Genomic DNA, 144,179 nt, shown 5'->3' on the forward strand with positions numbered 1-144,179 from the left:
CATTAAAAAAAAAATTGAATTTGTATAGATGGGATTGACATCATTCTCAATATCCATGAACATGTAAATCTTCATTTCACTTTAACATCTTTCAATAGTTTTGCTTCCTCCCAGATTTTTGGAAAATGCTACTTAGTTCTGCATGCATTTCCTTGATACTACTATATTTCTTATATGAAATAAATTTTCGCTCTTTACTGATTATCCATTCTTGACTACAAGCTCTTCTGGTTTGTTACCACTATCACCTATTCCTTAAGTATTACCTGACTGCCTAGGCCACCCAGTACGAGCTTCAACAGAAACCAAGAGCATCCTAAATTAATTTTAAAGGAATAATAACAGACAACAAACTTGATTTGACTGAATTGGCACTCAGTTCCTTACCATATTCCTGTGCTCCAGCTGCACAGCTCTTCAGGAACATGAGGTATTCAAACTTACAGCGGGAAAACCTGACTCAAGGGTAAGCAGCTAGGGTAGAGCTGTCAGAGGAAGTCGCTGCAGCAGAGGACTGCGGCCACCGCCCCCTCTAGGCTGTCTAGTCCTCATACATAGTGAACTCAGCATGAGGTGCTGGGTGACATAAGAAAAATACACAAGAGAAAAACAATGTTCTGTTTGCAACACTGGCAGCAAGGCTCATCACAAAAAGCTTTCTTCCTTGCCATGGTTTTCAAAATCACATTCTTACATCATTGGATTATATAAGCAATGTTGAAATCATTTCCCACAACATATATCCTAATGCATGCAACTGTTAAAAAAAACACTACATTTTACATACCATGAGCAGTGCTCAATTGTCCATACCATCCAAAGAGTTGGTCCCAAATTGAGAAAAGGCATTTCAAGGTGTTAACTGATACTAGCCCAGCTACTTGCCTATTTTTTCCCACTTTATTCACCAGTCCCCTGAACCAAAACTACCACTGCAAAGCAACTCTCAGTTCTGTGAATGCCAAGCCCATTCTGAACAGGCACAGAGCACTGCATGACTTCCAGATATGCCTCTCTAGCCAACTGTATATCCCTAAGGTCTCCAAAACTGGCCAGAACAGTCCAGAATGTCTCTGGATAGCAGTCATCAAATATTCTATAAAGGAAAGTAAGACACTATAAAATATGGAACATGCTTACGTTACAAGGGTGCTGAGGACAAAATGAATGTCACTGACCTCTATATTCTTTAAGCAGCCTTCCCACAAGCATTCCATCATTTGTGGTTACCATCTCTAGTACCCAAGTAAAGGAGCTGAGCTGTGTTTACTGAGTACAGCAATCTCTGCGGCAGACACCTGCTAACTAAGGTGGGTGTCCTTCAATCTGCAGGCTGAAATAACTCACAGTTCTGTTAGTCTCCACTAGAACATGCCCTCTCTTTACCACTGCCTCCCAGTAAAAGGAACTCACTGAATGGAAAATGGCCAGATTATCGTAGCAAATTCTAATTTTCAGTACAGGTATGCTACTCAACAAATGATTACACATTTTAAGAACATTTCCTTGAGTAAATACCACTAAGTATCACCTATCTGCAGAGATTTAAGTTAATAACCAGCTAAGTACTTATAAACTAAAAAAGCAAGGCAGAAATATACAACAAAGACAATTATTTAAGACCTTTATTAACAGGTGCTTGCAGTTTGTTGACTTTTTTTTTTTGAAAAAATCAAGCTGTAAACTTTTATTACAAATTAAAAATGAGGTTCTTAAAAATCTCAACTTGACCAGATATGAAACAATTTAAAAACCTTTAAAGGTGTATTGAGAAAAAACAGGCTTTTTTTTTTTTTTAAAAAACACGTTTGTCATTACCAAAAAGAGACATCTTTAGGTAAAAATAATAAAAACCCCATGCTGCATAGATAATGCAGATAGTTCTAGTTATCTGGTCAACAGGCAAAAAGCAAGCACTTAAGGTCTTCAGCTCCAATCTTTTGTTCATTTCTTATTGCTGGAATTTCATATTCATTTCTTCTTGTTGGATGACTAAACTGTAAGAGAGAAAAAAAAAAGTTTTCTAATTACCTTCTATAGTTCACTGCAATCTTTCAGTATCTCAAATTAGCTAGGCAGGGAACACATCTCATACTGGTTTACCTTTACACAGCAGTTCATAACAGGAGCGGGCATTGCCATATAATAAGAATGGTTACTCATAGGTTCTGAATGACCTTTGACACTCAAAATAGGGGGAGAAAGTCTCACTGGCTGAAAATGGTAATTCTAGAGTCAGAGACAAATACATGTCTCCTAGAATCAAGTAAAAAGGGAATCCTCTTAATTTTAGAATTGATGATGTAATGCCAAAGCCACCACGTTCCTCAAACAGACCATCCTGGTCATCATCACCTACGTTTTTAATGTGAGTAGCCATCCCACTTATTTTTGAAAATGAAGAATCTCACAATGTAATTACTTGTAGTTAGCAAGACTTTCCTCAGCTTACTGGTGTTTGTGTGTGCACTCAGTCATGTCCGACTCTTAACAACCCCCATGGACTACAGCCCACCAAGCTCCTCTGTCCACAGAATTTTTCAGGTAAGAATACTGGAGTGGGTTGCCATTTCCTTCTCTAGCTTACTTTAAAATCATCCAAGAAAGTTGACAAAAAAGCCCTAATACAAAAGATACAATGCAAAGCTAGGCCAAAGTATGGCTCTGATATACAATCCATTAACAAAATGACATTCAAGTCATCTTAAGATTAGTTTGGGTAGAAGACACCGTAAGTTTAAGTGGCTTACCTTACCTGATGAACTGGGTTTTCCTCTCTTTCATTAATGGACATCACTCATGACTGCCCAGAGGGCCATCGAGGCTTACTTACCCGGATGATGGTAGAGATGGTAAGCCGGCATTTACTCAGCCCCGCCCTGCTCAGCCTCGGGAGCGGACGAATTCTCAGCTGGTGGATCGGCTGCTTTTGTCTCTTTGCCATCTTGTGGTTTAGGGTTTTCTGGGCGTCTGCGTCGGTAATTGAAGTTGCGGCGGTACCGACGTTGAGGTGGCTGCTGACCTTGGGTCTCATCTCCTTGGTTTTCCTTATCTTCTTCATTGCCGTCCTCTCTGGGCTGTCTTTGGCGAGGAGGGCCCCTGGAATGAACATTGTGGAAGCTTGCAATGATAAAACCTTTCTTTAATCAAGTCACCAGGTCAACACATCTGCTCTTTCTGTTTATCAAGTGGTATGCAGGTAATTTATCAAAACTGAAAGAGTAAACTTGGTTTTTACTTCACAAATTGAGTATGACGATTTGGTAAAAGGATTTGGAAGTGTAAACTAAGATGACCGTTTACAACTGATTTTAACAGTCTCATATTACCCCATATATCCATATATATACTCAATATATTCATAGATAGTTAAGTGAATGTTGGGGAGCCTGGAGTGCTGCAGTCCATGAGGCCACAAAGACTTGGACACGACTTAATGACTGAACAACACACTCATATTATTCAAAATACCCATAGTATAACCTATTCCAAAGTTAGCCATGAAAGGACTAAAGCTGTACAATACCATCAATACCCTAATGCTATTTAAAAACATGGGTATTAAAGTAACCAGGTTTGGAAACAAGTGCTAAACTTTATAGATGAACATTTGTTTTTTTTAAAAAAAGCAGAAATCAAAACCAGAGAAAAGGTATTATCTTCATATAAATCAAAGTACACAGCAACCATTAGTTTGGGAAAGGCAGATCAAAACCACTTCATACACACCAGGAGAGCTGAAAACAATCACACTGGGGAGGGGGCGGAAAAACCCCTCAATGCATTGCTGGCTGGTCTGGCTATAAAATGGTTCAGCAGCTTTGCAGAACAGCTTGGAGACTAAATGACCTAGCAGTTCTACTTCTAGATCTGTATCCAAAACAATATCCGCCACGCATTATTTTAACATGCACAGCAAGATGTGAAAATAACCCAAATGCCCATCAACCAAGTTAACGAAGAACAAAATGTAATATCCATACAATGGAACCTGATTTAGTCATAAAAAGAAATCAAGTACTAATGATAAAGGCATGAATGACAAATACACGAGGTGAAAGCCAGACACAAACTAGGCAAATACAGAGACAAGGAAAGCAGTAGCCAGGGGCTGGTGTGAATATACGAAAAACCACTGAGTCACACACTTTAAACACCAAGATTATCAGCATGCCTTTACACCTGTGTAGGTCATTCCAGCTCTAACTATTTAAGATTCCATTTTTCACCTCTAACCCCTCCAGTCTTCCACCTACCCCTCCCAACTTCCCCCGCCCCCCACAGCCCCCACCACCTCTTCTCCTGAAACGGTTTTCCCACATGTTTGGGAACTCCTGACCAGTCTTTGGCAAAACTGCCCTGGCCCTCCCCTGTAGCCTTTTGAATTCTAAAATCCCACCTTTCAAATCTTAATGTCATGTTCCATTTTACTGCCCTTTTCCTACTGTAATTATCACGACAGTTCCACATAACATGGGCTTTTAGATTCTTTCAGTTCAGTTCAGTCGTTCAGTCGTGTCCAGCTCTTTGCGATCCCATGAATCGCAGCACGCCAGGCCTCCCTGTCCATCACCATCTCCCGGAGTTCACTCAGACTCACGTCCATCGAGTTGGTGATGCCATCCAGTCATCTCATCCTCCGTTGTCCCCTTCTCCTCCTGCCCCCAGTCCCTCCCAGCATCAGGGTCTTTTCCAACTTGTCAGCTCTTTGCACGAGGCGGCCACTTTGCCTCCCATGCAACTCCTGTTCGCTACTTAGCTTCCCTCAGTTTCAAGCACTCTGCCCTCCAGTCGCCCTTTCCTTCTTTTCCTGGTGTATTCCAGAAGCCTTGTTCTCCCACTCTTATGTCCACTAGGACCTGTAATCCAACAATCCTACGATCATTCTGTCCCTTAACTCTTCCTTAATCCTCTTCTCTCCTTTCTCTCTAAGTGCAAGGTCTACCACTAAAGATTATCAAACCCAAACCCAGTATCTTTGAGTAGACAAATGCTGAACAAATCTAACTCTGCTTAATCTCAGGCTGCTGCTCAAAATGGCTGGAAAAACACAAGCATGTCTGGTGGACCCACTTTAAATTTGTGATCACTGTTACTTGACTTCCCCTATTTCTCTTCTACAGATAATTTCACGTATTTGTCCCAAACCTCTCACCCCTTTCCTTTTGACTTCACCAACACACTGGTGCCCATAAACTCTGGCTTTTTACACATGCAACATCCATGGTTCCCAGCAAAAGACATCCCATTACATGGACCAAACCCAATCCTAACTGAAGATAGCTGCAGCAGATAATTCTGACAAGTATCCTTTTTTTTAAATTGCATTTTTCAGCCTACAAATAAGCTCTTATTTCTCAAACAAAAAAAATCCTTTCTTAATGATTCCTTTCCCTTTACTGCCACCTCATCTATCTTCCTTTCAGCAAAACTCCTGCTATACTGATCTCAGATTTCTCACAATTCGCTCTTGGATCTGCATCAATTATTTCACCCCCTGGATTATAAGTAGCATGTGTCATTTACTATTCAAACAAAAAATTCCTGACTAAATAGTTTGGAAAGCCCTGCATTCATCGATAGATTATAATAAATATATTCAAATGAGACCATTAAATAAAACTGAAGCACTCAACAAAAATTCATGTGCTGTTTTTAAACACGCCAATGAAAATAGGTAGAAAATTGGAAAAGTTCTACAACGTAACAAAAAGTAGACCAAGGATACTGCCCTTGGGATTTAAAGGGACAGAGTATGAAAGCCTATTTTAGACCGTTGATCACTATCACAGATAAACATTTATCACTATTTAAGAGCTGATATTGTGATTGTTTGCAGTATTTCAACAAGGTATCTGTGTCTAGGTTTAGACACAGGTGCTACCTGTTAGTTTTAGGGATCACATCTGGAGACTCAATATTCTAAGACCTTTTACTACGTATATGCATTAAACCTATCTGGCCTGTGAAGCTCTACCCTAATTCCTCTAATAATTAAACACCTTCTGTTAAAAAGGTATGCTTACCTTTACTTTTCTCCCTCCCAATGAATCAGGTCTTAAAGTTATAATACAATGCAGTTTAAACTACCATTCTCTTACCTGGTAAAGGACAGAAATGGGAAATTCCATACCCTCATTAGAGTAAAACAAAAACAAAACCAACTGCAAAAAGTAGACCACATCTATAAAGCTGTTTTTAACCAGTGCCAGCCAAGATGCAAAGAACACATTCTCAAAGATAACTGACTTCAGGTTCACCTCTTAGGCATCTGATGAAAGAAAATGTGAAGTGTTAACAGACAAATGACTGAAAAAGCCTGCAGAAGCAGCATGCTGTTGCCGAGTCGTAGCACGCGCTCGAGTCAACTCTAAACGCAAGCCGCACCTGCGGAATCGTGGTCTGTAGCCCCGATACAGGTTCTGTCTCACTGGTCTGCCTTGTTCTCCGGCACCTTGGTTGTCAGCACCCTGAAAAGGCAATGGAGACCAAGCCAAATTTTACTCCATTTACATCAGCGCAAACCCCAACCAGACAAAGTCTGAATACAGCAGCAGTTAAAAGGAAATAAAATCCATTTACCTCCATCACTTCTCCCTGCACAGGAGGGTTGGAGTACTGTGGTCGACGCCCGTAGGGTCTCCGCATGTAGTAAGGTGGGAACCTCCGCCTGCGGTAGGGCCGGCGCTGTTGGGCCTGGCCTTCGGGAGCGCTCTCCGATCCCTCATTCTTTTCCCCACTCTCACTATTCTGGTAATTCTGCTGGTAATTGCGTGGAGGACCCCTGCGACGTGGATAGCGTCTATAATGGTTACGGTCTGCTGCGTATTTACTGCCTTGCACTGGAACTCCACCAGGGCCTGTAACGTTCGCTGCCTCCGCACCCTACAAAAGCCATCATATAGTCATAGTGACAATGGAATTAAGGACACGCAGCAAAACGCACACAAAAAGTACAAAAGGGTCTCTGTGGCCAGGGGTGCAGAGAAATGATTTAACACTAGCTCCTCACTGTTCTGAAGAGGTAGCCCTCTATCTGCAGCCAGCACATTAGGGTTGGTGCACCTGTGTTCAAGTGGTCACCTGACCCATCCATCCACCTTAGAGCCACCATCCTAATGGATGAGATCTCCAAAATATTTCCATACTGAAGTCAAACCTTTACACAAAAAGCATCCTCACCTTTTCTCCTTCAACAACATCAAACTCCACAGTCTCTCCATCTCCTACACTGCGAAGGTACTTCCTGGGGTTATTCTTCTTTATGGCAGTCTAGTAATATCACATTCCAAAAATAGATTAACAGGGGAGAATAATGTGCTTTTTCATTTAAAATGTACCAGAGTCAATATTATTTTAACTTGGATATACAAGTAAAATTAGCTTTAAATAAGACCAAACCATCAATAAATTTAGGAAAACAAGGACCAGTGCTACCCCCAACCTCAACCAAAATACTCCAATCTTACAAGGCCCCAGCATTTTATCACTATTTTCCAAACTAAAACAAGTCATTTAACACGCAAGACAAACACAACTATAAACATATATTTTAAAATGCTTTTTGCAAAAGCATTAAATGTAGCTTTGAACAAAATGAGGATATCCACCTATCCCCAAAGACTGCACTTAATATAGAAGCGAGCCCCACACAGGGCCAGTTTAGATGACAGGCGAGTTTAGTTTTGCATGCTTCAAAGTTGACCAAACCAACTTTGTCCCTGTGTTACCATATCAAACTCTGTTACAAATGTCAACCAAAATCCCTTCCAACCTGATTGTGGGAATACTTCAATGGAAATGCAATTCCCATGAATTAACTATGACACTTTTTAATATTCTGTGGGTTATTACCTCCCCAGAATACATTAAATCTCTCATTGTTACTCATTCTCTAGACTTGTATAACAAAACTAAAGGGGAAGAATAACATCTCATATTTAATACTTCCATGAAGTACTTTCATGCATTACCCACTCGATCGCATTATGAAGATGTGAGGCATCATTATTCATTCCTCTTTTAGGGTAATAAAACAGGCTTTAAAAGTCAGGGGACTTGCCCAAGGTCACAAAGTAAGTGACAGAGTATGGACTTTTCTAAATCCAGGTCTCGGGACTCCAAATCCCATGTTCATTCTACTATATCACAGCGGTATCCATTACGGGATCACCCATGCATTTCCATTCCAGAGGAGGCAGGACAACCAACAAATCTGAAGCCAATTAAGCTAAAGTTGCCCAGAACTGCAGTCTCCTTGTAACACCACCAAGACCTGAGCAGCCAAAGTCCTAAGAAACAACTAAATGTTGAAACCACCTCCAAAATAAAGAGGAAAGCATGTTGGTGACAACTTGTGGGTTGGTACAAGTGGGTGACATGTGTTCAGCCAAATAATCGATCTCATCTGTCATCTAAACTGTCACAAAGTTTCCATACCTTTCATGTAACTCTCAATTATCTGCAGTCATAGGGGATAGCAGAAATATGGGTTAATTAAAACCCCACACTCTTGTTTTGGTGAGTATCAATTCTCTCCTGCACATTCCCAGACCCTTCACTGTTGCCCAAAGGCAGCAAGACTGGCAAGCCTTGCTGTCTGTCTCTTGTATCCAAGTCTGCAAATTCCTTCGAATATGCAGAAGGAAGTAAGAAACAGATTAACTATTGGTATTCAATTTTATAAAACAAACATTTGTTTTAATACAATATTTTGCCTGAGCAGTCTTTTATTTGTTTAGAATTTAAATGTTTCCATACTTAATGTTTGACCCTGTGATTACTGAACAGGGTTTTGGATGTACCTAGAAATTGATCTGGACTCCCTCTCAATTATCATTGAGTGGTCTACAGGTCAATGCAGAGAGCTACACAACACCAACTTAAGGCAGCCTTTCCAAGGAAGTATGCTGCCAGCCAAGCTCACACCTGCCTGAATAAAGGCACGAGTGTGGAGACTGACTGTCTTTTGATGTCTAAATCACAGTACAGTGGTTAAAAAGTTCTTAAAGAGCGATTTTCAATACAAGTCAGTAATATTTCAATAGTCTCAGTAAAAAAACAAAACAAAACAAAACAAATCCACTCCCCCCTGGCAGAATTCATAGAAGTATGCATTCCTAAACATTTTCCCTACCCATTGCCCATTGCATTCCTATGGAGGAAATTAAGTCCAATGAAACCTATGATATACTTAAGGTTGAAGTATCAGTGTTCACTTGGCAGCGGCTTAAACAATAAACTTCTTAACGTTTACAGTTTTCCCGAACACTTCCCTTAAATAGTGCTTGTGGACGAGAGCTTGGCATGCAGCACCTATCCTGGCAGTTCTTCCCTCTCAAACACTAAGGTGAATCTAAAAACTATTCAATAAGCAATTACCAACCTTGCCATACCACCCTTTCACTTAACCTTCAACTAGCAAGGATTTCTAAATTTGGCAAGCTGGTAAAAATTCTCCAAACATAAAAACATATCTTACCCATTCTAAGTACTTTAGAATAAACAGAAGGATCTATGCTACAATGTCTAGTTTTTCAACATTTGTCTCAAATCAATGTATTTTGCAGCTTTGGCCTATTTCCCCCATCACTACTGTCATCTGTCAGAGGTAATTCTAACAGCATTTGAGTGTGTCATGGTCAGCAACAGTACGGTTCGAATTTAGATTACTGGAGGTTTTCAGTTTGTCTGAAATTAGGTTTGAAAATTTAGTGTAAGGAATCAAGTGAATTCAACATTTAAAAAAGTTACAGCTATTAACAAAACAAAATACCAACACGAAAGGCCTATTTTAATTAAGTGAACTGCCAACACAATGTTTTAATGTACACATTTAAGCTGTAGTACCCCTCTTCCTGTGGGAACTAAACTGTTTGGTAAGTGGACTTAATAAACCTTTTTTACAAGGAACAATAGTTCAGAAGACATACACCCTTTTCTTCTCACAAGTGTTGAGCCAGAAGTGTAAATAGCCACAGGAGCACTCACCTGGTGTACAAATACATCTTCCTTGGTGTCATTCCTACAAGACAGAAGCAAGTAGAACAAGTTAGAAAACTGAACACTACGATGCATGTTGCCAAAGATTAACAATACGCTTTGGCTGCCAACCAGCCACTAGGAAGGAAATTAAGAATCGAAACAGAAACACAACCAGTAAATCACAATGGTTTACTAACAATCGTCTCACCACCTACTTCAGAAGGACTACAAAAGGAAAAAGACAAATAAAAAGTGTGGGCTACAAAGCCATTAAGAGGACAGAAGTGACTAGCAACATATATTGTCGCTTCTCATTCTACTAAACACTAAAAGTATTCCAGCACAAGCCATTGGTACCTCTAAGAACATTGTTACTAACTTAAGTAGAAGAGATCATGAACATACTCTCATCAATTAACTAGCTTCCTTCCTACTTCATCTTTACCATCCCCAATTCTCAACTTTCACTGAGGGTATAAGGACGACCTCAGAATGTACAATACCAGAAGTGAGCCCTAAATGTAAACTATGGACTTTGAGCAATAAACAATGGTGTCAAATGTAGATTTGTCAATTTAAACAAATGTATCACTTGGTACAGTATAGCAGAGGTGGTCATGGATACAATCTGAAGGCCTGGGGTACATGGGAACTATGTATTTTCTGTTCAACTTTGCCATGAACAGAAAGTGCTGGTAAAAATAAAGTACTGATTAAAATAAAGCGACAGATTACAATGAAGTACAAGTATGAATACTACCAATACCGACATCATTCACATGGCAAGCACTGTTTGCGCCAGAAAACCAGGAAGTGAAGATGAATGCAACTTTTCACTAGCACACAACCCTCTTTTACTTTGTTTTAAGGCATCATTTTTACACCAATCTTTGTTGTTTAGTTGTCTCTTTTGTGACCCCCATGGACTGTAGCCCACCAGGCTCCACCATCCATGGGATTTCCCGGGCAAGAATACTGGAGTGGGTTGCCATGTCCTTCTCCAGGGGATCTTCCCAATCCAGGGACTGAACCTAGGTCTCCTGCACTGCAGGCAGAGTCTTTACTACAGAACTACCTGGGAAATCCACACCCATCTTTAGTCTGTTGTTAAATAGGGGAAAAACTGTGAATGAATGGATGTTAGCAGTGAGGGGGCAGTGGTGAATGCTTTGACTTTCTAGAGATTGGGAATTAATGTGATGATACTACTAGTAAAAAGAGCCCCTGGAGAAGCAACATTTCTAGACCTTTCCTGACTCACCCCACCCTGCTGTCAGTAGGTCAGAGTTGAGAAAGGACTAAACATTCTAGTGTTTATGCACCAAAGAATCCATACAGCATAGGATTATCATAATCCCATTCTGACATTCTCGCAAACAGGATTAATTTACACTCTTCAAACACACACACACCCCACCCAAGGCAGGGTGAGTGAAAATTGACCTTATAAACTAGCTGAGTATTGTTGTTTAGTCACTAAGTTGTGTCTGACTCTGCAACCCCATGGACTGTGGCCTGCCAGGCTCCTCTGTCCATGGGATTTCCCAAGCAAGAGAACTGGAGTGGGTTGTCATTTCCTTCTCCAGGTGATCTTCCCAATCCAGGGATCAAACCAGAGTCTCCTGCAATGGCAGGTAGATTCTTTACCACTGAGTCATCAGGGAAGCCCCATTGAGTATTAGGAACACTTAGGAATTAACAGCCGGTTGGAGTATCCATCTGTCAAACAGGTCCACATACATCACACAATTCCACAGCCACCACTAGTTTTCAGATGCAACACGACTGAATTTCAAGCTCTAAGGTTGTTCCAAAGACAGGGGCGTTACTTTCATTACCGCGAGTAAAGGATATAAGACTTGCCAGATGATTAAGGTAAAGGACATTTGGTACTGGACTTCCATTAAGTAAATTTATTACTGGAGTTTTTTTGGGGGAAAAAAAAAAAGGAATTTATGGTTGTAATATGCATCAAAATTTCCTTAAAAAAAAAAAAAAAAGGCAACTTTCAAGAGAGGGATTTTTCATTACTATCAATGCAGCTGTCCATGGACCTGGGTAGCTAATATCATTTTTTCTAACGTAGCTGCAAATAGGTATTTACAGACTGAAAATACACACCACAATAAAAAGAAAAGCAGTTGTCTATGAATCTTACTTTAGGGTTGTAAAGGGAATTTTTAAAAATTCACCAAATACTTCTCTAGTCAGTTGATCTAGCTGCAACTTGTTACACAGGGGAAAAGCAATACGTAACAGCTTATACTGTGAGGATTTAAGTTTCAGATACTTTGCCAAGCATTTTACCATACCAATCCTCACAATGCCAAGGTGGGTGCTTTTACTTATATTACCACCCATTCTACAAATTAGGAAAATGAAGTATGTGGTCATCTGCTTACAGTGGTAGAATCTGACTCTACAGGCCCTGGTCTTTATCAAGTTGAAAACTCAGAAAGGACCGTCTGGAAATCTTTACCTATTTCCAAATTATTTCCAGGTAGACTACAGGATACGGTTTCTCTAATTTTGGGAGAGGACAGTAATAAATAACAAGCCGGGTGGAGTATCTCTGCACATCCTCACCTGCAACACAGTCACATTCTGTGTAACTGGACCAGGGCTCTGCTACATACTGCCCCTCACCACCCTCAACACATGGGAGATGCAAACGCCATTCTTTGCTCACAAGCCACATAAAACCAGTTCTGTTCTGTGTGGGTTTGTTGATTCCCAATAACTGCCACTTTTAGCTTTTTTCCAAAGTCTATTCTTCCATATTATTCCACCTCATTAGTTCTTCCTCTGATCTACCGTAGCCATAGGACTGACAACGAAAGAACAGCAAACCCAAAGGCCTCATTCAATTCTTTAATAACGTTGGGTATTTACTTGTGCTAGCTAACTGGGCATTGTGCTAAGCACCAGAAATAAAAATAAGACATGGTTTACCCTCAAGAATTTCTATCTAGAAGGCCGCCACCATTCAGTCTAATACAGCAGCTGAATTACCAAACACAGTTGCATATTACAGTATGTTAACAGAAGCAGAAGATATTAAGAAGAGGTGGCAAGAATACACAGAAGAACTATACAAAAAAGATCTTCACAACCCAGAGAGTCACGATGAGGTGATCACTCACCTAGAGCCAGACATTCTGGAATGTGAAGTCAAGTGGGCCTTAGAAACTAGCATCACTACGAACAAAGCCTGTGGAGGTGATGGAATTCCAGTGGAGCTATTTCAAATCCTGAAAGATGATGCTGTGAAAGTGCTGCACTCAATATGCCAACAAATTTGGAAAACTCAGCAGTGGCCACAGGACTGGAAAAGGTCAGTTTTCATTCCAATCCGAAAGAAAGGCAATGCCAAAGAATGCTCCAACTACTGCATAATTGCACTCATCTCACACGCTAGTAAAGTAATGCTCAAAATTCTCCAAGCCAGACTTCAGCAATATGTGAACCATGAGCTTCCAGATGTCCAAGCTGGTTTTCGAAAAGGCAGAGGAACCAGAGATCAAATTGCCAACATCCGCTGGATCATGGAAAAAGCAAGAGAGTTCCAGAAAAACATCTATTTCTGCTTTATTGACTATGCCAAAGCCTTTGGCTGTGTGGATCACAATAAACTGTGGAGAATTCTGAAAGAGATGGGAATCCCAGACCACCTGGCCCACCTCTTGAGAAACCTATATGGAGGTCAGGAAGCAACAGTTAGAACTGGACATGGAACAACAGACTGGTTCCAAATAGGAAAAGGAGTACATCAAGGCTGTATATTGTCACCCTGCTTATTTAACTTATATGCAGAGTACCTCATGAGAAAGTCTGGGCTGGAAGAAGCACAAGCTGGAATCAAGATTGCCGGGAGAAATATCAATCACCTCAGATATGCAGATGACACCACCCTTATGGCAGAAAGTGAAGAGGAACTAAAGAGCTTCTTGATGAAAGTGAAAGAGGAGAGTGAAAAAGTTGGCTTAAAGCTGAACATTCAGAAACGAAGATCATGGCATCTGGTCCCATCACTTCATGGGACATAGATGGGGAAACAGTGGAAACAGTGTCAGACTTTGTTTTTTTGGGCTCCAAAATCACTGCAAATGGTGACTGCAGCCATGAAATTAAAAGACACTTACTCCTTGGAAAGAAAGTTATGACTAACCTAGAAAGCATATTAAAAAGCAGAGACATTACTTTGCCAACAAAGGTCCATCTAGTCAAGGCTATGGTTTTTCCTGTGGTCATGTATGGATGTGAGAGTTGAACTGTGAAGAAGGCTGAGTGCCAAAGAATTGATGCTTCTGAACTGTGGTGGTGGAGAAAACTCCTGAGAGTCCCTTGGACTGCAAGGAGATCCAACACGTCCATTCTAAAGGAAATTTGCCTTGGGTGTTCTTTGGAAGGAATGATGCTAAAGCTGCAACTCCAGTACTTTGGCACCTCATGCGAGGAGTTGACTCATTGGAAAAGACTCTGATGCTGGGAGGGATTGGGGGCAGGAGGAGAAGGGGACGACAGAGGATGAGATGGCTGGATGGCATCACCGACTCGATGGACCCGAGTTTGAATGAACTCCGGGAGCTGGTGATGGACAGGGAGGCCTGGTCTGCTGTGATTCATGGGGTTGCAAAGAGTCAAACACGACTGAGTGACTGAACTCAACTGAAGGCCTATCAATCAAAGGAGGAGGAGAGAGTGGCAAGATGAGATATAGAACCCAACAGTTAAGAGCTCCTTACCAAAATCACTGGAGCCAAGGTTGGAATCCTGGCTATTCCCATTATTAACTACATAATCTTGGGCAAGCTGCCTTATTTATGAAGTCAAATATCTAAGTTTGTTTCCTAGTGCCCTTAAAAAACAAAGGCAAAGACAAGTCAAATTAATTTGATCACTTCAACATTATGGTCAACATTATTGAACTATTTTACATTCAGTTTCTCTACTTCTTGGTGTTCACAGAACATTATTCACTACTGAAAAATTTTTTACAATGAAAACACAGCTTTCTCACCTATCTAAAAGAACTGATACAATTTTGCTCTTATTCAGCATATAAGATGTCACAGTAGTGACATCAAGGAAAAAGAAATCACACAGACAGCAAGAGACTGAAGAAAAGGGGACGCCATTTTAAGTTAAAAGAATGCCAAAGAAAAAGGAAATCCTGCAGGGATCTAAGGAAAATGAAAGGCTCTTCAAAGTCCCTAATGTAGCGCAATGAAGGTAAAAAGCACGTAGCCAACTTCAAATTTTAGGAAACGTTCTTTTCACTAGGTGCCAATCCACAGTACTGCCCGAAAGGAGACATACCATATGTCAATAAATGTTCTTACACCATTATCTGAAGGCCACCACACCAAGCCATTAATAATTTAATATGCCCAAGAGCATAAATTAACTTATAATCCTATAGCTATAAAAACAAAAGTTTCAACTCTCAACAACTTAGTGAAATGACTTCTGGCCAACTCACAATCAGTGCCTAACAATCAGCACATGAATCAATCCTAGAGCACTCTGCATACAAGCCACTGCCTTAAGAACTACAGTCTGTTTTTGAAAAGACTGCCAATGACACATCAGATTTGGGGGACCATTCAAATGTCTTTTAATGCCTCCAGCCCCCTTGAAGTGAAAGTGAAGTCGCTCAGTCACGTAGCACACCATCAAATCTTCAAGTTTTCTCTAGTGCCACAGCATTTACTCATTTATGTTACAGACTACCTATGATTTCTTGGCTCTTCCCATGTCATCAAGCTATGATCAGTTTGACTTTAACAGCCTAAGAGGCTTGGCAATCATCTTTCTACAGGTCTACAAACTTTAAAAATTTACAGGCTTTGTGGGACTTCCCTGGTGGTCCAGTGGCCGAGACTCCACATTCCCAACGCAAGGGGGCCTGGGTTCAATTCCTGGTCAAGGAACTAGAATTCCACATGAAAACTAAGACCCAGTGGAGCCAAGTAAATATTTAAAACAGGCTTTGTAGGGTTACAGACTGCTGTATATTTTCCTGTCTTTTAAACAACATTTAAAAGGCAAACCTGGTTCCTGATTCACAGATCATATAAAAACAGAACGAATTTAAAGATAAAGCCTAGTACTCTCTTCTATAATTCCTTAATTGCCTCCCAATATTAGGCAGACAATCTGCACACTAAACTAGTACTATATTATGGCAATCCCTAACTACATGAAACAGGCAGTGAGAAGTAGAAAGCTTGTCAAATCTGAGGAACTAGCAGCAAACAGGGGTCCTAGCGACAGGCTAGATATCATTTAAGAACCTTTCAAATGGCCAAGAATACCACCTCCACCCCCAATCTGTAACCATACGGAAACAAACAAATTGAAGACGAGGCAGACAGCATAACAGCAGTTAGGGCAGACAAACTCCAATGTGAGAAAATAAATTCAAATCCCAGCTCTGCTACTTACTAACCACACTTCTTGGAGCAAGTTTACTCAATCTCTCTGTGCCATGGCATAGTACCTATACCTGAAATGTTGAGGATTAAATCCATTAGTTGACTTTAAGCATTTATTATAGTTCCTGGCATAAATATTTGATAAACATTAGCTACTCTTACCACCACTGTAATGAAGAATCAGTTATATACACATGAAATCCCCAATAGGGAGGCCCCCTAAAGGGAGACCAAACCTGAGAGCCACGATATAGTATTTTTCTAGGGAGGGACAGCTGAGTCTTTTCCTAGACCCTGGGTAATAAGTAATAAACACAAATGCATTAACAGAGGCCAGGCAGGAAAGGAAGTCAACAACAGGAGAAAACTAAGCCTGAAAGATGTGGTAAGAATGCATACCCCAATTACAGGTGGTAACATGTAATTGGTGAGCTGATTTTCATTTACTTGGAACTAAAGGCCCCCAAACTAAAATAGTAGCTCTTTAAAAACTCACAGATTAGGCACATTACCAGTTTGTGATCTCTTCTGTATTCGATTCTCTTTGCTCAAAATTTCTTGGCCACCCCTTACAATTAATTTAGCATTTTAACTACTCTGGATAACAGAAAAATATTTCTTTTCTGGTCACTAAAAGATGCATGTCCAACTGGAAAATAAGTTGTTACTGATCCATGTCAATCTTTCTTAAATTTGGTGAGCATGGATTAATCCTCAACACGTGGAAGCAAAAGAGGAAACAGTTTCTAGATTCAAAATCAGAGTAATCAAACCCTGAAAAGACTGACCCCATGCCACCCTTCTAATGCTATCTCAAATAGTCCTGAGTGAAGTTTTTCATTATAAAATGAAAAATAATTCCGGGGGTTAATAAACCCCTCTAGTCACATAATCCAATTATCTTTCATAGTCACAGAACACAAAGGAATAACAATGAATTCCTAGACTACATAGCCTAAGAAAACAAAGCCAAAAAATTTGCTGTGTTAAAATCAACAGTTATTTATTTGGCACCTTTCATACAATACAATCCTTAAAAAAACAATTCTAACAAGGCTTTAACAATTATCACAAGCAATAACAGACTGAAAAAAGTTTGTAATGAAACTACATTCCTTTAAAGGGGACTTTTACATTAAAAATGTATTTTTAACAAATTTTAAAAACTTAAGAACCTAAAATACATAATTCATAGAATCCCAAGGTTAAAATTAGACCTATACCAATCATCCCATACACTGTATCCTCAAGAACAGCACCCATCACACACACACTCTCTCTCTCAGGAAAGCCAGGTGCCTACAGCCCTGAACCACTTGCTATACATTTTCCCTTAAGCAAGGTAAACCTCTTCTGGACTTAACTTCTGTTAGGTTTTATAGTGTCTTGTTCAAAAGTCTCTGAATCACTGAGACAACCAGTTTAGAAATGTGAAGCACATTTATTTGAACCAGTTAGTTTGACAAAACACTGTGGTTAAGACAATCCAAACAAAGGATCATTAAAAGCCAACTTACATTTAACTTGCCCTATCTGATGATCAAAAGAGTTGATTACAAGTTAGATGGATAAAGGAATGGTATCTCACAGAATAAACTTAGAACCCGAAGAACTGCTTTTATCTTGGATTATCAACTGTTCACCTACAAATATAATCTAGATCCATTTAACAAATGCAGCAGAACCGAAGGCACATATATGCCACAATCTTTAAAACACAAATTACTTTTTAAAAGGCTGCAAATTATAGATCACTCCTAATAGGCACACCTGTGATAGCCTATCACCACACTGGGTCAAAGGTCAAAAGCGGTGTTTCTCAAACTAAGGCTCACAGGCTATTATCACCTGGAATTCTCCTTAAAAAATGTACTCCAGACCCAATGAATCTAAGCTAAGAACGAACTCAGGAATGTGTACTTTTATCCTTTCAAGGTAAGCACACAAATTCGAAAACCACTGGTTTAAGGGTGAGGCCAAAGTAAAATCAGAATAAGACTGAAATACTAACAAATTCAGAGATCACCTAAAAAGTGGTCAAACACTGGCATCAAAGCAGTCCCTGCCTTCCTCACTAGTAACCCATTATCAAAAAACTGATGAGAAAATGTGGCCTTGGCCTGTCCCAAGGCAGTGTAAGAACAGATGGAAAATTCCTAAAGATTCTGGAAGAAACAAAATGTTTCCTCAACTGCAAACGTGGAAAACAGACCGTCAAATGCTTACAATCTCTTTTGCTTTCTGAGCGTTTGAGTAACTAGTGGGTTTTTGCCAGCCAATTGTGTGTCTAGGCTTGATCTTGCCCACTTGGTTTCCCTCAGTAGAGTCCATTTCAGAAACATTCGGTATTACTTCTTACTCTTGAAGTTCTTTCAAACATCCAGTGTAACAGGGGTGTTAAGAAATAAAACGCTGCGATGACCGCATCACACCTGTAAGGCCAACACCGCTGTCAGCAGGCACACTGCTCTACACCCTGTAGCTGCACCACCAGCCCGGGCAGCCATCTTGGAAAAGATGCCCGGCTGACAGGGACCACGAAGAGCACTGTGAGCGAACTGCCGTCACCATCCCACTGCTACAAACAACTCAAAGGGTTAATCCTTAAGATGCAGTTTGCAGCTCTGCCTTCAAATACAAAGACGAATTTAATCGTGGACTAAGGTCCCTGGAAGCTACAACCAAAGCTTTAACAGGTACGATTTGGGGGGACAAGGAAGTAGGAGGAATAAGGCAATAAGACCTTAGTCAAAATGACATACTTGCATTGTCAAATCACGTTACCTCCAAAGGTTAAAAAGTTGTAAATAACCTACATAGTAAACAGCGGCTCACAATTTCAAATACCAATTTCAATAACATAGAAAAGAATGACGGATAAAAATGCGAGGGGTCTAAGCCTAACAAAATCACACCAGATCTTAGCTTTTTCTCAGTTCTCCCTAACTGGTAAGAGATGGCTCACTCACTCCGCCTGCCTTTTAAATCGCTTTGTATCTTTCAAGTTAGCTAGAGATCAACATTTAGCTACAAAACAAAGACAATCTCTACGTCTCCTAATCCTTTCGGTCACCAAGGAAAACAAAACCCCACTAGCCCTACACCAGGGATGGCAACCTACACAAGCGCCAACAGCCCCAAGTTCCTAAAGTCTACAGATGGAGGAGAGCAATGCAAGAGGCAGGACAGGGCTTCAGCGGCGGTCATCTCACCTGTTGATGAAACCATATCCGTTTCTTACATTGAACCATTTTACTGTTCCCAAAACCTTCGTTGCTGAAGGAGAGAGGAAAAAAAAACCCACAATTACTAGACGTCCTTTTTCAAAACCGCCACGCTTCAGCATCCGGTGGCTCACGCATTCCCTGGCAAAGACCCATGGCCACCTGACAGCCTTTTTCCCCAGGGCCTGCCGGCCATCCGCACGGTCCACGTGGGTGAACCCACCGCAGCAGAGGCCCCGGGTCAGGCCCGGGGCGCGGGCCCGAGCTGGGTGTGCGCGGGGACCGCGGGCGGCGGCGAGCACGTGAGAAGGGGGAAGCCGCCCGGCCCACTCCGGCCTGCGTAGGCGGCGCGCCGCGCCCTCAGGGTACACGCGGAAGGGAGCGGGTGGGGGACGGAACAACGGCGTGCGGGCCCGGGCGCACGCGGCCGGCGGGCACGGAGGGGAGGGACCCCGCCGCACACGCGGTCGGCGGCGCGCGGCCGCACAGGGGGAGGGGCGCGCGGCCGCGCGGGGTCCGCAGGGGGCGCGGGAGGCGGCGCGCGCGCGCGCGCGCTTGCCGGGCACGCGGACCGGGCGGGCCAGCGTCCGCGAGGGCGCGAGTGGGGGGGCCTGGGGGAGGGGAGGCCGCGCGCCGCCGAGACGGTCCCCGCCGGCCGCGCGCCCGCCGGCTCGCCCCGCTTCGGGTAACGGTTCCGCCGCCAGACTTCCCTACTTGCCCCACCCCCGTCCACGTCCGGTTCTCACCGATGACCTTCTTGTCCCCGCCGGCAGGCGCCGCCGATGTGAGGCCGCCCGGGCCGCCGCTCCCTGCGCCGCTGCCCGTCGTGCCGGGCTTGGTGTCGGCAGCGCTGAGGGCGGGGGCGGCGGGGGGGGCGGCGGGCGGCTGCTGGGTCTCGGCCTCGCTGCTCATAGTTGCGGTGATGGTGACTGGGGCCGGCTGCGGCAGCTGCGGCTCCTCCCGGGGTGTGATGGTAACTAGGCCGGCGGCGGCGGTGGGGCTGCTCAGGGCTCTCTGGGGTCCGCTCTCCGCTCCCGCTACCGATCGAACTAGCGAGAATGGCGGGACGGGCGGGATAAGCCCTGCGAGCGACCCGCCCTAAGCATCGTTCACTGGTCAATAGTGTTGTCAATCTCACCACCTGACCACAACTCCTAGTTTCTATTGGCTAATAGTCTTTCACTCCTCCACTCTCATTGGCCTTTAGGCGGCTAATTCGGCCGACCTACAACCGTTCCTGCCTCTGCTGCCGCCATAGAGACCGGAACTAGAATTAGAGTAGAGTCACCACGAGAACCATAGAGAACCCGAGAGGACGGGCAAGAGGGGACGTGACTTTCACGAGGCTGCAGCCGGGGTGGGCCGGCTCCAGGTCCAGGGTTGTGTCCTGGCCGAAGGAAAGGTACGGCCAGATGCCTGCGCCGGGATTACCCGGCCTGACCTGGGGGCTTGGAACGGGGCCCGACGACACCATAACTGCATGTGGAGGCCTCCCTCCCGCCCTGCTCCAAATATGGTCCCTGTGACCTCAGACCATTACTGCAGATAGAGCCGTCTTTTCTACAATGGCCGTGTACTCGCGGCACAGCCGGGAGTTTCTGGAACATACTTAAACGTCTCCATTCAAAGAGCGTCGGTTTACGGCGAACCAGTCACTCTGCGGGGGGTATCACGCTAGCTATTAGGAAGCCCCTGTTAAAAATATTGAGGGCGGAGGGCGGGGGTGTACTCCATGGGGACCTGCCTTCCAAGCACAGGAGGATTGTCTTGTTAAGTATTCACATCTTTTTGTATTGGCCACACAAAAAGATTTAATTTCAACTCACGTTTATTGAGCAACCTAGGCATGTTATTCTCACAACAGCCATAATTGAGGCTGCCACGCGATGTAGATGAAGCCCTGCACCTTCGTTCTTTATAAAGCGTCTGCTCTCTCCCAGGGATGGACAAGTTCGCCACTTGCAGCCTTCTTAAACTCAGTCTAGGGATGAAGGCACAAATTCAAAATGCGACGTACCAAACACCCCAGCGCTGCTAACGCACAAAGCGTTTTGGGAGTGGCCGTGGGAAGAAGGTAGAGAAGCGACTTCAAGCACATGGAGGTTTATGCAAAGGCATAGAGGGAAGAGATGGGGGTCTGGGGGAAATGCAGCTAAAGTAGTTATATAGGACCAGAATGAAGACGCTGGGTTATACAGGAAGGCAGGGTTAAATTAGGAACATTTTATCTGAAACTTAAGGGCAATAGTGAGAAGGGTAATTTTAGAGTTGAAATGGGGACTGGAATGATTTTTTTTTAATGCTAGGGAGTAGAGAATGGGTTAGAACCTTGGAAGTAGGGAAGCCGCCTAGGAGGCTAGTGTGGTAGTCCTTACCCTATCGGAATCATTTAGGCTGTCAATTCCACCTCCTAAACGCCTCCCTGAATCAGTCATAGAAAATCTCTAAATGCCAATCCAGTCTTTATTCCTACTGCTGCTACTCTGATGTAGGCCATCATCTAGTGCTCATTGTAGGGGTGGTGGTTTAGTTGCTAAGTCGTGTCCGACTCTCTGTAACCTCTATGGATTGCAGCCCACCATATTGCCCTATCTGTGGAATTTCCCAGGCAACAATACTGGAGTGGGTTGCCATTTCCTTCTCCAGGCGATCTTTCCAACCCAGGGATGGAACTCATGTCTCCTGCATTGGCAGGCAGGTTCTTTACCACCGGGCTACCTGGGAAGCCCCAGAGCCAGGGGTAAGCACACTTTTTCTCTAGGGGTCAGATGATTCTGTCTCAACCACTTAACTTTATAGAGCCTGAAAGTGACCATAGGCAGTCAGTGAACAAGTGCATCTGTGTTCCTCCCAGAAAGTAACTTATGGAAATTTGAATCTCATGCAGTTTTTTGTCACAAAATATTTAGATTTTCCAACTGTTTAAACCCTTTCCCAACTATTTAAACATTTAAAAATCATCCTTAGGTCATGAACCACTGAAAAATAGAAGATACCTGGTCTGCCAAACTCTGGCTTAGAGCACTGCTATCGTTTTTTTCTTACTCTAATAGTTCCCACGCCAACATCCAGTGTTTGAAACCGCCATCTGATCACCACACTGTCTTACTTAAAATCTTTCAGTGACTACACCACCCACAGAATTGTCCAGATTCCTTAATGTGGTTGGCAGGACCTTGCATGACCTCTAAGCTTAGTTTGCACTCTTCCTTCACGTCCCCGGTCCAACCTTCCAGGTGACTTTTTACAACCCCTTCCTTTGAATTACTGCATACCATTCCCTCTGTTCTTCCTTTCTCCTTTGCCTCTTCATCCTCTACACCTTGCCTCAGGTGTTAACTAGGAGACCCCTCCTCTCCTCACACACGGTACTGTGCTCATTACATCTCCCCTATAGGATTACCAGTTCCTGAGGCATCTAGCACAGTCCTTGACACATGGTATCTTAATGTATTAAATATGGTGTGATGTGGAAGATGGATCAGAGAAGAAGGTACTGATAGGAGAGGTTATCTAGGCAGCAGTGCCAGTAATTCAAGAGAAAAGGTTTGCGGCCCCAGAGCTGCAATTCATCTGTTCCAGCTCCAGGTGACTTTTGGCTGTTAAAAAGAAAATGTTTCCTCAAAGGCAATTCTGCCAACACTGGGGACATTTAAAAGTGTGCCCTATAGGCTTGAGAGCTTCTTTGCAAAGTGGAGTTACAAAGACACTTAGAATAATGGTAGCAGCACCTTTGAGAGTAAGTGAGCAACTTTCCCTATGTAACCTCTGTGAAGGGATGGCTTCTCAAGCAGAAAAATAAATTCTGTAACATTTGTCTTTAAAGTGTTACTTGTAAGTATCATTACTTACTCATCCAATTACTAAGCTCTCTCTTCATGCTCAATGCACATGAAGATAGATGAACGATTCAAGAAATAAGAAACTAGTTTTCCTTGTAGCTACATCTCTACCACTGCAGATGGTACTGAAGCACTGAGGAGAAAGTTCATGTCAAAATTTATCTCGTTTCAGGGTGGGAGCTCTCCACACCATAGTCCCCCTGTCACCCTGAGAGCCCAGTGTAGTGACCACAGCTCTGGTGTGTACCTTTAAGTGATGTGAAAAGCCAGCGGGTTCATTCCAAGAATCTCCTCTGCAAAACTTTCACTGGGTCCCCATCTCTCATAGACTCTGGCCCAAGAACATAGTTCCCCTTTCCTAGAAAGCCCTCCCCACCATTATCTCCAGGCTAATTCCAACCAATCTGCCAATACTTACCTCAAATGTTGCCTCTTCCTCTCTCCCCCAATCTCTCCGCTCTGCTTCCATAGCACCTTAAACATACCACTATCATTCATATGACAATTTATTGAGCACTTACTGGCTACTGGTTCTTACCTCTTCTAGTGATGGAGACAGCAGTAAAAAAAGACAAGACCAAGTTTCCTGCCCTCATGAGGGTTCACATTCTAACACCGCACTGAATCCAAACTGCCTAGTCCCTGTCACAAGCACGGGTCACATCTTACTCATTTTCACAGCTCCAGTGCCCAGGACAGACACTGGCATAGAATATAGATGCCAAGTGTAATTTAATTTGATGTCTCATCGGGGCTGTCAACTCAGGATCCCAGCTGCTCATCCTCCCTCCTGTCTCTTTATAATTCTACTCCACTTAGTTACTTGAAGATTTCTCCTCCACAGCCCCTTCTTTCCTGTGTCCCCTGAATCCTGTTTACTTAACCAGAGAGAGTTGCATATATCCACACAACAGAGGCCCTTGATCATCTCACCATCTTCCTTGACCCCCCCAGTACAGTGAAATGGCACTTTTAAGCTGGTTCTGTTGTGTCTGAGAATTTCGCTCTCTGCTACTCTGCTAGCTACAGTAGCCTGGTGCTAGTAGTTATGAGTCATCTCTGCCATGAGCCAAGAGAACGTAGGAATGGGATAACACACACGTTGCCTCATGAAAGGAATACCAGGGAGTTCCCTTCATCTCTTGAACATGATACTCAACGGGATCTTTTTATGTTGGGCTATTTCCTTTCAAAACAAATATTTTCCAACGCGTGCTACTGTTTACAAGTTACTCTTATATTCATTCTCTTGTTTGACCCTTTCAACAATACTACAAAATAGTAATATTATCCCCATTTTACAGATGAGGAAACCAAGGTTCTGAAAGGGGAAGATCTCAAGACCTCAGCTGTTTAAAAAATGACTTCAGAGTCAGACCAAGATTTTTAACTAAATTATTCCCATTTCATCATGATTAAGACATTCTGCCAAACAGTCTTCCATCCCCAAATATCTCAAGCTAGTGACCTTTCACCTATAGGCTCTAGAACTAACCAAATGGAACCTAATGGAAACATCTCTGGAAGTAATAGTGCTAGAAGGCCCTGGAGCTTTGTCTTCTTTGTCCGATTAGCTTTAACCTAAGAGGGGACTGCTGCAACTGCTTATAAATCTGAGGCATCAACTCTGCATAGCAAAAGCCTGCCTCTGGTCCATGCTGGTCTCTGGGGAGAGCCAGTTCTCCTAGCTGGAGCTAAGGCATGAGGAGGCAGGGCTATCATTACAACCATTTAAGAAGAACACAACATACAAAGGAAAAAAAAAAAAAACCAAACAACTTTATTTACAGTTGAAAACTTTAAACACAAAATTTTGGGTTTTGAATCTGTGATGCTTCCAAGGTCTCTGTCTTGATCAAATGGGGTAGCAGCCAGCAGGGAAGCCAACACAGGGGCCAATCCAGGTTATCTTACTCAAGAGTATCACATCGAGCAAGGGAAGGCCTGCAGTGGCAGAGGTGGAGGGTCTGTGAGGGATGGAAGAGAGAAGCAGCTCAGAGGGGACAGGCCACGAGAGGAAACACTCGCGGCTCTCCTCTGCACCCCAAACCCTCCTTTCCCCAAAGAGCAGAACTGCTCTGATTCTTGCCACAGGCCAGACCTTTGGTGCCCTACAGCAGAGTGCAGAGGGATATTACGTTAGAACCAAGGAAGAAGCTATTAATAATATTTACACCCAATATACTATCTCATTTATTATTTACCCTTCACAAGTCTGTGGGAGAAGGCAATGGCACTCGACTCCAGTACTCTTGCCTGGAAAATCCCATGGGTGGAGGAGCCTGGAAGGCTGCAGTCCATGGGGTCGCTGAGGGTCGGACATGACTGAGCGACTTCACTTTCACTTTTCACTTTCATGCGTTGGAGAAGGAAATGGCAACCCACTCCAGTATTCTTGCCTGGAGAATCCCAGGGATGGCGGAGCCTGGTGGGCTGCCGTCTATGGGGTCATACAGAATCAGACACGACTGAAGTGACTTAGCAGCAGTAGCAGCACAATTCTGTGTAGTATATATTATAATTAAGCAAAGGGGAAAACTGGGGTTCCCAGGGGTTTAATGGCCTGACAGTGATGTGGCTTCCTGGTCTACTTGGCTCCAAAGTCTTTGTGCTTTCTGCCAGACCTTGATGGCTCTCTGGAGCGCAAGAACAAAGAGCAATCCCTTTTCCTTGAAGGTTTTGGGCTCAGGGCTATAGAGAAACCAAAGTCCACACCCTCTGTTTATGGCCTTGGAGTTGGCTGTACTAAAAGAATGGGGTGAGTACACTCTGTTACCACTGCCCCCTCCCCCCAAACATGGCTAACACACCTCCTCCTCCAGAGCACAGTGGGTCCTTGCGTCATAGCACAGGCTCAGGCAGAAGTCTAATCCCGGGTCCTCAAGGAGAATGTACAAAAATGTATGAAAGCACTTTACAAGTTGCATGGTGCTCCGGGACCTAAGCTCTAATCCCTGACCAGGCACTGTGTGAGTAGGCATGGTCCCTGCCTCAAGGAATTCTGAGTCTAGAGAAAACCAGACCAACACATCCATGATACACTGTGTTAAATGTGGGAACAGAGATGTGAATCAAGTATTGTAGGGATACCCAGGAGGGTACCAGGGAATGATTCACAAACTGATATCAGCCACACGCTCCTGGGAAGGACTGGAGGAACTAGGAATAGTTAAAACTGCAGATACACAGTATGTATTTCTGTGTATCTGAATTTTATATTATAAAATACATGCCCAATGTAGAAAATTCAAGCATATACATAAACTGAAAAGAAAGTCTTCAGCTATCTCTGCTCTGCAGAGGTAACCATTACTACCAGTCAGCAATCCATCACTACAGTAATTTCTGAAAGAGTAATTCTAAATAGCATCATGTGTGTATAATGTACTATATCTTGACTTTGTCCCTTAATGTATCTTAGAAATCTGCCAACACATTCAGATCTACTTCTTTCAAGGCTATATAGTATTCCATGGACATGATGTATCACTCTGTATACCGGGTTTCAGGGCAGGGAGCTTTGCCTTTGTACTGGAGGGACTGGAATAGAGCCATTCTCTCCTCCCTGCCCTTTATAGCTGGCAGGGTTTCTGACTTTCAGGGCAGGGAACAGTGTTACACACCCAGCAGGTATGCAGATATCTGCTGCCCTGCTCCCTAGACCCGTATTTCCATGGAACCTCTCCTCTGGCCACACTGCTTCAGGGGCATCTCACTGGCCTCCAGCCTGTCCTCCACACTTCTGAATAAAGTCAGTAAGAGTGTTCTTCTGCTCAAAAACCTTGAGTGGCTCCTGCTGGCCTGGTTCTCTTTGGACAGCCAGGCCACCATTTGGAATCTCAGAAGCATGGTGGACTCTCACCCTGGGGTGGGAGGGGGCTGGGGGGAGTTGTACACACTGCCTAAAGCTCACCCCCACCATGGAGTTAGTATGAATACGTCAGCCTGCGCTGGATCTCACGTCTGTCCTGGCCTCCTCTAGCCTCGCCTCTGTTTGCTTTTCACACCTTGCTCTGGCTGTACTGAATTTCTGGCAGTCTCCCTAACACTTCCTGCTGTTTCCTGCGGTTTGTGCCTTTGCTCACCCTATTCCCTGTGCCTGGAATGCTCTCCCATTTTAGCTACCTGACGAGCTCCATTCTTGTACTCAGCTGAAACATCTCTCCTGCAGTCTTCCTAAACACTCCAGGCAGACACAAGCATTCATTTCCCTTCATCTTAAAATCTCCAGTCCGGTGCTTTACTGTACTGTACTTTCCAGTTTCCCTAAGAGACTGAGTTCCCTGAAGGCAAGAACTGGGCTTTCCAAGTTTGTAGCCTCATCTGCAGCATGGAGCCTATCTTAATTAATTAGTTCTTAGTTGTGAAATGAATGAAGGGTTAGCCAAGATGTCTAACCAAGGTGTCTTTCAGCATCTTCCTCTACAGGAATGTATCACATCTACAGGAAATCCCAGGTTGAGATGTGCACTAAAGTTTAAGAAATACTGCCTAGGAGGACTTACACTCAGTCATTACAACAGCAGCTTCACATCACTTATTATAGCCACCATCCACAGGTACAATTAATTTTTAACCTACTGACTGTATGAACTTGAATAACACCTCACTGTAACCTATGATAGCTGTAAAATTATGTGCTATGCTAATTATATTTTCTCCTAAGAGACAAATATTAAAAAACATTCATCCAGCACTACCTTGGGCTTCCCTGTGGCTCAGTTGGTAAAGAATCCGCCTGCAATGTGGGAGACCTGGGTTCGATCCCTGGGTTGGGAAGATCCCTGGAGAAGGAAAAAGTTACCCAATCCTGGCCTGGAGAATTCCATGGACTGTAGAGTCCACGGGGTCACAAAGAGTCGGACACAACTGAGCAACTTTCACTCACTCACTCAAAACTTGAAATTAATGTTAGTCCTGAAGGTTCCACCGCCCCCACACCTCCACCACGTGGCTGTAAGTAGCCAAGAACCCACCGCACTGGACAGCAGGAAAATCCTGTTTTGAAAGCCTGAGAGTCTCTTGGAAAAGAGTGGCTGTGCGCTCTGACAGCCCTGCTAGTCTCTCTGTGATCCCCAGATCTGGTGCTGTCAAGCAGTAGAGATCTTTCTTTAAATTCATTGTTCCCCAAATTCCCCTGAAGATAAGACTCAGCCTTCCCTGATAGCTCAGTTGATAATGAATCCACCTGCAATGCAGGAGACCCCAGTTCTATTCCTGGGTCGGGAAGATCTGCCAGAGAAGGGATAGGCTACCCACTCCAGTATTCTTGGGCTTCTCTTGTGGCTCAGCTGGTAAAGAATCCGCCCACAATGCGGGAGACCTGGGTTTGATCCCTGGGTTGGGAAGATCCCCTAGAGAAGGGAAAGGCTAACCACTCCAGTATTCTGGCCTGGAGAATGCCAAGGACCGTTTAGTCCATGGGGTCGCAAAGAGCCGGACATGAGTAAACAAATTTCACTTTCAAACAAATTCATAATAAAAAGCTTTCAGAGGACTCACTGAGATAAAACCTAGGTTCCTGCATCTAGAGTTGTATATTAATAGAAAACTTTACTTTCACTACAACCAAGGTCAGGATCTAAGATAAAGCACAAAAGAAATTGTGAAAGGAAGGGCTTCATAGGAGGTACAGCTGATTGAGTAACTTCACCTGTCTTGCCTCCTTCCTACATTCCTCTATTTCCAGTGCCTAGGCACAAGGCCTCAAACGCCTGAGAAGTGAATTCTTGATTTGAATGCAGTAGATTCTTACTGGACTGATACCATCAAAAGATTATCTCCTTCTGTGTCTTTTCTGATTGGAACATGGTGACTTCTCAATTAAAAGACAGGCTGTTATTTCCCTGTGGCCTTGCTACTCCAGGTCAGGGTCAGCATCAACTGAGAGCTGGTCAGAAATGCAAAACCTCAGGTCCCATGCAGACTGAGTCAGAACTAGCACCGTAACAAGACCTCCTGGTGACTCATATGTGCACTAAAGTTTGAGAAATACTGCCTAGGAGGACTTAAAAACATCATCTATACTGGCTGTGAAACATTATTCCGCCCAGACACTACCTGAGGGATCTGAAATACTCCTTTAGAAATTAAGAGATCTTTGTAACTTTACAGCTGGAAACATGATGGAAAGATACCATACTCCTGGGGGAATTATTCACCTCTTTTCCTGACTTTCTCCCAAATCCATTACTCAGAAACCCAAATTGAGGACCCCGTCTGTGGAATGCCTTAAGGTCAGACTACCACTCAGACTCCCTACACTTTAAAACCTATGAGTTTTCAACTTGGTAAAGTTGGATGAGATAATTAAAGTAAGGTTCTTAGCTCAGAATTTGAGCACCAGAAATATTCACTAAGTGATAGAATTGCTTTTACTCTATTGTCTCTAAATATAAGCTAAGAAAGATTTAATTTTGAGCAAGTCAAGGTTAGAAGACTAAGTTGAAAGTATCACATATGGCTCTTTAAATTTAAATAAAAATAAAAATTGAGTCCCTCCGTCACAGCAGCCACATTTCCAGTGCTCAACGGTCACATGTAGCTGGAAGCTACCACAATGGATAGCACAGATGCAAAACATTTCCACCGGCACAGAAAGGAATGCCCCCTGGACAGTATGGCTGTAGAGGACCTCTGGAGCATCAAAGGGCACCCCTGGGATTTGTTCTGCTTGGGGTTGTAGGCGGAAAAGAAGGGCTTTCATAGAGGCAAAGGTTTACATGACGTTCGCTCATAGCAGGTGAGAGGAGGGTTGATGATTGCCACCTTCAGGAAGACAAACTCCTAACATGGATTTCCAGTAACTTTCTTAAGGGACTCAGAAAAATGTAGAGAAAAGACTGCAAACATAAAAGGATTTCTAAACTTTACTGTTTTTAATGATCTTCTGTCCTCCAATGGTGATCAGTGGTCAGTCTTTAGAAGGAAAAGGACCAATGAATTCAACTTTAGTTTGGCCCAGAAAAGACGGGGAGGGAGAATGAACCACAGTGAGGGCGTGGGGATAGCAGGTTGAGCCTGGGGCCCCCAGCACCGTCAGAAAAGACAGTTCAGCCTGTCAACTGGGCCTGAGAAGGGAGCATTTGGCTGGACAAGGGTCCACATGAGCTTTCAGCACACACTTGTGCATTCCTACCCTGGCATTTGCTCACACCAGATCCATGCCTAAAATGCCTGACATTCTCCCTCTCTATTAACTCATGTAATAAATTTTAACTGAATGCCTTTAAGTGCCAGATGTTGTGAACACAAAGTAAGTCACAGATGGAGGTATGCACAGTCGTTAAGATGCTCTGGTATTTGACTTGATCTCCATTTGAAAAAAATGGCAGAATCCAGAAAAATAAATTCTAGATACTTTTGTAAGAAAAACTACAGAAATATTAGGCATTAAACTGAGGTAGTAAGGACCTTCTTAAACAAGATTAAAACACAACACAAGGGAAAAGATAAAAATTCTGATCTCATCAAAATTAAGAACTTCTCTTTAACAAAGGATATCATCAAAGTTAAGATAAGCAACCCACTGCTAATTTTTTTAACATATATTCAGGACAAAATGGCCACAACATAAAAAATAAGAACTAAGACGCAGAAATGTACACTTAATTCAAGTAAAATTGTATAATTATAAAATTTGTAATTATTCAGATATATGCTAAAAATATATAGCATATCAGTTTTAAGTACTACATAGTTTTACATGAATGATATAGGAAAAGTCTTCCAGACATATGTCAAATGGAAATAAAATAATGAGCAAATATTGGGTTGACCCAAAGTTCGTATGGTTTTTCTGTAACATCTTATGGATATACCTGAACAAACTTTTTGGCCAAGTCAATAGTATGATGCCATTTAGGAAAAAACAAAACCTCTCCAAATTAGACTGGCAAAGAAAGGCCCCATGGACATACATCAGACTGATATAGCAGTTACCTCTGAGAGCAGTGGCGGGGGGGTGGGGGTAGGGGAGGGAATGCAGAAGGAGAAGGGGGGTGCTTTAGCTGTTCTGTGTGAAAATTTTCAGGTGAATTATGTTGCTTTCCTAACTAAAAATAAATAACCAAACGAAATATGTGAATCCTGATTGGATTTCTCTTAAGAGCTAGAAAAGTTACTTTGTGGATAACTGAGGAAGTTTGAATTTGTATGTCAGACAACATTATTGTGGTTATGCACGATGTTCTTATTTTTAGGAGTCACTTGCTGAAGTATTTAGGGGTAAAGTATCAAGAAGTCCTCCAACTTCCAGATGGGAAAGAAAGGAAGTAAGGGAAAGAAAGGGAAGAAGAGGAGTGGGAGAGGAACAGCGGGAATGGGAAGGGGAGGCGAGCGGAGAAGACAAAGAGACAAAAGCCAAAGCAAAATGCTACAACAAGAATGTTCAATATTGGCAAACTTAGGGGAAAAGTATATAGGTTTCAATGTACTATTCTTCCAATTATCCTGCAGGTTTGAAAATTTAAAGAAAAAAAAGGAAAGAAAGGCAAAGCGCTACCATCCTTTACCTAGCTGGAAGTGCTCAATTTCTTTCTTGAACTCATACTAATACTTAGCAACATCACTCATATTACTAGTGATCACTTCTGAGAATGTGTTTCTATTCCCCATAAGCTCCTAAAAGGTGGAGGCATCGTTCAATTTTTTCTCCGACTCTCCATGTCCAATGTCCAGCACAGAGTGGGCGGTGAGTAGCAAGCCTGAGTAGGAAGTGAGTCTTGGTGGGCTGAGAAATGTGTCATATTCACCTCTGAGTCTGGCAAACACAAAGTCAGGGCCTGGGACTGCAGCATCAGTTCCGATGAGAAGCTTGACAAGAGAGTCTTCTGGCTGCCCAGGCTGCTCCCAATCACCCAGGAGTGCAGCCAGGTCTTTCTAAGTGGGACTACTGAACGAAGCGAGTGTCTAACAGTGCTGTCAGAAAGTGCCCGATGGTTTTCAGGTTGATAGTTTGTAAACTATAAAGTGTTAGAAAAATGAGGTGTCCCACTCAACCTTTCTCTTTTGATCCTTACAGTGACCCTGGGAGACAGGCATTATCACCACTGGAAAGATGAGAAAAACAGGCTCAGGGAAGGGAATCGACTTCTCTCGGGTCACACAGAGAAAATGTGCTCAATCCCGCATCTTCAGGTCTAAAGTTCTTTCCACCAGACCGTGCTGCCCTCTCTGGGATCCTGACTCCTGATCAGCAAAGACACACTTACCTGATTCAGTCTCCCTCTGGACTACATCTCCCCACACTGTGAGATCACCACAGGCAGCTTGGGTTTATTGTTGGGGCCTGTGGGAACATTCTAGGAGAGAAAGCACAGTGGTGATTCCTCCACTCTGACACCCCTCAACACACACTTACCGATGCCTGCCAGCCCCTGTGCTAAGGACTGACAGCTCACAGGCTGACCTGGCAAGAATATAATACAGATCAAAGAGAAAAAGTATAATCTCAAAAAAAAAAAAAACCCCACTCATCAAACTCATGACATATACAAATGTAGTAAGTTTTAAGACAGAGTAGAGGACACAGCATGAGCAGACTCAGGGCAGGAAGGAGCAAGAGGCAGGGATGTGTATGCATATTTAAGGGCGGGCTAGTAGCCTGATGTGACGACAACATGGAAGTGGCAGCGGCAGAAGGGGCAAAAGAGGTGGTGGAGAGGGAGGCAGGGACTCAGTCATGAAGAACCTTGAATACAATGCTGAGGAGGATTGCATCAGGTAGGTGAAACAGTCAGCAGAGGCCAAAGCTCCGTTCGCACAAGAGAGGCTAACTTAGGGCCCAGAAACCTTGGGAGGCACATGGTCTCTCCTCCCTGTGAAGCCTGGCTGAACAAGTTCTCCTGCTCCTCAATACTAGTCAGGCAGTACAAGGCCAGAATGGCTGAGTCAGAGGTCAGCACCACAGGACTCACCTCAATCTTTCTCATCACCAGAAGTCCATCAATGATTTTTCCTGTGGGAAGAGTGTGAGCTGGACTTGACTACTCTCATTTGCAGAATATTTTCCAGACCCGCAAGGCACATTCTCAGCCATTATCTTATTTGAACCTCAGACTAACATTACAAAATTAATATTGAGTGGAAATGAAACGTTTCCCAAAGTCACGGGTAGTAAGGAGCAGAGTTAGGGCTCATACCTAGGTCGGAACAATTGCAAAGCCCCACTGTACCATGCTGCCTGTGTGGTATTTCTTCATGCTGCCACCCCCTGCAGACACATCCACACCTACACAGACACACTGCCCAGGTGGCTACTCACTACATCATACGGCCCTTTCGTCATCCCCTCTAACCACATATCCTTCCCACCCACCACAGCTCCTACCTTCCTGACTACTACCCAGGGCAGTTACGCCGACTGAACACATGAGCTGGGGGCCCAGTTCCTTTAGAAGCTCCATGCTGGGTGAGGGGACCTGGACAAGGACAGGAACAGGACTTACCAAACACCACGTGCTTCCCATCTAGCCAATCACACTTAGAGCAGGTGATGAAAAACTGGCAGCCATTTGTGCTGGGACCGCTGTTTGCCTGATGGAAACCAAACAGATACACCGTGAGTTTTCCTGGCCACGTCAGCTGAAGGGCTGAACTCCCTAAAAGAGACTATAGCCCTGACTCCTCCGTGCTCTTCCAGCAAATCTGACTGAGCATCAGCTGTGAGCCAGGGTCTGACCTAGGCCCCAAGGACACAGAGAGGAACAGAATACACAATTTCTGCCCTCAAAGAGCTAGACCCTTCAATAACTACGCATGTCTCCTACAGTGTGAATTTTTATAATGGCAAAAATTGTTTATGGAATCTGATTTGCTATATTTAGGCCAGCACTGGTGATAACTGGATCACACGTAACGAATTAGCTATCAGCTCACAAAAAGCCTGTCACTTGTGCAGTAAACTTTTGTCTGAATGGCTCTGTACTGTCCCGAAATAATGGTAATAAAAAAATTTAAGGTGCAAGAAGTTGCCATGCTAGTGCTATGCTAGAAAAAAGATTCCGTTTAATTAATGACGTGCTTTTTACAGCTATACTCCAAATCCTTTATTGCTCAATTTTATAGGAAAAATTAGCTTTTAAAATTAAGAATCTGAAATTCTCCAGCCATACCCCTTTCCTTTTCCTCTCTTGAAATTGTCTTTGTATCATTACACTTCACAATGCATTATATAATGACAACACAAAGCAATCAGCAAACCCATGTCATGTTTCAGCAGCACTAGCTTACCAGGTGTCCGTGTAACTGTGAATATTTCACTGCATACTTCCCTTGTTTTGGAAAAAGCTGAGTAGAAAATGGAAACCTGAAAGCACTAGTACTATTAAAAGCACAGCTCTCATAAAAGTAATACTATAGAAACAACACTGGAAATCATCAGATAGGTCACTAGCCTTCACTGGAGGTTTAATGGATTTAAATTAGTTGAGTCTGTGTTTAACATTGAAGGAATGAAAATGTGTATGAAATACATTAAAGACTTTGTCTAGAAGGGATTTCACTTTATATTTTAGAAATTCCCCATGTGAGATGAGACTATTTTGGGGTTTTGTTCATGTATGCAGGAACATCTCACATTAGCAAGGACTGCCTGAGCCAGTGAGAAAAGATATAACTCTGGAATGAGGGCAGACTCCTCAGTGGTCCCAGTTCCTCCTTCTTCTCTTCTCTTCCTCCCTCCCTCCCTTTTTGTTTTTCCTATCTACCTACCTTGCTACTCAATGTATAAACACTTATTAGTAGGCAGGTAGGCAAACGGTCATACAACATGTGTATTTAGCCAGTCTTCCGGCAGAATAGCTTACTGGTTCAGAGAACAAGCTCTGGAGCCAGATGATCTATCTTGAATCCCAGCCCCACCACTGCCTGTGATCTAGTTTAACTGCATAACCTCTCTATGCCTCTGTTTCCTCATTCGCACTATCTCAAAGGGATGCTGAGGATTAAAATGAATTAATGCAAACAAAGTTGTTGCTGAGAATATGCTCAACATTAGCCTTTATTCTGATTATCTTTCAGTCATTCATCAGTATCTGCTTGGCACCTTTCGGTGTCAGGTAGTCAGGCTAGGAGATCAATGTGAGTCAGTCTCTGCTCTTGAGGAACTCATCATGATTTAGTGGAGAACGGAAGCAGTTGTGCTACAATTGCTACAATTAAAACAACTGTGCTACAGGATGGGTGACAACACGACTTAACCAGTGTCAGCCTGAAGGCAGCAGAAAGCAAAGTTTCCTTCCAACTTTTTCTGACCCCTCCCCAGATGCAAACAGAGCGGCATACACCTAGAGGGGTTCCAATCCTCATGATGATGACCCAAGCCCACCTAAGCCCCTTCGGCACGGTACCGTGCTTGCCCAGCCTGACTTTTCTAAAAGGAGGTTTGTACGCTGTCGCTGTCTGTTTCGCCAGGCTCACCTGAGTGTTATGGCAGCCTCCTAACTGGCTTCTCTGCCCCAGCCTCTTCATTCCTATCTGCCACTCAAACACTGCAGCCAGGATCTTCGTTTTAAAACACAAAGCCGACCAGTCCCGCTCAAAAAAGTGTATGGCTTTCCACATTCCATGAAATCAAGTCCACATAACCTCATCCTTATTCTGGCATTTAGAGCCTTTTAGGAGCTAGACCCCGGAGAAGGCAATGGCAACCCATTCCAATACTCTTGCCTGGAGAATCCCACGGACGGAGGAGCCTGGTGGGCTGCGGTCCATGGGGTTGCTAGGAGTCAGACTCGATTGAGCGACTTCACTTTTACTTTTCACTTTCATGCATTGGAGAAGGAAATGGCAACCCACTCCAGTGTTCTTGCCTGGAGAATCCCAGGGATGGGGGAGCCTGGTGGGCTGCCGTCTCTGGGGTCTTACAGAGTCAGACACGACTAAAGCGACTTAGCAGCAGCAGCAGTAGTGGGAGGAGCTAGACCCACCTGCCTCTCCAGTGGTCTCTACTAGATCATTCCCTCCCCCATCCACAACCTATGTTCTCATCACCTTTCTCACTTTCTGGCCCTTGTCCATGCCACCCTGCTATTTCAGGGTCACACATCTTCTGTCTACGCTGTTTTATCTGGTAGAGAACTTCTCTGGATCTTTGCAGCAATTACTCTCATTCCTTGGGGTGCTCACAGTACTCTTACATACACTGAGGTGACCTCCCCTTAGTACCCTGATGGCATGAATTATACACTGGACTCATCACCCAGCATGTGTGCTTCCCCCTTAGAGGGCAGGGATCAGATGTGTATCCTCAGGCCTTACCACGAGGCCTCAACAGTGGATGGCAACAATTGTTACTTGACGGATGCCTGAGTGGATGAGTGGAAGAATGGGCAAGCAGACAGAGAATGTGCTTGTAAACAATGGGTCTGGGGGAATGAGAGTTGGGGAACTGACAGAGGGAAATAGGTGATGACAAGAGGGAGGGAGAGGGTTGGACAGTGAGAAGGAAGCAAGGTGAGAGGGGTAAGGCAAATGAGGAGAGGGGGGTAAGTAAGGAGTAGTGAAGGGGGAACAAGCAGGGATGCGTAGCTGGGGGGCTAAAGCAGGTGGGCAGGGGGACGGAGAGAGCAGCAAGATGTTTGAGTGGGGTTGTAAATGGGCAGACAGGGTCCTGGGAGTGGGCAGGAGTGGTGTGAGCCCTGAACAGGGTGGCCGGCCAGCAGGCAGGGTGAGGGAGAGGCAGGGGCGAGTGGCGTGACGGGTGTGTGAACATTGGGTCTTGCCAGCACAGCTGGCTGCATTCTAAGCAGCAGGGCTGGGTGCCCGGCCACACGTCCTGGCTCACACAAAGTAAGAAAACACACAGCAGAGTTCGAGTTTGGTTCTCTGGTTGGCTAGTGGGTCCAGCCCAAAAAATCAAACCAGACTGAGCAAAGAGGTAGGCAGGGCAGAGCTGAGTCCTGGGACAAGCAAGGGAAGGAAAGCATTTCTTTCTATCCCAAGAGACTGTGCTGGGCCTCAGAGGGGCCCAGAATTGAGCTGGCTGTAAACCTAGCCCCAAACACTGACTGGTCCTCACTTACCATGGAAAGAAGGCCTGGAGCTGAGTGTCGAAGCTTAAAATTTTCATCTGCGAACGGGCCCCGGTAGATACTGGCAACTCCAGTACCATCTCCCTGAGCAGAGAGAAGGGAAGTGTTAGTGACTTGCGAGTGTTGGCTCTCAGAGCTCACAGGAAGCAGCTGCTGCACCCGAAGCCTCGATGCTTTAAAGTCTTCTTACTCCTGCAGGCCACTTTGGGAGCCACACCTCTTTAACCCTCTCCTGTTATCAAAACAAGCCCCATCCAAGGCACGTGCAGCCCACAACTTGGCTAGGGCACCTCACTGAGGGGAAAAAAAAAAAAAAAAACAGGTCACACAGCTGGGCCTCTAGAAAGGTGGGTTAAGACACAAGCAAAATAGAGGATAGGAAACAGTGATTACATATGTAATCAATGCCCTTTCCAAAGACTCTCTTGCCTGCAGTCGTATGAGAATCCATTTAACTGACTACTTTCCCTCTCCTCTCAACTACGCAGGTGGGTGGGCTCTTGGAAGTCTAATCTGTACGAGAAGATACCATCCTTCTGGCTAAAGTCAAGGTGAGGGGAGTTCGAGGGGAGAATGTAGGGCCAATCAGAGTTCCTTCTATGGGAAGCAGGAAATAGAGTATCTGCTCTCTGGAGACTGAGTTTGTACCGTGGAAACCTGGAAGTTGCAGGTGACTATCTTCAGGAAGGTGGGCTGGAGAAGAAAAAGGCACTGCAATACACATGTGTAGAAAGCTCGAGAAACAGAAAGAAAGGACTGCTTGGTTCTGTGACTCTCCAGTTCCTAGACCTATTTCTTCCTTTGGCTTCCATGAAACACCTCGTCATAAATCCCCAATTTCTGTTTAAACTAGCCCTATTTGTGTTATCCCTCTGCTCTTCCAACAACTCCATGGAACATGCATTATCATCCTCCCCATTTTTCAGGTGAGTGAACTTAAGTCAGGATAATAAAGCAACCTGACCAAGGCTTTGCTGTAGTACCTTAAACAGAACCCCAGGGGTTTAAAGTTAATATTGAGAGACTACCAAAGACCAATCTCTCCCAGCCAGTTAGTAAACAAAAAGAATATTGGGTACATGATGGGGTGTGAAAACACTGACTGAGTGCAGAATCAAGGGGCCCTTACTGGAGCAAAGACCACTAAAGGGGATTAATGTAAGCCAGAAGGGAAAAACCTCTCAAACTGTTTGATTAAAAGTTATTGGTACAACCAAGCTCTGTATAGTGGAAAGATGGGCTTTGAGTTCCAGATCTATCATTTATGAGCTGGGGAAGTCACTTCCTATCTCTGAGCCCCAGTTTCCTCAACTATCAAGTGACAATGAAATCACCTACTCCTTACAACAGTGCCCCAAACATGCAATAATAGTGTCTATGAGAAAAACTTTTTGCAATCCACATAGCTCTGTGTAAATGTGAGCTATTGTTTCTTTGTCATTATTGTTGTTTCGTCCCTAAGTCATGTCTGACTCTTGTGACCCTGTGGATGTAGCCTGCCAGGCTCCTCTGTCCACGGGATTTCTTTAACTACACATAAATACACACATACATATAAAAGGAAGAGAAAACATGTTCCTTTCCAATTAAAAAAAAAAAAAAAACCTAGAGAAAAGATCAGTTAATACATCATTTTCTATAATCATACTATCTACTGTGCTCCAGAAGCCAGAGTAGGGAAAATGACCAAATTGATTTGCAGGACAAAAAACAGAAAGCAACTTAAATCTTCCATGATAGTGGACTGATCAAATAAATTCACTGTCTTTTCCTAAGGGAACAGTAAGGAGTTATTAGCAAGAATCTTTTGGAAGAAGATAGTGACAAGGGAAAACACAGTGACTGAGCATAAATTTTTAAAAGTTTAAGTCTGTTAAAAGTTATATTTGACATACAAATGTTCACAACAATAAGATGGGCAATTGTAAAGTAAAATGCCAAGAGTATATTCCTTGAGACGGTTTATTTTCACTGTTGTACTTTTGTTTTGCAACCAGAAAAAACACATTATTTTTTAAATTTTTAAAACACATTATTAAAACAAACAAGCAAATATTCTTAGTCCAGCTTTAGAAGGTCTCAAATTCTGCTTCTACGTCTTGCTCATTCTATTTTTTCTGCCCTAAGGGTGGCTCTGAGTAATTTCTTCTCTCTGACAGCCTTCTGGCTGACTAACTGCTAACTCTAGAGCAATTAGCAAGTGATCACATGTGCCTAGCAATGACCCATAAGAAGTTAGTCCTATCCCTGCTAAGACAATATAGCAGTATAGAAGCCTTTGGAAGAAAAGAAAGAACGCAGAGAATAGCATCTTAGCCCTTCTTACCTGCCAATAAAAAAAGATGTGGTCACCCCAAGCCCTACTCTAATCAGTCGTGGCCAGGGGTTGCAAACTTAAATGCCTATAGGAGTATGTGACGTAAAGAAGGGAAGCCAGTGGTGGGAACTGTGGTGAAATAATAAGGACATACCTGTCTAAAGGGAGCTGTTACTTGACTCAACCAAATGTTGCTGCATGAGAAACACAGGCCAAGTGCACCCCTACTTTTCAGTTGTAACAGAGAAAACAAAACTCCAGAACTTTCTGGAAAATTTCCCAGTTTTACAACATCATACAGATGATACAAAGCATATCTGTTTCTGATTCAGCCCCAAATCTGCCACTTTGTAAACTTATCTGGGTGGGAAAGATAGAAATCTTAAAAAAACTCCTAAGAGTCAAACTAAATATACATGTAAAGGATAAAGAATGTCTCCCAGATCCAAGAAAACAGCAGCATGACTAACCAAATGATATTAATAAGAAAGATCATGCACAGAAATGGGTGTGTATGGACAAACGTAGGTTTAAGAAAGCATAAATGTGGTTTATTCAGAACCCTGCAAGGTTGGGAAGCTTGAAATGGGGATGCATACAGTCTTGTGGCAAGAAAAATCATGCTTAGCAATGAAGGATTAATTCAATGGGTTCTCTTAGTGAATAGGGAAAATATCCTTCCAGAACTCTCTGATTTCTTGCCCACTAATGAACTTGATTAAAAAAATAACAACTCACCTTCCCAGGCACTGGGATACCAGAAGTGAATGGGAAATCAGGGCATAAGCATTTAACTCACTGGAAAGGGACTTGCCCCCATTTAGAAAAAGTAACTAACTGATTTCTAGCTAAATTCCATGTGCCCAGTTAATTTGGGTCTATCATGGATCACCTATAGGTATGCTGGGAAAGTCAGTTCCCAGCCCTAAAAGACTGAGATTTGGAAGTGAGTGACTCAATCAAAGTGCTAATATGTCATCTAGTGATGCAGCGAGTAGCAGCCATCACAGGATATTCCCATTCCCACCTCCTCCCCCAGCAAACTTGGCTACTGTTCTCAGGTCCCCGAGGAGTAGCTTCAATAACAACAACAACAAAAACAAAACTTATAGGCCCTTAATAGGAAAGGAACAGTACTTACATTAACAAAATCTCCACCCTGAATCATGAAATCTTTTATGACCCTGAAACAGAGAACAAAGGATGCTGGGAGAAGATTTTGTGGTTTGGAATAACATTAATTTCAAAATATAATGTTTATCACTTAAGTCTTCAAATCAATGGTTGAGTTCACAAAAACATCCCTTCTCAAGAACTAAGAATTATGCTATGGTTTTGTTTTCCTCTGAAGAGACTAATCCCCCAAGGAAGTAATTCTAAACCATACTAATAGTAATTTTAAAAGTCCCCCAGGATGGCTTGCCAAAGGCCTTACCTGTGGAAGGTGCTCCCCTTGTATCCTATCGGAACCCCATCTTTTCTATAAGCAAAAAGAAAGAGACTTGAAATGGTAAACAGGTAAACATAGGCCTTTCACGTTTACCATACAGTCGAGCCATAGACAGTCTTCTAAAGATGGTCGGGAGAAGAGAGACGAAGAAGTCAAATGAACTGAGGACAGACCCATAGTAATACCTTCTATTACTGTCACCAGCAATCATGCAAGGCCTGCCGGTGATTCCCCAATACCCTCAACTGCAGCCTCAGGACAGCCCTCAGGAGCAAGCAGAGAAGTCAACCACGTCAGAGACTGACCTGAATTCTCCTGTGCAGAACTGCCTGAAAAGGAAAAGAGTGAACGATTCAGTCGCCATGGCATCACAACTCTGAGCGCCCCTAACCTCAGCGGGAAGGGGAGACGTCGGCGCTAGCTAGCCCACCAACTGGCTGGTCAGACGTCCAGGCATACAGATTAACATAAACTGAAAAGGGGACGGTCAAGACTATTCAGAGAGATACCCAGAGAAGTCAGATCTCAAGGACGGTGAATGAACGGATAGAGGTAGGCAGAAGATTCCACAGACAGGCCCAGCTTCTCGTTTGGTTTATCCAGCAAAGAACATCTTCTTACCTAAAATTCTCCGCCGTCTTAGGCACAACGTCTGCAAAGAGCTCAATCTTCATACGACCAACCTCCTGCAACCGGCGAGAGACGTTCAGAAAGCCCAGTCCAACCCCGTGAAGGCCTCACCGAACAGGGAACCCTCGGGCCCCCATGCCGCTTGGTCTCTCCCACCTCCGCCTCCGTAGCCTACTCTTCCGTTTCACCCGGTCCCTCCACCACCCGGTCCCTCCACCAGCGGGGCGCTAGGATGCGCAAGACTCCTCCTCTTCCTACTCCCTCACCCCCGCCCCGCAGGTCGGTAGGTGCTGGTTCAATTTCACTTTTTGGCTTCCCGAGTTTGCTACACCTGAGGAGGTGATTTGCCTGCCACACCGCGTGCACGTTCCCTTTGGCATCGGGCTGGCTGGCTGCCAAGACCTCACCTGGCCGCCAATGCTGACATCAAAGAATACCACGGGATTGACAGGGCTTGAATTTGCCACCGCCATGCCTCTGACCCGGAAGCAGAAGTCGGGAGCGCGGGGTTCCGGCGACCCTATGCTTTTGCTCCGCCGGGAGGTGTTTATTTCCGGCGCAGGCGCAGGAAGAGCCGGGGGGGGGGGGCGGTGGGAGGCGGTCGGCCCCGCCCCCGGAAGCTCTCTGCCTTCGATGCCAAGCTGCGCGCTGCGTGGGTGCCCGGGGCTTCCTTCCGTTTTGACAAGTCGCAAGTTGTTGCCTCACCTGAGTCTCCTTGAGCGCTGAGTCCGGAGGACATCCTCGGCTTTTTTTTTTTCGCTCGAGGCCCACGGGCCTCTCATTCACTTGGATACAGTAAGTGCAGTACAGATGATTCTCGCTCAGGCTACGGGGCTTGGACTAGGCAGTCTTCAGGGTCTGATCAGCCTTTGCAGCCAAGACCGTCTGAACCATCATATGTGCATCTTCTTACCCCTTTTCACTAGTCTGGAGGCCCGGAAGCAAAAACCGTGTTTATCCTCAGCGCTTAGAACAGCCTGGCATATAAGGCTTGTTCAGTATATTCAGCACTTTCTTGAAGTCAGGCACTAGACTTCTAATTCCAGTTCTCCCACAAGGTTCCGCTTTCATCATCTCCAAGTCACTTACTGCAGAGCAGCTAGAGCTTTTAAATGAATCTGCTTATAAATCACTCCCGGATTCCCTTATTTAGAATAAAATCCAGTTGCTTACATAAAAGACCTACATTACATTATCTGGCCACCTACCTGGGACTCTAGCCTGTTCCTCTAGGTCACGGAGACTCGGATTCTATTTAGGGCCTGTTAACTGACTTTATTTATTTATTTTATTTATTTATTTGGCTACATGGGGTCTTAGTTGTAGCATGTGGGATCTGGTTCCCTGACCAGGGATCGAACCCAGGCCCCCTTCATTAGGAGCTCAGAGTCTTAGCCTCTGGACCACCAGGGAAGTCCCTGTTAACTGACTTTAATATTCTAAATCTTCATGAGGGTGGGGAGTGGTCTTGTAGGTCAAGTCTCATCTCAGGTCATTAGTCAGGAACATTGCACCCAATCTAAAGTAGCCTTCTGTCACTCTTTTGGATAGATTACTGATTTTCTTCATGCCATTCACCATCCAAAATTATATGGTTTCCCCACCTCACCAGCTGCTTCACACCTATTTAACTCCATAAAAATGAAGCTGGGTCCTTCGTAAACACCAGGTGCCTTTGCAAAGCTTAGGAATAACCTATCTAAAACGTTCCCTTTCTTGTCCACCTGTTTCCCTCAAGGTTGTTGAGTACCAAAGAAAAAGGCATTGAGACAGCAGGCCCTTGCAGGACACTGCTGTGTATAAAACCCTTTCTTATGTACCTGATTCCTTGTTTGTAGAAAGACTTGACCCTCCTGGATCTTGTTCCAAAGAGCAGATCCAAATAGTTCCTAATGAGGGAATGCAAAAACAAAGGAAAAGCAGTCACAGAATGATAGTTCAGGGACTTCCCTGGTGGGTCAGTGGTTAAGACTATGCTTCCAGCACACATGGGTTTGCTCTCTGGTCAGGGAACTAAGATCCTGTCTGCTGCACAGCAATAAATAAATAAAATTTAGTTCACTTTGTTGTACACCTGAAACTAACAACATTGTTAATCAACTACAATTAAATGTAAAAAAAAATTGTATTTCAATGATAAAACAGAGCCTTAGTCCCTCCTCATGGGATATATGTAATAATCTGATACAGATCTTTGAGTGCTGCAGGAACTAAAGCCCTCACCCAGGTGGAGGATGGTAACTACCTTCTGAGAAGCCAGACTGGTGGGAACTAGAAGGTTGATGATTGAGATTCCTGGAATGTCACCCTGTTACCTCACCACCAACCAATCAAGAAAGTCATACACCCTACAGTCATCACCCCCAAATGATGCCTTTAAAAACTATTCCCTGAAAACTAATGGAAAGTTTGGGTCTTTCCAGCAGGAACCACCTGTTCTCACATGGCTAATGCAATAAAACTTTCTTTCCTCCAAATTCTAATTTTTCTATTTGTCTGTTCTCACTGTTCTGCAGACACAGAGACTTGGGTTTGCCAACAAAAAGTGAGACTGTCCTCATCTGCCTTCACAGGTGTGTGCACTATTGAATAGCACATAGTAGGGATTCAATGAATTGGGTAAAGCTTGGATTTAATATCACAGCTGTTATTTCCTATATCCTATGACCACCCTTTTGGTCTGAGGAAGCAAGGTTTACATATAAAAATTCAGTGTGTCTCAACAGGTCTTTTTAAAATAACTTCTGGTTACTTTCCCTCTCCATTTGGTCTCCCTCTCTACTTCCAATTGAAGGTATAGAAGAAAGAGGAGGAGAAAATGGAGGGAAAAGGGGAGGAGGAGAAGGAGCAGCAGAAATCATCCTTCAGTATAGTTTTATACCAACTATTTAGAATAATTTTTTATATTGATAACATCCTATGTTGATGAGGTTACAGAAAAACTAGTATACCCAAACTGCTATTGAAAATAAATAATGATGTCTAGGTATTTATTAAGCTGTGACTAAGTGCTACATACATGGTTCATTTTATTTGGTCCTCACAATCTCTATAGGATAGGAACCACTATTGCTCCCATTTTATGGATCAAAAAATTGAGGCTTGAAGAGTTAAAACTATAGAAAGAATATGTTGACACAATGTTTTTTAAAACAATTCAACAAGTGACGTATCAAAACTATATATCATTTATATCCTTTAACTCAATCATGCCCATCTTGTAAATGTGTTTTCTGGATAACTCAAGAAAAGAGCTACATTTACAAAGACTCATCACAGCAATAATCTTAAATAGTAAAAAAGTAGAAGCAAATGTCAAACAACAGGAGAGTTTGTAGGACAAAATGATACGATATCATCTGGTTATTAAAAGAATAATTATGAAAACTGCTGAAATATGGGGAAATGTTTTATGATATATTAAATTTAAAATCAGACTATGAAAATGAATATACAGTATAATCATTTAAAGTATATACATTTGAATAAGAACCAGAAAAGGATAAATGAAAGTAGTTGTGTTAAAAATGTGGGCCTTATAGGTTTTTTTCTTTTGCAAATATTTGCTTTAAGGTGATTACATTGTTTTTTTTTTAATTAAAAAATAATACCCATGATAATAAGAATAGGTAGAATACTGAATTAAATTGTTTTTTCTTTTAAATTAAAAAATAATACCCATGATAATAAGAATGGGTAGAATACTGAATTAGCCATATATGTGCTCTGCTGAACAACAGCCTTATTAAACCACTGAATTTATGTCATGACATTGATCAATACAAGGTGTTTGAGGATACCAAAAAAAACCTTGAGAAATCCATTTTAGAACAGGTTTAATGAATTTGTCAACAGTTTTGAAGATTCCTGGTTGACGTCCAGTGAGGATCTGCCCGAACTCTTCTCCACGTCATGTTGCACCTTCATGCCCAGGCTTCAGGTTAGCAGCTTTGATCAGTCTATTTTAGACACCAGTGATTTTCTAGATCTGACTTCCTCTTATTCTTGAATGAGATGTGTTTCTTTCGGGGAAGCCCTGTTTATGTTTCCAGCTTCAGAATTCTGTGAACACGAAAGGGACTCGAGGGACTTGGGGTTTGCCACTGTTTCTTCTAACCTCTGTTCTCCAGTCTCTTGAAGACTTCCAGCTGACTCTACCAAACCTGCTCCTGAAAAACTAAGAAGGGCCTTATGTGAGGACCACATAAAATGGACTCTTTCTACCTTAAGTCTGGATTAAGTCAGGAGTCTGTCAAGTGTGAAGGTGAAGTGGTAGCAAGGGGAGAAGGAGTTACAAGAAGATTTAGATACTAAATATAGAGAAAATTACCTCTAAATACTATGCTTTCTCAGGCCAGCAACTAGAACTAGCTAGGCAGCCGTGATACCCAGGCATGCAAATGATGGTCTTGATTTTACTAACCTGGAGTTTGGTAAATACATGATTTTATTCAATACTTCAGATTCAGGGATGTCACAAACTGTTGTTTCCTTAAAAGAAAGGATGAGTATTAAATTATAATCATAGACCACATTGGTGATATGTATTTTTTATACATATTTTTGGTTAAAAGTGTAATCCCTTCATACCTATGAGACGAGCTATCACCAAAAAGATAAGAGATAACAAATGCTGGAGAAGATACGGAAAAGAGGGAACGCTTCTGCACTGTTGGTGGGAATGTAAATTGGTACAGCCCCTGTGGAAGACAGTATGGAGGCTCCTAAAAAAAGAGAGAACTATCATACAATCCAGCTGTCTCACTTCTGGGTATGTACCTGGCAGAAGTGAAATCACTGTCCCAAAGAGATACCTATATTCTATGTTTAGAGGAGCTTTATTTATAACAGCCAAAATATGGACAACTTAGGTTTCCATGATGGACACATGGATAAAGAATATGTGTACAATATAATACTATTCAGCAAAATGAAAATTTTTTAATGAGGAAATCCTGCTATTTGTGACAACATGAATGGACCTTGAGGTCATCATGCTGAGTAAAATAAGTCAGAAAGACAAATACTGTATGATCTTACATATGCTTGGAGTTTAAAAAAAAAACCCAACCATCTTGAAATAGAGACCAGATTTGTGGTTGTCAGGGATGGGGGAATTAGGTGAATGTGATCAGTGGTATGAACTTCCTCTTGTAAGAGAAATAAGTTCTTGGGATGTAATGTAAGACATGATGACTACAGTACTGCATTGTATATATTGAAAGTTGTTAAGAGAGTAGAACTTAAAAGTTCTCGTCATGAGGAAAAAAAAATTGTACCTATATGAGATGATGGATGTTAACTAATCTTACAGTGGTGATCATTTTGTAATAAATACATATAATAAATCATTATATTGTATACTTTAAACTTAAATGTTATATGTCATTTATATCATCAAAATTGGGGGGATAAAATCCCTAATATCTATGGAATATTTGACAGTTATACATCTCATCCTTTTAACAACAAAAAACCAAACAACTGGATTTAAAAAATGGGCAGAAAAGCTAAATAAACATTTTTCCCCAGGAAGACATACAGATAGCCAACAGGCACATGAAAAGATGTTGAACAACACTTAATTACTAGGGAAATGCAAATCAAAACCACAATGAGATACTACCTCATGCCCATTAAAATGGCTGTTATCAAAAAGGCAAGAAATAACAAGTGCTGGCAAGGATGTGGAGAAAAGCAAACCCTCATAGACTGTTGGTGGGATTGTAAATTGGTGCAGCCACCGTGGAAAAGAGTATGGAGAGTCCTGAAAAAATTAAGAGCTACCACATGTTCCAGTCCCACTTCTGGGTATTTCTCTGAAGAATTTGACAACAGTAATTTGAAAAGTATACGTGGACTTCCCTGGTGGTCCAGTGGTTAAGAATCTGCTGCTAATGCAGAGGACACAGATTCAATCCCTGTTCAGGGAAGATTCTATATGCTGTAGGGCAGCTGAGCCTGTGCACCATGGCTACTGAGCTCATGTGCCACAACTCCTGAAGCCCACACTCTGGAGCCCCTTCTCTTCAGCAAGAGAAGCCACTGCAATAAGAAGTCTGTGCATCATGACTCGAGAGTAGCCCCCACTCACTGCAACTAGAGAAAGCCCTTGCACAGTAATGAAGACCCAGTGTAGCCTATATACATATTAATAAAGTTTTTTTTTTAAGCTATGGCATTATTTACAACAGTCAAGATATGGAAACACCCTAAGTGCCCTTCAATGCATGAATGGTGGATAAAGAAGACTATAAATATAAAGATGAAATCTTGCCATTTGTAACAATGTGGGTGGACAACAAGGTATTATGCTAAGTCAAATAAGAGAGAAAGACAAATACCATATGGTTTAACTCATTTGGTTTCTTCCCTCACAGCTCAGTTGTTAAAGAATCTGCCTGCAATGCAGGAGACCTGGGTTCAACTCCTGGGTCAGGAAAATCCCCTGGAGAAGGAAATGGCCACCCACTTTAGTACTCTTGCCTGGAAAATCCCATGGACAGAGAAGCCTGGCAGGCTACAGTCCATGGGGTCTCGAGAGTAGAACATGACTTGGTGACTAAACCTACCTTAATTCATTTAACTCATATGTGGAATAATAAGCAAACAAAAGTAAACAGATAGATACAGAGAACAGAGTAGCGGTCGCCAGAGGGGAGAGTGGCTGAGGGTGAAACGGGCATACGTGTTCTGCTGATGGTGATGAAGAGAAACTATACATTTTTGGTGGTGAGCATGCTGTCGTGTACACAGCTGTCAAAGTATAATTGTTATATACATGAAACCTATATAATGTTATAAACCAGTGTTAGGGTAGGTAAGTTTAGTTGCTAAGTCATGTCCAACTCTTGCAACCCCATGGGCTGTAGTCTGCCAGGCTCCTCTGTGCATGGAATCTCCAGGCAAGAATACCATAGTGAGTTGCCCTTGCCTTCTCCAGATCTTCCTGACTGAGGAATTGAACCTAGATATCCTGCATTGTAGACAGATTCATCACCAACTGAGATACGAGGGAAGAAACCAATGTTACCTCAATAAATAAAATGATTTTTAAAATAATAAATAAATGCCAGACTTTCTGTATTAGTGCTTTTCACTGCTAGCCTGCTTTTATTTTCTTTTTTAAAATTATGAAAACACATTAATAGGAGACTTGGAAAATATAGAAAAAACTTACATATAACTGCTAGCCTGCTTTTTATATCTACTTTTCTACATGAATAACCTCATATTAGCTGATGTAATCATTCCATTATATTTACCTATGTTAGCTTTTACTTAATACTCTGGTAAACATTTTCTATCCCTTTATAGCATAAAAAAGGTTACCTGTTTTGAGCTCCATGACCTTTTAAATTTTCATTTATTTATTTGTTTACTTTTGGCTGCACTGGGTCTTCACTGGTTTTTGTGCAGGCTTTCTCTAGCTGTGGCAAGCGAGGGCTACTTTTCATTGTAGTGAATGGGCTTCTCACTGCAGTGGCTTCTCTTGTTGTGGAGAACAGGCTCTAGGCTTCAGTAGTTGCAGCTCTTGGCCTCTAGAGCAGAGGCTTAGTTGTGGCGCATGGGCTTAAGTTGCTCCAAGGCATATGGAATCTTCCTGGACCAGGGATTGAACCTGGGTCCCCTGCACTGGCAGGCAGATTTTATCCACTGTGCCACCAGGGAAGTCCGCCATGACTTTAAAAACCGAATATTCTTTCTTAGAAAGATATAGACCAAAACAGACCAGAGACATGGTCACAGAGCATATAAAGACCATGTCAGAAACTGGGAGTTTTACCCTGAAGACTGCAGAAAGTTCTTGCACAGCATTCAGTCATCTGCTCAGACCACATGTATTTTCTAAAGACCTCTTCGGCTATAGACTAAGAACCACAGGACTTATAAGACAAAGGCTGGGAAGATGGGAGAGGGGAGATGAGATATGTCTTTCCACGGGCCCTAATCCAATAAGCAGGATCTACTGTGAAGTATCCTGGGAAGAAAGGCCTAGCAGATGATATCAGCCAGGGAAGAAAGCAAGCAGGCTCCATCCTGGATTCAGAATACAGCTCTGCTTACTGAAGTCCCTCTGGCTGACTTGCTCAGCAGCCAGACCCTGGATCTCATCTGAATGTAGACCATTTGCTCCATCTCTCTGGACTTCGCTACTTGCCTGCTGGGACTTTTGTAACAAAACTGCATTTCTCCTTGCCAGACCAGACTAGGTTCACTTTACCTTTCTGAGCCTCCGATGGGCTCATCTCTCAAAATGGGGATAGAATAATACAAGGCAAACAGGGTAGCTGAGAAGGAGCATCTGTGTGAGGACATTTAACATACTTTCATTCTCAAATATCTACGGAGCACCTGTTCATAGAAACAACGACACATGAGATGTAACCCTTATCCTCCAGGATGTCACTGCTGAGATGAGGACAGAAGTGAAAAGGCGATGACAGTACAGTGTGTTAAGGAAGAAGCTGGGAGGCATACACAAAGTGTTTTGGGATCACATCAGAGGAGCCTGTCAAACAAAAACTGACCCAGTGAAAAGCAAGTTGGCCAAGAGCTGTTTCAGGGTCTCCTCCCTGGGTGTGCAGCCAGTGAGCTTCTGCCATAGTCCACCAAGGCCAATTTCAGGCTACAGCTTCATGCAGAAGGTGAAGAGAAGAGAGAAGACAGCAGCCTTACCTCCCCTCTGTGGATCTGGATGCTCTTTATGATATGCTCTAGGAGACCAGTCTCCTGTGTGAGCCGGAGACAGTTTCTCTGTAGCTGCTTATTTTCTTCATCCAGGAAAAGTACTCTAAGAATGGCATAGATCAGAGGTGTAACTTAACATTTCTGGATCATCCAAAAAATTCTCTTCCACTTCCCACTAGCTCTGGGTCTTAGTCCACTGCCAGACTTTAGAACCAACTTTGCCAGAATAATTCCCACCATATTCCAAAACCAAGTGAAAATGAGTAAGCTTCTGGCTTATACACAGTCATTAAATAGAGAACAGAGAAACACTCTATGCAAGAATACGAAAGGCAGAGTTCCAGCCCTTGAGAAACCTAAGAAATGATGTGATCCCATTTAGGGGTGGGACTCTGCACACCTTCTAACATTGTAGCCACACAGCCTGCATCTGGTTCTGATCTCAGTCACTCTATGTTTTTGTTTCAGTAGAAGAAGCAAAAACAACAGTAGCAGCAGCAGCCATTTTACCAAGTACTTACCGTGTATGTAGGCACTGCGAATTATCTATACAGCACATGCATGCTAAGTCGCTTCAGTCGTGTGCAACTCTTTGCAGTCCTATGGACCATAGCCCTCCAGGCTTCTCTGTCTATGGGATTCTCCAGACAAGAATACTGGAGTGGGTTGTCATGCCCTCCTCCAGGGGATCTTCCCAAGCCAGGGATCGAACCAGCATCTCTTATATCTCCTGCATTGGCAGATGAGTTCTTTACCACTAGTGCCGCCTGGGAAGCCCTTCTATACAGTAAACACTGAAAACTTTTCATGTTTTAGCTTCTTTAATCCTCACAATGAGCCCATGAAATAGATCCTGTTATGAAGTCTATTTTGCAGGTAAGGAAACTGAGGCTCAGAATGGGGAAAGTAACTTATGTAAAAAGATAAAACCAGAAAGTCATAGAGCTGAGATGCCAGCCTTATTCTCTCTCAGTCTACCTTGATTCCATAGATGCCAAAACATAAACATGAGTGTCAGCACACATACAATGGGATGGACCAGGATGAACACAGCTGGGTCCTTGGGAGGCAATCCTGCCATGAAAGAGCCTGTCTGAATGCCCAGCTCACCTTCTCCATGATACTTTTCTCTTTAATTTCACAACTTCTGCCACTTGTATGAACTGCTAAAAACAGCCGAATGGCAGAGAAACAGTTATGGGACAAGTCTGCAAACTCAAAGGACCACCTCTGGAATGACATCTTTGTGGAGGGAGAAATATCCTCTTTGTGGAGCTCACAGGCCACTGGGGCAGGCACCTACCTGTTTTGGACAGAAGACATTCTCCATTTGTTGCTGTCAATCAATAATTCTTGTTCTGTGACCTGCTCCAGAAGTTTCCTTTTTTCCAGGAGCAGGGTGTCATTTTGGGTGGCGATCTGGTGCTGGAATGCCTTCTCCTAGGGATAAAAAGTCCTCATAATTACCCCAGCAGGAGAAAGAATTACCCATATAAGAGCATCAGCCTGTTTTTAAACTCAACAGCAAATTGTCTTGCAAACATCTTTTTCTCCTGTCTTCTTAGTCTGTCTTTACCTGTTTGCTGACATTGCCAGCTAGATCATTCCCCTATTTATCTTGGTTATTTTATGCTATGTGTTTGTTTTGACATTTATTCATTCCTTTGGGTTAATATTTTTTAATGTCTGAACACTCAACTTCCAATAAGGTCCAAATGCTCTCATCTGTATTCTAATTCTATAGGTATCAAGTCACTAACAAATACAACAAAATTCTCTGAAGCTCCATATCGAGAAAGATTTCCATATAACACATTTCCATCTGCTTTGTAGTTACAGTCTTTTTAAGGTGAAGGAAGACGGGAATCTAGCCACCGCACCTGAAAACCAGCGTCAGGGTTTCAGTTGCTTGGCATGTCAGCCGGGTATTGAGAGTACTCTTGCACTGATGATGTGGAAATGATTTCTAGCTTGACATGTTTCATTTTCTACCAGCATCTTCCCTGAAAGCAATAGCCAGTGAAGTTATAGCTAAAACAATACAGGCTTATATTTTGTGAAAAAACACTAACATCCTTACATTGAGTCAGCAGATATTAGTAAATATCACAGTTGGTGAGGCGTTCAGAAGCTCCCAAGTGTAGAACTGCCCTTCTCCCTTCACCAAGGACCTGTTAGTGGTAACAGGTAAGTGCCTTCTCCTGTTTGTGCTTGTTCCCACCTTCCTTCGTGGGATGGGCATGAATGCGAGTGGGAGGAGAGTAAGGACCTCTGGCAGATGGGTGAATCACACTGTTAGGAGGGGCAACTTTCTTTCTTTTAATAAGGTACTCTTAATAATATAGATCATTCAGAAAAGACTGTCCACATATGTGGTATCTAAAAAAACTCAAACAACAACAAAAAACCAGACTCAGATACAGAGAACAGACTGGATTGTTGGCTGCCAGAAGTGAAGTCCATGGGGTGGCAAAGAATCAGACATGACTGAGCCACTGAACAACAAGAGGTGGAGGGGGGTGCAAAGCGGGGGAAGGTAGTCAAAGGTATAGACTTCCAGTTATTAATAAGCTATGAGGATGTAACGTACAGCGTGTGACTATAGCTAGTAATACTGTATTGCATATGACAAAGCTGCTAAGACAGGAGATCTTAAAAGTTCTCATTGCAAGAAAAAACATTTGTAACTATAGGTGGTGATGGCTGTTAATTAGACTTATTGCGGTGGCTGCTGCTGCTGCTGCTAAGTCGCTTCAGTCGTGTCCAACTCTGTGCGACCGCATAGATGGCAGCCCACCAGGCTCTGCCATCCCTGGGATTCTCCAGGCAAGAACACTGGAGTGGGTTGCCATTTCCTTCCCCAGTGCATTAAAGTGAAAAGTGAAAGTGAAGTCACTCAGTCGTGCCGACTCTTAGCGACCCCATGGACTGCAGCCTACCAGGCTCCTTCGTCCACGGGATTTTCCAGGCAAGAGTACTGGAGTGGGTTGCCATTGCCTTCTCCGTATTGGGGTGGACATATATACAAATATTGAATCATTATGCTGTATAAATAATGTAACAATGGTGTAAACATAGTATTATATCAATTGTAATTCAAAATAGAGGGGAAGGAAGAAAAGAGAGAGGAAAGAAGGGAGGGAGGGAAGAAGGGAGGCTGTCCATCTATTTGTCTATTATTAAGGAATTGTAAGGAAGGAGATTACAACATGTTTTGGAGCTCTTCCATATTTTAAAGTCCTTCATCCAGGACCCTTCAGTGTCTAACAGCAGTCTCACCTGTTACTGTTTAAATACATTTATGGTAAGGACTGAGAGTAGAAGCAGCCACCCGACAAACAATAATCTCTGCAGTTATAACTGGATTAGAAAGGAAATGGAGTGGGGCTGGCTACTGACACCCTGTCCATCGGAAATACTGTATTTTTTGGAATCAGGACACCTGCTGTAATAATAGGGTAAAATATTTGTGGAAACCTGGTTTGGGTGGTCACAGTCAGAGCTCTCACCTGGCTCACTGAATAAGAGAAGGCTGAAGGAATGAAACCCCCCCAAAGTGGCATTATTTTCTGGAGATTTTGTGCTTAGAAAGTGAGTCCAGGATGTGTATGTGTGGGGCTCTGGTTCACAGGCCCTAAAATAAGTAAAATCAAGAGCTCTAGGTTTAGTACCTCTGTGGTACATCTACTGATTAACATGCTTCTAAGAGATTTTATCATACCTCAGTCAGTAAAGAATCTGCCTGCAATGCAGGAGTCCGGGGTTTGATTCCTGGGCTGGGAAGATTCCCTGGAGAAGGGAATGGCAACCCACTCCAGCATTCTTTCCTGGAAAAAATTCCATGGACAGAGGGCTGATGGGCTATAGTCCATGGGGTCACAAAGGCTGGACACGACTTAGCAACTAAGCCACCACCACCAAGAGACTTTACACGAAGAAGAAAGCATCATTGATGAAGATTTGTATGTGCCAGGAGGTCCCACTGTAGGCATTTTGTATTTTAATCCTCACAGAAGCCTTTTGAGGTAGGGATTGATTCACATTTTCACAAGAAAATGATGCAAAGGGACTCAGGGAAGGGCACAGAACTATTAAGTAGCAGGGCTAGCCTTTGCATCCAAGCCTGTCCAAGGCCAACCCCAACCACTCTTTCCTCGCCTCTGGTTACTTGCAGCCTCCAGTAAATTTCATGGAGACCTGTGACTCTTTGGGTAGATGTTCTGGTTCCCCAGGGCTGCTGTAACAGATTACCACAAACTGGGCAGCTTTAAACAACAGGAATTTGTTGTTTTAATTCCTACAAGTCTAAAATTAAGTTGTTGACACAGTTGGCTCTGGGGGCACTGAGGGAAGAGCCTGTCCCAAGTCTCCCTCCTAAGTGACAAATGCTGCCGATCCTTAGGGCTCCTTGGCTTGTGGCGTCATTGCCCCAATCTGTGCCCCATCATCACATGGCCTTTCTCCCCGTGTACGTCTTTTCCTCTTTGTATAATGATACTAGTCATATTGGATTTGGGGTTCACGCTAATCTAGTATGACCTCATCTTGACTGTTTATACCTGCAAACTTCCAAATTAGGTCACATTCTTGGGTTCTGGGTGCCCATGAATTTGGGGGGTATACTCTTCAACACAGTACAGTCAGGAAACATGCCTGCTGAAATCAAGAGGCTAGTTTTGCCATGTAAGCTTGGAAGTGGAAGGCAGGCACCACCAGGAAGAGTGGGTAGTGCAGAATAGGCTGGTGGTATTTCTGGTGGGCCCGTGAACAAGAGCTGCTACTTTCTTCTGTTATACTTTCTCTGTTGCCTTCCTAACCTGGATCTGAGTCTTCAGAAGTTTGGTGAGTTAGTGCCAAAGTAGGAGGGTACTGCAAAATCTAACTTGTTTTCCATTCTCACTACAGTTTAAAGTAACAGGAGGATTTTAAAAAAACACAACATTGGTGACCCATCTCTTATAATCCTCACGTTTTATTACAGTCTCAAGGGATTCTTCTTGTGGAGTCCTGTAATAGCCCATGGAATGACTGAATTTACATCAATTGTTTTGGTATCCTTGGCACATAGTGGTGATATGATAAAAATCTGGTGGGTGTAGAAAGGAGTAATTTAGGACTGAGGACAATGTTTTTGAAATTCTGAAATGGGTTAGGAATCTCTAGAAGGGAAACATTTCTGGCCAAATCAGTTGCTCTCCCTTTTGAATCGATGTAGTTTATTGCTCTCAAGGCCATTCTGCATTGGGTCCCATTCATCTGTTCCATTTACTTTCTGCCAACACCCGAAAGTCACAGGGGCGACAAGACAAAGAAACCAGAGAGATTTAGAAAACAGCCTGAAGGTGCTAGTCAGATAGAAGGATAGGGGTCACCTGTTTTCATTGCCATTTAAAATGGACAGAAATGTGAGGCAAAATGAGGGCTGCATAAAGCAGGAATGAGTTGTGGAGGCTGGTTTGGAAGTCTCAGCTAAAGGGTGATTAATATATACACTACCATATTTAAAACAGATAGCCAGTGGGAATTTCCCGGATGAGGCAGGGAACTCAACCAGTGCTCTGTGACAACCTAGAGGGGTGGGATCAAGTGGGAGGTGGGAGGAGGTTCAACAGAGAGGGAGCATATATATACACCTATGACTGATTCACGTTGATGTAGGGCAGAAACCAACACAATATTGCAAAAGCAATTATCCTCCCATTAAAAATAAATTTTAAAAATTTTAATTAAAAAAAATATATATGGCAATGGCACCCCACTCCAGTACTCTTGCCTGGAAAATCCCATGGATGGAGGAGCCTGGTGGGCTGTAGTCCATGGGGTCGCTAAGAGTCAGACACAACTGAGCAACTTCACTTTCACTTTTCACTTTCATGTGTTGGAGAAGGAAATGGCAACCCACTCCAGTGTTCTTGCCTGGAGAATCCCAGGGACGGGGGAGCCTGGTGGGCTGCCGTCTATGGGGTCGCACAGAGTCGGACACAACTGAAGCGACTTAGCAGCAGCATATATATATAGATTAAAAAAAAAAAAGGCACTTTCATTTGAAGGCAAGATGCTAGCCCTAAGCAGCAGTGCAGAGTATTTTCAGTGTCCAGTTTGACCTAGCATCATTATGAGTCTTACATAATTTGGGGCAGGGCTTAAACAATTACTCAAACTGAAAAAGCGTGCAAAGAAAAGAAATACAAACCTGGGCTATGAAGAGGCCACAAACACATTAACAATCAAGTGGGCTTCCTCCAGATGCCCAACACCAGCAGGACCAGTGAGCACTCCACCTTCCCCCTCACCTTCTCTATTTGCTGCCGCAGGGCTCCAACCTCATTTTCAAGTTGTTTGATTTTCTCATCTCGGAGTTCTACTTCATCAACTAAACGATCCTTGATTGTGTGCAGCTTGACTTTGTAGTACTGATGTTTCTGATGATAGTTTCTACAAAAGTAAATATAAATATAGGCGCACCTGAGCACAGTGAAAATTTACTTTGCCTCCTCGATTAGCACCTTTCTTGGGGTTCCTCTTCTTGCTTTGTCAGGGTGGGTCCCAGAGATGAAGACTTGTCCTGCCTCACATCAATAGGACTTCTCACCCAAGTGGGGGAAATGGACCAAGTAGAGCCACCCCCATGACACCAGATTCAGTCTTCCCCAACACAGGAAACTCCTTGACTTCTAATCCCTGACATCTAAAAATTTTGAATCCTATGCCACTGAGCTAGTCATTACTTTAAAATTCTCTGGTTCTGGGCTATACCCTTGAACAGCGATAGAAACCACTCTGTCTTGTCGATTTTCCAGATAACTGGGTTTGCTTTCACTCTTGACTTCAGACTTCTAAATGCCAGTTCTGCCTAGATCTCTGCTCAAGACTTTTATTCTGACTCTGACATAAATTTAACTTACCACCAATAAATACATAAAAAGATGTTCAACATTATTAGTATAAAGAAAATGCAAATAAAAATACAGTGAGGTACCTCTTCACACAGGAGAATGGCTAAAATAAAAAAGAAAAGGTAATGAAGTACTGGCAGGACTTCGCCGGTGGCCCAGTGGTCTGCTGTGTAGGGGCTCCAGGTTGGGTCCCTGGTCAGGGAACTAGCTCCCACATACCACATGCAACCAAGAGTCTGCACACTGCAACAAAGATCTAAGACCCCGCACGATGCAACCAAGACCCGGTACAGCCAAATACATAAATACATACATGTATTTTTAAAAGGACTGGCAAGGATGTGGAGAAATTGGAATACTCATATACTGCTGGTTGGACTGCCAAATGGAAAAAGCCTAGCAGTTTCTCAAATGGTTAAACATAGAGAACCACATGACCTAGCAATTCCATTCCTAGGTATATAACTAGGAGAAATGAAAACGTACACCCACACAAAAACTTGTACATGAATGTTCATAGTAGCACTATTCGTAACAGTCAAAAGGTGAAGACAACCTACATTTCCATTAACTGATAAATAAACACAATGGAGTATCTGTATAATGGAACATTATATAGCTATAAAAAGGAATGAAGTACAGATACATGCTACAGCATGAACAAACTTTGAAGGCACTATGCGAGGAGAATGAAGCCAGTCACAAAGGACCGCATATTATACAATTCCATTGGTATGAAATGTCCAGAAGGGACAAATACAGAGTGAAAGAAAGTACATGAGTGGTTGCCTGGGGCTGGGAGTAAGGAGGGAAACCAGGAATGGAGGGCATACCCAAAGGATTTCTTTAGGTAATTGAATGTTCTAAAATCGATTGCAGTGACGGATTACAACTAAAAGCCTCTGAACTGTACACTTTCAGTGAGTGAATTGTACAGTATGTGAATTACATCTTTATAACCTATTATAAGGGATTCCCTGGTGGCTCAGATGGTAAAAAAAATCTGCTTGCAATGTTGGAGACCCAGGTTCAATCCCTGGGTTGGGAAGATCCCCTGGAGAAGGGAATGGCTACCCACTCCAGTATTCTTGCTTGGGGAATTCCATGGACAGAGGAGCCTGGCGGGCTACAGTCCATGGGATTGCAAAGAGTCGGACACAACTGAGCGAACAACACTTTTTTTGAGAATTAGGAGCCAGATGGCAGGGGAAGAGCAAAGGAGACTTATTTAGATGGTAATTTAGCGACTCCAAGAGAGTCTTCTGCTCTGATTAAGTTATTATCTTACCATTAAGTGTGTTTTGTAAGACTCTTCCATTTTCCAAAATAGTGCCCCTCTCTCTCCTAACTGTTGATTGTAAATAAAAGAATCATTTTGCATATTTTTCCCTTAGAAGATTAATTCAGCTGTTGGCCAGATACCAAGCAGAGAAGTTTGAATTCCTGTAGGTCAGAGACATGCACACTGGCTCTTGTCACCAGCTTGTCAGTTTGGGCGGCAGTGACTGACTGTGGGGATGGTCCCAAGTATACCTTCTCCTTCTATCATTATAGACCCCCTGGTTTTAGCTTGGCACTTGGTTGCTCAAACATGAACTACAAGAAAATGTAGTTTTTTTGTAGTTAGATGAGGCAGATAGATAAGGCCATGTGAGTAAGCTCCGGCCAGTAGCTGGAGTGGAAGTAATGTGCCTTAAAGGAAAATAGAATGCCCTTGCCTTCCCCACTTTCTCCCTTCTTGTTGGATAAAATGTGGATATAATAATGAACTGCCTTGGATGATGTGGATAAGTGCTAAAGATGCTGGAGTGACAATAAGAAAGGAGTCTAGACTGGAAACATTGAGCTCCCTGCACTTTTAGGTAAGAGAGAAACCCCCTCCCTTTCTAAAGACGTTCTCAATGTCTCAGCTATACCAACTCAATAGAGTTATTCTAGATACTGAGGTTTATAAAACTGCCTTAGGCTTGTTCAGTTCTGTGGCGCCTGTAGCACCCACTATATAACAGGATGTATATACTGCTATGGATTGACTTGGGTTCTTTACAGGAAGATATTTTCATCTCACAAATGTTCTCATTTTCCCTTATTCTGGGAAGAGTTTCTCAAAAGATATCACTGGGTTTCAGCATCCCCCAGTCCATAGCTTTAGAGGTTTAAACACTAATGGTACACCTGTTTCCCAGCTGTTCACAGTTCCTCTGATGTTTTCACATCATTTGAAATGCAACATGGATTTCTAGAATTTCTTTTAGACATTCTACCCTGGGCTATTAAAACCCACATCTGCAGCTTCCATGACAGACAGCTGCTGTCTCTCTTATTCTGCCATTTGGACTATTAAAAAATTTATTTATTTTCAATGATAAATTATAGAAAATTTGGGGAAAAAATCAACTCCCATATGATCTATTTTATGATATTCTTGTATTTTCTTCTACTCTTTTTATAAGTATCTTATATAAACACTACGTTAAAATTATTTTATGCTCTTTTCATTTATTGTATCACAAGCATTTTCCCATATGGCTTCTATCTTCATGGCCACCATCTTTTACAGCTGTGTAATATTCCATCAAGAGAATGTACAATACTTGACCTCAGTTCAGTTCAGTCTCTCAGTCATGTACGACTCTTTGCGACCCCACGAATCGCAACATGCCAGGCCTCCCTGTCCATCACCATCTCCCGGATTTCACTCAAACTCACGTCCACTGAGTCGGTGATGCCATCCAGCCATCTCATCCTCTGTCATCCCCTTCTCCTCCTGCCCCCAATCCCTCCTAGCATCAGTCTTTTCCAATGAGTCAGCTCTTCGCATCAGGTGGCCAAAGTACTGGAGTTTCAGCTTTAGCATCATTCCTTCCAAAGAACACTCAGGGCTGATCTCCTTTAGAATGGACTGGCTGGATCTCCTTGCAGTCCAAGGGACTCTCAAGAGTCTTCTCCAACACCACACTTCAAAAGCATCAATTCTTCAGTGCTCAGCTTCTTTCACAGTCCAACTCTCGCACCTATACATGACCATTGGAAAAACCATAGCCTTGACTAGATGGACCTTTGTTGGCAAAGTAATGTCTCTGCTTTTCAAAATGCTATCTAGGTTGGTCATAACTTTTCTTCCAAGGGGTAAGTGTCTTTTAATTTCATGGCTGGAATCACCATCTGCAGTGATTTTGGAGCCCCCAAAAATAAAGTCTGACACTGTTTCCACTGTTTCCCCATCTATGTCCCATGAAGTGATGGGACCAGATGCCATGATCTTTTTCTGAATGTTGAGCTTTAAGCCAACTTTTTCACTCTCCTCTTTCACTTTCATCAAGAGGCCTTTTAGTTCCTCTTCACTTTCTGCCATAAGGGTGGTATCATCTGCATATCTGAGGTTATTGATATTTCTCCCAGCAATCTTGATTCCAGCTTGTGCTTCTTCCAGCCCAGCGTTTCTCATGATGTACTCTGCATAGAAGTTAAATAAGCAGGGTGACAATATACAGCCTTGACGTACTCCTTTTCCAATTTGGAACCAGTCTGTTGTTCCATGTCCAGTTCTAACTGTTGCTTCCTGACCTGCACATAGGTTTCTCAAGAGGCAGGTTAGGTGGTCTGGTATTCCTATCTCTTTCAGAATTTGCCACAGTTTATTGTGATCCACACAGTCAAAGGCTTTGGCATAGTCAATAAAGCAGAAATAGATGTTTTTCTGGAACTCTCTTGCTTTTTCAATGATCCAGCAGATGTTGGCAATTTGATCTCTGGTTCCTCTGCCTTTTTTAAAACCAGCTTGAACATTTGGAATTTCATGGTTCACGTATTGCTGAAGCCTGGCTTGAAGAATTTTGAGCATTACTTTACTAGCAGGTGTGCAATTGTGTGGTAGTTTGAGCATTCTTTGGCATTGCCTTTCTTTGGGATTGGAATGAAAACTGACCTCTTCCAGTCCTGTGGCCACTGCTGAGTTTTCCAAATTTGCTGGCATATTGAGTGCAGCACTTGAAAGCATCATCTTTCAGGATTTGGAATAGCTCAACTGGAATTCCATCACCTCCACTAGCTTTGTTTGTAGTGATGCTTTCTAAGGCCCACTTGACTTCACATTCCAGGATGTGTGGCTCTAGGTGAGTGATCACACCATCGTGATTATCTGGGTCATGAAGATTTTTCTTGTACAGTTCTTCTGTGTATCTTGCCACCTCTTCTTAATATCTCTTCCTCTGTTAGGTCCATACCATTTCTGTCCTTCGTCGAGCCCATCTTTGCATCAAATGTTCCCTTGGTATCTCTAATTTTCTTGAAGAGATCTCTAGTCTTTCCCATTCTGTTGTTTTCCTCTATTTCTTTGCACTGATTGCTGAGGAAGGCTTTCGTATCTCTTTTTGCTATTCTTTGGAACTCTGCATTCAGATGCTTATATCTTTCCTTTTTTCCTTGGCTTTTCACTTCTCTTCTTTTCACAGCTATTTGTAAGGCCTCCCCAGACAGCCATTTTGCTTTTTTGCATTTCTTTTCCGTGGAGATGGTCTTGATCCCTGTCTCTTGTACAATGTCATGAACCTTAGTCCATAGTTCATCAGGCACTCTATCTATCAGATCTAGGCCCTTAAATCTATTTCTCACTTCCACTGTGTAATCATAAGGGATTCGATTTACATCATACCTGAATGGTCTAGTGGTTTTCCCTATTTTCTTCAATTTAAGTCTGAATTTGGCAATAAGGAGCTCATGATCTGAGCCACAGTCAGCTCTTGGTCTTGTTTTTGTTGACTGTATCGAGCTTCTCCATCTTTGGCTGCAAGGAATATAAGCAATCTGATTTGGGTGTTGACCATCTGGTGATGTCCATGTGTAGAGTCTTCCTTGTGTTACTGGAAGAGGGTGTTTGCTATGACCAGTGCATTCTCTTGGCAAAACTCTATTAGCCTTTGCCCTGCTTCATTCCGTATTCCAAGGCCAAATTTGTCTGTTACTCCAGGTGTTTCTTGACTTCCTACCTTTTCATTTCAGTCCCCTATAATGAAAAGGACATCTTTTTTGGGTGTTAGTTCTAAGAGGACTTGTAGCCCTTCATAGAACCGTTCAACTTCAGCTTCTTCAGTGTTACTGGTTGGGGCATAGGCTTGGATTGCTGTGATATTGAATGGTTTGCCTTGGAAACAAACAGAGATCATTCTGTCGTTTTTGAGATTGCATCCAAGTACTGCATTTTGGACTCTTTTGTTGACCATGATGGCTACTCCATATCTTCTAAGGGATTCCTGCCCGCAGTAGTAGATATAATGGTCATCTGAGTTAAATTCACCCATTCCAGTCCATTTTAGTTTGCTGATTCCTAGAATGTCGATGTTCACTCTTGCCATCTCCTGTTTGACCACTTCCAATTTGCCTTGATTCATGGACCTGACATTCCAGGTTCCTATGCAATATTGCTCTTTACAGCATCAGTCCTTGCTTCTATCACCAGTCACATCCACAGCTGGGTATTGTTTCTTCTTTGGCTCCATCCCTTCATTCTTTCTGGAGTTATTTCTCCACTGATCTCCAGTAGCATATTGGGCACCTACCAACCTGGAGAGTTCCTCTTTCAGTATCCTATCATTTTGCCTATTCATACTGTTCATGGGGTTCTCAAGGCAAGATTACTGAAATGGTTTGCTGTTCCCTTCTCCAGCGGACCACGTTCTGTCAGAATACTTGACCTAACTGGCTCCTATTGCTAGATATTCAGGCTTCTTCCCGTAGTACTACATGGTATGAAAAGTACATGGATTCAGTGAGGCTGATGAGAGCTTAGAACCTTCCCAAATAGCTAGCTGGCTATTTGGCACACCTATCAGTTTGGTCAGAAGTTCTGCTAACCAACTTGCCAAAGAACATGTGCATTTTCTGAGTTTATGGTTGGCTTGGTTAACTGCATGCATGATAAGACAGCACAATACTCATGTTCTAAAATTTCAGGACAACTTTGGCTTATGTTTAAGTAAAACCAGATGGTCTTTCCTTCATTTTTATTTCAAAATGGCAAGGAATTTGTTCCTCTGGAAGAGTAGCTGGGAAAATATGGGAAAAAAAATTAAACATTGTTTGTAAAGGTCAGGAGTAGGATCAGGGGAATGAAGAAAAAAATGAATCTAGAGTTTTGACAATTCCTTCCATTTTCTTTCTTAAAGCTGTAGTTTCCCCATGTGCCCATCAGAATCACATGGGGATGATTTTAGAAAAATATTGATCCCTAAGCCCTATCCTCACAGATTCTGATTTAATTAATCTATGTTGCAGCCCACATATGTGCAGCTAGGGTTAGGATTCACTGTTCTAAAGGCTTTGGACTAATAATATGGAACACTATTCAGACTCACTAGCCATCAGAGAAATTCAAAATAAAATAACAAGTAATTTATGAATATAACTGATCATTAAAAACAATGGAATGGAATTATTCCTAAATAAAAATTAATGGAATAAGCTGAGCAAAAGAAGTCAGGCACAAAAGATTACATGTAATATAATTCCATTCTAGTAGAAACAGAAATCAGAAGAGCAGATTCCTGGGAGGAGGTGAGGGAGCAGGAGATATAGACTGGCTGTAAAAAGGAACAAACTGTCACGGATAAAGGAAATGTTCTGTATCTTGATTGAGGTTGTGCTTAGTGGGCATACGCGTTTGTCAAAACTCATCAAATTGTGCATTTAAAAATCTGTGTATATGTAAATTATACCTCAGTTAAAAGAAAGAGCATTAGGAAAAATTTCATCAGAGCCCTCCTCCCACAAAAGTAGCACCCAATGCAAAATCCGATGTAGTGAAATTTCTACTCTCACACAATAATGGCGGAAAATTTTGGTAGGATGCTTCTGAATGTTTGATAATACATTTTGAGATCCATAGCTCCTTTTTTGTATTAGTAATTCCACACCGAGGAATTTATAAAAATTATTTTTTAAAATGAAAAATATATGTACAAAAGTGGTTTTAAGTTATTTTGCATAAAAATATCAATCACAGGACCAGTGGGTAATTCTTAACTAAATCGGGGCTATGTTAGAGGGTTGAATCCAGCAGACCTACGGTCAGGCCTGAACTGTTTTGTGAAAGTTGTTGCTTGGCACTGACCAGTGGTCCAGGAGCGAAATATACCAATTAAACCAGTGTTGCTTTGCAATCACAGGTCTGGAGTTTCATGGCAGTTTGCAAACAACTATCAGCATTATTTATTGATAATAATGAGATTAATGATTTATATCTGATCTGACTGAGACCCCAAGAAGGCTGTGCTCCCGAGGCTGGTTAAAGAGCAGGAATATGCTTACACGATCAGCAGAACGTAAAACATCTCCACTGAGAATCCATTTTGGGATTCCTGGCTCTGAGGTGGTCAGTGCACTTCCAAGACGGGAAGGTGCATCTTGGTCCTGACAGAGGGAGGGCCTGGAGCTCCTGCCTGGCTTTTCTGGACCCACTGCTGTGAGACACCATGGGCTCTGTGGATGCCCTCCCCTCCCTCTAACGGCAGATACAAAGTGGGAAGAGCGCTGTGCAGGTTAGTAGAGGGCTGCGTTCTAGTCTTAGATTTGTCATTTTAATATGAGCTGAGCCACACATGTTCCTTTCCATGTTTCTATATTTCTCAGTGATATGATAATCAAAGCAAGGTACTGAATATCAATGACTGAAGAATTTTCCACGGTACAGCACACAGTGGTTTTCAAATCACTATTACTACCATCAACGTAGGAAGTGAGAACATAAGAGAATAAGAAGCTTCAACTTAAAGAAACAATAGAGATGAGGGGTGCAGAGCTAGAAGCAGGAAAACTAAAAATAAGAAGATATAATAAGAGCAATACGTGAACCATGAACTTCCAGATGTTCAGGCTGGTTTAGAAAAGGCAGAGGAACCAGAGATCAAATTGCTAATATCCGCTGGATCATCGAAAAGGCAAAAGAGTTTCAGAAAAACATCTATTTCTGCTTTATTGACTATGCCAAAGCCTTTGACTGTGTGGATCACAATCAACTGTGGAAAATTCTGAAAGAGATGGGAATATCAGACCACCTGACCTGCCTCTTGAGAGACGTGTATGCAGGTCAGGAAGCAACAGTTAGAACTGGACATGAATCAACAGACTGGTTCCAAATAGGAAAAGGAGTATGTCAAGGCTGTATATTATCACCCTGCTTGTTTAACTTCTATGCAGAGTACATCATGAGAAATGGTGGGCTGGAAGAAGCACAAGCTGGAATCAAGATTGCTGGGAGAAATATCAATAACCTCAGATATTCAGATTACACAACCCTTATGGCAGAAAGTGAAGAAGAACTAAAGAGCCTCTTGATGAAAGTGAAAGAGGAGAGTGAAAAAGTTGGCTTAAAGCTCAACATTCAGAAAACGAAGATCATGGCATCTGGTCCCATCACTTCATGGCAGATAGATGAAACAGTGGAAAACAGTGGCTGACTTTATTTTTCTGGGATCCAAAATCACTGCAGATGGTGATTCCAGCCATGAAATTAAAAGACGTTTACCCCCTTGGAAGGAAAGTTATGACTAACCTAGAGAGCATATTAAAAAGCAGAGACATTACTTTGGCAACAAAGGTCCATCTAGTCAAGGCTATGGTTTTTCCTGTGGTCATGTATGGATGTGAGAGTTGGACTGTGAAGAAAGCTGAGTGTCAAAGAATTGATGCTTTTGAACTGTGGTGTTGGAGAAGACTCTTGAGAGTCCCTTGGACTGCAAGGAGATCCAACCAGACCATTCTAAAGGAGATCAGTCCTGGGTGTTCATTGGAAGGACTGATGTTGAAGCTAAAACTCCAGTACTTTGGCCACCTGATGCGAAGAGCTGACTCATTGGAAAAGACCCTGATGCTGGGAAAGATTGAGGACAGGAGGAGAAAGGGATGACAGAGGATGAGATGGTTGGATGGCATCATCGACTCGATGGGCATGGGTTTGGGTGGACTTTGGGAGTTGGCGATGGACAGGGAGGCCTGGTGTGCTGCGGTTCATGGGGTCGCAAAGAGTCGGATACGACTGAGTGAATGAACTGAATAACAGCTTTGTGCTAGACACTGTTCTATTACATGTATTTATTCATCATTTAATTCTCCCAACAACTTTATGTGAAAGGAATGGCTATTTTGCCCATTTTAAAGATGAGCTATCTCAGGCACAGAGAGGTTACTTAACTTGTCCAAGGTCACACAGCTAGTTCCTAATAGAACCAGGAATTGTACCCAGGCAATATGGCTCCAGAGTCCATACTCTGAACTACCATGCTACACTTCAGAGAGGAGGAGAGTGGGAGGAATCTGGTGGCATGATGACCAGGGAATGCAAGAAAGAGCAGGAAGTCTGGGAACACCAATTTTTCTTGAGCACCTTCTATACACCAGGGACTGTGGATAAAAAGATGAATAAGGCTGTGGCCCATGTCCTTTAAAACCTATAGTCTGGTGAGGAAGATAGGTGTCAATCACATTATTTCAGAACAACATGGTGAGTTCTTAAAGAATCAGAGACAGTCACCTACAGAAGGCTATAGAGACACGAAGAGTGAGCACCTCATCCAGCCCAAGCTGAAGGTGTCAAGGAAGGCTTGTCTGAGAAGGAAGAGTTGAAATGGGGAGAGCATGGTTCAGACAGGACAGCATGTGAGGGGAAAAAGCCTGCAGGCAAGTCAGAGGGATGTATTTGGGGAAGAGCAAGATGTTAGATACTACTAGAGCTCAATAAATAGCAATTCCCTGCTTCCCTGGTGGCTCAGACAGTAAAGCGTCTGCCTGCAATGTGGGAGACCCGGGTTAGATTCCTGGGTTGGGAAGATCCCCTGGAGAAGGAAATGGCAATCCACTCCAGCACTTGCCTGGAAAATCCCATTGATGGAGGAGCCTGATAGGCTACAGTCCATGGGGATGCAAAGAGTCGGACACGACTGAGTGACTTCACTTTCACTTTCCCCCTCCCTCTCTTGAGAAGAAATAAGGCCCCACACCTCCCTAGAAAAAGCCCGGTAGGTAGAACTTCTGGGAAGGAAGGACAATGGTGTTGGTGTTCTTGAAGTCACCTCGGTGAGCATCCCCTGCTGAGCTCGGGAGCTGGCTCTCTAAGAAAGAGCTTTACTCTACACAGTCCTCTTCTAAGGGGAACTTATTTTTGTTTACCTCACATGGAGATCAAACTGTTTCAAAAGGTGCTCATTTTGTTCACATAGAGCTTCCTTTTCCTGCTGCAACACAGACAGCTTCTTTGACAATTCCTGGTTGCTCTTGAGATGCTGAAAAACATTTTAAAAAATGAGAATACACAGGTGAAGAAAGGTGTGATGTTTGAGAGAATGTAAACGGGCAAAGCCTTTCTTCTAAAAAAGGCTTCCAGAAACCATAGTAGCTTCCTGTGATTTTTGCACCTCCAGAATTTCTGAAAGCTAGTAGCTCCTTTTCCTGACTTGTGATTCCTCAATCCTTCCGACAGTGGTGTAAGCCTATATGAAAAGTCTGACAACTCTAAGATGTGTGGGGTGGTTAGCTACATCTGACCACGTTAATGAGCCCTAGAGGAGAAAATGGCCAACTCAGGGTTTGCTTACTGGAACAAGGCATACTCAGAAACCCAGGGCACTTCCTTCATGTAGGCAGCAGGTCAATATATCCAAAATCCAAATCCAAATTTCATCAAGTAGGTTGCAGAACTGCAAGCACAAGTTGACCTCATAGCCTTGCTAGATCTCTTATATGAAAAGTAGTGTTTTGTTTGGAAAACATGGAAATCTGAGAACTGGGAACAAGAACATCTGACAGAATCCTAATAACCTTGAGCACCCTGGCCTCAAAACCCTCCTGAGCCCCTCATATCAGCATAAGCAGTCCTACTGTCTCAGGAGACTAAGCACCGTGTCTCCAGGATGCTTCTGCCTCCACCTGGGGCATCTACCTGTGCAATGATACCCATTGTTCTTAAGAGCCGCCCCTATACCACCACCACTGCTTGTCTTTGCCTCGAATCCTACAGTGAGAGTCAGATCCCAGCATATCCTGGGGAAAAGGAGTTGAGTATAGTCACTGACCTAGGAGGACTGACATACTGAAAGAATAGAAAGATTTTATGATGTTAAATTGGCAGAAACCTGAGGAATATACATAGGACTGTATTCCAAGGGTGTTTATACTAGGGAGAAAGGAATATAATGTTGAATAGGCTGAATTTACTGACCTGATGGATACACTTACAGAGATTCAGCGTTTAATGTGTTAATTTAAACATCTAAAGTGACTTTAATAGTTTGCTTGGTTGGTGGACTGAAAGTTGGACTCTACACTGACCAGGGTTAAATGATATTCAAACGCCATACTAAGAGAGAGGAAAGAACCCACAGTCTTAAGTAGATACGAAGTTTGGATTTATCATAGGTGACCTGCTCACCCAACTCATCATGACCCTTACATGACTCAGAAGACATTCCTTTCACAAAAGTGAAAGTGAAGTCACTCAGTCGTGTCCGACTCTTTGTGACCCGTGTACTGTAGCCCACCAAGTTCCTCCATCCATGGGATTCTCCAGGCAAGAATACTGGAGTGGGTTGCCATTTCCTTCTCCAGGGGATCTTTTCAACCCAGGGACTGAATCCAGGTTCTCCTACATTGCAGGCAGACGCTTTAACCTCTGCACCACCAGGGAAGCCCTTAAATACAAGAATACAGTCTCTCAGAAAACTGCCTATAAAAAATAAAAGAAAAAAAAATTAAGAAAACCCCCTATAGAGATACAGAACTTCAGATCCAAGTACTAACAACAAAGATTTCAAGGGAGGAAAAGAAGCCAGGTTGAAAGAAGAAGGGGGAGGAGGTGGGAGAAGGGGGGCTAAAGGGGTGGCCTTATAGACGTCTCCTGCCACCTACAGATACCCAGGTGTTACGGGACTTTTCCCGAGGCCTCCAGAGAAGGGAGGACTGGAACTCAGCCCTACCAGAAACCAGAATTCGAGTTCTCTGCCAAGAGGAGGTGATCAGTCTCCAATCCTCAGCTCAGGCTGAGGGCCCTTCACAAAGGCTTTGCCAAATACACTGGTGAGCACCAGATTCCCTGAAATGCTCCATAACACTCTCCTGTGAGGATGATGGTGGGAGATGCCGACATTGGAATCGAGCCCTGATTTTATGATGGGGGGTGATGCTACTGCAGAGTGCCAAAAGTCAAGCACAATGCTTAATCCCCGATACAAGGTGGGCATTAGTACTGCTATGAGACAATAGGGCCAGAGATAAAACCAAATGGCTAGACTCATAGCAATCATTGGTTGTACTTAACTGGTCACAGTGATTACAGAACTAAGACAGATGAGCAGCCTATTAAAGTTTTACTTGAGTTGTATTTTTAAATAAATAAATGCACCTGGGTCTGGGGAACAGAGGTCCAATTTGAATGACAACAGCAGAGAGTAATGACCTCTTACTCAGTCCTCAGACCTGAACCGGTTCAGACCCAGGGCCCTTTAGCCAGGTTTTCTTCAGGGAGAACCTGGTGTGTGGCACTGCCACAAGCATGTGAGCTTCTCCCAAGCCTTTCCCAAAGACATCTGTGGCCTTTTACCCAGGTGACCGGGCACTGGAGAAAGGGGATTATGTAGATTTGGGGGGAATTACATGCAGTCCAGTGGTTCTGAGTCAGCACTAGCACCATGGAATCCCAAATGCAACTGAGGTTCAGAATTCAGAGTGGGGACTTGAGGAATTAAGGCGGAAAATGGGAGTTTGAACACACAGAGTGTCTTAGAGTGTGTCTGCAAAGACTCACTGGCTCAGTATAGGTTTCACGATGGGTCTAGTGGGTTTGTGAAGCTCCCCAGTTCGGAGAAGGCAATGACAACCCACTCCAGTACTCTTGCCTGGAAAATCCCATGGACGGAGGAGCCTGGTGGGCTGCAGTCCATGGGGTCGATGAGGGTCGGACACGACTGAGCGACTTCACTTTCACTTTTCACTTTCATGCATTGGAGAAGGAAATGGCAACCCACTCCAGTACTCTTGCCTGGAGAGTCCCAGGGGCGGGGGAGCCTGGTGGGCTGCTGTCTATAGGATTGCACAGAGTCGGACACGACTGAAGTGACTTAGCAGTCAGTTTGTGAATTTCCCAGTTCTTGAGTGTGCAGTCAGCCTAGACAATATGGAAGAGCAGATTCTCCTTGCTGGCTTTCCAACCTGAGGCATGAGGGCCACTGATGATAGAGGAGGCCAAGTTCTTAGAAAGCCTCTTCTGAGTCTAGAATCAACTTATACTACCTTTGTTCCTTCAGCTCATTTATCAAGCACCATCAAGGCTGTCTGGTTTTAGTGGCGCCCAAAGCAAGACAAAGAGCTGTGCTGTGCCAGGCTGTGGTGCAACTTGCTCTGCCATTTGGGCTTTATGATCCAGCAGACCCAAATTTGCCCCAAGTTTCTGTGGTAGATGAGGAAACAACACAGAGCCTCTGGAAAGCTTTAATCTGAGGATTTGGGAAGAGAGTCATCTCTCCTCTCAATCACCTCTCATGGTTGGCCACAAGAAAGAAAGGGTCGAGTAACCTGAGCTGCCCTTCCTGAAACGAGGTGTTCTCTTACCCACTGAGTACTGAGCTGGGCATAGGCAGCAGTACTCCGTCCTCAAACAGAACTGCTATGGAAAATGCTGAGCAAGCTGCATGAGCAAGTGAGAGTTGCTTCTATTGTATCACCACCTCTCTCAGCCCAAACCTATGGCCTCACGGGGAGTCATGTGTTACCTGTTAGCCGAGAAAGAGTAATTTGGGCCCGATGTACTTATGATTCTGTACAAAATATGGCAGCCACTTGAAATAGGGCTGCTGCGACATGATAGCCCCAACTGAGGGGTGGTCCTTCAGACCAGTGGGAAGGGAAATCTCAGTGGGTAAAGTTTATGTTCACTTTGCCTGGAAAGAGAGACATCCAGAGGCATGGATCGATGCTAACTCATAGAAAGTTTCTAATAGTTTGGCCAGATGATCAGGGATTTGGAAAGACTAATATTGGAAGATTGATGAAATGTGTCCTGCCGGTGGAAGTGTCCCACTCCTGCACTCTCCAGCAGGGTGGTCACTAGCTGCCTGCAGCGACTGGGCACACGAAACGTGCCTAAGTATGTCTTAGGAACTAAATTTTTAATTTAAATTTAGAGAGCCACAGTGGCTAGCTGACACAATATTAGACAGCACGAACCTAGAGTGCGAACATATACGCGCCTCGTGTGCTTTTCCACAGCAGAGGGCTTCTACAGAAGAGGCGGCCCTCAATAATCGAGTGGAAAAAAACCAGTACATTCTGTAGATGTCACTTAGCCTCTTTTTCTATCCTTTATGCGCTCACTCATTTGGGCTCATGTACAAAGTGGACAAGGGGTCACCAAGGCTAATCTACTCAATTTGCCAAAAGCAAAGATCAATGTTGAGCTATTGATATGGGACCATCCACTGTGTGTGTGTGTGTGGGGGGGGGTGGTGACAGTCACTGGATAGTGAGTTTATTATACTGGACCTCTTCCACCACGGAGAGAACAACAATTTGTCCTCAGTGAAAGAGACACTGATTTTAGACAAGAATTTTCTTTCTCTGTCCACAGTGTTTTTGCCAGGACTACCGTCTGTGGGCTTTCCAAATTCGTTATTTCCTGTCATGATATACTACTACTCAACATAGTTCCCGAACAAGAAAATCATTTTAAAGTAAGAGAAGTGAAACAAAGTCTCAGTCATTGCTCTCATCATATATCCTACTATCCAAGAAAAAACAAAAACTGCAAAACAGTGGAAAGACCTATGGAAGATGTAGGTATGATGCCGACCAGGTGACAACATCTTTTGAGGTTCCCTGTTGTCCTATAAGGTGATGTCTAAACTTTCAACCAGTGATTGATGTATGCTGTGGTCTCTCTCAGAGCCAGAATATGGGAAAGAAACCAAGAGATGGAATGGGAATGGCTTTTCAAACCTATATCCCCAAACATGTTTATTGGTAGTTAATTTATTGTATTATTGGTAGTTAATTTATAATTAAGTTTTTAAAGTTAGTATATCCATGTGGATTGAGATTGAAGAAGTAGCAATTACATTAACCATAAATAACCACAGATACTGTTGGGACTTTCAGAAATTAAGTGTATCAATGAAACAGGAAGCAGGGCACAACCTTTAAAAGAATGATATAACTGTTGAAGATATGACAAAAACTGGTTGAAACTATTAGGATCAAGATGGCAGAAGATTTAATTTCCCCTGCTGTCTATGGGGTCGCACAGAGTCGGACACAACTGAAGCGACTTAGCAGCAGCAGCAGCAGCAGCAGACCTTATTATATACTCACTTCCTTCCAGCCTCATTATATGCTCACTGTAATTAGGTAAGTGATACACCCACGGGTGCCAGACAGTTCCAAGGCCAATCATAAAAGGCCAAAAAGGCCATACGGCCCAATTCTGCTCCTTCTCCAAAATAGTTGGACTAATCTTCCCATCATTAGCCTATGAAATTACTCAGTCTATAAAAACTAACTATGCCATATTTCTGGACTTCTTGCCTTTTGCGATGGTCCATACTCTGCCTGTGGAGTGTGTTTCTTTCAGAGCCACTCTGGCCTTTTGAGTCGGACCACAATCTACCTATGGAATGTGTATCTCTCTAAATAAATCCACTTCTTATCACTTTGTCTCTCACTGAATTCTTTCTGAGACAAGACAGAAGAACCTGAGCTTCATTAAGTCCTGAGAACACATGTGTGATCTCAATTAAGACAACGGGTTCAAGCCCCAATCTGAGTTGCGCTGTTTCATCTTCATTTCTTTGAGTGACAGTGCATTCTCCTCAGTGGAAGCATACTATTCTTCTTGCAGTTTATAAGGCTGAATATAGGTAAAAGGGTTTGGATGGAAGCTGCTTATACAAAGTAGATTGTGACATTGCTCACCAGGACCCTTACTTTTCTAAGCTCTCCCCTGTGCTGCAAGATTGGAAGTCTGAAAATCACATTTCCCAAACTCCCTTGACCGCAGAGTTCCAGTTCTGTTTCTGCAAATCAGAGGCACATGCACACAGTCTGGAAAGCACGGGGGAAAGCGCAGGAAGAGCCACCACGCTCCTCTTGTGCGACTGTAAGCAGACAGGGTAGGGAGTCTCCAGAGAAAGAACCAGGCATGATTTCTTGACATAAGAGAAGACATTTTTGGCTTAACCCATTTTGTGATCTAAACCTGGCCACAGTGCTTGTCCCTGAACAGGTCTCAGTAGCTCATGATTTTAAGGGAAGTGAAGAAGTGCAAGAAAAAGCAAAAGCAGTCAAGAAACAATGGTTCAGTGATAAAATTAGCCCTCGTTCCTCCTCAAGGGAAATACATAGCAATCTGATACATGTCTTTGAGTCCAGCAGGAACTAAGGCCCCCACTTAGGTGGAGGACAGCAGGGTGATGTTGACCCTCAGGACTTCTATCAACTAAAGCCTGGACTCTGGACCTTTGCCCCAGTTCGATGCTGAATTCTCCTTTGCTCAAGCTTCTTCATAAATACGCATGTATCCTTAGCTTAAAACTTCCCCAATTTTGCTGTTTGAGGAGACACTGCTTTGGGAAAGATCCCGGTGTTTTCACTTGCTGCAAATAAATCCTTTCTTCTCCTCATCTATTGACTTGGCTGTGTCTCTTGGCTTGACACCAAGAGCTAAATCCAGTTTCTGGTAACACTATCAGGTAGATGAAAGAGGGAAACTTTTGAAAGGGCTTTGGGAGAGTTCCTGCTAATCTCCTACGAGGGTTGGTTTCCCTGTGGTTTCCGAACTGCTGGATTCATTGAAAGCTAGCAACAGTTCTTGCTGACCTACTCACCCCTACCTCTCCCTTCCAACAGTTTCGTAAGCACGTTATTCCCTGTGTTAAATTCCTTCTTGCTTGAAACATCTAGAGTAGATTCTGCTTCCCTGTCTAAGTAATCCTAAGTAAACTTAATGGGTAAAGTGCTAGGTATTTAAGAATTATTAGCTCTTATTAACTATTAATTAGGTCTAAGGGAACAGGAAAACTGAGAGGCATACCTATTTGTCTTCTTACCTCATCAGATTTTCTTTTTTCATTTTCCAGTTCTTTAAGTTGGGCCTTTTGTTGCTGAAGTTTGATTTGTTGCTGAGAACTGGTCATTTCCAATAGACTCTCTTTTTCCTGTAAGATTTTCAGTTGCTTCTGTAGCTCATTCATATTCTGATCTACGAGTTTCCTTAAGGCAATTAATGTATATTAAATCACACGGTGAATTGCAAAGCTTTGCAAAAGAAACTCTTTGACCTAAAATTGTTAGAGTGGGCACAGGGGAATTCTTTTGTTCAGAGAGATAAAGTAGCGGTCCAAAATGGGCAAACATCAAAGAAATCTCCTTTGTGATGGAAGCTTTTCTTAGTTTCCTCTTTTCCGAAAACTACCCTAAGAAGAAATAATTGTCCTTATTTCACAGAGGAAGGGAACTCGCCAACAACCAACTCATTGAAAAAGATCCTGATGCTAGGAAAGACTGAAGGCAAAAATGAGAAGAGGGTGGCACAGGATGAGAAGGTTGGATAGCATCACCAACTCAGTGGACGTGAACTTGGGCGAACTCCAGAAGATCGTGAACGACAGGGAGGCCTGGTATGCTGCAGTCCATGGGGTCACAAAGAGTAGGACACAACTTAGTGACTGAACACCACCACCACCACAGAGGAAGCTGTGGCACTGAGAGGCTTAATTAACTTGCTCCAGGTTGCACAGCTACAGCAAGATGGAGGTAGGGCTCTGATTCTGAATTCTATAGTCCTTGTGCTTGTCCACACTGCTTTATGAGTTGAATCCCTTCAATCTCCTTGCTTTAATAAGGGGCTGTCAGTTACAAACACTCGATACTAATGCACATGAGTTAACACTGCTGTAACATTCTCCTTTACTCTTCAGAAGAAGTCCAAATTCTTTTTTGGACTTGTGGGATCTTAGTTCTCCAACCAGAGATTGAACCTGGGTCCTTGGCAGTGAAGGCATGGAGTTCCAGCCATTGGACCACCAGGGAATTCCCCCAAATTCTTCAATATGACTTGTGAGCTAACTTACCTTTCTAGCTCCATTTTCTTGCCACTTCCTCTACCCCAAAACATTTTGTTCCAGGCAAAATGAAAAATTTTCACTTCCCAAGACAAGTCATCCTCCACATTGATTAATCCCCTGCAACTCCAGCCTTGTCCCTAGCCTCCTCTTCCAGGTCTTCCTTTACCTGATATGTTCCACTTAGCTTTCCATAACAACTACTTTACTTTCAACTTACATAGCTTTCTTTGAGGAAGGCTTTCTCGAGCTTCCTGGACCAAATTAGGTGTCCCTGCTATGTGTTACCTGAGCATACTAAATCTCCCTTAGTATAACCCTTCTCATACTTCGTTATAGTTGCATAGTCTTATCTGTCAGGATGGCGGTGGCGGTGGTTAAGTTGCTGAGACATGTCTGACTCTTTGTGACCCTGCGGACTGTAGCCCACCAGGCTCCTCTGTCAGCGGAATTTCCTAGGCAAGACTGGAGCGGGCTGCCATTTCTCCATGAGACCTTCCTGACTCAGGGATCTAACTCACGCCTCCTGCACTGGCAGGTGGATCCTTTACTGCTGAGCCACCAGGGAAGCCCCATGGTCGGGACATTAATTACAAACTATTTTATATCAGCAAACAGTCTAAAAATATTTTATACAAACTATGATATAGCTGTGTAACAAAATGCTATACAACTATTTAATATTCAGTTCAGTTCAGTTCAGTCACTCGGTCAATGTCCAACTCTTTGCGACCCCATGAATTGCAGCACACCAGGCCTCCCTGTCCATCACCAACTCCCGGAGTTCACTCACACTCACGTCTGTCGAGTCAGTGATGCCATCCAGCCATCTCATTCTCTGTCGTCCCCTTTTCCTCCTGCCCTCAATCCCTCCCAGCATCAGAGTCTTTTCCAATGAGTGAACTCTTCGCATGAGGTGGCCAAAGTACTGGAGTTTCAGCTTCAGCATCATTCCTTGCAAAGAACACCCAGGGCTGATCTCCTTTAGAATGGACTGGTTGGATCTCCTTGCAGTCCAAGGGACTCTCAAGAGTCTTCTCCAACACCACACTTCAAAAGCATCAATTCTTCGGTGCTCAGCTTTCTTCACAGTCCAACACTCACATCCATACATGACCACAGGAAAAACCATAGCCTTGACTAGATGGACCTTCGTTGGCAAAGTAATGTCTCTGCTTTTCAATATGCTATCTAGGTTGGTCATAACTTTTCTTCCAAGGAGGAAGCGTCTTTTAATTTCATGGCTGCAGTCACCATCTGCAGTGATTTTGGAGCTCCCCCCAAAATAAAGTCTGAGACTGTTTCCACTGTTTCCCATCTATTTGCCATGAAGTGATGGGACCAGATGCCATGATCTTAGTTTCCTGAATGTTGAGCTTTAAGACAACTTTTTCACTCTCCTCTTTCATCAAGAGGCTTGAAACCATAAATCCATAACAGAAAAATAGATGGAAAGGCACAATATTTGGATATTAAACATATTTCTATTTAAGCAGTACATGTCAAAGAGAAATTTTAAAATTACTGTAAACTACATGTATTTTACAAGGCTTCCCAGCTGGCATAGCAGTAAAAAAATCCACCTACCAATGCAGGAGACCCAAGAGAGGAAGGTTCAATCCCTGGGTCAAGAAGATTCTCTGGAGTTGGAAATGGCAACCCACTCCAGTATTCTTGCCTGGAAAATTCTATGGACAGAGGAGCTGGGCAGGCTACAGTTCACAGGGTTGCAAAGAATCAGACAGGCTGAGCGAGTGAGCACGCACACCTTGTGGCAACTCCCTCGGGTTCTCTTGGACCTGGAGCTGATAGTGTTATTTGTCCCTTAGAAGTTTGATTTCCATTCATTATTTTTGTTCTGCCTCATTGTATGTTTGCCCTAGGGCTTTCTCTAACTTTGTGAGCAGTGCTTTAAAAGGTATACTTATTGTAGTTTATTCAGGAACTAGCTGTATATTAAAACAGGAGAAGGGTGTCATCTTGGTAGGAGTGGCAGGGAGACAAGTATTTTTCTATCGGACCTGAGTGAATTCACTATTCACTCAAACATTCATTTATTCACTTACTCAAACATTCATTTATTTACAACATATTTGCTAAGCACCTACTGAGTGTCTGGCTCTACACTAGAGGTTTCTTTTCTTTTCTGACTGTGCTGAAGAGCAGCATGTGGGATCTGCGTTCCCAGACCAGGGATCGAACCTGCAACCCCTGCAGTGGAAACATGAAGCCTTAACTATTGTACCTCCAGGGAAGTCCTATACTAGAGGTTTCAATTAGAGCTGAAAGTAAAGCTTCTGAGCTTAACAATTTATGGGAATGGCTATATATCTTTTCAGTAGTTAAAACTATTAAGAAGTTTCTTAAGACACATGTTCTGAGTGCCACAGAAGTGTCAATATTTATACTGTCTAAATTTTAAAATTTTACTATTTTTTATCAATTTTTCCAGCTACATTTTTTATGGAGTAGTAACTTGAAACAGTGTCAGACTTTATTTTTTGGCCTCCAAAATCACTGCAGATGGTGACTGCAGCCATGAAATTAAAAGACCCTTACTCCTTGGAAGAAAAGTTATGACCAACCTAGATAGCATATTGAAAAGCAGAGACATTACTTTGCCAGCGAAGGTCCGTCTAGTTAAGGCTATGGTTTTTCCAGTGGTTATGTATGGATGTGAGAGTTGGACTGTGAAGAAAGCTGAGCACAGAAGAATTGATGCTTTTGAAGTGTGGTGTTGGAGAAGACTCTTGAGAGTCCCTTGGACTGCAAGGAGATCCAACCAGACCATTCTAAAGGAGATCAGCCCTGGGTGTTCTTTGCAAGGAATGATGCTGAAGCTGAAACTCCGGTACTTTGGCCACCTCATGCGAAGAGTTCACTCATTGGAAAAGACTCTGATGCTGGGAGGGATTGGGGGCAGGAGGAAAAGGGGACGACAGAGGATGAGATGGCTGGATGGCATCACCGACTCGACGGACGTGAGTGTGAGTGAACTCCGGGAGTTGGTGATGGACAGGGAGGCCTGGTGTGCTGCAATTTATGGGGTCGCAAAGAGTCAGACATGACTGAGCAGCTGAATTGAACTGAACTGAGCATACATATGACAATATATGCCCATGACTTGAAGTTTAGGGTATATAAGATCATTTTAGTAAGAATCTTAATAATAATCAAAACCCTTCTAGAAAAAAACATGACAGCTCTTAAGTACTATCAGCTTGTTAATGATTAAGATGCCTATAAAGTACTTGGATCTTCTTTAAAGAAAATCAGCTGATAAATACAAAACAGCAACCACATTCTAGTTTGCATTTTGTGCCAATCGTGTTAAGAGTTAGAAAAGCAGATCGCAGAGGATCATATTTCATAGGCAATCCATTCATTCAAGATTTACTGCTGCACCAAGCATGTTCCAGAACAAGAAATAATCCCTGCCCTTGAAAATTCCACACTCTAGTATGAAAGGCAAGCAAGAAAATAAACAATCAGAATATAGTGATACATATATATATGTATATGTATATATACACACACACATACACACACATACATATATATCACCATGTATAGATGTGGGGCTTCCCAGATGGTGCTAGTGGTAAAGAACCCACCTACCAAAGCAGGAGATGTAAGAGATACTAGTTCAGTCCCTGGGTTGGGAAGATGCCCTGGAGGAGGGCATGGCAACCCACTCCAGTATTCTTGCCTAGAGGAGCCTGACAGGCTATGGTCCATAGGGTCACAAAGAGTCGGACACAACTGAAGCCACTTAGCACGTACACACATATGTGTGTGTGTGTATATATGTATATATATATATGCAGTTTTGTAGTTGAGTTTACTTCAGTGGGGACACAGAGGAAATGCAGTGGTGAGTTGACATTGCTCGTAAACTCACGGGTGGTTAGCCCACAGAAAAATGACACCTTTGCTCTTCTTACCTCTTCTGTTGTTCTTCCTGATACTGCTGCTTTATTTTAGCTTCATTTTCTATTGCTTCTTTTATCCTTTCCTCTAATTGCTTCTTCTCCAAAACACAAGTGTCTGTCAGACTGACTTTATGAGCATGTTCTAATTTCTGCTGCAGATCCAAAATCTTAAATGAAAAGAGTTTACAAATAAAGCTTTAAGGGTGACTTATTTTCCAATTAGGGAAATACCATATAGATAGCAAACAGTAGCACTAACATAAAAGTCTCATCTGAAGAGTGTGACTAGATTTATTTTAAAATTAAATTACTTACTTGCTGCAACATGCAATACGTTCACATCATTTAGTGTGTGTGGGTAAACTAAGCTACAGAGTCTCCTTTCCGTTCTGTGCTTTCTTCTTTCCAGTTTTCCTCCACCAAACAGGTAATCACTGGTATTAGTTTCTTGTTCACCCTTCTAGAAATTAATTTATGTTTATATAAATAAATACTGGGGCTTCCCAGGTGACTCAGTGGTAAAGAATCTGCCTGCAATGCAGGAAACACAGGAGACTTGGGTTCAATCCCTGGGTCGGGAAGATCCCCTGGAGGAGGAAATGGTAACCCACTCCAGTATTTTTGCCTGGAAAATCCCATGGACAGAAGAACCAAGAGGGCTACTACAGTCCATGGCATTGCAGAGAGTCGGACATGACTGAAGTGACTGAGCATGCACCTTGCATCCTGACACACGTGTGCAGTAGAATTTCCCTAGCTTTTAGGCCTAGTAGTAGAAGTGTTCGTTGGTTGTATGGTATATATACATTTTAAACTTAACTAGATACTAATGCCAAATTGCTTTCTGAAGTGTCCATACTAGTTTACTCTTCCAACTGCAGCCAGAATATGTGATCCTGTTGCACAAAATCCAGTACCAATATTTCTATTGTCTAAATTTTAAAATTTTACTAATCTTTATCAATTTTGCCAGTTACTTTTTTAATGGATTAATAACATACATATGACAATATGCCCACAACTTGCACATACTCAGTGAAGTTTTACTTACATAACCACCACTTCCAGACCAAGATAAAGAATACTTCCAAAAAAAAAAAAAAAACCCAACATGCTATCTGATATCCAGCAGTGCTCAAACACATTGGTTCCCTTCTTGACAATGATTTAGGAGCCCTCAGTAATAGGATTTCCCAAAGGAACATATCTAAAACATGTTTATCTTAGCAAAGAGCATAATTTGTATATATTTACATAAACTGCAATCCATTAAAAGGCAGTTTTCATGTAAAAAATAAATAAATAAATAAATTATGTTAAATTATATAAAAAAAAGAGTACTTCCAACACCATAGACGATGCCCTCATGTCCCCCTCATAAGGATATCCACTATTCTATCACCATAGCTTAGTTTTGTCTATTCTTAAACCTCATATAAATGAAATCACATAGTATGAACTCCTTTGTGCTGGCTTCTTTAGCTCAACATCGAGGTTTTGAGTTTAAGATAGATTGCTATCATCTAATTTTGATGTTTGCTTTACATTTATGTGGTTTGATGAAATGATTTATTTTTTACATAAGATTTGACTCTCAGACAAACCTACCAATAAAATGTGCACGTGTTACATACTACTGCCACCTGGTGTTAGGTAGGCTAAAACGCAGGGGCAACATTTCAAAAGGGTTCATTTCTTAAACCTATCCCTCCAAAAATTACAAACTAAAAATCAATTAAATAGACAATCCAAGTGACAGGAGACTAAGTCCTTTAAAATTTGAAAGTATACAATGAAAGTCATTTAATCTCAGATTTACTGGAACCGTAGGAACAGGTGACATCAAAAGAAGAAAGCATAGAAGAGTGAAAAACCCCTAGAATTTTATCGTTTGCACTGTATCTATTTCTTAAAATCCTCAGGGAAACAGAATTTCAGTAGTAGTATCCAGGGCATGATATTTATTAAGTGTGAGGATAATTACCTTGTCCTCTGCATCAGCAACTTTAGATTTCTCCTGAGCCAGCATTTCCTGTAGGTTGTTCTGTGATTTAATGCTCTGAGCCTGTTTAAGTACTTCCAGCTCCAGTTCCCTGATTTTCTGCTGACAGTGCTTCCACTCAGCCGTGAGTGAACAGCACATCTTTGAGCTGTCTAACAACTTTTCCTGGGCCTGCTTGAGTTCAATTTTGATCTAGAGGTGGGTAATAAAGACAAGGACAAAATTAAGCATGGGATGAATGTGGATGTGAGCCAGAATAAGCAGCTTTCAAAGAAATATAGTCTCTCCCAAGAGATGACAAATACCCATGTCATGCGGCTGGTTACCTCTCTGGAGCTGCTGGCAGCTTGACAAAGGAATTTTCCTAAGAGTTTCTATACATGCGTGGTCTAAATAGTTTCCATCCTTTTTCCCCCCCCAGTCTACTCCAAGCTGGCTTTCAATCCTACTACTTCATGAAACTATTTTTGCCAAGGGCACTACTGCCTCTCCCATTGCCAGAATTTAAGTCCAGTGGGCAACTGACCTGTTAGTAGCAGCTCCTTCCTCCTTCTCAGAAAGGTCTCCTCTCTTAGTCTGTGATACCCACCTCTCCCGGTTTTCATTTACCACTGCTGTTGCTTCTTGGCTTCTTCTTAGACTATTCTAGTGAACTCAGCTTCTAAATATTAGTGGACTGTTCTAGGCCTTCCTTGAAAGTGACGCATTCTCTCTCTAGATTCATTCTCAGGATCTAAAAATACCACATTTACGCCAATATATGCCAAAGTGGAACACCTGGATTCTGCCCATATCTCCAAAACTATCCTTCTCTTAGTCTTCCTGATTTTAGTAAAGGATGCCGCCACCCAAACTTTTGCTCAGGCTACTGACCGGAGAGCCGTCCTTGAGCCCTCCTTTCCCGCCGTCCTAAGTCTGTTCAGCACGTGCCGTCACTCTACTCCTAGACACATGTCGTGTCCCTTTCTGTCATTTGTGTCAGCACCTCTGCTAGACCATCGTCACCTCCAGCCTGGACCATAGCAACAGCACTGGTTGCACCACTGCCATGTTCAGTCCCTTCTCATCTGCTATCCACACTGCAGCCAGTGTTCTTTTAAAAACATAAACTGAACTGTACTTTCTGAGTGCTATGTGCATGTGTGCCCGTTGCTTCAGGATGTCTGACTCTCTGCAACCCCATGGACGGTAGCCTGCCAGGCTCCTCTGTCCATGGGATTCTCCAGGCAAGAATACTGGAGTGGGTTGCCACTCCCTTCTCCAGGGAATCTTCCTGACCCAGGGATCGAACCCATGTCTCCTGCATTGCAGGCAGATTCGTTTTATTTCTCAGCCACTGGGGAAGCCTTCTGAGTGGTACATTTCACAATAAAATGGTTTAAAAGCAACACATTTGCATTCTGGTTCCTTAGCCAGTCTTATAAGTATGCCTAATATTAGCCAGAGGCCCAGAGTTCAAACATCTCTGAGTGGATTTTTAAAAGTTCTAAGTTTGCAAAGCTGAGCTTTCAAAGTGCCCCAAACTTAAGAAAGGAAAAGACAGAAATAGGCCTGGTACTAAATTCCGACTCTACAATTTGTCAGCTTTGCCACCTTGGACAATTTTCTCATCTATAAAATGCTGACCCTTCAGGACTGGGAGGTTTATAATAGATAAAGTGGACAAACTGACACTATAAGGTAGCTGGCTGTTGCATATAACTCTGCTTAAGTGCCTGACCTAAGGCATCAGCCCAAAGACTGAAGTCTCATCAATGAAATGGCCAAAATTTTACCCTACCATGAAGGAGATTCAAAACAACAAAAAATACCTTCTGCTTTTATCAAGTTATCATTTACCCATCCCCGAAGGACTTGTTCATTAATCAACAAACACTGATATTTACAGAGTGCCAACCATATTTAAGATGTTATGATCTGTTGTTTTGGTCACTGTACCTTGACAAAGATGTAGTCGGAGCGGACAATTAAAATGATCTAAGAGAGGTGTTTGAAGGGAAAGGTAAAAGGTTGTCTTGAAATGTGAGAAAGGTTTGAAATTTAATTTAAAACTGCAAAGGCTTGAGAGAATATGATATTTAATATTCAAAAAACTGTGAATGAAGAGGATAGGGAAGAAGTATATCCAAAAAATCCTGGAATTCTAGACCTCTCTAGAAGGGCTTTCCTAGAAGTTTGAGATAAATGACTATTTGTTTTCTTCTATATCTCCCCTACTAGACTGTGAGCTCCTAAAAAGTAGGGACCTTTCTTAATCCATTTTTATGTCACCTTTTAAATAAGGCCATTGATCCTGCCATACCAGGGTGGCAAGCTTTTCGTATAAAGGACCAGACAGTAAATATTTTAGCCTCTGTGGGCCACATGATCTCTTGTCAGAACTACTCATATCTGCTGTTGTAGTGAAAAGGCAGCCATCAATAATATGTGAAAGGACAGGTGTGGCTGTGTGCCAATAAAACCTTATTTAGAGAAATAAAGGGCAAGTCCAATCCTGCCTATGGATTTTACCTATAGGCCAAAGTTTGCTGACCCCTGCACCAGGGGATAAGAATTGTGTCCATTTTGCCTATCATTAAATCCTCAGTATTGACGAGACGGCCTGTCTTGTGTTAAGACTGATGCTCAATAAACATTTGTTGAATGTTGAACTCCAGAATCTTAAACAGGGGCTTATAGAAACTAGGTCCCTAGTACATGTTTACAGAATTGAACCATAATTAACAGGAAATACCATTTTACATGGTGTTTCAGTCTGAACATTTTGTAGTTCATAACATTTAGATGAATCTGTGGGTGGCAGTTCTATACAGATTATTGAGTTCGGGGGATGTTCCTCTAACTTTTTGATACATTCACGTCAAGAAGAACAATTTTGCTTTCTCATGGTTTGTACCTTGGAGCAGTTGATATTTGGTTCAACCAGTAATAATGAATGCACCTAGGGACTTCCCTGAAAGGTACAGTGGTTAAGACTTTGCCTTCCAACGCAGGGAGTACAGGTTTGATCTCTGGTCGAGGAGCTAAGATCCTACATGCCTTGGGGCCAAAAAAACCAAAACATAAAATAGAAGCAATACTGTAACAAATTCAATAAAGACATTTTAAATGGTCCACATAAAAATAATCTTTTAAAAAATGAATGCACCTACTAGGAATAAATATGTCCAGACAGAGAACCAGGGAAGTGCTACCAGAGATTTGGTTCAGGTCATCGAAACTATTTAGTGCTAAATGTCCTAGGTAATGATTTCAAAAACCTTAAACGTTTTTCACATTTACAGCACATACAACCTTTCAGCAGCAGAGAAACAATGGAAGTGTGCACCTACTTGGTAAAGAGAAGCTGAAGGATGGAGCCACCAGATCGCTGACGCCGTCTACCCATCTGGGGACTCAACCATGAATTACCAAGTTGCAGAAGTTAGATTCCTGCATTCCTGCGGTCAGTTGAGCAGTTGAGACCCTTAAATGAAGGCTACCCCCACTGGAATTACCTTAATGCTTTCTTCCTGAAGTAAGCTATTATGTTGCTTCAAGTCCGAGTTCTTTCCTCGCTCGTATCGAAGCTCTTTTTCTGCTGAGCTGCATAGAGTCTGGAGCCGGTGCAAATTCTGGTGAAGCTGTTGTACCTCCTCTTGCTGCTGGTATTTCAGTTTTTCTCCAGATGATGGATACTAAAAGAAACGTTTTACCAGGGAAACATGGACAATTTGAAAGAATGTTGGTAAAACGTGGGTTACAGCCATCAGAATGTGATTAGTCACACTTAAATGTTTTTGGAGTTAGCTTCACTATTACCAGTTACTCTTTTTACATGTATGGCTAGTTTTACATGTTCATATAATTTAACTCATACTAGAGTGAAAATATTGAAGAAGTTATGTGATCAAAAGCAATTAAGCATAGAAAATTGACGTTCTTATTTTTCACATTAATGAAGGGGAACAGAAGTGTGGACAGTTTTAGAGCAAAACATGCCTTAAACAGGGAGTACAGGGCTTCCCTGGTGGCTCAGAAGTAAAGAATCTGCCTGCCACTGCAGGAGACACAGGTTCGACCTCTGATTTGAGAGGATCCCACATGCCTGGAGCACCTAAGCCTGTGCACCAGAGCTATTAAGCCTGTGCTCTAGAGCCCAGGAGCCACAGCTACTGAAGCCCACACACCCTACAGCCCATGTTCCTCAACAAGAGAAGCCACTGCAATGAGCAACCCGCACACCACAACTAGAGTGTATCCCCCACTTGCCGCAACTAGAGAAAAGCCCTCACAGCAACGAAGACCTGACACAGTCAAAAATAAATAAGTAAATAAAATTTAAAATAGAGGGAGTTCAAACCATCAATATATGGAGGAGTGTGAATGTGTGTGTGGAAGCTGTGTGTGTGCACGTGCCCACGTGTGCACGTGTGTAGTGTCTGTTGGTAAAGGGGAAGAGGACATTTAGCAAGAGATACTAAATTTCTAGACTTCCTCATCGCTTTCCTTTTACTCCGTGATTCTCCTTCAGTTACTTTTGAACAACACCCTTTCCTGCCAGGCCTCTCTAGCACAATAAAACTCGTGACCAAAGGAGGAATTATTTAGATTTTCTGAAAGGTAGGCTCACATATAGGCGTGCTGAGTAGATAAAGAAGTCAACCTTATTCAGCTCAATAGATAAGATACTATCTGTTTCCTGAGTCCTGGTCCAATGTGCTTCCTGGTCAAAACTTTCTGAAAAGGTCACATCATTATTCTAGTTTATCTTGCTATAACAGAATTGCCGCAGTGAATTCCCCAAGTCCTGTTAGCCTTTCGGTTCTGGTCTTGGGTTAGTCAAAAAGGCAATCTGGATCCAACCTGTTTGTCTTAGAGCTACAAGAGTCTAAGATCCCTAGTTAGCTTGCTATGGATAAATGCACTGTTATCTAAACATGTTCAAGTGATATTTATTCATTGTTACAGAAGAATAACTGATGGATAGTCTAATCTTATCCAGTAGTTTAGAAGATTTGGTTTAATGTAAATGTATCCCCATGACTCAGATCTATTCTACGGGAGCTATTACATTAAAGTTTTGGAGAGGGCAAGCCTAAGGGTCAATTCCAGATAAATTCACCACAATAATCTAAGAGAGGGTTTCCTTTGTGGCTCAGATGGTAAAGAATCTGCCTGCAATGCAGGAGACCAGGGTTTGAACCTTGGGTCAGGAAGATCTCCTGGAAAAGGGAATGGCTAACCACTCCAGTTGGAGAAGGCAATGGCACCCCACTCCAGTACTCTTGCCTGGAAAATCCCATGGGAGGAGGAGCCTGGTAGGCTGCAGTCCATGGGTTGCTAAGAGTTGGACACGACTGAGTGACTTCACTTTCACTTTTCACTTTCATGCATTGGAGAAGGAAATGGCAACCCACTCCAGTGTTCTTGCCTGGAGAATCCCAGGGATGCGGGAGCCTGGTGGGCTGCCATCTATGGGGTCTTACAGAGTCGGACACGACTGAAGCGACTTAGCAGCAGCAGCAACCACTCCAGTATTCTTTTTTTTTTTTTTCCGCTCCAATATTCTTGCCTGAAAAATTCCATGGACAGAGGAGCCTGACAGGCTATAGTCCATGTGATCAAAGTCAGACATGACTGAGTGACTAACACTTTCATTTTCAGTCTAAGACAGACACCTTGGGAAGGCATTTGGGAGCCAGCTTGCCAGCCTTCCTTAGAAAATTAGCTTGACATGAGAACTATGTGCTTTCTGTGAGTCTATCAGCAAGAGGAAGCAGATGACAAAACAGTTAAAAGGTCAGGCTGTAACGGAGACAGACCCAGGTTTCACCACAAAGTGTCATACCAGGCGAATTATTTAACCTCTCTAAAGCCTCAGTTTCTTCATCTATAAAGTGGCAACAATAATATTCCTGCCTCATTGTATTCCTTAATATACACAGAGTATTAAGTGCAGTGCCTAGGGCATAGTGAAGAATGTGAAACTACATATTAAATCTATAAAATTAAGACAATTAACAGTGGTTCAAATGTGTTTCAAGAATAGTGGGAAAGTAATACCTAGAACTCAGCTATTGCAACCTCACCTGGAATACTGCTGAATGACAGAAATTAAGCCCTAAAGGTCATCAGGAGCCACAAATGATGTCACAGAAGACATATGAACAATATAGCTCACATACTTACTCATAATAGGAACTCACATTTTTTTTTTTACTATGTATTTGCCATTTATAAGCATTCTTTAAAGTTTCGGTATTTATAGCTACCTAAATTTGCACATTATGAGATTAATAAGATGCAGCACACATGGAAAGTAGCAAAGTACCAGCACCATAATCTTGCAACATCAGTGAAGTCTAAAGACTACACACACACACCGACACACACAAGGACTAAAAAGTAGAATCATCTATAGCTATCAGATGATCAAAGAGCTATATACACAGAAAGAGGTTCTGAAACTATCACTGCACAGTGCACTGTACACAAAAATCCAACTAAAATGTATTTTCTGGGACTTTACCAGTATCAGTGGATAATACTCCATGCTCCCAATACAGGGGGCCCGGGTTCGATCCCTGGTTAGGGAACTAAGATTCCACATATTGCAACTAGAGAGGCTGCATGCTGCAATGAAAATGAGTGCAGGCAAACACACAAAAATAATAAAAATTAAATAAATTTTTAAAAATGTATTTTCTTCCTTGCTTGCTTAAAGAAGTAAATAAAATATTATGTGTGTGAATGTTTTGGGAAATGTGAATTTTAAAACGCAAATATGTTATTTTTTTTCCCATGAGGCCCGTGTCTACCTCGTTTACTGCTGCGTGTACCTTAACACAGGCCCTGGCACATCACAGATACTCAGTTAATACTGGTTGAATAAATGAATAGGAATAACTTACACTTCTTTTAATAATCCAGATTCACTGTTATGGAAGAAAATTACTGTTTCTGTGGCCATGCGGTATATAGATTTGTTCATTCACAAAAAGGCTATTTTCCCAGATTTCTCATAGAATTTTTATATATTTAATAGTTTTTTCACACACACACCCACCAAGTACTGAGAAAAGATTCTTCAAGTAATGGGAAAGGGTAAAATTAGAGAAAATTAATAAATTAACCTTCATGGCAAATAGATGGGGCAACAATGGAAACAGTGACAGACTTTATTTTTGGGGGGGGGCCACAAAATCACTGCAGATGGTGACTGCAGCCATGAAATTAAAAGACACTTGCTCCTTGGAAGAAAAGCTATGACAAACCTAGAAAGCATATTAAAAAGCAGAGATGTTACTTTACCAACAAAGGCGTGTCTAGTTAAAGCTATGGTTTATCCAGTAGTCATGTACGGATGTGAGAATTGGACCATAAAGAAGGCTGAGTGCCGAAGGATTGATGCTTTTGAACTGTGGTGTTGGAGAACTCTTGAGAGTCCCTTGGACTGCAAGGAGATCCAACCAGTCCAACCTAAAGGAAATCAGTCCTGAATATTCACTGGAAGGACTGATGCTGAAGCTGAAACTCCAATACTTTGGTCACTTGATGCGAAAAACTGACTCGCTGGAAAAGACCCTGATGCTGGGAAAGATGAAAGTGGGAGGAGAAGGGGGCAACAGAGGATGAGATGGTTGGATGGCCTCACCTACTCAATGGACATGAGTTTGAGCAAGCTCTGGGAGTTGGTGATGGACAGGGAAGCCTGTTGTGCTGCAGTCCATGGGGTCACAAAGAGTCAGACACAACTGAAAGTGAAAGTGAAGTCACTCAGTCGTGTCCGACTCTTAGCGACCCCATGGACTGTGGCCCACCAGGCTTCTCCATCCATGGGATTTTCCAGGCAAGAGTGCTGGAGTGGGGTGCCATTGCCTTGACACAACTGAACTGAATTGAATAAATTAACCAAGGTGTTAGTTCTCATACTCTAGATTTTATTATTCTAAAAGTTCGCTGATCATTTTAAGCTCATAAGTCAACTTTAGTCATCTTTTGTGACCAGTGTTCAGCCTCCGCTCAAGCCTCCTACACTGGCCCACTGCCTGATAAAAGGATGGTCTGGGTATGACAATTCAACCTCTTTTTGACTATGTGATGTCATACTTCCTTTTGGTCTTCTGAACAAATCCAGAGACTTCCTTCTCATTCAAATGTATCTGAATCTCCTTTTCAGGTATACATTTTCCTTGTTTACTATGACTTGACTATTTCTCACTCTATAGCCAAACCTCTTTTCAAGTATATTTTTGACTTCTTTTATTAATATTCTTCCTTGTTTTCTTGGACTTCCCTGGTGGCTCAGACAGTAAAGTGTCTGCCTAATGCAGGAGACCTGGGTTCAATCCCTGGGGCAGGAAGATCTGGAAAAGGAAATGGCAACCCACTCCAGTATTCTTGCCTGGGAAATCCCATGGATGGAGAAGTCTGGCAGGCTACAGTCCATGGGGTGGCAAAGAATCGGACACGACTGAGCGACTTCACTTTCCTACTTTCACTTTCTTTCTTGGTTTCTAAATGTATATTGAATCACTCCTCAAAAGTATATTATCAGTTTTTTGAAGTTGCTTTACTTATGAGTTGGTTTACTTTTGAGATTCTCCCTCTGTGGATCTCAAAATAATTCCTACAAAGGTGTGTGTAGGGAAATCTTAATTTGTACAAGAGGGAATCAGTAGAACCGAGGTAAAAGAATTGAGGTATAGTCACTCCTTTTATTTCTCCTGCAAGCAGACTGCTAATAAATAGCAATTGTTTATTGTTCAGTTGCTCAGTCATGTCTGACTCTTTGCAACCCCATGGGCTGCAGCACAGCAGGCTTCCCTGTCCTTCACTATCTCCCAGAGTCTGCTCAAATTCATGTCCGCAGAGTCAGTGATGCCATCCAACCATCTCATCCTCTGTTGCCCCCTTCTCCTCCTGCCCTCAATCTTTTCCAGCATAAGGTCTTTTCCAAAGAGTTGGCTCTTCACATCAGGCAGCCAATTATTGGAACTTCAGCGTCAGCACCAGTCTTTCCAATGAATATTCAGGGTTGGTTTCCTTTAGGATTGACTGGTTTTGTCTCCTTGCCATTCAAGGGACTCTCAAGAGTCTCTAGCACCAAAGTTTGAAAGGATCAATTCTTTGGCACTCAGCCTTCTTTATGGTCCAACTCTCACATCCATATATGACTACTGGAAAAACCATAGCTTTGACTATATGGACCTTTGTTGGCAAAGTGATGTCTCTTCTTTTTTAATACACTGTCTAGGTTTGTCATAGCTTTTCTTCCAAGGAGCAAGCATCTTCTGATTTCAGGGCTGCAGTCATCATCCACAGTGAATTTAGAGCCTGAGAAAATAGTCTGTAACTATTTTCATTGTTTCCCCATCTATTTGCCATGAAGTAATGGGACCGGATGCCATGATCTTAGTTTTCTGAATGCTGAGTTTTAAGCCAGCTTTTTCACTCTCCTCTTTAAATAGCTACAGCCACATTTTAAAGAATTCCAAGTCTGTGGCTTTTTCCCCACCAAAACAATGTATTTTGTATATCAAGCGAGGTACCAGGAACACAAAATGTGGCACAAATCCTGCTGTCCCCTATTCCACCTGCCCAGTGCCGACAATGACAATCAATCAGCATTCTTTCCTGCTGAGAATTCCTGAGCCTAAGAACCCTTTATAATAAAATGCATGAACGAATGGGCTCAGCTGAGATTCTGATGGCTATTTATTAACATTCGGGGTATGGTTATGATATTGCTCAACAGATATATGCTAACTGTGATATTAAAAATTAAACCTCTATCCACAGCTGATCAGAGGAAATAGAGCCAGTCAGGCCTCATGTTTATCATACCTACCTGGGCACTACTGTCTTCTGTGGTATCCTCAGAGCTCTGAGACTGAAGGAGGCTCTGATTCATAAGGCTCAGCTCTTCTCTGAGCCTCATAACTTCCTCAGGCTGCAGGGTCAACTGCTGTTCTTCACCTCTCGTTTCTTGCTTCTGCTGTGAGTCCTCCTCCTTCCGTCCCTCTCTTGGAAAAGTGCCCTCCTTTACTGCCTTCTCTGGAATTTCCTTCTGCTTATTTTCTCCTAGTTCGGGACTTAGCATAAATATAATAATAAAAAAACCTATCAAAATGCTTCTTATAGTAGCAGAATATGGAGGAAAAATATGTACCAGTGAAGAAAGTGCTGCAAGCAAGATTTTTGACCTGAATTCTACAGCGGAGCAATTGTCTTATGCTTGGAAATAAACTTTAAAAACAAATCAGTCGTGTCTTTTTTACTCAAATGCAGGGAAATGACCCATCATAGGTTTTTGTCTACTGCTGCTGCTGCTGCTAAGTTGCTTCAGTTGTGTCTGACTCTGTGCGACCCCCTAGACTGCAGCACACCAGGCTCCTCCATTCCTGGGATTCTCCAGGCAAGAGCACTGGAGTGGGGTGCCATTGCCTTCTCCAGGTTTTTGTCTACAGGTGTAGACAAATAAGCAGTTTAGTGAATTTTTTACTTTTTCAACTTTTAGTATGGCATTGGGCAGATATAACTTATAAAGATTTTTTTTTTTTTAATCACTCATCAGCACCAGGCACTTTGGCAGGCATTAGGGTTACAACAGGACAAAATCCTGTCCCTAAGGAGCTTACAATTTAGTGAGAAATAAGGATAAGTTAACAAGTGATTATATTAAGCTAGTAATAAGTAATTGGAGGCCAGATGGATGAGTTGGCACAAGCTAGGCAAATGTAAAGGTAGGGATGTGTGCATACTTGCCTGTGCGTATGTACATGTTGAAGATGGGGGATGTTGGAAGACTTCATAAATAAGACAGGTAAAAGCCCAGAGGCAAAAGAGAGAGTGTGCCTTAGGAAGATTATTTGGAATCTGTGTGTCAGAAAAGTCAGTTGAGAGATTGTTGTGATCTGCCTACTAACCAAGCGTGACTAGAATAGGATGGCGGGGATGAAAAGGCAGAATGGATCCTAGAGAGATATTCAGAAGACAGTATTGATAAAATCAGTCATTTATTGGGTGTGGCAGGTGAGGGAGAAAAGGGAACAATGAGTGACACCTGGACTTTTGACGGAAACAAATGAGCAAGTGGATGGCAGCCCAAGAAGACAGAACGTAGGTCTACACTGGAGAGATGCCTGGGGCGAAGATGCAGATACAGAGGAATGCGAGCAGAAAGCTTGGGGTTAATGAGCCAGGGAGAAGGGGGAAAGGAAGAGGAAGAGCATCAGTCTGGTCAGAAGCCTAAAGACTTGTGCGGGACAAGCCTGAAGAGCAAGCTCAGAAGCCCGAGCAGGGGGAGGAAAACCAAAGGCTGTGAGCCACGGAAGCCAAGGGAGGGAACATACCTTCCATGGTTAGACAGTGTGAATGAAAAGTGAGCACAAACAAGTCCGTTTTGGTTTTATTCCATGAATCTTAAATTTGTTTCCGGTACCTCGGGGTCTAGCACAAGATGCTTCACAAGTTATAGGTGGTGCTCAGATTCTCTAAGAAGGCAATTTGGCAGTACATCAAGAGCCATAAAAATGTTCAGATCTTTTGACTGAATAATAGCATACCAGTGAATTTACTGGTGTAAAATAGTTGGCAAGAAGAAAAAAGCTGAATATATAATAACGTTCATAACCACAGCATTTAAAACAGTGATTAAGTGGAGACACAGAAATGGCTAAGACGATTAAAGATAAACCAACTTGAAAGTGGTATGTAGACTATTCATCAACATTAAATACTTAATATACTTGTGGAACAATGAATAATATATATGTATTGTGTGTAAACATCATACATATGGGAAAGGTATATATAGAAAAAAACTGGAAAAGAACACAGGAAAAATTGTATCTATTGAGTTTTTTTCCCTTTTAAAATTCCTTTAATATTGTATGAAGAAGAATTTAATATTTTACCTTGAACTCAGCAATTTTTTTAAAGGTAATATGCTCATATTAAAAAGCAGAGACATTACTTTGTCAATAAAGGTTCGTCTAGTCAAGGCTATGGTTTTTCCAGTAGTCATGTATGGATGTGAGAGTTGGACTGTGAAGAAAGCTGAGCACCAAAGAATTGATGCTTTTGAACTGTGGTGTTGGAGAAGACTCTTGAGAGTGCCTTGGACTGCAAAGAGATCCAACCAGTCCATTCTAAAGGAGATCAGTCCTGGATATTCTTTGGAAGGAATGATGCTGAAACTGAAACTCCAGTTCTTTGGCCACCTCATGCGAAGAGCTGACTCATTGGAAAAGTCTCTGATGCTAGGAGGGATTGGGGGCAGGAGAAGAAGGGGATGACAGAGGATGAGATGGCTTGATGGCATCATGGACTCGATGGATGTGAGTCTGAGTGAACTCTGGGAGTTGGTGATGGACAGGGAGGCCTGGCGTGCTGCAATTCATGGGGTCGCAAAGAGTCAGACACGACTGAGCGACTGAACTGAAATAAATATATTCAAATGATAAAAAACATGAGATAAAGAGTAGAACATTTTAAAAATAAATTTCTGATAAAATAATGATTCCTTCCATCCTCTGTAAACTCTTTTCCTTTTCCTACTCTCAAAGGAAGCTGAAGACTGGGAAAATGCAAACATATACCTAATTATTTTTTTTTAATGGAAAAACTGACTTCTGCATTCAGGAAGATAAAGTAGACATACTTTTCCCTATTTTTCCCAACAAGTACAAAGAAAAACTCTGGACATTATATATAAAACAAATATAAGAAGACTCTGAAAAGTAGGAAGAAGTGAAATCAGCTAGGGAACTCAGGACTTGAAGAATGACATGTCTATGAGTTTCCTGGGTTTTATTGTAGCCGTGTATATTCGAGACTTGGAGCTGAAGAAGCTAGCAACCCAGACAACACCAAGAAGCATAGATGAAAGGCTTTTTACTCTGTACAGAGGACCAGGAAATGGACAACCAAGCAAGAAAGAAAACTTTTGGACATTATCCACTTTTCCCCAGCCAAATGTCATAGAAAAAAACTCTGGTTCTACCTCACTCATGTCAGCAAAGGTCAAGATGGGAGCCCAAATTTCCACCTTCACCAGGTATAAGAAGGTACCTCAACTCCTCTGCTGGGGATAGTGTCAGAGGCCAGTGAAGCAGGCGTTTTCATCCCTTCCAGGTAGTACTAGACATGGGGAATATGGACTTCCACCCCTACCTGGAAGTAAGGAGGTACCTTTCTCTCTATTGGGGTAGTTTCAGAGGCCTAGTAGAGGGTTAGGACTTTCACCACGGTCCTGCTCATGATATCATGGAGGCCAAGCAGAGAGCATTAACAAGACATCCCTCCCATCACAGTCAGTGCAGTACAAGTAGAGGCCTAGTGAGGAGTAGCAACTCCTACCATTACCAGCAGCAATGAGGGGTCCTTCTTTCTTTGGGTGTTCATAGAGGCTGAGTGGAAAACATAGACTTCTACTTTAACCTGGGGCGATAATGAGACAATATACTCTTCCATGTCACCTGCCCCAGAGTGGCATCAGAAGAAGCCAGCTAAACAGAAGGTTAAATAAAACAAGATGTAGAGGTTTTTTTTTTAATTAATTTTTTAATACCCAAAATATTCAGATTTCATTCTAAAATTATTCATCATACCAAGAACCAGAAATCTCAACTTGAATGAGAAAAGGCAACAACAGATGACAAACCAAGATGCCAGGATTATTTAAAAATATTTTAAATCAGACCTCATAAAACAATTCAAAGAGCAATTATGAAAGATTGAAACAAATAAAAAGGTAGAAAGTCTGAAAAGAACTAGAAAGTCTCAGTAAAGAAATAGAAGATATAGTAAAAAAAAAAAAAAGGAAATTTAAAATTGAAAAATACAACCACCAAAAATTAAAAACTCATTGGATAGAATCTATAGCAGAATGGAGGGGGCAGAGAAAAGAATCAGTGAGCTTGAAAACAGAACAATACAAATTACCCAATCTGAAAAACAGAGAGAAAACAGACTGGGCGGGGAAAGGAAAAAAAAAAAAAGTTCCTCTGGGAACTGTGAGATTATAGCAAAAGATTGAATGCTTTTGTTATTGGATCTTGGAAAGAGAGGAGAATAGGTAGAGCTGAAAAAGTACATAAAGAAATAATGGCTACAAACTTCCCCAGACATAAGCATACAGATTCAAAAGCTGAATGAGCTCCAAACAAGATAAACCTAAAGAAATCCATACCAAAATGCATCAAAGTCAAATTTCTGAAAAACAAAGACAATCAAAACTTGAAAGGAATAGGAGAGAAACACTACTTTATCAATAGGGAAAAACAATTCAAATGACAGCAGGCTTCTCATCAGAAATCAGAGAGATCAAGAAGGAATTTGCATAACATTTTTCAAATGCTGAAAGAGAAAAGTGTTGATCCAGAATTCTATACCCAGTGAAAATATTCTTCAGGAATGAAGAGGAAATCAAGATGTTCTCAGGTGAAGAAAGATCAAAAGAATCTGCCACTAGCAGAAGTACTATAAAAGAATGACTAAAGGAAACTCTCTATATTCATAGGAAATGATTAAAGAAGGCACACTGGAACATCAGGATGGAAGGAAGTACAGAAAGAGTAAAAATCTGGATAAATACATTTTCCTTCTCCTTTTGAGGGGCTTCTCAGGTGGCTCAGATGCTGAAGAATCTGCCTGCAGTGCAGGAGACCCAGATTCGATTCCTGGGTTGGGAAGAGCCCCTGGAGAAGGGCATGGCAACCCACTCCAGTATTCTTGCCTGGAGAATTCCATGGACAGAGGAGCTTGGCGGGCTACAGTCCATGAGGTCACAGAGAGTCGGACATGACTAAGCAACTTTCACTTTTTCCACTTTTGAGTTTCCTAAATTCTGTACAATGGATGAAACAAAAGTTATAGCACTGTCTGATGTGGTTCTAAATGTGTGCAGAGAAAAATTTTAAGACAATTATAAATAGGGGAAGGTAAAGGGACATAAAGGGAGGTAAAGTTTCTACATTTCATTCAAATTGGTCAAACTGTGGTATGTATGTATGTGTGTGTAAAACACAGTACCCAGAGTAACCAATGTAAAGCCATGAAGACAAGTACACTCAAGAACACTATAAAAATCAAGGTGGAATTATTACAAAGTGTTCAAATAACTCATAGGAAGGCAGAAAACAGAAAATTGATACAAACAACAGAGAGAACAAACAGAGAACCAAAAATGAAAAAATAGCAAACTTAAGCTCTAATAGATCAGTAATTACATTACATGTAAATAGCCTAACCACGCCAATTAAAACAGACTGGCAGAATGGATTAAAAAATAAGACCTAACTATATGCTGTTTACAAAAACTCATCTCAAATATAGTAATAAAAGCAGGCTGAAGGCAAAAGGATGAAAAAGATATATCATGCAAATGTTAATAGGAAGAAAACAAGATAATCTATATTAACATCAGATAAAATGGATTTCAGAAATAAGAAAATTAAAAGAAAGAGAGGACATTATTTACTGATAAAAGGGTTAGTCCACGAAGAAGACATAGCAATCCTAAAATGTGTATGCACCAAACAGCAAAGCCACAAAAGTAAAAACTGAATAACTAAAAGGAGAAATAGACAGATCACAATTACAGGTGGAGATTTTAACAGCCCTTCTGCAAAAATTGATAGAACAACTAGACACAAAATCAGCTATATCCGTTGACACTGAAAAAGCATTTGATAAAATGTCACAATTTATGAAGACTGTATATTGTCACCCTGCTTTATTTAACTTATATGGAGAGTACATCATGAGAAACGCTGGAATGGAAGAAACACAAGCTGGAATCAAGATTGCCGGGAGAAATATCAATAACCTCAGATATGCAGATGACACCACCCTTATGGCAGAAAAGGAAGAGGAACTAAAAAGCCTCTTGATGAAAGTGAAAGAGGAGAGTGAAAAAGTGGGCTTAAAGCTCAACATTCAGAAAACGAAGATCATGGCATCCAGTCCCATCACTTCATGGGAAATAGATGGAGAAACAGTGGAAACAGTGTCAGACTTTATGTTTTGGGGCTCCAAAATCACTGCAGATGGTGACTGCAGCCATGAAATAAAAAGACGCTTACTCCTTGGAAGAAAAGTTATGATCAACCTAGAGAGCATATTGAAAAGCAGAGACATTACTTTGCCGACTAAGGTCCGTCTAGTCAAGGCTATGGTTTTTCCAGTAGTCATGTATGGATGTGAGAGTTGGACTGTGAAGAAGGCTGAGCGCCAGAGTATTGATGCTTTTGAACTGTGGTGTTGGAGAAGACTCTTGAGAGTCCCTTGGACTGCAAGGAGACCCAACCAGTCAATTCTAAAGGAGATCAGCCCTGGGATTTCTTTAGAAGGAATGATGCTGAAGCTGAAACTCCAGTACTTTGGTCACCTCATGCGAAGAGTTGACTCACTGGAAAAGACTCTGATGCTGGGAGGGATTGGGGGCAGGAGGAGAAGGGGATGACCGAGAATGAGATGGCTGGATGGCATCACAGACTCAATGGACATGAGTCTGAGTGAACTCCGGGAGATGGTGATGAACAGGGAGGCCTGGCGTGCTGTGATTCATGGGGTTGTAAAGAGTTGAACACGACTGAGCGACTGAACTAAACTGAACTGGACTGAATTAAAACTAAATATGTGAGTACCTGGGTACCCAAAATTGCATTGCTGGGGATTTATCCCAGAGGAAAAAATAATATGTTCCCATAAAACTTGAATATTTATAGCAGCTTTATTCATAATAGCCAGAACTGGAAATAACCGAGGTGTCCTTCAATGGATGAAAGCTTTAAAGAAAAAGTCTGTAGTATAGCCATACCAAGGATATACTACTCAGCAATGAAAAGTATCCAACTATTGATATATGCAATAACCTAGATGAATCTCTAGAGAATTATGTTGAGTGAAAAAAGTCAACCCTAAAATACTACTTATTATATAGTTACATTTATATAACATCCTTGAAAAGAAAAACTTACAGAAATGGAGAATAGACTAGTCGGAACAGAACAGGGCCAGGAGTTAAGGAAGGGGTTGAATAGGAGGGAAGTCGGGGTGGCCATAAAAGGACAACATGAGGTGTCCTTGGAGTGATGGAAATGCTCTGTATCTTGACTGTATCAATGCCAATATCCAGATTACAATACTGTGCCACAGTTTTGCAAGAGGTTACCACTGGGTGAAACTGGTAAAGCATAAACGGGGATTGCTATTATTTTTCACAACTGCATGTGGATACACAATTGTCTCAAAAGTTTAGTTTAAAAAAATGAAAAATCTATAAACTGGCCATTTATTATTTATGAAGGGGCTTGATTTGTCACATTTAGAGGGGTAAATAATAAAGAGTAAATTTAGCCAGACCTCCTTTGGCCACCTCATGCGAAGAGTTGATTCATTGGAAAAGACTCTGATTCTAGGAGGGATTGGGGGCAGGAGAAGAAGGGGACGACAGAGGATGAGATGGCTGGATGGCATCACCGACTCAATGGATGTGGGTTTGGGTGGCCTCCGGGAGTTGGTGATGGACAGGGAGACCTGGCGTGCTGCTATTCATGGAGTCGCAAAGAGTCGGACACGACTGAGCGACTGAACTGAACTGAACTGAATATGGTTTCCTTCTATAATTGCATTGTGGCCATGCAGTTACAGGAGAAGAGAAGCTGCCTTCATCATATTTCCATAGTTTAAAGTTTAGATGGCCCTCCTCTTAGGTCCGTAAGATGTGCCTGTAAACCCTTATTCAGAGCACAGCAGTCAGTGAGTCTTCTTTGACTTGGAGGAAATGATGAGCAGTTCTTTCCCAGGGACAATCTTGGGATAATGCCATTTTACATCTTAAATAATAGTCTGGATAAATGAACTGTATTCATATGAATTAAGGAGAACTACAATACCCAAGAATATGGGAATTTAATTTAAAGTAATCTTAATATATTAAGACAAAGATTCATTAAAATAAATGCTCTCCAAAAAGAAAAGGCTTTATCTTTTTAAAAGGTATACAAGAAAATATGACTTGGAAATGAAAAGAAAACTGAACAGGTTTTTAAAAGTAATACAGGAACTTCCCTGGAGGCCCAGTGGTTGACTCTGTGCTTCCCCTGCAGGTAAGCAGGGGTTCAATCCTTGGCTGGGTAACTAAGATCAAGATCCCACATTCCATGTGGCCAAAAAACAAAATTAAAAAACAAACAAGCAAAAAACTTTATCCAAACACTACTACGTATGTTGTATTATTTTTATATGATGATAATAACAATGTAAAAGTTGCATGCGTAAAAGTAGACCACCAGTCAAAAATGACATGGAACTGAGAGCGTATCCTGCAGTCGGTACACCTACAGCTTAGGGATGAGAAAACCCACCATGCCTCTCAAATGTCTCCTCCCCTCTAACACAGCTCTTAATATTTATTTGCTGAGTTCTGACTGAAACCAACCCCCTGTTCCTTTTACACCATTCTATAATTCTGTAATTGGCTTTGCTCTTCACCTGGTAGGAGGTGCCTAGGCAGCATCCTTATCCTGTTACTTTTCTAGCAGCCCCGATACCTGGCAGCCTTGAACGAGAATAGAGATTGGAGAAAGAGACTATAATAGTATGAGTCATGAGTTCTAGTCCTAAATCTTCCACCTACCATTTGTGCAATGTTTGGTAAGGCAAAATCTCTCAGAGTCTCAGTTTCTTGACTTACTCATAAGATTGCTGGGATTTTATGAAGTAAAATGTGAAAAAATTTTGATAACCTACAAGGACAGGGTACAGTTAAAATGACTAAAGCCTAATCAAAGTGAAAAGTAAAAGTCGTTCACTCATGTCTGACTCTTCGTGACCCCATGGACTATACAGTCCTTGGAATTCTCCAGGCCAGAATACTGGAGTGGGTAGCCTTTTCCTTTTCCAGGGGATCTTCCCAACCCAGGGATTAAACCCAGGTCTCCCGCATTGTGGGTGGATTCTTTACCAACTGAGCCACAAGGGAAGCCTAGAAGGACAGTAGAAAAACAAGACACAGTCCATTACCTTAAATGGAGCTTAAAATCTAGTAGAGGAGATATACTATAAGAATCAATCAATTTGGCATACTGAGCAGCTTCTATGTACATGGGACCATGCTAGGTGTGCTGTGACACTTCCTACTTCTCTTCAATCGAAGATCTGGGTTCATGGCTTTCTGGCATCTTCTTCACCCCAAGTCCTGCCATCATCCTGGAACATCCCAAGGTCCATAGAGATCACCCACCAATGTCTTGACATCTCAGTTCCTCAGTCTCCTTATCTCTAATGACTGTCTCATCTCTCCAACTTTGCCAACTACTTATGTAACGACACCATGGGCTGTGTCATCAATAACTGCTCCACTTTTGAAATACTAAAATTAGATATCTGGATTCCAGCTTCTCCTTTTTACATAATTTGTACTCAATGCAATCACAAGTACCTAAAATCACTTGCCCAGCTCCCTTTCCTTTGCTTCTTTATTCAATGCAGAGTCTATAGAGTTCCTTATTTTAATCACTGTCTAAATAAAATATTCAGTTCTCTTGCCCCATTGCCCTTCCACTCCACTCATGTGGCAAAACCTCAACCCTGGATAAATTCAACCATCTTCTCATGTCTATACTAAATGTAAATAAACATAAATGTGGGGCCTCTGGCCTTGATTGGGCTCTCCATACCAACTGCTCTCCCCAGTCAGTTTTCTTTTCCATTTTCCACAGTAATTATTTCCAACTTTTTTCACTCGCTTGCAAAGGCTGCTCTTCTCTTTCTCTCTTTCAGCAGATAACTTTGCTTCCTGCTTCAGAGCACACAGAAACTACTGAACAAGTCCTTTGATTTCTTCTCAAGTTATAAACCCGTTTGGGACTTCTCTGATGGTCCAGTGGTTAACAATCTGTCTGCTAATGCAGGGGACACAGGTTCAATCCCTGGTCTGGGATGCCCTGGGGCAACTAAGCCCATGGGCCAGAACTACTGAAGAGCCAGTGCTCTGCAACAAGAGAAGCCATGGCAAAGCTGCACATGATCCAAAAAAAAAACCATTTGGATCTCTGTTCATCCTCCCTTTCTTCCTCCTGTTACAGTGGACATGGCCGATCTCCTGACTAATGCCAGCCATTTTCGGAGTCCTTCGGTTCAGTTCAGTCACTCAGTCATGTCCGACTCTTTGCGACCCCATGAATCGCAGCACACCAGGCCTCCCTGTCCATCACCAACTCCCGGAGTTCACTCACACTCACGTCCATCGAGTCAGTGATGCCATCCAGCCATCTCATCCTCTGTCATCCTCTTCTCCTCCTGCCCCCAATCCCTCCCAGCATCAGAGTCTTTTCCAATGAGTCAACTCTTCGCATGAGGTGTCCAAAGTACTGGAGTTTCAGCTTCAGCATCATTCCTTCCAAAGAAATCCCAGGGCCGATCTCCTTCAGAATGCACTGGTTGGATCTCCTTGCAGTCCAAGGGACTCTCAAGAGTCTTCTCCAACACCACAGGCCAAAAACATCAGTTCTTTGGTGCTCAGCTTTCTTCACAGTCCAACTCTCACATCCATACATGACCACTGGAAAAACCATAGCCTTGACTAGACGGACCTTTGTTGGCCAAGTAATGTCTCTGCTTTTGAATATGCTATCTAGGTTGGTCATAACTTTTCTTCCAAGGAGTAAGTGTCTTTTAATTTCATGGCTGCAGTCACCATCTGCAGTGATTTGGGAGCCCAAAAAAATAAAGTCTGACACTGTTTCCACTGTTTCCCCATCTATTTCCCAAGAAGTGATGGGACCAGATACCATGATCTTCATTTTCTGAATGTTGAGCTTTAAGCCTACTTTTTCACTCTCCACTTTCACTTTCATCAAGAGGCCCTTTTGGAGACTTCCCCACCAGTATTCAGACATACATGAATTTCCTCTTAACTTGGTTCCATATTCTCTGCTTTTTGAAACCAGACTTTTTGGAAAGTGTTATCTACAGTCACCATTTGTTCATCTCATATGCCCTCCTCACTCACTCCCATTCACCATCCCATGGCATGTTATATAGGAAGCAATGTGTTTTCTGCCCTTCATCGGAACTACTCTTATTAAAGTCTCCAGTCACCTTCAGGTTGCTAAATTTAGCAGTCACTTTTTATCATTTATTTTGTTTGACTCATTGGTAGCATATTGATACTCTTGACTACTTCTTTCTTGAAACATTCTTTAATCTGGCTTCTGTAAAACACACGGTTTTGACTTTTCTTCTACTTCTCTAGCTGTTTTGCCTCAGCTGTTTGAAGTACTCCTTTTGTCCATATAGAGAGGTTTTCCTTAGGTTTCTGCCTTTGAGTGTTTTTATCAAGCAACATATGGGAATATATCCATCCTATGACTTGTATTACCATCTACCTACTGATGATCCTCAAATTTATCTCCAGCCCAGGCCTCCAAACCCATCAATCAAACTATCCGTTGCAAATCCACACATGGTTGTTCCAAAGACACTCGAAAGTCATTGCCTCAAAAGCTGAACTTCTGTCTTCTCTCTCAAAATTATGTGAATGATTCCATCAAAGCAGAAAATGAAATAGTCCTTAACCTGTTCTCATACTCAAACTTCTGCCTAGAGTACCTTTTTCCTTACTTCCTCTACTCATTAATCCCTGAGTTTCATTGGTTCTGCCTCCTCTCAATTTCATCCACTTTTCTCTGTCCTCATAAACATCATTTCAGTAACTGCCTCCTAACTGGTCTTGCTACTTTCATTCTGGTACCAACCATCTACTTTCCACACAGCAGGGAGAGTGATTTTTCTAAAGCACAAATCTATCTGTGTCTCTGCTATGTTACTAAATCCTGCAGGAGTTTCCTATTGTCCAAATTCCCTAGGGTAGGCCTTCATATTCCCTCAAGATCAGATCCCTGACTTCCTCTTCATTCTCATCATCTCCTTCCTCATTTCCTTTCTACATACTCTATGCTACAGCACCACTGATGTCACTTTTAGTTCCTCAAACAAATCAAGCTTTTTCTTGCAAAAGTCATATCTTCTCTGAAAATTATTCTCCCAACTTTTTGCTTTGCCCTTGATTACTCATACTTCAGGACTCAATTTATCAGTTCCCTTTAAGAATATTTTCTGGTTCATTAACTAGGCCGGAGCCCCTCCTTTGTGCTCCCATCCAAGACTTCCTTATTTAATGATTTATATTCCCCATTCAGGTAATATGCACCATAACTTCTCTAATGATAGGACTGTGTCTGTCTTACTTTGTAGCCTCAGCATCTACCTACAGTACCTGACACATGATAGATAAGCAATTTATTGTTGAATGTGATTGTGTAATGGATCTGAGATAAGTGGGGGCTGTGAAGTGGGGCATGGAAGATAAGCAAACAGGGAAACATCATGAGAAGAGGAGAGGAGAAAACACATGGCAGATAAATGGACTTCTTACCATCCCAGCAATGGCGAGCAGTTTCGACCTAGCTGTGGAAACAAGTGGCAGTAAGAAGTTGTTTATAGAGAAGTCCAGTGTCTTTTTCATGGCAAGGTTCTCCACCTCCAAATAAATTAAGGCCACAGCCTTGTTCCCTATGGCAAGTATCTCTGCCGATTATCCCAAATCAGCTGGGTGGATTTTCATCAGTTTTGATTACGGATATCAAATTATTCTCTGAAAAGCATTCAGATTGGTCATTTCATCTCCACTGTTCCTTATTCATTCTAAATTACTGTCTCTTCATCTGTGGCTGGAGAAGGAAATGGCAACCCACTCCAGTATTCTTATCTGGAGAATCCCGTGGACAGAGAAGCCTGGTGGGCTGCTGGTCCATGAGGTCGCACAGAGTCGGACATGACTGAAGTGACTTAGCATGCATGCATGCATTGGAGAAGGAAATGGCAAGCCACTCCAGTATTCTTGCCTGGAGAATCCCAGGGACAGAGGAGCCTGATGGGCTGCCATCTATGGAGTCGCACAGAGTTGGACACAACTCAGATATGCAGATGACACCACCCTTATGGCAGAAAGTGAAGAGGAACTAAAAAGCCTCTTGATGAAAGTGAAAGAGGAGAGTGAAAAAGTTGGCTTAAAGCTCAACATTCAGAAAATCAAGATCATGGCATCTGGTCCCATCACTTCATGGGAAATAGATGGGGAAACAGTGGAAACAGTGTCAGACTTTATTTTTTTGGGCTCCCAAATCACTGCAGATGGTGACTGCAGCCACGAAATTAAAAGACACTTACTCCTTGGAAGAAGAGTTATGACCAACCTAGGTAGCATATTGAAAAGCAGAGACATTACTTTGCCAACTAAGGTCCATCTAGTCAAGGCTATGGTTTTTCCAGTAGTCATGTATGGATGTGAGAGTTGGGTGAAGAAGGCTGAGCGCCAAAGAATTGATGCTTTTGAACTGTGGTGTTGGAGAAGACTCTTGAGAGTCCCTTGGACTGCAAGGAGATCCAACACGTCCATTTTGAAGGAGATCAGCCCTGAGATTTCTTTGGAAGGAATGATGCTGAAGCTGAAACTCCAGTACTTTGGACACCTCATGCGAAGAGTTGACTCATTGGAAAAGACTCTGATGCTGGGAGGGATTGGGGGCAGGAGGAGAAGGCGACGACAGAGGATGAGATGGCTGGATGGCATCACTGACTTGACAGACGTGAATCTGAGTGAACTCCAGGAGTTGGTGATGGACAGGGAGGCCTGGCGTGCTGCAATTCATGGGGTCGCAAACAGTCAGACACGACTGAGCGACTGAACTGAACTGAACTGAACTGAACTGAAGTGACTTAGCAGCAGCAGCAGCAGCAGCAGCATCTGTGGCTAATATCTAGATTAACTGGTCTTTTCTCTCAATTCATTAATAGAATTACTAAGCCTATATCCCTCAAAAGTCTTGTAACACGCTATTTTAGTGCTCAAAAGTAGACTTTCTTTTTCTTACTCCTACAACAGACCTACACATTGTGATCTGGCTTCTTGGCTCTTTGCTCCTGTGACCACTATGATACCTGCTCTCCAACACCTCCCTAGTATCTCATTCTGCTCCTGGAACTAAGGCTCATGATTTTGAATCTTAGACTTAGAGCTCACTATAGACTTAAAACCAGTTTTTAAGAGGACATAAAATTCAGGGGCCTGAAACTGGCAAAACAGTCCCTTCTATTTTAGAATAAAGACAAATTTGGCTATATCTAGGCCATATTTTCTCAACTCACTGATAAGGTATCTTTTAGTATGATATATAAGTTAAAATGTCATCTGTTTTTCCTTTTGATGATCTAATTCTAGGCTTTTGTCCAAAATTTGATTTCATCTATAGCATTTGTGCCAAAACACAGTAATGCATTTGTCTAAATCTCAAAAGTTTCTGTGCAAGATACTTCTGATGGGACTTCCCTGGCAGTCCAGTGGTTAAGACTCTGTACTTCCACTGCAGGAGGCCTGGGTTCCATCCCTGGTTGGGAAACAGATTAATGTGGCAGAAAGCAAAGAAGAACTAAAGAGCCTCTTGATGAAAGTGAAAGAGGAGAGTAAAAAAGTTGGTTTAAAACTCAACATTCAGAAAACTAAGATCATGGCATCCGGTCCCATCACTTCATGGCAAATACATGGGGAAACAATGGAAACAGTGAGAGACTTTATATTTTTGGGCTCTAAAATCACTGCAGATGGTGACTGCATGCATGAAATTAAAAGACATTTGCTCCTCGGATAAAAAGCTCTGACAAACCTAGACAGCATATTAAAAAGCAGAGACGTTATTTTACCAACAAAGGTCTGGTCTAGTCAAAGCTATGGCTTTTCCAGTAGTCGTGTTATGGATGTGAGAGTTGAACTATAAAGAAAGCTGAGCACCCAAGAATTGATGCTTTTGAACTGTGGCATTGGAGAAGACTCTTGAGAGTCCCTTGGACTGCAAGGAGATCCAAATTAGTCAATCCTAAAGGAAATCAGTCCTGAATACTCATTCGAAGAACTGATGCTGAAGCTGAAATTCCAATACTCTGGCCACCTGATGGAAAGAACTGACTCACTGGAAAAGACCCTGATGAAGATTGAAGGCAGGAGGAGAAGGGGACAACAGAGGATGAAATGGTTGGATGGCATCACCAACATGATGGAAATGAGTTTGAGTAGGCTCCGGGAGTTGGTGATGGACAGGGAAACCTGGCGTGCTGCACTCCATGGGGTCGCAAAGAGTCGGACACAACTGAGTCACTGAACTGAACTGTGCAACCAAAAATAAAAGATATATTGGCTGGAAAAGTAGAAACACAAGAGGTACAGGGCAAGATTAACAACAGTGAAAAAAAATTCTCAAAACCATTATCAGATATAATGTTAAATAAAAATAGCAAAAAACAAACCTCTCTGAAAAGTATGGTCTTAATTATGTAAAAAATACATACATATTTGTATTAGTTAGTGTTAGTCGCTCGGTCATGTCTGATTTTTGGCAATCCCATGGACTGTAGCCCACTAGGCTCCTCTATCCATGGAATTCTCTAGTCAAGAATACTCAGGTGGGTTGCCATTCCCTTCTCCTGGGGATCTTCCCAACCCAGGGATTGAACCTGGGTCTCCTGCATTGCAGGCAGATTCTTTATATCTGAGCCACCAGGGAAGCCCCATATACATGTACATGTATGGGAAAAAAGACAAGAAAGAAAAAAATTAGGACATTAACATTTTTCTGTAGTGGAAATTATAGGTTACTATAATTTCCTTATATTTTTCCATGCCTTCCGGATTTTCCAAAAAAGCATATATTTATTTTTAAAAGAAGGAACAAAAGTTTAAGATTGTAATAATATATCAAAAGCCAAGCTTTGGGAATTTTTTGAACTGATTTTTCCATGTACATCATTTGAAAATGAATATCAAAATTATATAATTATACCCCCCAAATAATTAAAGTGATATGAGATTTTCTCCATTTACCAGAGTTCCTCTTTCTCTTCCTTCAGGCTTTGAATATCTACTCCCAAAATTGGTACTTTAGGCACAAGATCTTTACAGGTATTTTCATTTGTAATTAAATTAGCAGCTGCAGTTTTTTTCCCTATAGTAAAATGATTTGATTGCTCAAATTCTTGTAAAAGCTTCAAGACCTGTTAAGTACAAAGACAAATATTCTATTTTGCATACTCTTATATGTGACTGTAAAAAAGTATGTTGATTTCATTACATGCTTAAATGATTACTAGCTTAAATAACACACACTGCATCCAAATTGAAGTCTTATTCCAATTTAACACTTTGCAGTTGTTACCTAATCTAACCCATTTTTACCATGGGCATAGGAGTGCATTAAGTCCACGGTTTTTAGAAAAGAGGGTATTTTGTGTCTCTGGGATTAGAGTGCTGTTTAGGGTTGTGCTCTTTTAACAAGTAAAAAGATGTGTTACCCTATTAGAGCTTCTGCATTATTATCACAAATTTCTGTTCTCAAGTTTAGAGTGTACTTCATTTATTCAAAAGCAATAATATACTTGCAAGAAAACATCAGAAATAATATTAGCTATACATGACAGAGAACATAAGTCTTCCAATCAGATTTTACTTGTTTGGAAACACTCGAACATGTAAGGACTCCCAGACTATTGTAGTGATTCTCAGATTTTAGCTAATAAGAGTATCACCTAAGGAGTTAAAAAATGTGGTCTCACATCGCCACCCCACTCCTGAGATTCAGGTCAGTGGTATGGGCCAGGAAATGGGAACGTGCACTTCAAATAAGTCTCCCAGACAATTCTGATTCCAGCGGATGCTTTGAGAGTCACTGCTCTGCTCTGTAGTTCGGCAAAATATTTGCTCAGGTTTTGTTGTTTTGTTTTTTGACAAACAGATTCCTTTCCTCAAATGCACATTTTCACGTAAAATGAATGCATGCTTCCAGAAGGCAGCAGAAAGGGTGGATGGGGGATAGTTCTAAGAATGGAAGATGAATCTCCATTCAAGTATTGCATGAAGAGAGACTACAACCTGTCTGACTCTCATTCTGAGCCTCTCTGAAAATGCAAAGTTTTTATAGTTATTATTAATATGTTTGATTCTAAGAACACAATCTAAAGATCAGTTTAAGTTACTTTAATGAATCTTTTTGATCTTCTTGGCCCTTTCAATTTTCTGAAGAAAAACCACAGTGTGTGATATGTGTTATAATCCCATAAAGCTGTATATATAATCTCATATGGATTATAACCTCTCCACAGGAGAAATCTGGTCTTACACTGGGCCTTAAGAGGTGGGAAGATACAGACAGGTGGAGAAGAGACTATACCATATTTCAAGCATGATCAATATGGTCAAAGGCATAGTGTGTAACTGAGCAGGGAGTATTTTTGCTCAAGTGAAGAGGATGGTCTTCCTGGAGTAGAGGCTACAAGATGAGGAGCTGAGGAAGTAAGACAAGACTGAGGGGAGGGATCAGATTATGAAGAGACCCGAAAGACAGTAATTTTCTTAACGAACTTGTGTAACTTTTGTGAACAGGAAGACAGATTCCAAAATGCTATTTAAATCACTGATTTTTATAGTCATTGTAAAAATTTAAACATTACAAATAGTCAATGTTAGTTTCTTAAGAAGTAAAGAAAGTCAAACAGACTTGACATTCTAGCAAAGTGAGAATTGCTGACGGTTTCTAAAGTGGAAGGTGACCTTGACACTAAGCACTTTCTAGGTATTTTGGATTCTCAAATGACCAAGTCACTGGATATTATAAGTGGTCAGCTTTGCTCTTTATCATGAAGAAAGTTAAGTCCACCGGACCCTTCTTGGCACAGATGTTGTGGAACAGGAGTAACTCTGTTCCACAGGCTCCTCCTTACTAAAACTTCATCCTGGTGACATAGCTCAATCTCATAACCAGCCATGTCGAAGTACCATAAAGCATTCAGTTGATTGTTCCACTTTCTGCTTAAGGCCCTAGAGGAGGGAGGGCAGAGCTCAGGCTAAGAAACACCAGGCAACTTGGTACTTGTTCATTATTCCAAGTCTGGGTCCCTATCTGTAAACTGAGGACGCTGGCCTATGTGAATACACCCTCTTCTGGCTCTAAAATTCTGTGGCCCAAATAAAACAACAGCTTATAAAACAAGGGCTTCAATAAATACATAAAATACAAGTTTTAGTCCCTCTTAGCAAGACTCGGAGAAGGCAATGGCAATCCACTCCAGTATTCTTGCCTGGAAAATCCCATGGGAGGAGGAGCCTGGTAGGCTGCAGTCCATGGGGTCTCGAAGAGTCGGACACGACTGAGCAACTTCACTTTTACTTTTCACTTTCATGCACTGGAGAAGGAAATGGGAACCCAACCAGTGTTCTTGCCTGGAGAATCTCAGGGACGGGGGAGTCTGGTGGGCTGCCATCTATGGGGTCGCACAGAGCTGGACATGGCTGAAGCGACTCAGCAGCAGCAGCAGCAAGACTATCTTTAAGTCTAAAGCACTCTATGTTCTAAAGAGAAACTAGAAAATCATTAAAGAATCAAAGCTGCAAAACTGAAACTTTTAATGAATAAAAGTTTGATGGGAAATAGAATACCCATAGTCTCAAAGTGCCTCCCCACAGATAGTTATTAATTGCAAAGGGAATTGTAATAAATTTATAGTGGAGAAATCCGACAGATAGTACCTTACCCAAAGTAAATATAACAAAAGGATATCCTTTTTTGTTCTGATACAATGCACTGAGAAGGATATAGCATCACTTCTACAGTATTCTTGCCAAAATTATGTAATCTAAATTATATTGTGAGGAGACATGAGAAAAACCCAGATTGAGGGACATTCTTGAAAACAAATGCTTTGTACTCTTCAAAGAGAGCAAAACCATGAACAACAAATAATGAGGAGCTGTCACAGATTCAAGGAGCTTTAGAGATATGACAGTTAAATGCAATGTATGGTCCTGGATTGGACCTTGGACTAGGGGAAAAAATGTCTTCTGCTATAGAGTGGGACAATTGGAGAAATTTGAATAAGAGCTATAGATTATAGTACTATATTAATATTAATTTCCTGATTTTGAGACTTGTACTGTCACAAAAAGATGTCACTATTTTTAGCAAACATATGGAAATATTTGGGGTTAAAGGAGTATTAGGTCTCCAACTCACTCCCAGGGTTCAGGAAAAAAGTATGTATGTTTGTGTGTAGAGCAAGAGCGAGAGAGATTGATAAAACTGAATATGGTACCATGTTAACATTTGGAGAAGTAAAAGTATATGGAGAATCTTTATACTATTTTGCAACTTTTCTGTAAATCTGAAATTATTTCAAAGTAAAACGTTTTTTTAAAAGAGAGGGAGAGAAAGTCCCATCATCAGGATAGTGATCTGGATCTCTGGCTTTATATTATATTCTCCTCACTTCCTTTCATTCTTTATGTTAAGTTTTCTGACGAGATTTCGAGAGATAAGATCCTTTAGTTGCATATTGTGATGAAAATGCATCTTCCTGACAAGGTCCCACAAACAAAGCTGAGATGTAGGCTGTGCCAACATATTACCCTACTAGCTGGACCTTTCTCTCCCTAGGTCACATATTATTTGATCTGTGCCCCAGTTCCTCAGCAACTTACTCTGTGATTTCAGAGTAACAACTTCAGATAGGATAAATTAGGCCTTGATTTAGTCATCTACCTCACACATTGCATTAAAATATAAATCAACATATTTCAACCATTGTGTTCAAGCCTTTAGTCCTTCCTACCATTTTAATAAACATAAGAGAGTAACTGAGGGTGGGAACTTTTAACCAGGAGTTGGTGATAACCTAATAAGTAGGACTCTGGAAATTACATAGCTGGCAACCTCTCTATTTAGTGTTGCACTGACCCTAATCTGGCAGTGCCATTTTTATATTTGGGGAATTTACTAGAGTTGGGACATTACACCATTTTCCTAATTGTAAGTTCAGTATAATTGGAAAAGATGCCCTTTTTTTAGATTATCTAAATTTATTTATTTATTTTTTTAAATTTATTTTTTATTTATTTATTTTTTAAACTGCTGGTGGTTTTTTTCTTTTTTTCATTTCACATATGATATTATACATGTTTCAATGCCATTCTCCCAAATCATCCCACCCTCGCCCTCTCCCACAGAGTCCAAAAGACTGTTCTATACATCTGTGTCCCTTTCGCTGTCTCGCATACAGGGTTATTGTTACCATCTTTCTAAATTCCATATATATGCATTAGTATACTGTACTGGTGTTTTTCTTTCTGGCTTACTTCACTCTGTATAAGAGGCTCCAGTTTCATCCACCTCATTAGAACTGATTCAAATGCATTCTTTTTAATGGCTGAGTAATACTCCATTGTGCATATGTACCACAGCTTTCTTATCCATTCATCTGCTGATGGACATCTAGGTTGCTTCCACGTCCTGGCTATTATAAACAGTGCTGCGATGAACATTGGGGTACACGTGTCTCTTTCAATTCTGGTTTCTTTGGTGTGTATGCCCAGCAGTGGGATTGCTGGGTCATAAGGCAGTTCTATTTCCAGTTTTTTAAGGAATCTCCACACTGTTCTCCATAGTAGCTGTACTAGTTTGCATTCCCACCAACAGTATAAGAGGGTTCCCTTTTCTCCACACCCCTCCAGCATTTTTTGGTTGTAGACTTTTGGATAGCAGCCGTTCTGACTGGCATGAAATGGTACCTCATTGTGGTTTTGATTTGCATTTCTCTGATAATGAGTGATGTTAAGTAAGAAAAGATGCTTTAAGTTTTTAAAGTTGAAGACATTTTAGTAAACCTGTTTGGTTTTGCTTTTTTTTTAATTGTGATAAAATATATAAAACTTATAAACTTTTAAAACTTTTAAAACATATTAAAACTTATAAACTTATAAACTTTTAAAACTATTAAAACTTATAAAATTTTAAAATATATAAAATTTACCATCTTAACCATTTTTAAGTGTACAGTTCAGTAGTATTAAATATATCCACATTGTTGTGCAACCATTACCACCATCCAACCCCATAACTCTCTTCATCTTGTAAAACAAACTCTGTACTTATTAAACAACAACTCTCCAATTCTTACCTCCCCACAGATCCTGGCAACTACCATTCTACTTTCTGTCTTTATGATTTCTGACTACTCTAAGTACCTCATATAAGTGAAATCAAATAGTTATCAGTCTTTTTCTGACTGGCTTATTTCACTTAGCATAATGCCCTCAAGGTTCATCCGTGTTGTAGCATACTGCAGAATTTCCTTCTTTTTAAGGCTGAACAATATTTCATTATATGTATATACCATGTTTTGCTTAATCATTCATTCATAGATGGACACTTAGGTTGCTTCCACATTTTAGCTATTGTGAATAATGCTGCTTTCAACATGTATGTACAAATATCTAAGTCTTTCTTTTGCATATTTATCCAGAAGCAGAATTTCTGGGCTATATGACAGTTCTGTTTTTAAGTTCAGCTTTTACATAATATTAGGGCTTCCCTGGTGGCTCAGACAGTAAAGAATCTGCCTGCAATGCAGGAGACCTGGGTTTGATCCCTGGGTTAGAAGATCCCCTGGAGGAGGGCATGGCAACCCACTCCAATATTCTTGCCTGGAGAATTCCACGGACAGAGAAGCCTGGTGGACTACAGTCCATGGAATCACAAAGGGACGGACACGACTGAGTGACTAAGTACAGCACAGCATGTACTCTAAAAACTAAGCCATTGGGAAGCTTCTTTAAACTAAAAAATTCATAGGTTAATCCTAAGAGTAAGGTCCTGGCTGAAGTTTGAATATTTACCCTGAAATACAGCTTGACTTATAATCCACACCATGTGGCAATTTGTTCCATAATAATAAAAGAAACTCCGATTTCCAACTCATCTCTTACTAAAATTAGTTTCCTTTTATGTCATCTTTATAAAGACATGTCATACATAGAATGTCTAAATACTTTATAATTCAATCTCACCTTTGTTTCTAATTCAGAATTCTCTCTTTGTAGCAGGTTATATGCTATCAAAAATTGGTCTCTGTCTTCTGCTGCACCTGGAAGACTTTGAATTTCATGATAAAGGCATATAAGTTCTGACTTTGATTTTTTCAATTCCTGATTAAGAAATTACAATATTTAGTAGAACAAAACAAGGCTTTCCATAGAAAATGTATACTACTGCTAAAAAGGAATCTTTGAAATGATTCTGACAACTTTTTTGCTTTAAATATTTTAATTTATACTCTAGCAGACAAATTCCTTTCTCTATTATAGTTAAAGAAAGGATTCCTTAAGTCAAAAATTAAGCATTCTTTTTCTAAATTTGTCTTTCTCTTTTAATCTTCTTCCTGCTAAAAAAACAAAACCAAAAACCACCCAGAAATTTAACACGAGGAAGCTCAAAGAGCCAAGGCAAGTGAGCCCAAGAGAGAGCCCAAGGCTCCTTCTCATAGGGGGCCTATGTCTGGGTACTGGGGTCTCTACTCAGAGCTTGGCAGTACAAGCTGGTACAGAATTAGGTAGTTTCAGAAGCTAGCAGCAACCGGCCCAGAGCAGGTTTCTATACAGGGACAACCCAAACAGGGCCAGGGTGTGTAAGAAGTGGTATTTACTGGTCTTGTTAAAGAGCTCTTCTCCACAGGCATCAGGGAACTGGGCTCCATAGGGCCTCTAGGAGGCCAAGTCTAAGGCCCCAGCTCTGCACTAGGTGCCCAGGCAGCGGGAAGCAGTCCTGGACCAGCCATGGCTATGAAGGGTCACGTGCCATTAGCATTCTTAATATCTATCATTGATAGCTTCAAAGACTTGGCTTCTATTTATCCCCACTTTATACACTTTAAGGTGTGCAGAGATAAATTCTTCAGCAATTCCTGCATTTGTTATATTACCTGCTTTAAAATGTATCCTTTTACAGTTACACTTTTATAGATCAGGTGCTATGTTGTTCCCCCTTAACCTTATGACAACCCCATGAGGTAGGGTTATTGAAACTGAGGCTCAGAGAATGTAAATGATCTGCCTAAATTCACATAGCCAGGAAGTGATAAAGCTGGGATTCAAACTGACTGACTTCAAACACCACTCTTCACGACAAATTATGCTGCCTTACTTAATGCATATTCAGTGACTTAACTAGAGATTCCTCTAATCCTCTGATTTTTTTCCATATTCATGAGAGAAAACACTTTAGTTAGATGTAGATTCTTATTAAATTTCTGTATTGATGACATAGAATATGCAGCATTTGACTGGTGGATGACAGGGCCCAAGAGCCAGGCTGTGGTGTAGCTTCCTATAAAAGGAGCAGATAACATAAAATTTACTTTATGGTGCTTCCCAGGTGGTGCTAGTGGTAAAGAACCTGCCTGCCAATGCAGGAGACATAGAGAAACAGGTTTGATCCCTGAGTTGGGAAGATCCCCTGGAGAAGGGCATGGCAATCCATTCCAGTATTCTTGCTGGAAAATCCCATGGACAGAGGAGCCTGGCAAGCTACAGTCCATAGGGTCGCAAAAAGTCAGACATGACTGAAGCAACTTAGCACAAAGCATGCAATACTTGTTACTATTCCCAAAGGCTTGAGATCAGAAAGGGAGGAAAGTGTTGCTGAGGAGAGAAGGTAGGGAGTGGCCATCCAAAACCATAGTAAGAGGACAAGTGCTATCAGTGTCTTACCTCATTCCATGGAAAATTCCTATCAGTCATCAGCATGAGATTTAGGGCACTGTGCTAGCTCTCACCCGCCCTGCAAACTGATTGTCACCATCCTCTGAATTAACGATCTAGACTTCCATGAACTCACTTCCAAGTCTCTCTTCCAAATATAGGCTGGTTAGTCTCCTGACAGACCTTTCCAAGATGGTATTATCAGCAGTTAAAAGGAGAGACAAGTCAGGGACTCTACAACCATCATAATAATCAAATCCCTTATACTTAAAGGACTCTTTTTGGCTAGTGCTGGAACTCAGCCTGGAGAAACAACAGTCACCCTATTATTCCTAATATAAATAATATTCTATAGCTATAATTTATTTTAAAATAAAAATAAATAATATGAAATCCCTAAATTGCAAATGCAAAAAGAGGAAAATAACATCCTAAATGGCAAAATACCTCACTTTCAACTTCCAAAGTTCTCTGCTCAGTATTAAGATTAGATGTCAACTGCTCTTTTCTTTCTGTCTCTTCTGACAACTCACTTTCAAATATTTCAATTTTTTCTTGGCTCATTTTCAATATCTGCAAAAAGTATTTTAGATAATTAATTCTATATATTCAATACAATAATCATGTATCTTATAAATTTTGACAATACTTTTCTGCCTAACTCAGTTATAAAGTCATATGGAGAGAGATGAGCCTGGCAAAACTAGATCATGGTACCATAGCTCATAAGATGGGTTTTTCTCTCTGAGCCTCTTTTTCTCAGCTGTAAAATGGAACTAATACCTGTCTAATGTACATTATAGCCATAAGAGCAGGAGTCATCCTTACAATTTCAATATAATAGTTTATTCTAAACACAATTTTAAAGGGCTCCTTCCTGAATGACTAATCCTGGAAGGTTTTCTATAACCAATGATCACGATCATAGGATGTAAACTTACCATTCTTTTTGCCTATTTTGGGGACTTCTCTCGTAGTTCAGTCGGTAAAGAATCTGTCTGCAGTGAAGGAGACCAGGGTTTGATCCCTGGGTGAGGAAGATCTCCTGGAGAAGGAAATGGCAAGCCACTCCAGTATCCTTGCCTGGAAAATCCCATGGACAGAGGAGCCCACCAGGGCTGCGTTGCAGAGTCAGGCACAACTGAGCAACTAACACTTCGTCTATTTTCAGTAATTCTTAAGCATCCTTATAGAGTCTGCCTCATCTGTATTACAAAATGTAACTGAAAATCATCTTTTAATTTCGTACATCATTCAAATCTTGCACTTTCACTGTCTCTTGACCTTTCATACTGGTTTCTCATCTCTTTCTATCGGATAATTCAGGCCCCAAGAGGGAAATCTTAATCCAAATAAACCATCAGCTAAAATATATACATATATTTACTATTTTTTTAAAATGCTGAAAAGATAACCTACATTTCTTAAGAATCTCTTCTGGAGGCTACAGCCTTGAAACCTCCCCTACCAGCAATTCCATCTTTTATCTGGCTTTGATCCTTTGGAGAATTGCTTTAAGATATATTTCAGTCCTTGCTCTGTTTGGCAACTTAACCAAAGGGAACAAGCGCTATTAGAAAAACATACTACAGAATCCTGATGATTCTGAATTAATCAAGTTGATAATTTACCTTATTTTTTTTAACTTTTATTTTTTGTCAAACTTTGAACTTTTTATTTTGTATTAGGGTATAGCCAGTTAACAATGTTGTGGTAGTTTCAAGTGAACAGTGAAGGGACTCAGCCATACATATATGTGTATCCATTTTCTCCCTAACCCTTTCTCCCATCCAGGATGTCACATAACATTGAGCAGAGTTCCATGCGCTATACAACAGGTCCTTGCTGGTCATCCATTTTGAGTTTAGCAGTGTGTACGTGACCTTCCCAAACTCCCTAATTATTCCTTGTTGGTGCTGATTGGCCCAGTAATAGAATTAAATGCAAAGGAGGTTTATGAGTATTTAGATGTAATTTAGGAACAGGAGACACCAACATTGATAATACTTATTACTGCTATTCAGAATTAGGTTTCAACAGAAACTTCAAGTTGAACTTTTAAATTCAGAGATAAAAATATTCCTTTGCTAGGCTGAAGAAAGGAAATAATGGATTTTTATCTAATCAAATTTGGGGGAAAGTATCCTGGAGTTTGCTTATATTCCCAGGTTCATAACTTACTGAAAGACTATATTAACTTAACCTACAGATTAAAAAAGAATCCATTAGTTCAGTAAAGTTGGTTATCAATAATTTATCTTCATGTTAAATATTAATAAAGTAGAAATATTAATAGAAATTCCACATTGATGATTTGGGAGAAATGGGGAATGCTACTGGAAAAATGGATACTGAAACCTAAGTGTAGCTTTTACATATCCTCCTACCTAGCGGTATGAACAAAAGACCTACTAAAGAATCATGTTGACTTCCTAGCAGGAACGCACGAGCATACAGGAAAGAAAATATTTTATCCCCAGGTCAGCTTCTCCATGTTGTTCAGCTGCTATCTGCACTGATTAATGTTTCTGCACATCCACACATGACATACTGATGCATTCAACACTCAAGAGTCTACTTAGCCCTGCCCATACACTACCTGAGATGACCGAGGGCCAAGTGCAGAAAATGTTTTTTCAACTCTTAAATATGAATGCTCCGCCCATTTCTTTTGTTTTCTCTATACAAGAATGCCATGTACTTAAGTGCTATAACTTCCAAGAGAGAGCTTTTCAAAACGATATATACTTGAAATTTACCATAATTTGTGGCATACTAAATACAGCCATACATTTAGGTGATTTATGTATTTCATGAGACTGATGATCAAAGTTTAAAGCAGAAAAACACAGGAAAGGGACCACAATCCTGTGAGAAACAAGCAATGGACATAGCGATCTCTAGGCAACTGAAGGGAGCCTACCTCATCTGTCAGCCAGCAGTAAGCAAAGAGGAGAATGACCAGACTTCTAGAGGATCACCTCACTGGCACAGGGTAGCTGCCAACAACTCCGGAGAACCGTGTAACAGCTCAGAATCTTCCACCTGCAGTGTTCTACTATCTGAAGTGTTCAGTTCAGTTCAGTTCAGTTGCTGAGGTGTGTCCGACTCCTTGAGACCTCATGAATTGCAGCACGCCAGGCCTCCCTGTCCATCACCAACTCCCGGAGTCCACCCAAACCCATGTGCATCGAGTCATCTGAAGGGTGGGGGCCATCTAACACTCTGAGCCAGACTGTATCTCCCAGGCACCATATGACAAGAGTGACTGCTATCCCCCACCCTCCACCCCCAGCACATGCTTGTGCCATGCTGTCCTCTCTCATGGGCACAGTCAAAGGAGATGGCGGATGCAGGCGCTGCAGAGAATAAAATGCTGCCGGGTCATCACCTCCAGACAGGGACGTGCTCAGTGCTGGGTGTGCTGTAGATCCCACGCATTATAATATGCTCCCTCTATGAATCCTGATGAGAGTTGGTATGATGTAGAAAAGGGTCTCTAAGGCCAGACAGACCTGGATCAGTTCCTGGTTGTGCCTCTTACATTATCAAGTTCCTCTACTCAAGTATGAAACAGAACATACCTACTTACCTTGGGGAGGGCTGTTATAAGGATTCAGTTCAGTTCAGTCACTCAGTCGTGTCCAACTCTTTACGACCCCATGAATCGCAGCACGCCAGGCCTCCCTGTCCATCACCATCTCCCGGAGCTCACTCAGACTCACGTCCATCGAGTCGGTGATGCCATCCATTCATCTCATCCTCTGTTGTCCCCTTCTCTTCCTGCCCCCAATCCTCCCAGCATCAGAGTCTTTTCCAGTGAGTCAACTCTTCACATGAAGTGGCCAGAGTACTGGAGTTTCAGCTTTAGCATCATTCCTTCCAAAGAAATCCCAGGGCTGATCTCCTTCAGAATGGATTGGTTGGATCTCCTTGCAGTCCAAGGGACTCTCAAGAGTCTTCTCCAACACCACACTTCAAAAGCATCAATTCTTCGGCACTCAGCCTTCTTCACAGTCCGACTCTCACATCCATACATGACCACAGGAAAAACCATAGCCTTGACTAGACGGACCTTAGTCGGCAAAGTAATGTCTCTGCTTTTGAATATGCTATCTAGGTTGGTCATAACTTTTCTTCCAAGGAGTAAGTGTCTTTTAATTTCATGGCTGCAGTCACCATCTGCAGTGATCTTGGAGCCCCCAAAAATAAAGTCTGACACTGTTTCCACTAAAACAAGATCATGCATGTGACCGATGTGATAAATACATCATGACTACTTTTTATTCCTGCCAGATACCTAGCATATCTTCCATTTTAAGCATCTTCTGGGACATCCCTGGTGGTCCAGTGGCTAAGACTTCACGCTCCCAATGCAGGGGGCCAGGTTTAGTCCCTGGTCAGGGAACTAGATCCCACATACCGCAAGTAAGAGTTCACATGCTGGAGCTAAGCATTTTCTTTGAGGATATGCATACTAGTAGCACTAAGACAGCCTATTTAATGGTAAATCTATCTGCATGTAAAAATGAATAAAGAACACAAGTCACATATGGAGGAGTCTGACTTAAGGGAGTGGTTTTCTAAATTATTTGTCCTTTTGAAGTTACAGAGCTTCTCGCTTCCTTTTATCTTCAGAAGAATTCTTATGGAGAAACCGCAGAGTGCCCACAAATGGAGGTGTCTCTGGCTGATGCGGAGGTAGAAGACCTAGAGATGTGCACCTATGAACAGCAAGAATCTCTGAAACACAGTTTGGAAATTATAGTGGCAAAAAAAAAGAGCTTTGTAGTCAGTTGAAATCTGAAATCCTGACTTCTACATTTGTGCATCTGTGATCTTGGTTTCTTCATCTGTAAAGCAAGGGGAACAATACCTAAGCTCTCCAAAGGCCTGCTAACCTTAAGCTAATTATGTCAACCCCCCCACCCCCAGTGAAGTCACTGAAACTTAATAGGTACTCAAATATTAGTTTGTATCCTTTTACTTTTTGTAAGACACAGAAAATAAAGTAGCTATTCAGTTCAGTTCAGTCACTCAGTTTTGTCCGACTCTTTGCGACCCCATGAATCGCAGCACGCCAGGCCTCCCTGCAATCACCAACTCCCGGAGTCCACTCAGACTCACATCCATCGAGTCCATGATGCCATCCAGCCATCTCATCCTCGGTTGTCCCCTTCTCCTCCTGCTCTCAATCCCTCCCAGCATCAGGGTCTTTTCCAATGAGTCAACTCTTCGCATGAGGTGGCCAAAGTACTGGAGTTTCAGCTTCAGCATCATTCCTTCCAAAGAAATCCCAGGGTTGATCTCCTTCAGAATGGACTGGTTGGATCTCCTTGCAGTCCAAGGGACTCTCAAGAGTCTTCTCCAACACCACACTTCAAAAGCATCAATTCTTCGGTGCTCAGCCTTCTTCACAGTCCAACTCTCACATCCATACATGACCACAGGAAAAACCATAGCCTTGACTAGACGGACCTTAGTCGGCAAAGTAATGTCTCTGCTTTTGAATATGCTATCTAGGTTGGTCATAACTTTTCTTCCAAGGAGTAAGCGTCTTTTTATTTCATGGCTGCAGTCACCATCTGCAGTGATTTTGGAGCCCCCCAAAATAAAGTCTGACACTGTTTCCACTGTTTCCCCATCTATTTGCCATGAAGTGATGGGACCGGATGCCATGATCTTTGTTTTCTGAATGTTGAGCTTTAAGACAACTTTTTCACTCTCCTCTTTCACTTTCATCAAGAGGCTTTTTAGCTTCTCTTCACTTTCTGCCATAAGGGTGGTATCATCTGCATATCTGAGGTTATTGATATTTCTCCCGGCAATCTTGATTCCAACCTGTGTTTCTTCCAGCCCAGTGTTTCTCATGATGTACTCTGCATATAAGTTAAATAAGCAGGGTGACAGTATACAGCCTTGATGTACTCCTTTTCCTATTTGGAACCAGTCTGTTGTTCCATGTCCAATTCTAACTGTTGCTTCTTGACCTGCATATAGGTTTCTCAAGAGGCAGGTTAGGTGGTCTGGTATTCCCATCTCTTGAAGAATTTGCCATAGTTTGTTGTGATCGACACAGTCAAAGGCTTTGGCATAGTCAATAAAACAGAAATAGATGTTTTTCTGGAACTCTCTTGCTTTTTCCGTGATCCAGCAGATGTTGGCAATTTGATCTCTGTTTCCTCTGCCTTTTCGAAAATCAGCTTGAACATCTGGAAGTTCACAGTTCACGTATTGCTGAAGCCTGGCTTGGAGAATTTTGAGCATTACTTTACTGGCGTGTGAGATGAGTGCAATGGTGTGGTAGTTTGAGCATTCTTTCGCATTGCCGTTCTTTGGGATTGGAATGAAAACTGACCTCTTCCAGTCCTGTGGCCACTGCTGAGTTTTCCAAATTTGCTGGCATATTGAGTGCAGCAGTTTCATAGCATCATCTTTCAGGATTTGAAATAGCTCAACTGGAATTCCATCACCTCCACTAGCTTTGTTCGTAGTGATGCTTTCTAAGGCACACTTGACTTCACATTCCAGGATGTGTGGCTCTAGGTGAGTGATCACACCATCGTGATTATCTGGGTCGTGAAGATCGTTCTGTGTATTCTTGCCACCTCTTCTTAATATCTTCTGCTTCTGTTAGGTCCATACCATTTCTGTCCTTTATTGAGCCCATCTTTGCATGAAATGTTCCCTTGGTATCTCTAATTTTCTTGAAGAGATCTCTAGTCTTTCCCATTCTGTTGTTTTCCTCTATTTCTTTGCATTGATTGCTGAGGAAGGTTTTCTTATCTCTTCTTGCTATTCTTTGGAACTCTGCATTCAGATGCTTATATGTTTCTTTTTCTCTTTTGCTTTTCACTTCTCTTCCTTTCACAGCTATTTGTAAGGCCCCCTAGACAGCCATTTTGCTTTTTTGCATTTCTTTTCCATGGGGATGGTCTTGATCCCTGTCTCCTGTACAATGTCATGAATCTCGTCCTAGTTCATCAGGCACTCTATCTGTCAGATCTAGGCCCTTAAATCTATTTCTCACTTCCACTGTATAATCATAAGAGATTTGATTTAGGTCATACCTGAATGGTCTAGTGGTTTTCCCTACTTTCTTCAATTTAAGTCTGAATTTGGCAATAAGGAGTTCATGATCTGAGCCACAGTCAGCTCCCGGTCTTGTTTCTGTGGACTGTATAGAGCTTCTCCATCTTTGGCTGCAAAGAATATAATCAATCTGATTTCGGTGTTGACCATCTGGTGATGTCCATGTGTAGAGTCTTCTCCTGTGTTGTTGGAAGAGGGTGTTTGCTATGACCAGTGCATTTTCTTGGCAAAACTCTATTAGTCTTTGCCCTGCTTCATTCCGCATTCCAAGGCCAAATTTGCCTGTTACTCCAGGTGTTTCGTGACTTCCTACTTTTGCATTCCAGTCCCCTAGAATGAAAAGGACATCTTTTTTGGGTGTTAGTTCTAAAAGGTCTTGTAGGTCTTCATAGCACCGTTCAACTTCAGCTTCTTCAGCGTTACTGGTTGGGGCATAGATTTGGATTACTGTGTAATTGAATGGTTTTCTCTGGAAACGAACAGAGATCATTCTATTGTTGTTGAGATTGCATCCAAGTACTGCATTTTGGACTCTTTTGTTGACCATGATGGCTACTCCATTTCTTCTAAGGGATTCCTGCCCACAGTAGTAGATATAATGGTCATCTGAGTTAAATTCACCCATTCCAGTCCATTTTAGTTCGCTGATTCCTAGAATGTCAATGTTCACTCTTGCCATCTCCTGTTTGACCACTTCCAATTTGCCTTGATTCATGGACCTGACGTTCCAGGTTCCTATGCAATATTGCCCTTTATAGAATCGGACCTTGCTTCTATCACTAGTCACATCCACAACTGGGTATTGTTTTTTCTTTGGCTCCATCCCTTCATTCTTTCTGGAGTTATTTCTCTATTGATCTCTAGTAGCATAATGGGCACCTACTGACCTGGGGAGTTCCTCTTTCAGTATCCTATTATTTTGCCTTTTCATACTGTTCATGGGGTTCTCAAGGCAACAATACTGAAGTGGTTTGCCATTCCCTTCTCCAGTGGACCACACTGTGTCAGTAGCCATAGGTCAGGATAATTGCATGAGACACTGAGTACCTGGCTTCTTCCCTGGCAGCTCAGCTGGTAAAGAATCTGCCTGCAATGCAGGAGACACCAGTTTGATTCCTGGGTTGGGAAGATCCCCTGGAGAAGGGATAGCCTACCCACTCCAGTATTCTTGGGCTTCCCTGCTGGCTCAGACAGTAAAGAATCCACCTGTAATGTGGGAGACCTGAGTTCAGTCCCTGGGCTGAGAAGATCCCCTGGAGAAGGGCAAGGCTAGCCACTCCAGTATTCTTGCCTGGAGAATTCCATAGACAGAGGAGCCTGGCAGGCTACAGTTCCTGGGGTTGCAAAGAGTCAGACACGACTGAGCAACTTTCCCTTTCCCAAGACCTGTCTGAAAGCTGAAGATCCATGACAAGGAAAGCATGGCACTAGGTCAAAATCTGGAAATGAGCTCAAGGAAAAGTGCTGCTGTTCTCTACCTACTGATTACAGTACTCAGTTCACTTCATTCCGCTGTTAAGACCCTTGACTTAACACTTACCGATATCACCACTATCCAGCTACTAAACAGAATCAAGGAAGCTTGAGGTTTTTTTCTTCATGAAAGATTAAGAGAGAACTTTGAAAGCAAAAATCTATTTAGAGTTACATCCTCTTTCCTCGGGAAATGACTTTAAAAATCATTTAAGTATAACTGACTACTTATTTCTTAAGTAACTTCTCTAATTTTAGAGACCTTCTACTTTATAGAGAAGAAGCATTTACTTACAGTGTTCCTCAGTGTCCCTTCCCAGCTGGCTCTATGTGGGATGAAGTAGGTGAGAGGATCAGTGAGAGTCAATATAAAGCTTTATTATTTTAGAAACCCTCACATATTTCAAGCCTTAATGACAAGGAAAATAAAACTGGTTTCTATCACAGCCTAGACAATTGAGATTAGACAGAAAAATTTTTCCAATACTTTAGGGAGAAAAACTGTATGATCTTCTTTTCGGAACATTTTTAAAAATAAGATAGATTCTCATTTATCCAGAATATTATAGACAACGTCTATCATAGAGGAAGGTAGATTAACCAATGATTCTACAAGGGTCTTCTCTATAAAGAATTCTACGAGACAGAGGGCCACAAGGTATCATGTCTCACTTCAAGAAAGAACATGCCGCGTTCTTTTCAGGCGGTCTCCAGTGACTGACTGAGCATAGTGAGAATAATAAAGCCTGGCCATTCTGGCCGGTGTGGGACCTCTACAGGTTACTATCGCGCCAGAGCCCCCTGTCAGCCTGGGTCAGACTTCTCAGGGCCGTGTCTTAGGCTCTTCGTAACCGGTTTCCCCTCTTTTTCTCTTTTCTTGAACAGATGTGAGAACGATATTATGACCTGAAGGTTTTGCCTGCCCATGTCTACTCCTTCCTTTTATCCTTCACAGGTATCACCCCTGTGAAGGACAACTCTTGTAATTCTAAGTTCATCTTGGTGTTGCTTCCTAGAGCAGCCTCCTTCAGGTTGATTTATGAATGATGGAACAAGGAATGGGCCACAAACATGGTCACCATTAAATACAAAAGAAAGTGATGATTTGATTAAAGACTTCAATATAAATATCCAACAAGCTCAGTGAGCTGCAAGAGGGATAAACTCAAAGAGACCCACCCTGAGACACAGGAGAATCAAACTACTAAAAGACAAAGACAGAAATAATCTTTAAAGCATGGCAAGACAGTGACTCGTCATATACAGTGGATCCTCAGTGAGATTATCAGCAGATTTCTCATTAGAAGCTTTAGTGACCAGAAGGCAGTGGGCTGATACATTCAAAATGTTGAAAGAAAAAAACCTGTCAACTAAGAATCCCATATCCAGGAAAACTGTCTTTTCAAGAGTGAGGAAGAAATGAAGACACTCACAGATCAACAAAAGTTGAGAGACTTTGCTACCACTAGACCTGCCCTATGAGAAACCCTAGAGGGACTCGTATAGAGTGAAATCAAAGGATACTAGACAGTCACTCAAAGCCATATGAAAAGATAAAGATCTCAGTAGAGGTAAATATATGCGCAATTATAAAAGCTAGTATTATTGTGACAATGGCTTGAAATGCCACTTTTTGTTTTTTTACATGATTTAAAAGATTAATACATCATATTAAAATTATATATGCTATGACACTGATGAAATTTGAAGACCTCATACTAATTGAAATAAGAAAGTCACAAAAAAACATTGTATGATTCCACTTAAATGAGGTACTCAGAGTAGTCAAAACCATAGAGAAAGAAAGTAGAATGGTGGTTGCCAAGGCTGGGAGGGAAGGACAGAATAAGGAGTGTTAGGGAAATCAGAGACAAAGCAGAGAAGGCCACTGACCTTGCTGCTAACCTGCCTGGACGCTGCCCTGACTAGGAACGACTGCCTGCTGTGAGTGCAAAACTTGCAGCACCATAGATAAGATGGCGGAAGAATCTTGAGATTGTTGAGCCCCTGAAGGGGGCCTGGCTAACCAAGCCCCAGGCTTCAGTTCAGTTCAGTTTAGTTCAGTTCAGTTCAGTCACTCAGTCATGTCTGACTCTTTGAGACCCCATGGACTGCAGCACGCCAGGCTCTCCGGTCCATCACCAACTCTTGGAGCTTACTCAAACTCATGTCCATTGAGTCAGTGAAGCCATCCAACCATCTCATCCCAGGGTTAGCAACATTCCAAGTTTTACAAAACAAAACAAACAGCATTAACAGGAAACCAGGCTTGCAATTTGGTCACAGATTGATGATGATACCAGTTTGCATCCGTCCTGGGATTATACGTGGGAACCCTGAACTGCAGTCTCTGAAGACTCACCCACGGAGCCAACATGCTGCCTGGGACCCTTTCCCACCTGGGACTCCAGCTGTGCTGTCACACGGGACTTCCCAGCGCTGTTTAAGTCTGGATGTGGGTCAAAGCCCACTTTGTCGATGTATTCTCTGCTCTTTCTATTTCCCTTTTCTGTTAATGTTAGTATGTTGAAAGTAAGCTAGATAATTCTCTAACATATATCTGTATTATTTATTTGTATATAATGAGTGGTTTATTTTGTTAACAAATCCTCTGAGATGAAAGTGCAAACTTTCGGCAAAAAAGGAGTTATTGTTTAATGGGTACAGAGTTTCAGTTTTGCAAGATGAAGAAAGTTTTAGAGGTGGATGGTGGTGAAGGGTGAAAAACAATATGAAGGTGCTTAATGTCACTGAACTGTACACTTAAAAATCATTAACAAGGTAAATTTTCTGTTATATGTACTTTACTACAGTAAAGAAAAAATAGGAAAAAAAAAGTAAAACAAAGACTTTTGGAGACAATCAGAAAGTTTATCACTATATCTGCACTAGAAGAAATGTTAATCAATATTCTTTGGGCTGAAGAAGTATGGTACCAGATGGAAATGTGGACCTGTGCAAGGTAATGATGAGCTCAAGAAATGGCCAGTAAGCATAAGAAAATACACGCAGTATCATTAGTCATTCAGGAGATGCAAATCAAAACTATACTGAGATATTACTTCCTACCCATTAAGATGGCTATAATAAAAGAGACAAAATGTAACAAGTGTTGGTAAGACATGGAGAAACTGGAGCATTTATACACTGCTGAAAGGAATGTTAGATGGTACAACTGCTTTGGAAAATAGTCTGGCAGTTCTACAAAAAGTTAAATATAGAATTAATATATGACACAGCATTTCCACTCCTATGTACATACTGAAGAAAAATGAAAACTTGTTCACACAAAAATTTGTACATGAATGTCCATACCAGCATTATTCATCACAAAGTGGAAGACAATCTGACCATTTCTTATAAAATTAAATATGCACTTGCTCTGTGATTCAGTAATTCCACTGCTAGATATTTATCTGAGAGGGAAAAAACAGACTGGTATGTGAATACTAGTAGCAGCTTTTTCATAATAGCTGAAAACAACCTGATTATTTATTAACCAATGGCTAGATAAACAATGCATAGTATATCTATATATATACAGGAATGTTACTCAGCAGCTTAAAAATGAACTACTGATACAGGAAACAACATGGATAAATCTCAAAGCATTATTGTATTAATAAGTGAAAGAAGCCAAACACAAGAGTATATACTAGATGATTCTATTTATTTAAAATTCTAGAAATGGTATGGTCATAGAAAGTGGTGGAGTGGGAGGCACTGATAGCAAAAGGTGGGGGAACGTTTTAGGTTAACGAATATGTTATTTTCTTGATTGCAATGGTTGTGGTTATACAGATGTATGCCTTTATCAAAGCTCATTGAACTCAACTCTTAAAATATGTATTTTATACTGTATTAAATATTTGGTGAAATTCATTTTATAAAAGAAACAAATTAAGTTTTAAATATTTGAAAAATGCTCAATCTCAATCTCACTACCATTAGATGATTGAAACGAAAACTACACTGAGATACCCATTCTCATTTGCATTTGGTAAAGATTTCATAAACATTTGCATGTTTACTAAATGCAAATATGTGACAATATATTCAGTTAGTGAATCTCTGGGAAACTCTCTTTCTCATACACTGCTGAGGGAAAAGGAAAATGATGCAATTTCCACTGAGCAGTATCTGGCATCACTGACCAAAATTACTGACGCATCTACTCTCTAACCTTATAATCCCATTTTTGTGACTCTATCCTACAGAAACACCTGTATAAATATGCAGAAGACTAAGAAATACCTTGAGTGCCCATCAACAGGAGACTGGTTAAATAAATTATAGTACATCCACACAACAGAATGCTAGCTGCTCTAAACAACGAGGGAGATCTCTTTGTATGATATGGAAGGATCTCCAGAGGCATTTTAGTAAAAAAAAGAAAGAAAAAAAGAAAAGGAAGGAAAGGAGGAAATCTGAATAAATATTCAAAATGCTTCCATATGAATAAAGGTATGCATATCTTTATTCATATAGAAGGATACATAAGAAGTTAATTAAGTCAACTTTAAATCAAGAGTGCCACCATTCTGGGTTGCCTGGGAGAAATTCTGGTAAACAATCCTGAAATCTTGCCTGGAAATTCCTTCTTCCCTTCCTTCCTCATTTCTTTCCTCCCTCCGCCACCCTCCTTCCTTCCTTCTTTTCTTCCTCCATCTTCTTTCCTTCCTACCCTTTCTCCTTTCCTTCCTTCCTACAAAATGCATTATTACCTGGGAAAGAGTTTTGGAAGACAAGAAGAACATTGGCTCCTTGGGTAGGGCATCAAGAAATCCGGTGGCTATAATTTCCTTGATACCGAGGAGGTGGAGGGTATAGGGCCCAGGGAGTTACAGTAAAAAAGACAAGTTCCAGGGAAGGAGATCCCTCAGCAACAAGGAACGTTACTCATCTTAGGTGTACAAGAGAAAAGTCTGTAGCAAACCACCTCTCTGAGCTGAAAGTCGGAAACCACCCTCTCTAGGACACACTGGCTCTTGCTACAATCTGCCTTGTGTTTGATCATTTTGCCCACCACTTCAGAGGCTGACTGTGCTGAAAAGACTGGAAGCTGTACACACTGGCGCCTAAACCATATTTTATTTCTCTCTGATATGTGGTTCTCACTACCCACTCCCCTACCACTGGTTGATTCTATAAAGCAACTTCATTTTGATGATTAAAAATGCCCATATTGGTTGTATTTTTGTAAGATTCTTTTTTTCTTTAACAAAACCCATTATATTTTTCATATTAATCATTCCCTGTGGGGGCAAAGTGAATAGAAACATATCCTATCCTCTGTACTCAAATTTCTTTCTCCACACTCTGGCAAGGCAATAGGAAAAGGCAGGCAAGAAAAGAGAAGCACGTGCTCAGCACCCAGTGCTCTGGTGTACTCTGTAAAATGCAGCTCACTTCAAAAGGAGAAGTCAGAAACAACAGAACTTTACTACCTCTACTTTCTGTTCAGCACCCACAGTTTTTCCAGGAGAGTGGTTTCCAAGATGCTTATTCCCTTGAGCTTCACACGTTCCTCTTTTAAGTCGTTCAACCTGAAATACAAAAGCATTTTAAATACACAGTCGGGGGAGGGGTTGCTTTATTTTAAAAATATATAGGTTATACATGAATACATTCTTTGTGTGAAAAATTTAAACAACATATAAGTATATAGAGTAAAAAGTGATCTTTTCCTTCACATAACTGTGCCACAATTTCATTTCCCTTCCCAGAAGTAACAATGTTTCAGATATACCCTTCCTGAACTTTATCTCAGGTGTATGTATGTGTGTTGCTGTTCAGTCGCCCAGTCATGTCTAACTTTCTGCGTGTGTATATATATACATATTTTTTTGGAGGGAGGTAGTTTCCCTGGTAGCTCAGATGGTAAAGAATCTGCCTGTAATGTAGGAGACCGAGGTTCAATCCCTGGGTTGGGAAGATCCCCTGGAGAAGGGAATGGCTACCCACTCTAGTATTCTTGCCTGGAGAATTCTATGGACAGAGCAGCCTGACAGGCTACAGTCCATGGGGCTGAGAAAGAGATGGACATGACTGAGCAAACATATATAAATATATATGTGAAGTGAAGTCGCTTAGTCGTGTCCAACTCTTTGCGACCCCATGGACTGTAGTCTACTATGCTCCTCCGTCCATAGGATTTTCCAGGCAACAGTACTGGAGTGGGTTGCCATTTCCTTTTCCAGAGGATCTTCCTGACCCAGGGATCGAACCCAGGTCTCCTGCACTGTAGGCAGACGCTTTACCATCTGAGCCACCAGGGAAGTCCAAATATATATGTATATATATGTAAAACATACACAAACATGTTTAAAATACATTGAATATATTTTATCAGTATTATATGTACAAATTTATAGAGATTTAGACAACTTGAACAATGTTTATTTATTCTTATGATTGCATTTTAAAATTATGATAAATATACATAACACAAAATTTACCATTTTAACCATTTTTAAGTATATAGTTGAGAAGCACTAAGCATGTTCACATTATTATGTAACCATCACCACCATCCATCTCCAGAATTCTTCTCATCTTGCAAAACTGAAGCTCTAATCATTAAGCAATAACTCCTCATCCTGCCCTTCCCCACAGCCCCTAGAAACCACTATTCTACTTTCTATCTCTGTGATTTTTGACTACTTTAGGTACCTCATATAAATGGAATTATGCACTATTTGTCTTTGTGTGACTTGTTTAAGTAGTCTAATGGCTTCAAGTTTCACCTATGCTGTAACATATGTTAAAATATCTTTCCTTTTTAAGGCCCTATTATATATATATATATATATATATATATATATATATATACACACACACACACACACAAACACACAGATATACACCATACTTTGTTTATCCATTCATCTGTCAATGGATACTTAAGTTGCTTCAACTTTTTGGCTATGAATATGAGTGAATAAATCTCTGATCAAGTGCCTGCTTTCAATTCTTTTGGGTATTGCTGGTAACTCTGTGTTTACTTTTTAAAGGGAGTACATACCATTTTCGAGTGTGTCTGTACCATTTTACATTCTTAACAACAATATACAAAGGGTTCTAATTCCTCAACATCCTCATCAACATTTGTTATTTTTTATTGTTTTGATAACAGCCATCCTGATGAATAACTACTCATTCTTCCAACAAAATTTCTTGACCACTTAAGAGTGTATGCCAGGCATTGTATTAGATACCAGAGAGATGATTACGAAATGAATAGAACTAAAATTGAAGTGACTTAACACTCCAGTGCTCTTGCCTGGAGAATCCCAGGGACAGGGGAGCCTGGTGGGCTGCTGTCTATGGGGTCGCACAGAGTCGGACATGACCGAAGCGACTTAGCAGCAGCAGCAGCAGCATAGTGTATCTAGAACCTGGAAGTGCATATTAAAAATGATTCAAAAACATAATACAACTAAGTGTTTAGTATGAACAAACTCAAACTTTGGTAAATGCGAAAAGTATAAACTATTATCTAAATTCATATTAAAAAGTAAAGATCCTATTGAAGCACAAGAGCAATAACATCACTGTTCAGCATATGTGGTTAAAATGTATGAAGCAGAAATACTGACACAAAGCGTCCAGGTCAAAGCATAGCATCTACCTGCCATGTTATAGCCACCAGAATCAGACTTCACTAATGACCAATGGATGATGTGTTATCCAGCTAGGCTGCTCTGACTGCTGTTAGTCTGTACACATTTAGATTAACTCTAGGAACAAATTTAATTAAACAACTTACCTCTTCTCCAAGTACTTTTTTTTCTGAGTCAAGTGATCGAACCCGACTTCTTAGAGCCAGAATTTCCTCATCCAGTCTCTGATTATGTTCCTTTGCTTTCCGTAGGTCAACTGAGTCTAAAACAAAGAAAATGCAATTGATTCAATTGGACCGAAGTTTTTTCAAATTAATGAATTTATTTTTGGCTGCACTAGGTCTTCGACATTGTGCGTGGTATTTCTCTAGCTGCTGGGAGCGGGTGCTGCTCTTTGCTGAGGTGTGCAGGCATCTCAGTGCAGTGGCGTCTCTTGTGAAGCACAGCCTCAGTAGTTGTCGCTCACGGGCTTAGATCCCCAGGGCATGTGAGAGTCTCCTGGACAGGGATCCAGCCTGTGTCCCCTGTATTGGCAGGTAGATTCTTAACTACTGGAAACCAAAGAAGTCCATGGATCGAAGTTTTAATTTGGGGGCATTAAGTCTAAACCCGAGGAAGTGCTATTTCCTGCTGCTCTTGCCAGTTCTACCATGTCTCTGCACATGTGATTCTCTGCACAGAAGAGCTGCTAGACTGTCAAGTTCAGCCCTAGAATGTTGTACCAACTCATGAAACAGAACAGAATGTTTTGTCAATTCTCATGCCAGTCTAATGAGCTGGCCTTTTTCAGAGCAGTGTTTCCAGCAATAGAGGTTCTTCCAGGACCTGGAATTTTAAAACAATTGAACCTGCCTTCTAAAACCTAAATGACCAAGAAAATCATCTTCCTAGGCTCCTGTGGTCCCATCTCTCTTACATGAGTGTATGATCAGTCGCTTCAGTCATGTCCAAGTCTTTCTGACCGTATGGACTGTAGCCCGCTAGGCTCCTCTGTCCATGGGATTCTCCAGACAAGAGTACAGAAGTGGGTTGCCAGGCCCAGGGAGATCTTCCCTCCCAGGGAAGATCCTTGAGGGGATCTTCCCAGCCCAGGGATCGACCCCGTAGCTTTTACATCTCCTGCATTGGCAGGTGGGTTCTTTACCACAAGCACCACCTGGGAAGTCTCTCTTACACACCTCATGTATTCCTTGCTACTTCTCTTGCATTTGTTAACAGTAAGACCCCCATATACAGCTGAGGCACTGAGCTAGGAGCAATGAACAGACTGTCCAAGTGAAATCATATTAATTCACCAAAATCATCTTTCTCCTGTAGCACCTCTTCTTCTGGCCACTCTCACCTCAGCACCTCATGTTGAGATCTGCTCTTCCTAGCACTCATCAAAGTTTCAATAGTATAAACTTGTTGCTGGTAATTTTCTTGGATCAGCAGCTGTTTCTTTTTTTCACTTATGTTTCTCCTATTTTTTTTATACTGCTGTAAAGTTTCCTTTGTCTTCCTTCTTCATTGCCTGTTTGGTTTTTAACTTGTATTAATTTTTCTTTCTTAATTTTTTGGTTTCCCTTGCTAACCCCCTTCTCTCCTTAGCATGTGAATTTTTAACTTGAAAAATGCTGAAAACATGCCAAAAAGAAAAAAAAATAATTCACAATCCATATACATATATGGAAGGCAAGATTTGTTCTAACTTTTGCACATGCAGTTTAAAAAAATTTGAACGATGCTACACAATACTGTCTGCAAATTTACTGCCTGTGAATACATCATGGATATCTTTACAAGATAGTATACCTAAAGTCATTTTCCATTTATTTGGAATGATTTTTTAATTGAGGTGTAATTTATATACAATATAGCAAACATATTAAGTGTTCAGTTTAATGAATTTTGAAAATTTTATATACTTGTGAACTTGCCTTCAAAAAGATACAGAACAGTTTCATCAAACCATAAAATATCCTCAAATCCTTTTCAGTCATTTCTCCACTCCCACCCACCCCTACAGCCACTTTCTGACTTCTATCACAGAGACTATTAATAGTTTTGCTCATTCTTGGTTTTCATATAAATTAAATCTTACAATACACATATGTTTGTTTCAGGCTACTTTCACTCAATATCTACACTATTTGGGGGATTCACCGCTATTTTATTGATAATTTGTTCCTTTTGCGTCCATCTTATTAATATACCATGATTTGTTAATGCAGTACCTCATTTTGTTCTGCATAGTAAGCAACTGTCCAGATTGCCATTTCAATGTCACTTTCCCCCTACAGATGAATATTTAGGTTTGCTGCCAATGCTTATTCTTGTAAACAATTATACAAGGATTTTCCTTGTTCATCAGTCTCTAAGTCCTTATGACATTATTTCCCAAAAAATAATTCCCTACAAAGAAATGACATAGCTGGATCAGAAGACATGCACATTTAAAAAATTTGACAGAGCCTGCCAAATTATTCTTCAGAAAGATTGTACAAAGCTGTATTTTCACAATGGCATTGTCTATTTCTCTTTACTATATATTACCAGTATTTTTAACTTTCATAAATTTAAAAAATACAGTTTTACATAGGTCACTAAAATTAGAACTGTTCTTATCACAAATGGAATATAGGCTTTTTGTTTCTTTAAAACATCAAGCTAGGGCTTCCCTGGTGGCTCACTGGTAAAGAATACGCCTGCCAAAGCAAGAGACATGAATTCTATCCCTGATCCAGGAAAATCCTACATGCCGCAGAGCAACTAGGCCCGAGCACCACAACAATTGAGCCTGTGCTCTAGTGCCTGGGAGCCGCAACTACTGAAGCCCAGGTACCCTAAAGCCCATGCTCTGCAAGAAGCTACTACAATCAGAAGCCCACACACTGCAAACAGAGAGTAGCCCCTGCTCTCCATAACTAGACAAAAGCTCATGTGGTAACACAGACCCAGCACAGGAAATAATAAATAAATAAATAAAATTATATTAAAAAAAATCAACCTATACAGTTAGGTTCAGAGCGGATATTCTCTTCCAACCCTTATCTACCCTGACCTGAAATAATGTTGTTAATGTGCGTGTGTATGTGTGTGTTCAGTCACTCAGTTGCGTCCGACTCTTTGTGACCACAAGGACTGTAGCCCACCAGGCTCCTCTGTCTGTGGGATTTCCCAGGCAAGAATACTGGAGTGGGTTGCCATTTCCTCCTCCAGGGGATCTTCCTGTCCTAGGGACTGAACCCACACCTTCTGCAGGTGGATTCTTTACCACTGAGCTACCAGGGAAGCCTATCCTTTGGTTACCTAGGGACTTTCCAAAAGTCTTCATTGTCGTGACAAAAGACACCTTTATTAGGGTGAAGACCAAATACATGTTGCTGCTGCTGCTGCTGCTAAGTCGCTTCAGTCATGCCTGACTCTGTGCGACTCCATAGACAGCAGCCCACCAGGCTCCACCATCCCTGGGATTCTCTAGGCAACAACACTGGAGTGGGTTGATGAAAGTGAAAGAAGAGTGAAAAGTTGGCTTAAAGCTCAACATTCAGAAAACGAAGATCATGGCATCTGGTCCCATCACTTCATGGCAAATAGATGGGGAAACAGTGGAAACAGTGTCAGACTTTATATTTTGGGGCTCCAAAATCACCGCAGATGGTGACTGCAGCCATGAAATTAAAAGATGCTTACTCCTTGGAAAAAAGTTATGACCATCCTAGATAGCATATTGAAAAGCAGAAACATTACTTTGCCGACTAAGGTCTGTCTAGTCAAGGCTATGGTTTTTCCTGTGGTCATGTATGGATGTGAGAGTTGGACTGTGAAGAAAGCTGAGCGCCAAAGAATTGATGCTTTTGAACTGCGGTGTTGGACAAGACTCTTGAGAGTGCCTTGGACTGCAAGGAGATCCAACCAGTCCATTCTAAAGGAGATCAGTCCTGGGTGTTCTTTGGAAGGAATGATGCTAAAGCTGAAACTCCAGTACTTTGGCCACCTCATGCGAAGAGTTGACTCACTGGAAAAGACTCTGATGCTAGGAGGGATTGGGGGCAGGAGGAGAAAAGGATGACAGAGGATGAGATGGCTGGATGGCATCACCGACTTGATGGACGTGAGTCTGAGTGAACTCTGGGAGTTGGTGATGGACAGGGAGGCCTGGTGTGTTTCAATTCATGGGGTCGCAAAGAGTTGGACACAATTGTGTGACTGAACTAAACTGAACTGAAGTTAGGGTGAGGTGTTGTTAAATGCATTATACAGTGTCTTAACCTCAGTGGTCAGAGAAGGCGATGGCACCCCACTCCAGGACTCTTGCCTGGAAAATCCCACGGATGGAGGAGCCTGGCTGCAGTCCATGGGGTCGCGAAGAGTCGGACACGACTGAGCGACTTCACTTTCACTTTTCACTTTCATGCATTGGAGAAGGAAATGGCAACCCACTCCAGTGTTCTTGCCTGGAGAATCCCAGGGACGGGGGAGCCTGGTGGGCTGCTGTCTATGGGGTTGCATAGGGTCGGACACGACTGAAGCTACTTAGCAGCAGCAACCTCATTGGTCGCAGTAAAACATGTATTGTTTGTGTTAACCAAAGGTTTTGCAGTCAGACATACAGGTCTAATACTTAATGTAGCTACTGGATAAGTCATTTAACCTTGCCACGACTCAGTTTCTTTATCTACAAAATGGTTAGAATAATACTGCAACTTGGCATTGATGTTAGCATTAGAGATAATGCATGTAAAATGCCTGATAGAGTATATGTTAGTAAGCAACAAGTGGTAGTAACAGTAATAAGATGGTAGAGATAGTAATAATAGAACTAGTAGTAATACCATTATTTATTATTATTTAATAAATTACTTAACAAATGATATTATTGTTTAATGTTTTATTATTAAATATTATAATATCTGTTAAAATCACTCACCATTTTCTTTCAGCTTTATCAAATTTTCTTTCAATTTCTCAATTTCTAGTTGAGCCTTCTCAAATGCAGAAGCTAAAAGAAGAAAAGAGCAATATATTTGTGTAAGGAGCAAATGATTAGCATAATACTCAACTTTCAAGTGACCCTCTGGAATACTTTCTTTCTGATGGCTGTCCTCTGAGTTTCTGCATAAATGTCACCTCCTCCAGGAAGCTTTCCCAGAGTCCCCTCTTAATGTTCCTACTACATCTTAGGTTTCTTCCTATCCCTGATATTGTCTGATCATGTAATCTTTCCCTGTTTCTCTAACCAGATTCTATGCTAAAGAGTTTGGACCACTGTAAACAAAAGGAATAGCTAAAAGTTTTTAAGCATGGTATTACAAATTTAGTAAAAAGAAATTACACACATAAACACTTAAAATTAATGCCTAAAATTAATAATACTTAGAATTTCACCGCTGTTCCTAGAAATAGCAAAATAGAAAAATTTCAGAAATAACTTTTGGTACTATTCGAGAATTGTATGAGGATTGCAGAATAGCATAGAGAAAGTATATGGGGCACAGGAGTCTATTGAATTTGCGTTCTCTAACCCAGGTTTTATCACTTTGCCTCCTGTGGTCTACTCATCACCAATACTACAGCTGATAGGCCTCCTATAATGGCAAGTTGAGGAATCTCTCAGAAGTAAGAGACCAGCATGAATCTTACAAGAGATCATTCCCAATCACATAGAAAAGGTACATGAAGCAAAGTCCAGAGGAAACCAGGCACAAGCTTCCAAGAGTCATCTCTCAGCAGTCATACAGGATGGGCTTAATTTCTCCAGCAATGAATTGGACAATTCACATGAAAAGTCTGCCAAGAAAATTCATTACAGACTCAGCAGCCAAAGTTTTTACTGGGGGCTACTTACACAGACACCACCTTCTGCCTAGAACATACCAAAATTTCAGACTCTCAGAAGGAAAGCAGGTTTTTAGCATAAACCACATTGTACAAACAGGTCAGGCACAGTGAGCTACTGTTATAAATTGGGGGAGGGAGGGAATCTTCTCCAAATCCAAGTTCTCGGATGCTGCTGCTCCTGCTGCTGCTAAGTCGCTTCAGTCGTGTCCAACTCTGTGCAACCCCATGGACGGCAGCCCACCAGGCTCCCGTCCCAGGGATTCTCCAGGAAAGAATACTGGAGTAGGTTGCCATTTCCTTCTCCAATGCATGAAAGTGAAAAGTGAAAGTGACATCGCTCAGTCGTGTCCGACTCTTCGTGACCCCATGGACTGCAGCCTACCAGGCTCCTCCGTCCATAGGATTTTCCAGGCAAGAGTCCTGGAGTGGAGTGCCATTGCCTTCTTTGTTTCAGATGCTAGCCAAGGGCTAACCTGACAAACAGGACTGTCTAAGGACAGCAGGGTCAAGTCTTCTATTTTAACTATTTTCTGCACAGGATGGATATACATTTTGTTTATCCACTCACCAATGATAGATGTTTAAGTTGTTTCTATGTTTTGGCTAGTACTGTAAATAATAGTGCTTCAAACATTCACATACAACTTTTTTTAAAATGTATTTTATTGAAGTATAGTTGACTTAAAATGTTGTGTTAATTTCTCATACAAGCTTTTTAGTGGACATATATCTTCATTTCTCCTGGGTCACATGATAATTTTACACTTAACAGCTTGAGAAAATGCCAAATTGCTTTCCAAAGTGTCTGCACCATTTTATATTCCCATCAACAATGTTCCAATTTCTTTACATCCTTGCCAACACTTGACATTATCTTTTTTATTATAGCCATTCGGGTGAGTGTGGAGTGGGATCTCATTGTAGATTTAATTTGCACTACTCTAGTGATCAATGATTTTGAGCATCTTTTCATGTGCCTTTTGGCCATTCACATGCCTTCTCTAAAGAAATGTCTACTCAAGTTGTTCATTTTAAAGTTAGACTGTCTTTTTATAATAACATAAAACAATGCTGCTGCTGCTGCTAAGTAGCTTCAGTCATGTCTGACTCTGTGCGAACCCATAGATGGCAGCCCACCAGGCTCCGCTGTCCCTGGGATTCTCCAGGCAAGAACACTGGAGTGGGTTGCCATTGCCTTCTTCAACATAAAAGAATATATAAGTAAGAATTCTTCATATAGTCTGGATATGAGTTCTGCATCAAACACATGATTTGCAAACATTTCTCTCAGTCCACGGTTTGTCTTTTCACTTTCCTGTTGGTATCTTTTGAAGTACAGAAATTTTAGTTTCAATTAAGTACAATTTATTAGGCTTTATTTTATCACTTTTGCTTTTGGTGTTATATCTAACATGTGATTGTCAATGACCAGATCATAAAAATCCACTCTATGTTTTCTTCTAAACACTTACAGTTTTAACTCTTGCATTTAGCTCTGTGGTACTAATATTTGTGCAGGCATAGCCCCACCCATCAGAGCAAGGCCCAGATTCCCCTCCAGCCAGTCACTCCTTTCAGGAAGCTTCCACAAGCCTCTTATCCTTATCCATCAGAAGGTGGACAGAATGGAAACCAGTTACAGGAAACTAACCAAACTGATCACTTGGATCACAGCCTTGTTTAACTCAATGAAACTATGAGCCACGCTATATGTAGGGCCACCCAAGAAGGATGGGTCATGGTGGAGAGTTCTGACAAAACGTGGTCCACTGGAGAAGGGAATGGCAAACCACTTCAGTATTGTTGCCTTGAGAACCCCATGAACAGTATGAAAAGGCAAAATGATATGACACTGAAAGATGAACTCCCCGGTCAGTAGGTGACCAATATGCTACTGGAGAAGAGTGGAGAAATAACTCCAGAAAGAATGAAGAGACAGAGCCAAAGCAAAAACAACACCCAGCTGTGGATGTGACTGGTGACGGAAGAAAAGTCTGATGCTGTAAAGAATAATGTTGCACAGGAACCTGGAATGTTAGGTCCATGAATCAAGGTAAATTGGAAGTGGCCAAACAGGAGATGGCAAGAGTTAACATCAACATTTTAGGAATCAGTGAACTAAAATGGACTGGAATGGGTGAAGTTAGTTCAGGTGACCATTGTATCTACTACTGTGGGTAGGAATCCCTTAGAAGAAATGGAGTAGCCCTTATAGTCAACCAAAGAGTCTGAAATGCAGTACTTGGGTGTAACCTCAAAAGAGACAGAATGATCTCTGTTCATTTCCAAGGCAAACCATAAAGTATCACAGTAATCCAAGTCTATGCCCCAACCACAAATACCCAAGAAGCTGAATGGTTCTATGAAGACCTACAAGACCTTCTAGAATTAACACCAAAAAAGATGTCCTTTTCATCATAGGGGACTGGAATGCAAAAGTAGGAAGTCAAGAGATACCTGGAGTAAAAACAGGCAAGTTTGGCCTTGGAGTACAGAATGAAGCAGGGCAAAGGCTAGCAGTTTTGCCAAGAGAAAACACTGGTCATAGCAAACCAAACACCCTCTTCCAACAACACAAGACAGACTACACATGGACATCACCAGATGGTCAATACCAAAAAAAGACTGATTCTATTCATTGCAGCCAAAGATGGAGAAGCTCTATACAGTCAGAAAAAAACAAGACTAGGGACTGTGGCTCAGATCATGAACTTCTCATTGCAAATTTCAGACTTAAATTAAAGAAAGTAGGGAAAACCACTGGACCATTCAGGTATGACCTAAATCAAATCCCTTATGCTTAAACAGTGGAAGAGACAAATAGATTCAAGGGATTATATCTGATAGATAGAGGGCCTGAAGAACTATGGACAGAGGTTTGTAACATTGTATAGGAGGTGGTGATCAAAACCATCCCCAGGAAAAAGCAAAGCCAAAAGGCAAGATGGTTGTCTGAGGATGCCTTACAAATAGCTGAGAAAAGAGAAGTGAAAGGCAAAAGAAAAAAGGAAAGATATACCCATCTGAATGCAGAGTTCCAAACAACAGCAAGGAGAGATAAGAAAGCCTTCGTAAGTGATCATTGCAAAGATATACAGGAAAACAACAGAATGGGAAAGACTACAGACCTTTTCAAGGAAATTAGAGATACCAAGGGAACATTTCATGCAAAGATGGGCTCGATAAAGGACAGAAATGCCATGGACCTAACAAGAGCAGAAGATATTAAGAAGAAGTGGCAAGAATACACAGAAGAACTAAACAAAAAAGACCTTCATGACACAGATAACGACTATGGTGTGATCACTCACCTAGAGCCAGACATCCTGGAGTGCCAAGTCAAGTGGGCCTTAGGAGGCATGACTATAAACTCTTCCCTGGTGGCTCAGATGGTAAAGTGTCTGCCTACAATGTGGGAGGCCTGGGTTCGATCCCTGGGTTGTGAAGATCTCCTGGAGAAGGAAATGACAACCCACTCCAGTACTCTTGCCTGGAAAATCCTATGGACAGAGGATCCTGGTAGGCTACCATCCATGGGATCACAAAGAGTCGGACACGACTGAGTGACTTCACTCACTCACTCAGTGGAGGTGTTGGAATTCCAGCAGAGCTATTTCCAATCCTGAAAGATGATGCTATGAAACTGCTGCATTCAATATGCCAGCACATTTGGAAAACTCAGCAGTAGCCACAGGACTGGAAAAGGTCAGTTTTCATTCCAATTCCAAAGAAAGGCAATGCCAAAGAATGCTCAAATTACCACACAATTGCACTCATATCACATCCTAGCAAAGTAATGCTCAAAATTTTCTGAGCTAGACTTCAACACTATGTGAACTGAGAACTTCCAGATGTTCAAGCTGGATTGAGGAAAGGTAGAGGAACCAGAGATCAAATTGCCAACACCTGCCGGATCACAGAAAAAGCAAGGTAATTTCTGAAAACATCTACTTCTGTTTCATTGACTATGCTAAAGCCTCTGACTGTGTGGATCACATTAAAATGCAGAAAATTTTTAAACAGCTGCAAATACCAAACCACCTTACCTACCACTGAGAAACCTGTATGCAGTTCAAGAAGCAACAGTTAGAACTGAATATGGAACAATGGAACGGTTCAAAATTGGGAAAGGAATATGTCAAAGATGTATATTGGTACTTTGCTTATTTAACTTTTATGCAGAGGACATAATGTGAAATGCCTGGCTGGATGAAGCACAAACTGGAATTAAGACTGCCAGGAGAAATATCAATAACCTCAGATATGCAGATGGCACCACCCTCATGGAAGAAAGTAAAAAGGAACTAAAGAGCCTCTTGAGGTGAAAGAAGAGAGTGAAAAACTTGGCTTAAAACTCAACATTCAAAAAACAAAGATCATGCTATGTGGCCCCATCACTTCATGGCAAGAAGTTGGGGCAACAATGGAAACAGTAAAACACATTATTTTCTTGAGCTTCAAAATCACTGCAGATGGTGACTGGAGTCATGAAATTAAAAGACGCTTGCTCCTTGGAAGAAAAACTGTGACAAAGCTAGACAGTGTATTAAAAAGCAGAGACACTACTTTGGCAACAAAGGTCCATCTAGTCAAGGCTATGGTTTTTCCAGTGGTCATGTATGGATGTGCGAGTTGGACTATAAAGAAAGCTGAGCGCCAAAGAATTGATGCTTTTGAACTGTGGTGTTGGAGAAGACTCTTGAGAGTTCCTTGGACTGCAAGGAGATCCAACCAGTCAGTCCTAAAGGAAATCAGTCCTGAATACTCATAGGAAGGACTGATGCTGAGGTTGAAACTTCAATACTCTGATGCAAAGAACTGACTCATTGGAAAAGACCCTAACGCTGGGAAAGATTGAAGGTGGGAGAAGGGGATGACAGAGGATGATATCGTTGGATGGCATCACTGACTCAATGGACATGAGTTTGAGTAGGCTCTGGGAGTTGGTGATGGACAGGGAGGCCTGGCGTGCTGCAGTCCATGGGGTCACAAAGAATTGGACATGACTGAGCAATTGAACTGAACTGAACTGATACCCAAATAAGCAACAACAACAACAATCATATGAAAGGATTTTCAACATTGTTAACTGTCAGGGAAATGTTAAGTAAAGCCACAGTTAAATACTATAACATAACTCACCAGAAAAGGTAAAATTAATAAGATTGACAATACCAAGCACTGACAAAGAATGTGAAGTAACTAACAACTCCATACACAACTGAGCAGTTTAAATTAGTACAACTATTTGGAAGACAACACGGCAGAAATCTACCAGTTCAGTTCAGTCGTTCAATCATGTCTGACTCTTTGCAGCCCCATGAACTGCAGCACACCAGGCCTTCCTGTCCATCACCAACTCCTGGAGTTCACCCAAACTCATGTCCATCGAGTCGGTGATGCTATTCAGCCATCTCATCCTCTGTCATCCCCTTCTCCTGCCCCCAATCCCTCCTAGCATCAGAGTCTTTTCCAATGAGTCAACTCTTCACATGAGGTGGCCAAAGTACTGGAGTTTCAGCTTTAGCATCTGTCCTTCCAAAGAACACCTAGGACTGATCTCCTTTAGAATGGACTGGATCTCCTTGCAGTCCAAGGGACTCTCAAGAGTCTTCTCCAACACCACAGTTTAAAAGCATCAATTCTTTGGCGCTCAGCTTTCTTCACAGTCTAACTCTCACATCCATACATGACCACAGGAAAAACCATAGCCTTGACTAGACAGACCTTTGTTGGCAAAGAAATGTCTCTGCTTTTCAATATGCTAGCTAGGTTGGTCATAACTTTTCTTCCAAGGAGTAAGCGTCTTTTGATTTCATGGCTGCAATCACCATCTGTAGAGATTTTGGAGCCCCCCAAAATATAAAGTCTGACACTGTTTCCACTGTTTCCCCATCTATTTCCCATGAAGTGATTGGACCAGATGCCATGATTTTCGTTTTCTGTTGAGCTTTAAGCCAACTTTTTCACTCTCCTCTTTCACTTTCATCAAGAGGCTTTTCAGTTCCTCTTCACTTTCTTCCATAAGGGTGTGTCATCTGCATATCTGAGGTTATTGATATTTCTCCTGGAAATCTTGATTCCAGCTTGTGCTTCTTCCAGCCCAGTGTTGGGCAGTGAGGACATACCCCTTGTCCAAGGTAAGGAGCAGCGGCTGCGCTTTGCTGGAGCAGCTGTGAAGAGATACCCCACGTCCAAGGTAAGAGAAACCCAAATAAGACGGTAGGTGTTGCCAGAGGACAGACACACTGAAACAATAATCAAAGAAAACTAGTCAATATAATCACACGGACCACAGCCTTGTCTAACTCAATGAAACTAAGCCATGCCCTGTGGGGCCACCTAAGATAGGCGGGTCATGGTGGAGAGGTCTGACAGAATGTGGTCCCCTGGAGAAGGGAATGGCAAACCACTTCAGTATTCTTGCCTTGAGAACCTCATGAACAGTATGAAAAGGCAAAATGATAGGATACTGAAAGAGGAACTCCCCAGGTCAGTAGGTGCCCAATATGCTACTGGAGATCAGTGGAGAAATAGCTCCAGAAAGAATGAAGGGATGGAGCCAAAGAAAAAACAATACCCAGTTGTGGATGTGACTGGTGATAGAAGCAAGGTTTGATGCTATAAAGAGCAATATTGCATAGGAATCTGGAATGTTAGGTCCATGCTGCTGCTGCTGAGTCGCTTCAGTTGTGTCCAACTCTGTGCGATCCCATAGATGGCAGCCCACCAGGCTCCCCCGTCCCTGGGATTCTCCAGGTAAGAACACTGGAGTAGGTTGTCATTTCCTTCTCCAATGCATGAAAGTGAAAAGTGAAAGTGAATTCGCTCAGTCAGGTGCGACTCTTTGAGACCCCATGGACTGCAGCCTACCAGGCTCCTCTGTCCATGGGATTTTCCAGGCAAGAGTACTGGAGTGAATCAAGGCAAATTGGAAGTGGTCAAATGGGAGATGACAAGAGTGAATGTCGACATTCTAGGAATCAGCGAACTAAAATGGACTGGAATGGG

At 41.8% G+C, this 144,179-nt stretch overlaps 3 protein-coding genes across 3 annotated transcripts; all 3 read right to left on the bottom strand.

The window, feature by feature from the left end:
- Positions 1-1,624: 1,624 nt before the first annotated feature.
- On the bottom strand, positions 1,625-20,572 carry YBX1 (Y-box binding protein 1). The gene is made up of 8 exons (XM_068962955.1): positions 20,392-20,572; positions 19,634-19,697; positions 9,991-10,024; positions 7,183-7,272; positions 6,583-6,885; positions 6,388-6,470; positions 2,834-3,099; positions 1,625-1,997 (listed from the first exon to the last, which is right to left on the bottom strand). Exons 1-7 carry the CDS (start codon positions 20,555-20,557, stop codon positions 2,865-2,867), a joined length of 975 nt encoding a protein of 324 aa, XP_068819056.1. The 5' UTR covers positions 20,558-20,572; the 3' UTR covers positions 1,625-1,997; positions 2,834-2,864.
- Positions 20,573-25,288: 4,716 nt separating this feature from the next.
- Positions 25,289-42,390, bottom strand: PPIH (peptidylprolyl isomerase H). Its single transcript, XM_068964769.1, has 10 exons — positions 42,325-42,390; positions 41,909-41,973; positions 41,593-41,616; positions 41,273-41,317; positions 40,979-41,021; positions 37,512-37,604; positions 33,936-34,023; positions 33,405-33,445; positions 32,700-32,789; positions 25,289-25,454 (listed from the first exon to the last, which is right to left on the bottom strand). The coding sequence occupies exons 1-9, from the start codon at positions 42,388-42,390 to the stop codon at positions 32,721-32,723; spliced, it is 534 nt and encodes a 177-aa protein (XP_068820870.1). The 3' UTR covers positions 25,289-25,454; positions 32,700-32,720.
- Positions 42,391-45,820: 3,430 nt separating this feature from the next.
- CCDC30 (coiled-coil domain containing 30) lies at positions 45,821-115,722 on the bottom strand. The gene is made up of 14 exons (XM_068965539.1): positions 115,606-115,722; positions 113,470-113,607; positions 107,461-107,630; positions 91,366-91,609; positions 85,031-85,210; positions 81,516-81,725; positions 79,544-79,698; positions 74,586-74,748; positions 67,666-67,778; positions 56,902-57,043; positions 51,912-52,048; positions 50,597-50,711; positions 46,341-46,408; positions 45,821-46,094 (listed from the first exon to the last, which is right to left on the bottom strand). The coding sequence occupies exons 1-14, from the start codon at positions 115,720-115,722 to the stop codon at positions 45,917-45,919; spliced, it is 2,130 nt and encodes a 709-aa protein (XP_068821640.1). The 3' UTR covers positions 45,821-45,916.
- Positions 115,723-144,179: the final 28,457 nt, after the last annotated feature.

This window comes from Capricornis sumatraensis, chromosome 2, assembly GCF_032405125.1.
Source record: "Capricornis sumatraensis isolate serow.1 chromosome 2, serow.2, whole genome shotgun sequence".
Classification (NCBI taxonomy): Eukaryota; Metazoa; Chordata; class Mammalia; order Artiodactyla; family Bovidae; genus Capricornis; species Capricornis sumatraensis.

Bases quoted from the DNA above. Each gene is read 5' to 3' on its own strand.
- YBX1 (XM_068962955.1), bottom strand. From the start codon at position 20,557: ATGAGCAGCGAGGCCGAGACCCAGCAGCCGCCCGCCGCCCCCCCCGCC. The intron at 7,273-9,990 runs GTGAGTGCTCCT...TGATATTACTAG, and splicing joins AAGATGTATTTGTACACCAG to ACTGCCATAAAGAAGAATAA. The intron at 6,886-7,182 runs GTGAGGATGCTT...TGGCTTTTGTAG, and splicing joins ATGTTGTTGAAGGAGAAAAG to GGTGCGGAGGCAGCGAACGT.
- PPIH (XM_068964769.1), bottom strand. From the start codon at position 42,390: ATGGCGGTGGCAAATTCAAGCCCTGTCAATCCCGTGGTATTCTTTGAT. The intron at 41,974-42,324 runs GTGAGGTCTTGG...CGCCGGTTGCAG, and splicing joins ATGTCAGCATTGGCGGCCAG to GAGGTTGGTCGTATGAAGAT. The intron at 37,605-40,978 runs GTAAGTACTGTT...CTCTCTGCTCAG, and splicing joins AGGGTGGAGATTTTGTTAAT to GGAGATGGTACTGGAGTTGC.
- CCDC30 (XM_068965539.1), bottom strand. From the start codon at position 115,722: ATGAGCCAAGAAAAAATTGAAATATTTGAAAGTGAGTTGTCAGAAGAG. The intron at 57,044-67,665 runs GTAAACAAAAAT...TTACTTTTGTAG, and splicing joins CAGTTTGATCTCCATGTGAG to AAACTATCATCAGAAACATC. The intron at 52,049-56,901 runs GTGAGGGGGAAG...TTTTATCCCTAG, and splicing joins TGCGGCAGCAAATAGAGAAG to GAGAAGGCATTCCAGCACCA.